We start from the raw sequence: 142,543 nt of genomic DNA, 5'->3' as shown, positions 1-142,543 counted from the left end.
ACCTGGCCGATCTCTACGCACTGCAACAGCTGAAGGCCAAAGTGCACTCCTTCATGCTCAGCAACATTCAGACGTTGTCCCGAACAGATGTGTACCGACAGCTGCCCCAGGATGAAGTGTTCAGTGCGCTGAGCAGCGACGAGCTCCAGGTGAACAGCGAGAATGAGGTGTACGAGGCAGCGCTTCACTATCATTACAGTCCCGAGCAGGTGGAAACTGACCAGGTGTACTTGCAGGTCAGTCCAAAGGTGTGTCTGCATTTATACTCATCTATCTAAATAAAGCACACATCTTAATTACACTCTATTAAAGTGTTGCATTTATGTTTCTGTCTCCCTCACCTGAAGGACAATCTCAAGATGCTCGACGCAGTGCGATTTTGCCTGATTGAGAAGCACATGTTGCAGAGATTGCACAACAGACTGAAGCAGTGTCCGCTGAAGGATTCTGTTTCAGCTGCACTGCGTTACCACGAGCAGGAGCTCCTGCAGCCTGTCCTCCAGACTCCTCTCACCCAGCCGCGGTCCACTTTCCACTGCATACTGGGCTTCGGGGGAATGTTTAGTTCCAGCTCCCTCGCATACACCGATCACCTGTTTCAGATGTTTCACCCAAGCTGGGGGGAGTGGAGGAGTCTCACTGCAGCTCACACTCCCCGGATGTCCAACCAGGGCATCGCCGTGCTCAACAACTTTGTTTATCTTATTGGCGGGGACATGAACACCAGTGGATTTCATGCAGAGACCCGCTGCTGGAGGTGAGAGCCTATCATACGCCCTTTATGGTTCATTTTTGTGGTGGAGTTAAAGCTGCAGCTGATTAATCTCATTAATCAGTTTATTACTGAATTTTTAAATTATAAATACAGGAAGCAATCTTACAGGAGGCTCTGGACTTTCATTTGCATGATTTGATCCTCGAGACGATAAAAGGAAAGGAAGGAAGGAGTTTGAGGATCTTTGCCAGCAGATGGAGTTTGCCTAGTTGTCATGGAAATGTAGATTTTCCATGTTACAGTTATTCAGTATCTTAAAGAACTTTTTCCCCGTGTTTGCTTTTTAAATGATGTGTTCACAGTTTATATTTTGACAACATCCGTTTAGGTACATCCACACCTCCAGCATTCACAATACTGTGGTGATTTGGGAGCTTTGAAAGCAGACACAGCTGCAGAAATATCAGGGAGGGAGTTTTCTTCTGGACAAGCAGAAAATGACTGAAATCACACACCTTTTGTGATTTCATCCTTTTTTGCTCAGCAACCTCCGGTGATGTTTGATGCTCTCGGCCTGTCTCCATTATGTTGCAGAATGACTGCCTCATACTCAGGTGTTATTTTCAGTGACGCTTTCACATGAAAGCCCGAGCAAAGAACTCTCTGGTCTTTCAGAGATGTTCTTTAAGTAAGCGAACCTGCTCTTCCTGTTTACCGGTCTGAATGGTCAATATGATGTGCTTACACTGCTGTTCTGGTGAGGAAGATTATCTTTACTAGTAGTTTGCCACAACAGCGACCAACATTAAAAGGGCTCAAGCATTAATTAGATGCAAATGGGGATACAGGTTTGATTCAAGTAAACTAGACACTGATATATATAGTTTAATTTAGATGCTTTTAATTCAGTGTAAAGATACTAAATACATCGCTCCAGGGGTGTTCTCTGATTCACAGTTACTGTGGTGGAGGATTTCTGAGCAGCTGTCGGTCTCTGGAGGCGTTTCTTTGGCTGACACATTACTGATGTTACTTGCTGGCGTCAGATGTCTTACTGACTTGTGCACCGCATCATAAAGTCATGGAGCTGAATATTCGTAATTTCTGAGCTTTAACACCAGTTGACAGGGCTGGTGGGAGGTGGAGAAATGAAGTGGGGGGAAGAAAGTTGACTTCATGCTGAGACTTTGCACACAAACATCCCCAACTAAAAATCATTTACTAATGTTGCCAGTGCCTTTTTTTTATATGAACATTGGAAATTGAAGAAGTGAACTGAGTACAGGTTAGAGTAAAGGGGATTGGCTCGTTGCTTTAAGATGAAAAAAAAAACAACAACAAAAGAGCTGCTAAATCCTTAAAGATTTTTAAAACGTTATCAATAGAAGCCTAACGGTTCTGTTTTGTTTTAATAGAGTTTCCACTTTGCTTCCAAATGAGCTCATCTTTCATAAGGTTCTTCTTCACTGTTCTGAGACTCGTCTGCTCTTTCCAGATACGACCCCCGTCACAACAAGTGGCACACCATCCAGCCTCTGCAGCAGCAGCATGCCGACCACTGTGTTTGTGTTGTGGGCGGCCATATTTATGCCATTGGAGGACGAGACTACAACCACGAGCTGGAGTCGGTGGAGCGTTATGACCCACACAAAGACACGTGGGAATTTGTGTCTCCTCTAAAGAGAGAGGTATGGAAACCTGAAGGTGTGAAAGATTGAAAATGAGTGCATCTGATTCTTCTACTGTCCACATGATGGCGCTGCTTACTCACATTTGTGCTGAGACCTACATCCACTGTAATACTAGTCTACCCTTTCAGGTGTATGCCCATGCTGGAGCAGTGGTGGATGGAAAAATTTATATAACGTGTGGGCGCCGAGGCGTGGCGTACCTCAGAGAGACTTGCTGTTTTGACCCAGCAGCCAATCGCTGGACAGGGTGCGCAGAGGGCCCGGTGGAGCGGGCGTGGCACGGCATGGCAGCCGTTAACGGCCGCATGTACGTTATTGGAGGAAGTAATGACGAGCGCGGATACAGGAGGGATGTCCTGAAGGTATCGTCCTGAGTGATCGCAGCTGTTTATCGTTGGCTCTTTGCTTCTCATGCAGTTTAAAGTATTGCCTCTTTTTCAGCCTGCTCACCTCTGTTTTTTCCTCCTATAGTATGAATTTAAATTTAAAAATATTCCACGGCCTTTTCTAGACTGACATTATTTTGCATACTAATACAGGCCAGAAGCTTTGACTTCTCAAGCTAATTAAAATCTGTACGAGCCAGAGCAGCACGTTTTAATGCTCTGCCTGCAGCACTTTTATGAAATAAAAAGTCATTTATTGCTTGCTTTATTTTTTTCTTCAATTTCAGGTAGCGTGCTTTAACCCCACAGCCAACTCCTGGTCTTTAATGTCCCCCCTCCCTGCGGGCCACGGAGAACCCGGCATAGCTGTGCTGGACAGTCACATCTACGTTGTGGGAGGGCGTACGCACGACAAAGGCAACAGGATGAAATACGTTCACGTGTACAACGCCGACAAAGACGAGTGGAAAAACGGCACGAAGTTTAAGGCGCACGTCTCCGGCCTGGCAGCCTGTGTAGCGCTCATGACCCCCGCTGTGATTGCCCAGGCCAGAAGCTGGGAGCAACGCACCAAGGCTTCGTGGGAAGAAGTGGACATGGACAGCTCGGATGACTCAAGTGTGGACTGAAGCTGCCATGTTAATTGGATTCCATCATCATCAAGGACCTCCTTGCGATCTCTTTCTTTCTTTCATTTAACTCTGCATGTTGAGTTTCGGATGTATTTAGTTTTTTGGGGGGGTCACATGCATGTTGACAACTCGGAGTGCCTCTGAACCAAAGGTGTCATTCAGGACCTTTTTCTTATTTCTCTGATCTGACCTTAGGTACTCTTGCCCCGTCCGGGAATCTCTTCTCTGAACAAATGTTCACGCTGCTGTTTGTTACTGATCGCTCGTCATAATTTCCTTAAAACCACCGGTGTTTCTGCGACGCTTATCACAGAGAGCAAAGGACGCTTTCGAGATTAGTAGCTATGCAATAACATGGTACTTTGGAGTAAAGACACGAATGTGGGCTTTTCCTTTAAGACTGTGGGGCCCCGAGTTATTACTGTGGGAACAGTATTACTGTGTGGCTAAATAAACATAAAAGCAACATGTTGCTCACTGCTAGCAAGGACAAGTCTGTGGCGAGACTGCTGGAGAAACTCAAAACCCGACGATGAATCTCCACCGAAATCCACAACTACCAAAACAAGAGAGCAAAAACTATGACCAGGCATATCCCAGACCAGAGTGTGCTCTGGTGTGACAACTTGAAGCTGAATGGGTCACAAAGCCACTTGGAGATTGGAGAAGTGACTTCTTCCTTATTTCTATTTTCTGCAATGTCACACACTGAAGTTGTATTCTGTAGTAATAACAGTTCCTGTTTCTAAAACAAAAATACTATAAAAGCAGTTTTGCAAAAAACAAAAAAAAAACCCAAGCACGTGTTTTATCTGTGAAAAGAATGGCGGGGGTCACACAGTTAAGCTCTCATTATTCCTCAGCTGGTTCTCTGCATTGTCAGTGCACAACAATAAGCATACAAGAAGTGGGTTTTGTCTCCATCCCCCAGACAGCTGCTCAGTGGAGCTATCATCTCTCCAAACCTCTGAATGATCGTTATGTTTTGCAAATATCGTGCCTTGTTTTCTTGCTTTCATTCACTCTTAGCCTGAGTTTATATGTGATCTGCGTATGTCTGAACAGAGACGAGCCTTAGCTATCGTGCCTCTGATATCATCATATAAATAATGAATAATTCCAAATAATAATTATTTAATTTATTTATGTCTGTAGCTAGATAGAGGAAGGGGTCTACAGATTGAAGTTGCCATTTATTTGTAAATGAAATGTGAAAATTAACCATTATTTTTGTGCATGTGTGTCCTTTCACTGATCCGCTCATCACTTGAGCTTAATCGGAATCCTCATGATGGTTTATTTCAGAATATTTGTCTTCACCGAATCGCTTAGCACTGTGTGTGTGTGTGTGTGTGTGTGTGTGTGTGTGTGTGTGTGTGTGTGTGTGTGTGTGTGTGTGTGTGTGTGTGTGAGAGAGAGTGTGAGTGTGTGTTGCCATGGTTCATTGCAAACCCTGTTTCACACTGGACTCAACCACTGTTAACGCTTCATTTGAACCCACGTAATTGTAAATGTACCCGCCTTTTCCACATGATTTGCTGGAAACACTGTCAAACATATGCAAACAAGATAACTTTTTAAATTTGATTAAAAAATATATGTCCTGCTTTTGTCACGTCTGAATGTTGTATAGGGAAAAGTGTTACATGGATTTTACAATGGACTGGATTTTGTGCCAGCGTTGAGCTGGAAGCACCATTTATGTCTTGGGAATCAAACATCTACGGAACTGAAACTGACTTCTAAGAAATATTAGTTTTTGTTTTGCTTTTTCCTTAAGAAAAGAAGAAGTAATTGCTGAGAAAGTTACAGGAAATTGTCAGGCGTGTAACTAAGAAGCAGATGTTTTGGCTTCGACAACTCTCTGACTTGAGTTTGTCTTTTTTTGTTTGTTTAATTTAAAGCCCATTTCATAAATCTAACATCAGCTCCCAACAGTTGATTGTGCTCCTTGTTTGAACTGCTGCCTCCTGCCTTTTATTCCTCCCAGTCTCTACCAGTTCCTCTCCATTTGGCTCTAAACTCCATCAGCTTTATGAAGGCTGACTGCTACTTTCCTCTCTGAGGCCGTTTCATCTACATCTGTTACCCCCCATCAGCACTAAGTGTGTGTGCTCCCTCCCACACACCCCTCTCTTTCACACTATTGTGCCAGCCCCCAGCAAGTAGTCTGGCAGGATCTGCTGACATCAGCGCTGGACATCCAGGATCTGTGTTTGTGTTTACGCATCAAATCTCTGTGTGCTAAAACTATACTACCACCTCGGGGCCACTTAAAACGTACAGTCACGCTCTTAACCGCGTCAGCGGCCGTTACAGACATCTGAGTGCAGGTCGATCTGGTGCTCTTTGCTGGACCATTATCAGAGCAATTAAAAGGCCCACATTAGCCTGTGATGTAGAGTTATGCAGATTAAACCCAGTGGAGTTGAGGATGTATGAGCCGAGGGGATTTTGCTAAGTGCCCACTTGTATCCTCTACTTTCTCCTGCTCTGCAGGAGAGGAGGAAGTCAATTCAATAGATAACAAAGAAAGTCACCTGTAGACGAAGATCTGGCCTGCAAAACATTGCCTATCATTGTGTCGCAGACGATTTCACTTCTATATGTCTACACTGGAGTGTAGACATATAGAGTCATAGGGGCCATAGGGGGGCTTTGTCTTTATATCGTGGAGCATAAAACGATGAGTTTATCATTTATGTTTGCACCAGTATCTAATAGGGGTGGGTTTTGATAATCGATTTATCGATTAAAATCAATTCTAGCTCAGATAACGTGATATCGATTCATTAAAATCCTGAATCGATTTTTTAATATAAATTTATTTTGCCTGAAATGCCAGAATCTCAGGTGAAACCTCACAACATTTCAACAACCACCAAACAGCTAAAACAGTGAATGAAAGCAGGAACACAATACTTCAAGAACAGTTTCCCGTCTAAAAATCTGTTTTCTGCATTATTCGCTTGCTTGTTACGCACAAGACTGCCGTTGTTTACAGCGCTGTCGGCTGCTGTTTTTTTTCCCTTTTACTTACTTCTGAAAAGAAAACCTAATTTCTGCTGTTCAATGGGCTACAGAACAAATTGAAACTTTTTTAAATTATGCAAAATGCAAAACGCTTAGCTGTGTCTCTGATAAAACCGCTGTAACTTCAGAGGAAATGTCCATGTTGATTAATGGTTTTCTTTCGTTTTTGATCTACTACAGAATATTTTTATAAAATCCCAGGCCAGGAAAATCACCTTCAGGTTTTTCTGTGTTTTATCTTCAGCTACTTTGACACAAAGGCATCTGCTGTGATGCTCACACCTTTGATAAAGTCTTGCGAGTGTCAGCTTCCTTTTTATAGATACAAAAATATGTAAATGTACTGATCTTAATTATAATATTTCTGACTGTCTGAGGCAAAATTTCCCAGATACAAATCGAATTGAATCTAATCATGGATCGAATTGATTCGGGACCTTGTGAATCAGAATCGAATCGATTCTAGAAATCAGTGACGATACCCAGCCCTAGTATCTTAGTAACCCCTGTTTTTGCTTGAAGTCCTGCAAAAAGTTGTATTATGTATTTTGTATCACAAAGTTTTTTCATGCAGTTGCTGAACATTTGGCCTGCTTTGCACTTTCCTCGTGAACTATTCCCAGGTGTAATTTGTATTTTTTTTCACATGTATATATTAATTTATACTTTAATTACTCAGAAAAGATTTCTATAAAGTAATAAAACTGACCATTTTTTCTCTCTTTTTTTACTTATTTGATTTTGCATGTCTAAGTTACATGTGTAGTCCAGACCTACTTAACTGTATGCAACTTGAGGGTCTCATTAGTATGACACGCATGAAAGATGGGATTTTACTGTTGTTAACATGTTATTAGACAGATTATGAGACCATATTATGAACGGAGACCAGCTGTGACATCACTGTAATGCTGTAAGCAAATTAACGTAATGCACTGACGAGTATTTTAGCACATGTTTTTGGCTTAGAACACAGGTTTCCTGCAGGTGTAGATGGCATGAAGACAAATCACCCTTGTGCATTCATCCATGCAGTATGAGCCTATATTCACCTAGTTCAACCCTTTAAAGTGTGAAAACCTCAAAGCCTGCATGGAAAGCAGCTGCACAGTTTGCAAGTCTCCTGATCTTTATCATCAGGTCAGACAGATTTTAAAAAAGTTACCTTTTGTGACAATGAGTCGTGAATCTGTTTGCAAAACTCTCAGCTGCTACTGTAGATTAATTGAAATGCAACAGAAATGTTAGTTATTGTGGGCAGAGGTAGAAAATGTGGTGATGAAAGCAAAAAACAGATACAGTCCTGTTCCTGTACAACGGATCCCAGGGTGGAAGAGGTTAAGCAAACTGTTTCTCTGAATCTGAGCTCCCTCTGCTCCGACCTGCTCACCGGGCAGTCAGATTCCTGTAAAGATCAGCCTCTTCTCGTCCTCATTAAAATGGGCAAATGAAGTGTGTTCAGCAGGAGAAGCCTGTGGGTGGACAACGCCAGTTCAGGGAAGCGCTCGGATAATGAATTGCACTGGATAAAATCCACACTAGACTTGGGTTTCTCCTGAAGGATAATTCCCCCCCCCCCAAACCACTCTTCCTCTTACCCCCCTTGGATTTTACGAAAGTCATTAGCAGCCCATATCCCCCTGAGGGTGGAGACAGTGGGTTCTGCCTGTGTTTTTCAGTTGTGAAAAGGAGCCAACAGCCTCCCCCTTTTTCATGCTTTTTAAGGCTCATTGACATGGAGAACGAGGGCCGTGGAGATGCTTTATGTGCCGGTGGGTAAACCACAGCAGGTGACCCAGAGTCGCAGTAATACAGCGTCTTTAACGCATGCTGTGCTTGTCGAAACTACAGAGTATAGCCTCATTAGATCAACAAAAAGGAAATACAAACAAACACCACCAAAGGCTGCGGCTCTTATCAGGGGTGGCCAGGTACAAAGCATGCAGATGTGCACCCACTGGGAGAAGGCCAAGGAGTTCAGGCACTTTTACAAACTCTTATCCATTCAGTCAGGAGACTGGCTGCATGCGTGAACATCGACTGGGAGGAAATCAAAGTCAACGGGCAGATGCTGGTGTGAGAAATAATTAAAGGGTCACAAGTAAATAAAAAGGATACGATTCTAGAGACACTCCACAACCTTTGTTGTCACAGTTTTGTTTGAATAGAAGAAAAATGCATAAGAGTGAGATTCAGGATAGAAAAATATTTGTTTCATACCTCATATTGGTCTCTTTTTGTACACTTTCGTATCTCAAGTTAATAAGACATCAGTGTAAAAATGATATGGATTTCACACACAAGACTTCGAGTCCAGAGACTTTTATTTATTTTTTATGTTTTTTTATGTCACACCACAATTTGTCAAACAATAATTGCACACAAATGATTAACTCTTACATTATTATTCTTAGCTTTTTACAAAAATATTTATTTACACTGGGAAATGAGGTGAAATGCAAAATAAATAGTTTTTTTTTTCTTTTTTCAAACAATTAAACCACAAACTTGAGTTGCACTCAGCATTAAATGGCCGGTTTGAATCCTGCCAGTCGGGGCAGCAGACAGAGCCACTCCTTTTTCTTATTCTCGCCTCTCAGTTTTTCTCACTCTGGCTGCAGGGTTGGGGCCCTCAGCCTTGTATAGTCATGCGCTCTCACAGCTGTGAGTGCCGGGATCAGCTTTTTGTTAAGATGGCAGCGGTAAAGTAACTCTCAGTTGACGGTGGAGATTCCTTCACCAGCACGAATAAGAGAACAGCGGGTACTGGCTCCACTCGGTCACGTTGCCATGGTGATAGCTGTGATGCACAGCTTGCGTGGTGTAGTCAGTGGTCAGATGATGAGGAGGGGGATACTGGGAAGGACCTGGGCCGCCCCACTGGCCCAGGGGCTGCTCGGTGCTGTAGGGGTTGTAGATGTGGTGACCGATGACCCCTGGCTTGCTGGCCTGGGCCACAGACATGTTGAGCACCCCTGTGTAGTCCTGGGGGCCCGGGAGGTGCTGGGGGCCACAGCTGGAAGGGCCAACCTCACGGGCCTTTGAGGAGTCGTGATCAGGGACCGTGGCTATGTCGGGAACTCTGGACTCAAAGCTGCTGCGTCCGGATCCACTGTTGCTGCTGCCGATGCTGGAGGAGGGGGACGGGGACTTTCCATACTCATGGAACCTGGGGAGTAAAAAAAGAAGAAGAAAAGAACAAATATTGATTGGCATTCATCAAAACAACATGATTATAATATGATCTGCTGCATCGCTGTTTACCTGTATGACTGGTAGGAAGCTGGAGTAGGAACAAGCTGCTCTGTGCTGTAGAGATCTCTTGTGTCTGCCCCAACAGGAGAGTCAGTCCTCACTCTGTGCTCTCTCTCAGCATCCCAAGGAGAGTAGCGCTCCTCTTTGACACCATCCTCTTCTTTTCTTTTGGGCAGCTCTTCATCCTCTCCGTCGAAACCTTCATACGAAGACTGGCAGAAGTCTGAGGAGCCACAGATCATCAAATGAGAGGAAGAACAAAACAAAAAAAGCATCAACATGAAGAGAGAAGAGTGTGAAAACGGTACCTGGTGGACTGTCTTCTTCAGAGTTCAAAATGTCTGATGCCTTGGTCCTCTTCTCAAGGCATGATGGGTCCTTGTTGGCACGTCTGCAGCAGTAGATCAGTTATATTAAAAACAAATACAAACTACAATACACTGAACAATAAATGAGCTCAGATCCTTTCAAGTCAACGGACCAAACTGGAGCTTTCGCGTTGGCATTTTAACCTCACCTTTTCTTATTAGTGCCTTCATCCCGGAAGCCTTTTGCAAATGGGTTGTGATCGATCTTCAGCTTTGTAATCTGCAGGAGAGGGAGACACAAAGTCAAAGTTAAAACTTTGTGATTTGTCTCTCGGCACACGGCATACTTGCAGTGCTAGAAACAGACCTTAGTGTTCTGGTAGGCAGTGACTGCAGTGAAGGAAGTCTCCGGGAAGGTGAAGGTCTGGAAAACACTCCAGCGCACACTGAACAGGTCGTCTGCCTGGACAATGTGGAAGCGCGGATGGTAGCGATGCATGGAGTGCAAAATGATCTGCAGACAAGGAACATTTTTTTGAACATTTTTCGCTTCCTTGAACGCGGTTTTACTGTGTGCTTTTGACATGTCGACTTAAAGACCACGCTGTCTTTTTTATCCGCTTTTATCCCCGGTGGGAGGAAACTGTAATCGGAAGGTTGTTGAATTAACTATCCTCCAGCCAAATGTTAGAAAAAAAGCACTGCCAAAACGTTCGGTCTAAAGACGTCAAAGTGTTGCAGATGTTGCTTTTACTCACATGGCCGTGCTGGTCGAGCGTGTTGTTGGTCAGCTTGAGCTTGAGGAAGGAGACGGACTGCTTCATCCAGTGACTCCCTGGTGCTGGAGAGTCTGGGTGGAGGTAGGTTCTGCAGGGTGGCTGAGGTTCTGCTTTTCCTGCCACCTCCCACTTCTTTTTATTCCACTGTTGGAAAGAGACACATGAGTCAGTCAATTTGAAAAAGGTGAGTAGCGGAAGAATTTTCAAATCCTTCCTTTTCCACCATAGACTGGAGAGCGGTGGCTGGCCTGTACCACCCACAGAGATGGGGAGGGGAGCGGGGGGTAGTACAGTGGGCTCACAGCAGGGGATAGAAAAACAGGAAGAGATAACATCCTTTGATGTACAATGTTGGGGGTGTGTGTGGGGGGTGGGGGTGGGTGATAAACAGGGGATGTCTTGTCTGGGGCTAGTGGCTACCACTTTGGGTTATCTACAGCCAAACCTATGACTCTAGTGAGGCCTTGGGAAGTGAATTTTCTCTCATGCATGACTCATTAATACACAAAGGAGAAAGCTACTGGTGTCTTACCTTATACCTGAAACCATCCTCTGGGACCATGTCGACCATCAACACGTACTTGGCACATGGAATAAGCCCGGATAGATTCACTTTGCAATGTGGAAACATTCGCCTGGTAAACATGGGAGAAAGAATGAGTTCTGCAAAAGGTGGGGGAGCAAGGTGTGAACATTTAACATTTTATTTTATTTTTCTGTTGCCCTACCTTCCCGGTTTAGTGATGATCATCTCTGTCCCTATTTCATGGAAGGTCGTCCACAGTTCAGTGTCCTCCAGAAACATCCTGATATTGCCCTGGAGATAGGCATCAGGTCCGGGAGCTATGTGGGCCGGAGGAGGCCCACTGAAGTTGGACTTCAAGTCTAGAAGAAAAACATGAATAAGCATTTTTTACTGGAAAAACTGGTAGAAGAAGACACGTGTGCTTACGGAGGCAAAGCTGATATTAAGAAGTAGTCATCAACTCACCTCTGATGGACTGCATCCTTTGGATTAAACTTGATATGTTTTTAACTGAAAAGGCTTTAAAAAAAAAAAAAAAAAAAAAACAACGAAAGAAAGAAAGAAAAGACAGAGAACTCAGTCCAGGTGTGTGATATCCAAAGTGCGTCTTCAGCTCTTCTCTGTCTCCTGGGTCTCTTTCCACACATGCAAAAGAAAAATCCAACAGCCCAGGAAGGAAGTCAGAAGGTCAAATCAGTCCTCGCTGCAGATGTTTCAGAGATGCTGAGTCCTTGCAGGATGGGATGACCATGACTTTTAAGGGTAGCCCAGGAGTGGGTGGGGCCAGGGAGGCCATCCTTTTGAAGTGGCACAATGATGGGTTGGAGTCCAACTGTGATTGGAGAGTGCTGGAAATCAAAGAGACTTAACAGAGGCTTGATACCATCCCCACAGGAAGGTGGGGTGGGGGGGGGGGGGGGGGGTGAAAGAAATGCATCTTTATTAACTGCTAAGAGACTTTAAAAACAAATAGAGATGGACTTCTGTGCTGCAGAACACATAACTCAGTCCAGCAAAACCTGTGTAAATATTTCCCTCACACACTCACACACACACACACACACACACACACACACACACACACACACACACACACACAGAGTCTGCTCATGAAAATGCCATTTATAATTCATTTGGCACAACTGAGAGAAACACAGCTGAAGGTCTGTGTAAACGGGTTAATGCACTGTGGTCTGTGTGTGCATACAGGTAGGGTCTATTTTTTTTTTTTTTACATTTTTCAGAAAATCAGCAGTGTTTTCAATAGCTTAGTTAAAGTACACAGGCTTTTCTCATAAATACATTGCATAAATCTGACATATTGGTCTGGAAATGCACACATACACACACATATATGTATTTTCATATTCTATATATAATACATTTTTTCATCATCTCCTTTACACTTTCCATCAAAGGCACCCACAGCAGTGGGTGGGAAACTCTATGTAAACCCATAATGACGATGACAACATGCACTCTTTCTGCAGGTAACTTTCACCTGAGGGCTTTGTGTGAAGCCTGCCAGGTAGTGAAGACTGCATGGAAAGAAGGGGGGGGGGTATGTGTATTCAGGTGTCTAGACAACCCCTGATAGATAATCTCATTAAACTGGTTCCCCTTGAAATGAGCACGTTTCTGCAGCATGGAGAAAGCCCAGGCAATTAACAGCCAGTTAGCACCAAAGGCCCAAGTCAGCCTTGAATGGGACAGGAGGGGTCAGAGAATAAAGACCTGGCACAACAATCCAGCCATCCTCCAGCCCTCCACACACGGGACAAAATCCACAGCTGCGTCTTTGCTCGCAGGCCCGTCTCCTCCTGCATCATGCCACTCGCTGCAGGCAAAAGAATTTATTAGAAAACTGCAAGTATTTGCATAGAAGGGAAAGAGAGAGAAAACCACAGTTTCCCTTCTTGCCTCCACCAACACACACACTCACAAATTTGAATTAAGTGAGTTTCACATCTCATTGAACCTCTTTTTCTTTTTCCTAGCACAGACACATCACTTCCAGTCAGGTTTCTAATTGTAATCCCATGTATGTGTGCTGCATACAATGCCTTCTGTAGGCCCAAACCCTTTTACTCCCACACACCAAGGAGTCTTTTGTTCACGTGTGACTGTATGGATAACAGCTCCGGGCACAAAACTGCGTGTGATATACGAGCGGCTTTTACAGGTGAGGAGCGAAACACAGAGGTGGGTTTATGAGACAGCAGAATTGGCAGTTGGGTGTGCATAAAGAGGCGCGAGAAATAAAGTCTCCCCTGTGAAAGTATTGAGCAGCCTGTTTAAGACTTTTGTGGAGGGTCGATGTAGAGTAAAGAAAAAAAAGGAGGAGGGGTGACATTCAGCTTTTAATGATACACTTAAGAGATCGTGGTCTGATAATTTACCTATGTTAAATGCCCTGATGCAGGGCTCTCCACTCTCTCTGTGGAATTGGCCCTCCCCCCCCCACCTTATGTGAAACACAAATACACTGATGCTCATTGAAGGAAACTGTTTCCAGGGCCTAATCCGTGGATCGACTTCCTTCGAGGCGTGGACGTCTATCAGCAGAGAATGTACCTTAGTCTGTAACACAGTCAAATATATTCTCAAGTAATATTCAAGCATGCCATTCAGCGTGTTAGTACGAGCTCGGGAGCAGCTTGGGAGAACAAGAAAACAGAGACTGCTTTAGATTGTCTTCCCAAAGTGACTCAACTTTATTCACAAGTACAACAGTTTATATAGAGGGTAAAATTCATGAGACAGCAGATTATCAGTTTAAACCAGTACAGACCAAGATAAGGCAGCGTCTTCCTGCCCTTGGGTGAAGAAGCATCCTTTGTGTAGTTTATTAGTTCAGCTACAATTGTGATTATCTCAGCGACATATTTTGAAGGCACAAAACGAAGAGTTCTTACATTAGTGAAATCTGAAACAAACCATTTGGCCTTCAACAGGCGTCTAAAAGATTAAGAAACTAATGTAGCTGAGGGAGTGATCTCTGTGGTATTTCAACCTTGTACCAGCCTGTGATTCTCACACATCAATTCTTGGGTCAAAGAGAAAAATAACTAAAACAAAGGGGCCTTATTGAATGACAGAGTTTTCCTGCATAATGTCACTATAAAACAATATCCAGTAAATGCTCCCATGGTACTAAAATACCTAACACTCTCCACACTTCTTCTCTGGTCATGTTTCAGGGGACCAGAGAAGGGGTCACGCAACTTTTTTGGCTGTTTGTCAGCAACGCGAAGGGCTGAATTCTCTTTAGATCACTTCAGCTTTAGCAGAGGAGAGCATGTCAGCTTCAGAGCGGAGGTGTACATTTCAGCAGCGGCAGTGTCAATCCCATTACGCAGTGGTTCTGAAGGCGACAGGTGTGACTGCTAAAGGCCTCAGTGCGGGGCCAGGCGACAAAAAGTCAGGGTGTACAGAGCCATGACAGAGAGCTTATGTAAGAGCAAGCCCAGGGGAGATTTAGGCTGGATGACAAATTAGGGAGCCTGTCTGGAGAAGACTGATAGAGGCTGCCAAAGCCCAAATATACTCCATGAATAACGCTTTTTTACTAAAGAATGTTCGAGGGTGACAGAAAGGGTCTTGCGCTGCAAAAAAAGACTTATCAGAGATACGCTGTGTCGCAGTGACTCCTACTCCCAGATCACCTTCAGCAGAGCTCTTCTACCTACCAGGTGTCAGTCTTTGGCCATTTGCTTTAACTGCACAGATCTCCCTGTGCTCAGCATTTAACAGCTGCCAATATACAGCCAGGGCCGAGGGATCAGACGGCTCTCTGGCAGCCCAATAAAACGCCCCCTTGAGTGCAATGACGAGAAATCTCACACCTTTTGCTCACATTAGCCATGCAGCGTAGTCCTTTTGATGCTAAATCAGCCACATTGAGTGGTTTGTAGAGACAGCAGCCGGCAACTAACACGACGAATGAGAGGAACGATCAATTTACTTTAGATCGTTGGAGGTGCTGTGTTATGATTGGTCACTTTAAGAAAAAAGTTGAGGAAAAATGGGAGAGAGGATCCTTCCATGCCCCCTCTGACATCCCTGTCCTAAATGCAGAGTGGCCGTGATCTCATCTACACAAACTTGGGGCTGGGGGACCTCACATTTGGTCCACCACATAAGAAAACAAATCTCACATCTAGCTTGCCTGGCAAAGAGGGCAAATGACAACTTCACAGCACTTCATAAGAAACTCCTGGAAGTTGCTAATGAAGACTAATGGCTTCCCTTGTGTCAGAGATTTCACACCACTGTGCACAAGCCCTTTGACCGCAGTCAGTGTGGTCAGATGGCTGCAGGAGTTCAGAGGCTGTGCAGCTCCACCACCAGCAGGAGGACTCAAAGAGGAGAAATCCATCTTCACCAGAGCTGAGTCTTAGGAGGTGCACAGTGCCCCAGTTGTGAATCTCCTTAAGGCAGATGTGTGACATTGCACAAGATGAAAAGAACACAATTTCAGCTGTCCTGAAATGAGTTTTGGGAGTTTTTGGTTTTAAGTTATTTGATCACAACAGAAAATAAAATGCAGACAACGGGAAATAGTGGGAAATCCAAGTCACCATGTGTGCCCCCCAAAGGTTTGTGCTTTCTTTAAGTGTGGGACATTTATACTGTCCAATGAGAGTTGTTTGTAAGGTGTCTTAACACTTCTATGGTGCTTTCCTCTGACTAAACAGAGAGTTGACTCAACATTAGAGCAACAGCCTCAAACTGCACTCATAGTTGTCAGATTGCTTAAACGTGACTTTGTTACAATACAGTTTGCTAAATGTGTTACTTTGTCTGACATGAATAATAAATGCTTATGTAATCTATTGTAAATGTATTATTAAAAGGACACTCATATGCCATTTCATTAGGTACAGCAGCTTGCTCGCACCAATATCTAATCAGCTACTCACATAGCAGCAAGTGAATGTGGTCAAGATGACCCGCTGAAGCTCAAACTGAGCATCAGAATGAGGACGAAAGGTGATTTAAGTGACTTTGAATGTGGCATAGTTGTTGTTGTTGCCAGAAAATCTGCTGGGATTTTAACACCCAACCATCTGTAGAGTTTACAGAGAATCGTCAGTTTTTAGGGAGAAAGATGCCTTGATGATGTCAGAGGTCTGAGGAGAATGCTTTGAGCAGTGAGGCAACAGCAACTCAAATAACCACTTGTTACATTGAAGGTAGAAGAGCATCTCTGAATGCATGTTAAACCTTGAAGCAGATGTGCTACAGCAGCACAGGAGTGCAACAGGTGCCACTCCTGTCAGCTTAGAACAGAAAACTGAGGCTACAGTTCGCTGGGGCTCACTGAAACCGGGCAACAGTAGGCTGGAAAAACGCTGCCTGCTCTTACGAGTCTTAATATCTGCTGCAGCTTCAGTGCGCAGGGTCAAAATGTGGTGTAAACAACATGAAAGCATGGATCCATCCTGCCTTGTGTCAGTGACTCAGGCTGCTGCTGGTGGCGTGATGATGTGGAGGAAATTTTGTTAGCACAGTTTTGAGCCCTTAGTACCAACTGACATGCCGCTGAAACCCCACATCCTATTGCTGCTGACCATATCCATCCCTTTATGACCACAGTGCACCCATCGTCTAAGAGGATAGCACACCATGTCACAAAGCTCGGATCATCTCGAGCTGGTTTCTTGAACATGACAATGAGTTGTCGTGTACTCCAATGGTCTCCACAGACACTAAATATTAACTCGACAGAAAACATCTGGGATGTTAATATGAACCAAACTCTGAGGAAGGATTCCAGCATCTTGTTGAATCTGTGCCATGAAGGTCCAAACCAGTACTAGCAAGGTGTAGGTAACATAGTGGACAATGAGTGTTTATACTTGGAAATAAAACTAACGTACAGTTTCAAAAAAATGTTGGGGTGCTGTGTAAAATGCAAAAGGCATATGATAAAAAAAGAAATAAAACTGTTTATATTATAAAGAAAACACATCAAGAGTTAACACTGAGAAATCACCTGAAAAAGCATCTCAGAATGAATAAGGTTAATTAGTAACATGATTGGGTATAAAAAGAACATAAGACAGGCCGAGTCTTTCAGAGATAAACGTGGGGAGTTCACTGCTCAGAGTTCATGTGGGTAAAACTTGAACGTAAGCAGCAGGTTTGAGAAGGCACCATTAATATTTACAAGACTAGGAGTGACACATTCTATTATGCAGACTGCTTTCAGGGAAATCATCGTTTATTTCAGCAAGCCAACGCCAAAGCACAGTCTGCACATGTCACAGCAGCATGCTTGAGTGCTAAACTGGGCTGTCTGCAGACTAGACCAGTCAGCCAGTGAAAACATTTGGTGCCTTAAGAAATTAAAGATAGAACAAAGGACGCTCTGAAGCCTGAAACATTATGATGCAAAAGTTGGAAAATATGTCAGCAGTGTTAAAAGAACAAAAGAACAGGTGATGCAACAGAGCGGTCAACATGCTACCGTCTCCCCCAGGGTGCTGGCAAATTACAAAAAAAATTAATTTTAAAAATTAATTCCATTCAGCTTTTATTTACATTTTACACAGCATCCCAACATTTCTGACGTCACAACTTTTGCAGCAATCAAGTGAAGTCAAGCAACAGCATGTAAGTACTTACACTGTATGATGAGAATCTCCATCCGCACCATATCAGTCTGCATCCACGACTCTTGTAAGTTACAGCTGGTTTCCCCAAACAAACCATCTAATTTGATGCACACATTGCACCTGATAACAAACAGCACACACAGTGCAGATCGTGTGTTTCTCAAATATATTTTTGGTTTGACATCTATAATGCATTCAGTCCAGACACAGAGAACAGTTCCACTTCAGCAGCCTGCACCAGAGGGGAGCTGGGCGAAGCTCGAGCTCAAGCCTTTGACCCGCTCGCCCTCTTTAGCCGCGTTACATTCCCAGAAGCTCGGCAGAACAATAGAAAAACTATCTTACACCAAAAAATAATCGTGAAATAAAATACAAAACGTTTCTTCTTTTATCAAGGGTGATAGTTTACAATTATTCACTTGTACGCTTTCTTTGAAAAATTATGTTTTAGACAACTTTCAAGAAACATAATCAGTAAATAACTTTCTTTAACATCTTGTATAGAAAACAAAACAATCTTTAAAAAAACATTCTGTTGTCTTCCTCTGAGTTAAGCTAGATTGTGACAAATTTACCAAAATGGTTTCAATGGAAAGGCATCGGGATTAGAGAGTCCTCCTCGGGACGCGCCAAAGATCGGGAAAGATCACGAAAAGTGCTTCTCGAGCTTAAGAGTTGACCGCTGAAAGCCAAAACATGTCAGAAAGATACTTGGATTTTGATACGTACCAAAAAAAAAAAAAAAGCTAATTTCCAATAACCCCTTCCCATATGAATACAGATCAATGCTGGTGACATGGAGGTCCATCCTGGTAAGAACTGTTCCTCTTAGCTACAAATGCACATGAAAGGAAAGAAAGAAAAAAATAGTACAAGGAATACAGTGAGTACAAAAATAGCGCAAAGTTAAGTGCAAACTGAAAAACATCCCGAATGTTAAGTGTAAACATTTTCAACCTGCTACATGTCATGAGGCCGCGTGGCTCGTTGTCTCCACGGGCGAACATCAAACGCAGCCGATTGTTCTTGTGTCCTTTGAAATATTTCATGTAGCAATGCATTGTGTCCTGGAGATGAACATCTCATGCCCAAGTAAACTATCAGAGTGGAGGACAGCAGGTGCATGCTGCTGAGCGCCCATCCAGACCGAGGCGCCTCAGTTCGATGGGCTCGTGAGACAACTGGAAAGCTGCAGCTTGGCGATATAGTTAGCACACAACATACGAGAAGATGCATAAACACGGGACTGGCTTGCTTTAAAGGCTGATTTTTTTTTTCCTTTTTCCCCAAGTTGTCACAGGAGAGCTCAAAAAGCTAAAGAGTGATATGCATAAATGGCACATTACAGACATGCTGTGAGACGAAAGCCATCATTGTCTGTCATATATATCATCACCAGAGCAACACTGCGACATGACAGCCGATGAGAATACTGCAGTGGGAGTGCGGGGTTTTTTGTTTTTGTTTTGCAATGCACGTGAGGGGACAAGAGCATCAACACAGACAGCTGCAGAGGTATGAACATCCTGTTTTTTTTGTTGTTGCTTTTAAGAATTGGGGGAAGTGGAGTTTGGCAAAGTCAGGCCTGGATGTGTCATGAGTTCAGAGGCCTTCCGAGGCTCAGATGTCCATGTAGTCGTCCTCCTCGTCCGACTCGCTCTCCAGAGACGACTCCTGGCTGGATGTCTCCTGCACCTCCAGTGCCGGCTGGGTCAGAGTGTCCTTTTTGACTGTGGCTGCGGACTGGGACGACAGGATGACGTTCTGTACAGGAGCAGACAGCAGGGGTCACTGTTGAGTGCTGGGACAACAGAGAGCCGTATGCGTGGTAATTGAGAGTGCTTACCTTAAGTCTCTGTTTGGTTTCCTCTGAGATGCTGCCTTTGGGGGAGAGAAGCGTGGGGGTCGGAGGCGTTACTGTGATTTCTGGCGGGAACTTGGTAACGGTGGAAGGGATGAAAAGCTTTGGCATGTTGGGCGGGACTCGGGAGCGGATTCGGCTGGGGTCTGGAAGCTTCGACTGGTCATTGCTGGCATACTGCTGCTGGTCTGAGAGAAAGAGCGTGGAAGAAAAAGAAAGAAGGCGTGCACAGTCACTAACGGTGCTGTTATGTGCATTATCTGTTGAATCCAATCTACGCATGTTTTTGTAAGACACTTTGATTCTTAGGTAATGACCTGGGCAAGGTTGTATTGTGCTACATGTGGCAGTTTCCCCCTGAAACCAGCCTGCTGCTGATTCCTGCCCCTGCTGGGACACAGTGGCGAGTTTCATCTGCTGGCAAAGGTGCGACTCCTGCTGTCGGTACAAAAGTCCCTCTGCAGGCTCCTCCCGCTCCTCTGCGAGCAACAAATAACATGTTAGGGATCGATTCGACCCAACAAAAAACTTTGCAAGTGCGCAAAAACTGTGCTTTCAATTTACAAAACAAAACAAATAAATCAGTGTATAAAAAGAATAAATATTGCAGCAAATTGTAAAATGTCAGCTTTTATAGCAAATCATTTGGACACTGACAAGAAACATTTCTTTTCAGAATGGTTTCCAGTGCTTTTGATTTAAAGTTGCGTTGCGTACCATTTCACTTCCTCTCTGCTTTCCTTCTTTAGCACGACTAGAGGCTGCGCACGCACACACACACACGCGCACACACACACACACACGCACGCACACGCAGAGAAATGTGTTTTTGACTAGGGGTCCCATGAAAGTCATCAGGAACACTCACAAGCGACTGATTGTTTACAGGTCGCCGATGAATGAGGGGATTATTTCGTAATAAATCTCCTTATATTTGGCATTTATTAGCAGACAATTGACAGTAACAAGTTTCCCTTTGATTGGGACCTCACAGCCTCATTCATTAGACAAGCATTTGTAATGAATGCAGGAACACTGCTGCTAACACTAACTGCAAAAATTCCCCCTGCAGCTCAGACACGGACACAAATATGAAAACAAAAATTATCTAATACGTTTTCAGTCTTCACCCATAATGTTGCCTAGGAAACCGTTACATAACACACATCAGTGCAGTGCTGCTTCATACCGACCAGTGTGTGTTTGCACGCACATGCAAACACACTTTTGCATGTGTTTTCAGACTTCAAAGGTCATGCAAGTTTAGGAAATGGACATGAAGCTATACAACTTCATAATATGCAGCTCCTGGTTACGCTCTCGCTAAATGAATGATGAATGCAATTCAATAAGTAATAATAATAATCACCAGTGTGTCACGGCAAGAGATATTTGTACTTCAAGGACAATTTCTAATTCTCTGTGGGGAAGAACAGGAAGAGACCTCCTGTAGAAGCAGGTTCAGGGAGGGGCAGCTGTCTGCTGCAAATGGTTGGACAATGATGGGAAGCAATGTTCATCAAAATGCCAGGCATGACAGAGAGACGAGACACACAAAGAACCCTGATCTGAAATCTGTGATGGTGGTAGAAGTGTAATACCCGGTATTCTGAGACTTAATGCAGCTTTATTAGTCAAACATAAAAAACCCTAAAAAACTACTAAACTGCAAGTTGCCTTTGTCTTTTTATATTTCCGTTATTGCGTTCATGGTTAAGAAAATATAACTCCCACTGTGAGTTGGTTTGGCCACATGTGTTTTCTTCTCTGTACACAGACACACATGAAAGATTCACTGGTTCTAAGCTGCCTGCAGGTGTGAATGTGAGTGTGAATAATGGTCTTTCCTGTGACTGACTGGCAGCCTCCTTCACTACCGCCTGGTTAACAGCTAATGAATGATCAAATGTTTCATTCATGTCTGTCAATGCAACTTAAACATCCCTATGTGTATTCATTTTCTATGTATCCATGTATCCATGTCTGTTATTCTACCTGTGTAGTAACCCTGAGGGAGCTTGCCCCTTGAAAATAAAAGGTTCGTTTAAACTACCTTTCTGTGTCTTAAGAGTAGAAACAGGTAAGAAAGGCAAAAGAAAACAAAAAAAACCCAAAACTTCGTCAACAACATCATGACCGTCGTCAAATGTCGTCAAATGATTATTCTAACTAACTGATGCTAAATCTACTGACCACAAAGAAAAGGTTCACACACTGAATTTGCATACTACAGATTCAAGCTCTCAGCCTTTAGAAATGTCAGTTCTACTCATCCTAAAAACCTAAAGAGGAAAGAATGACATGTTTTGATAGCAAACACGAGATAAGCTGAATATTCATTATGAGATCTGCGGTGATTAAGCCAAAGCCTTCGAGGAGCTCACGTAGGCACACAGAGTCACAATCTGGAGGATGTGAATTTCTCAAACTCTTGTTGGTGGACTGACAAAACCCAAAAGGCAAAACATAACCAGGCCAGAGCTTGCTGTTATGTAACTGAGCTGCTGAAACCCACAGGCGCCCTCTGCTGGTCACATGGACACTGTAGTATCATTAGAAACTGGAGCTCCACTTAAAGCAGCAGAATTTAATGGAAAAACTGCATTGATTTTTGTCTGCAGAATCAGAGGACGTCGCAACATTTGATGTGTGTGGGAGGAGGCCGCTGTACCTGTCTGTGGCAGGAAGGCCATGGCTGCAGAAGAGTGGCTGGCTCCTCTCCTGTGCTGTGGCTGATCGTGGAAGCTTGAGGTCTGAGGTCTGGGCAGCTTGCTCAGGGGCTCGTACACCACCTTGGCTTGGCTGTCCTGGGTGGACAGCGGGTGGCAGGTGGAGTGGCTGACCAGGACGGGCGTCGGTAGGGAGGCGGGGAAGAAGAGGTCTCGTTGCTCCTTTGTGTACTTAGGTGTGGTCGGGGCATCGCTCGAAGCCTGCTGAAGACAGAAAAAAAAAAAAAAAAAGACAAAGCAGCATTCATGAGGAGGTGTGACTGACCTTGGCTAACCACCCCCTGCACCGGCAGACTTCTGAGTACTGTACATCCTCTCCCCTTGAGACAGAACTGCTGCGAGACTCAGAGAAGCAGAGTCGATATTTCTGCACTTTTCAAACACACATCAGCCGTGCTAGTTTTGCCTCTTTCACACAACAAGTAATGAATCCTTTACAGAGTTTCGATGCCGCTCCTCGGGGTTTCACGGGCTGGCAGCACTTGCCCGCTGGACTGTGTGTTGGGTTATGGTGAGCTCAGATCTGAGCCACTTTGGTGGATGTCCTTTTGAGGACCACTTATAAACACAAGAGCTGCACAAACAACCTATGACAACAGCCGCCCTGCTCCCACAGCCGCTGTCATGGCAACACAGAGGAGCACAGTTAAAAGGAATGAATACACCTTCTCCTCTAGTTTTTATATCTAAATGGATAAAAAGTTGGATGAAAAACAGCTTTTCTAAGCACATGACACACAAGATGCTCGGTCTATTGTGCAAACCGAGCCAAAATGTGAGACATTCAGGAATGAATTCATTTCATATTGACTAGAAGGCTACACCGACATGTACAGCATTAATTATGCAGGGATGGAAAAGAGGCAAATATGACTTCATACTTGCAAAAGAATCTGTCAAAGCTAAACTGCATCTGCTACAGCTCTGTTAAGACATCTAGGGTCATAGTATATATTCTGTCATGACAAGTGGCCTTTGACAGATATAGTACGTTAGCTCAAGAAAATTTGGCAATAACAGAGCTCTCGTCCCAGTTCTCCCTGGGTGTCTGCAGGGAGATGAAGTCAAATTGTGCTCGGCTTCACAGCTGCGTGCAGTGAAGCTTCCCATGGGATTCACACAGCAGAGAACAGGCAAAATTAAACAAGCAGAGTAGCCTTCCCAAAGCTTGGAGAGCAAAAGATCCTCCAGCCCAACGCAGAGCAGCACAGTAGCTTAAAGCAAGCAGCAGCTCCGTAGCCGGCTTTGATGATTCATATCTCATGAATTAAACATCCCCAATAGAGACACCAACAAGTCAGCTGGACTGTGCGCTTAGAAAAACATTAGATTGCAGTACGTAGCATGAAGCCAGTATTCAGGGTTGAGCGTTCCCGTGTGGTCGAGGTCCAACAATGAACCGAAAGACTGTTCTCTGTCATCACAGATCGGGCTGTCGATCAGATTAGAGCCGCGGCAGATCTTTCCAACACAGAGGAAACAAACTTTTTCCATTAAACTGCCCTCCAAAAATGAAGCAATACTGGCATTTCACTGTGAAGCAAACAAAACGTATTTACTGAAGTAAACCCATAATGTTCCAGCTCAAATACAGGAGTGTTTTTAATAAAATACCTCCACCAATTCAGTGTTATCCTTATTTAACTTATCCTGGGCTTTTGTATAGCCCCTCAGTTCACATTCACCAGTTGACAGCAAATTGTATGGACTCCTCCAGTGAAAACAAGACAGAGGACAACACAGCTGATTTTCCAGCTCAGCACTCAAAGGACTCCCTCTCCCTCCCCCTCTATTTGTGGGGGCTTGAAGGAAATGTGTGAATCTGCAAGCGACAGGGAAAAAAAAAAAATTCCTCAAGCTACAATCTACATTACCCACCACATACAAATGTAAGCAAATGCAAACCATGACAGGTATTGGTGCCACAATAATTACACATTAACAGCAGTTAGATAAGACTACAGAATGAGCTTTGATGTAGAAAAGCACCCTCCGTTTGTCACATCCTGGGCATGCAAGGACACTCACCAGTGCATACAGGCCACCTATCAGAGTAATCCACTGATTTTCCTGGCTCACAATGGGCCTTTGGGCAGATGACTATGCACATAGTAAAGGCAATACGTCTGTATTAGCTTATATGGGAAAAAATCTGAGAAGGTGGTTAAAAAAATAAATTACAATGCTGGTGATTTTCCTTTGGCTCTGGCAGTCAGGCGGCATGACTGTGTCTTGTTAAGAATCCATGTATGAGCTGTTAAGTATTAGTCATCCAATATAAATGATCATGATGAAATAAAGTGGTCAAATTTAAATTCTTTTTGAGTGTGGATGCATCTGGGTTTAGGCTTCTGCAACCGTAATAATGGCATTATTTAGACATCATTTCAATTTTCTCACATTTAAATTATTCTAAACTGAAATAACATAAGTCAGCATACAGTCCCCGAAGTGAGCTAAAGGCTCTTTACAGCGTTTTTTCTACTCCTGGCTCTGTGTGATGTCAGCGAAATTGAATTTCTGTGGCATGCTGTTTATGAAGTGCAGCAAATCAGAAATAAAAATGTCTTAAAGGGACATTGGTCTTAAAGGGAGAGGATCCCTAGTTAAAGACAGATGGTGAACTGAGGTGGCTGCACAAAGGCCCAGTATAAGTTAAATAAGGAATTCACTTCTTTATGCACATTATAATTAGCCTCTTTAAGGTAAAAAGAAGATAAACAAAATAATGTGAAATTAAATACATGTAGATAAAAACAAAAATATAATTTACTGCTACTAATTAACAACTGTAGTTTTTACACATGGCGTCTTCCAGCTCTCTGCAATCATCTATGAGTCAAGCGTCGCGTGGAAAGTAGACAAACGAATAAAAAGACCAAGATGAACAAAAGGAATCATGCAGAAAATAAGATGGTGCGATCGCTGAACTGGGGAAAAAAAACCCACAGATTTATTTTGCTTACAACTGTGGTACACATGAGCCTGAAGTTCAGGGAACATCACCGTGACAACAGGATGTGGGCAGAGAGACCCTTGATGACTGTGTGGGCAGGAGGAGGGATGAGAGGGGGGGGGAAGAGAGACACTGAACCAGAGTGAGGCAGAGCAAGTAATGATTCGATGAGGAATCCGTGTACTGGAGACAAAACTGAGATAACGTGCTTAGGCACTAGCTGATTGTCTGCGATTACACAAATACTAAGTATTTACTCATTTCTTTCACTTTATCTTAAAAAATGAAAGACATCATATGCATATTGCCTGTGCAAATAAACAACCTGAATATCAGTGTCACGCTGAAAATGATGACAAGTTTGGCAGCGACTGAGTGAGGCTGAAGGGACAACAGGGAGCATTCACACCACGCTTTGGGCTATATTTAGCACTGGCAGGCAGGAGCAGGTTAGACTTGAAGTCTGGGAATTACCAAGTTAGTCATCACTTTAGCACATTTTACTACAGATGCTGCACACTTAACCCCACACATAACACAGAACATATATTATAACAAGTGCTATTATGAGCTAAATCAGCAGACATGTAACACTAGAATTAAACTTCCTGGATTCGCCAGATGGGTGAGCTAGACGATTGTAGTTTATAAGACATTTCTGGTGTCCTGTTAATTTGTTTTGAAAGAAAACCTTAAAATTTGTGTTTTGCTATGCAACGCACATCCCAGGATCTTTCTTTTTTTTTTGCATCATCTTTTATAATGAAGGAATAGACCCATAGTTAAGCATGTGCTACAGGGAGCTACACCACAAGGATGAGGGAAAATGTGAAGGTGTGGGTGTAGCAGAAAGGTGGCAGATGAACATGCTGAGTTACAAAGGTTTACCTGTCTTTGGGCAGAAGTGGCCAACTGTATCTGACAGAACTTCACAGCCTGGTCCAGAGCCACATCCTCATCAACCTGAGACAGGAGAAAAGGCAGAATAAGGATTTTCGAGCAGAGGAACGCAGTGTATCTACAGATAATCAGATTCCACGATGTCAACTTGTTCACATACGTTTCCGTGCAGTATAAATACAGAAGCAATGATTATAGCACCACAAATTCATCAGATTTCTGAAGTGACCTGTCCTGAGAAACATACAGTGTTAATTAATCCTCATACACCAACGCCAAACCGACAACAACTTAATCTGATTCTGAGCCAGCACGATTTTTTCTCTCCTCAGCTTTCGCATCTGATCATTAGCACAAGTAAAGAAAGGCGTAGTTCAGCTGGTGGATGTGTGGGAGTTGGCAAGCTTAGCTAGAGAACAACACCGCACACTCGAAGCTGGAGTAGGCAGCCAGGTTTTGGCATCTTCGGGGACACAAATTGGATAATAACCTTTCAGCATATTGTAACTCAAGTACTCTGAGAAAGATCTAGAATCTACCACTGATTGTTTTCAGGTTTTAGAAAATTAAACCCCGATTGGAGAATTTAGGCAATCACAGGTCTTTGTTGTCCAAATGTTTTCCAGTTTATAGGCATGTGTTAAAGGTCCTCCGTGACTGCGAGACATAGTTGTCTGTATGAGTTAAGCATACAACTTCCACCCAGAGGAGTGGGCGTAAGGCCTGTGAGAGGACAAATATTTAGGGGGACTTTATTTTTCCTCTATCGAATTTTTGTCTGTGGCAGCTTTAACAGCTGCGTGAGCATGTTTACAGCGACGTTCGCTGTCTGCAGCAATTCAGGGACCCCCAAAGGGAGGGAATTTACAGCATCCTCAATCGAGTTTTCAAACTGCTTATTGTAGAAACAGATTGAGTCAAGCTTCAACATGTCACAGAGGACAGCCCTCTGCTTTCATCTGTAGCTCTCTGCAAACTCTTTACTTGTTGAACTTCCTCCCCACAAACACACAAGGATGCATGTGTGTGCATGCTTATTTGCCAGTTAGAACTTCTCAAAAATCCCTTGCAAACTCCCCCCCCCAATAAAAAACCCCACAAAAAAGCCCAAAAAATATCTGACAGGTATGGAGGACCAACGCCACTTTCTAGAGAACTGTAATGGCATCATTAACAGACAGTGTTTGTAAACAATTGAGCATTTGAACAAATTCTGAACCAACGCAATGTTCACATGATGATGCGCATTTGAGGATCTTTTTTGAGGTAGTAATGAGCAACCAGTATTCTCGTCAAGCTGAAATACTTTGATGGCAGGAAATGCTCAATCTACATACACACTTAGTGGGTTTTTGTTTTAACACCTCAGCAGAGAGGTTAGAGACTGAAAAATGTCTTGAGTGTGATATGCAGCACTGCTGACATAAACAAAAATGAAAAAAAAAATCAAAAGGTACAGATTTAAAATATAACCATGTGCAGGTGTGTTTTGGGGGGGAAAAAAGAAAAGAGAAAACAAAGCATTTGTAGTTTGTGTAAGTAGGTACACAACCACAAGATGGCTTTGGAAAATGTCCAGGCTTATTAATTGCGTGATTTGGTGACAGGAAACATGTTGCGCCTGGCTCTGGCTTTTAGGTACGGCTCTGAGAAAATTATTCTCTAAGCTGTTTCTTAAAAAGCACAGGAAAAAGGATCTTGCTGCAAAGCTAAGCGCCCAGAAAAACCAAGCAAACGATGCAGACAGTAAACCACTCCATTCAATTTTTTATCTCATTCTTGCTGTATTTTCAAAGTTTATATTTTTCCAATGGAAACCACATGGCTATTCTATTTTAACTATCTTAACATAATTCATTAAAAGAAGCTTTCTGTTTCTAGAAATATCCTACAAAGTTTCCATTTCTGTGTATGCACTTTGTCACGGCACACTTTGCATCAGTTGTGCTGGCAGTGTAAAAACAATCTTTCATTATCAATTATACTTTGATGGCAAAAACTAGCCGGGGCTGACATGAGAAAACAATTTGCTTTTCAGTGCAGAACCTGATATCAATATATATCAATGTGAAAAGTTAAGAGGCCAATCACAGGAATTCATAAAGTGAAATGTAGTGATAAATTTCACTGTATCTTTAAATCAGCAGTGACTGAGCCAAAGTGGTTTTTGCATGCTTTAGAGGTGGATATATATATCATGAGAGAGAGAGAGAGACAAGCGAAAGAGAGAAAATATGGCTATTCCTATTTAAAAATACCAAACTACATTTAGAGTCAGCAATCTATTTTAGAAATAACAGCAAAAGGACGGGACACACCGAGGTTGAATTTGGGTTACTCAGAGTAAAAACAACCGCACCTTGAGCTGTATTTGCTGCAGAGCTCGAAAACTCAAAGTGGGAAAGTCCCTGATTGTCAATAGGAGTACTGTTACTAATTCAGTTAGAAAAGGGGTTTCCCGAGTCCAAATTATTTTAGGAGGATTCTCATTAAGAATGTATGACTTTGCAAAATATCATTTAAAAAAAATGCAGTGCGGTTATTGCAACAATAATGTTACCTATATGTGCACAGTGAAGACATGTGGTGTGGCACATCTGCAAGAGGTTTACCTGTTTTATGAGCATATAAGTCTCTGACATTATCTTTTCAATGCGCCCCAGGTCGTAGGTCATGACTTTCTGGCCTTGTTGCCACACTCTGTAGGCATCAAGCAGGAGGGTTTTTCCAGACTCTACATCCTCTAGAAGTTTCCTCTTCCTGTTTGGCTTTCGTAGTAACCCCTGATCAGTCCCACTCGCTGCCACGGTGATTTTGGGTGCTGAGGCTTGAAGCTGCTGCTGTCTGGAACTGATACTTAGCTCCTCCAGGGAAAGTTCTGGTGTCCGGCTGATGTCAGTGACTTTCTGCTGAGGCTCAGTGCCACTCACTGAGGTCTCAGCCTGTGTTTGGGTGCCCTGAGAATCTGTGGCATTAGAGGGTTTCCTCCAGTGGCAGATGTCCAGGTCCATGGGTTCTGCAGGCCCTGCTTTATGCCCCTCATTCCCAGGAGTCTCTGCCTTCCCAGGGTAGCCCTCCTGAACCTTACTCCCTTTATCTATTGACGGTAGTGGTGATGGGGTGAGTTGCGCCTGGGAGGCTTCTCTTGGACCTGGATCAGTAGCACAGGCGCCCTCTGTGAGTCCAGGCTTCTTAGGCACGGTGTGTTTGCTGTCATCTGAACTGGGCTTGTTGGATGTGTCTGTTGTGGTCATCTCCCCCATGGAGGGCGCAGGCGCTTTCTGAAGCTGCTCAGACACCTGAAAAAGAACAGAACCTGTCAAAACATGAAGTGGGTGCATGCCAGATGTGTAAAACACTGAGTGGCTCTCGGCCGTGCATGTGCACAGTGGGCTGTAGTAGTCTTACCCCAGTGAGACTGTTCAGATTGTCCTCCAGGACTTTTACAGTTAGGAAAAATGCTCTCTTGGCCAAAACCTGGCGATCAACATCCCGTAAATACTTCCTTCAGAAAGAAGGAATAGAGATGTCATGGAACGAATAAAAGACATATGACAGAATTAACATCATCACACAGAACGTGGTGCTTACTTTCCCTGGTCAGGGGTTCTCTGCAGCATAAAAGAGACTTTCAGCAGAGTATCGTGATCCTTGAGCTGAGACAGCACCTCCAGCAAGAGGACAATGGATCGGTTCATATGAGATGCAAAACTACCCGGGCGATCAATCTCATCTACTGGAATACGCCAGATGCCCTGGACAAGACAAGGAGAAAACAAAGGAAAATGCACAGTTAGGTTTGACTATTTTACTCATCATTGTTGCTAGCAGTTGGAGTAGGAACAGTCAAAAGAGACAGTGCAGTTACCCAAGAGTATTTCAAACTTCCCAGTGAAGCCAAATGATCTCCAGCAGCTCAAACAAAAGTTACCGCTCAATATTCCAAAAGTCCAATTTGTAAAATTCTGAAAGTTTGTGTTTTTATAAATGTTCTCTGCTGCTATTCTAAGTTCTCAGAGGCATGTGGAGGGCATGACACAACGGAAACAATTAACGGGGACATGTGGAAAAGCTGAAAGGAAAGAAGGTAGTGGGGAAAGCAAGAAAAATTAATGTGACTGAAACACATGGCTTTCAAAGAAGAAAGCCCTAATGAGGGGATGGAAAGGCTGCAGGAGAGATCTAGCGGTCTAGCTTGCCATGTAGGAGATATTAAGAGAGAGGGGGGCTTTCTCTCTGGGTGCACATGATGGGCAGTCTCATTAGTGCTCAGTTCTGTCCAAGCAATGAAACAGACCAACAGACTAGCTGCCAACAAACAACGTCCTCTTCCCCCCCCCTTCTTTTTTGTTTTTTTAAATGGAGCACTCCACCTTTTCAGTGAGCACATGTCCACTCAGCAGGTAAACTGAGGAGAGGATCTGCACTCTGAAGCTACTGATGCGAGTGCAGATGGTGGCCTAGGCAGCACACAGGCTTCAGTCGCAAAGCACATGGCACATAGTACAGTTACAGACTCTGTGTGTGTGTGTGTGTGTGTGTGTGTGTGTGTGTGTGTGTGTGTGTGTGTGTGTGTGTGTGTGTGTGTGTGTGTGTGTGTGTGTGTGAGAGAGAGTGAGAGAGACAAATAAAGATGAACATATCAGGATGGAACAAAAACAAATGAGATGGCTCTATCAGCTGCTGGAGGCATGGGGAGCATGGCGCTCCTCCTAACAGACCGCTCCAGATTGTCAGATGACATTTTCAAATCCACCGGAGAGGAACAAAGCAGGAGAGATAAACCTATCAAAACAAAATCCATGCTTGAAGATGCACCTAGAGCCTTTTAACCTAGAAAATTAAATGAAATGCAAATGAATCCCAGAAAACCTGATACATGTTGTTTTTAAGCATTCCTAATTTCTGTTAGTATTTTTGTTGTACATAGGAATCTTTTTGTACTGTTTTTTAAGCAACTTTTGTGATGATAATTAAAAAAAAACCCAAAAAAACAGAGGTCAGGAAAGAAATCCCACGAACATTGCTCAAATGTCTGCACAAAGACAAGAAGATTTATTTATGATGTCATGCGACGCAATCAGGCCAGGCTTGGGAAGGTTTTTAACCTTTCAATAAGCCTCCAACATTTCATGGAGAAGAGTTGTTCTTTACAGTAGCATCCAACCGCAGCAAATCTGTTTAGGGAAGCAGAGCCATGGGTTTACACAGATTATGAAGCAGCACAGCATCTAAAGCAGATTTGTAAGACTTTAACTGCAATAATTTTAAGCATCTTTTTTCCCCCTTTTTGCTGCAGAAAATATGAACACTGCTTGATATCTGGAGCTTAAGCCCAGACGTGGCCAGTAGATCACGTAAGAATCAGGCAAGGGGTAAGACGCACAGCAGACAAACTCATACTTTAGATGTGTTTTTCCAATTAAATAATAAGCTGGTTAAAAGGGAAAAGCAGAAAAAAGGCAAAAAAACAGCTATTGGACTTTACAGTTATACTGAACTGGGGAATTCTTTGTTTGCAAGCCAAATTAAAAAAAACTGGCTGTCTTATCTACTTCATCTTCTCATGTGTAAACATGCCATGGACAAGGAAAGGCATGAAAAAAGAAAGTAAAAAGGCAGGAAAGTTGCACAAATTAAGCGTTGCTGTGTCTTAAAGCAACGCTATCCCATGTTACATCAACTACAGTTTCACTATAACCAACTACAACTTTAGATTGTACGATTTCGAGGGGTGGGGGGGATCCAAGATGGCTGGTCTCCTGCTAAAGCCATGAGCATTTGGCAGGTTGTTGGTGTAATTTTATATCTTCCTAAATTCTTCTCTGCATTAGTCCTGACATGCAGAAATCTGAAGAATCTAAAGAATAAAAGACTCCAGGAGTGTCCTTTACAGTTCTGTGCAATCTAACAGAAACATCACAGATTTAAAAACAGCTCTACTCCAAGGTACAGCTACTATAAACACAAATTTGCGCTCGATTTTGAAAAGAAAAAAAAAAGTCAGAAGGAACGAGAGGAGGCAACTCACCATCACCAAAGAAAGCTACTCCACGACGCCTGTGTTAGTATTCTTTTGGACAGTTTCCTGTTGGTGGTGGCAGCACCAGCAGTGCCTCCACCCTGAAAGAGGCTCACGCTCTCAGAGCCAGGGGTGGGCTGCATTTGGGTGCTAGGGCAGCAAGAGCTGCAGAAGAGGAGAAGAGGGAAGCACAGCTGCACATGGCAGAACAGGAAAAGAGAAAGAATGGCAAGAGGAGAGACTGTGCCGGAGTCTATAAGCTCAGTACGCCACTGACAGTAGAGCTGACTCGTTCTTCTCCTGATTTCAAACCCTGCCATCTCAAAACAAAAACACCCACGCACTCCATCTCCGCTTTCCCCCTGACCCCAGCCTGCTGGAGTTCTCCACCCCCCCCCTCCCCTTCTCTCACTCACTCTCTCTCTCACTCTACACAGCATACATCCAATCCTCGTAGGTCTACGCCAGCCAATTGGAGGCTGGTGGAGAAACTCCCGCCCATTAGTGCACACCCACACAATACACACAAACAGGGGAGTGCCAGAGAGAGAGAGAGAGTAATGAGGAAGCAGAGCAATAGAGTGAGGAGTTGAGTAGAGTGAAAAAGAGCCAGGGGGAGGGGTAGAGCGTGATCAGCCTGAAGACAGAGCAACAGGAAAAGAACAAAAGAACATAAACTGGCTGAAAAATGAATTCAGTGCTACCTCATCTGTGTAGTGTGATGCATCAAGAGGATGACAAACCAATAGTGAGAAAGGAAAGGCAAAACTAGCAGAAAAAAAAAGTCCCTCAAGGTTTGTGTAAGTAAAGCCCTCCCCCCGCAATCAGCCACACAAAACAGTGTGAAGAACGGTGCTGCCTGAACAGACTGTGTTGTGTACACATATTTCCTCAGTCAGCCAGCAGCACAGCAACAGCAGCCCTCACCTTCTTGTTTTCCTCTCCTTTAACTCTGGTCGTCTCTCTCCAGCTGGCCACCAAAAACATACTAAGGAAACACACCTTGTTTTTCCCGCTTCCTGTTGTGAGTGTAAAAAGAAGTGCTGAAAAATATCGAGCTCACTCAATTACAGAGCAGGAGAAGGCAATGAAAAACAGACTTGCAGCCAGAGTTAACCCTCCAACATGCAAATCCAAATATCAACTTGTACAAAATGAATTCATTGGGCCAACACGCCTCCTCTAAGAGAGGCAGAAAAAAAAAAAAACACAACAAGGTTCTCCTAAGTGAGGCTCCACCTACAGCACGCTGCACAGCTGAACACACAAATGTTTGAGTCATACGTCAACTGACTCAACTGTGTTACCCTATAATATAACAAGACAGCGAAGCTCACCCATAAACAAAGTTAGATTCAAGTGGTTGAATTAAACGTGAATGCTCACCCGACACACACGCACAAAAAAGGGTATCATTTCAAAACATGACAGAAGCGGAGTTACGTCTGTCTGAAATATAGCAACAAGCACGCCCATTTTCTCTGGAGCTACGTGAGTGGGTGGAAGAATATTCAAGTAAGATGAGTGCGTGTGTGTGGCGGGGGAAGGAAGGAGGTGGTAAATGTGCCTGAGTGAATACTCAGGGACTCCTCACGACTACTCAACAGTAGTCTTGTAGCTAAAGCCGCCTGCTGTTACAACAGCATTACAAGAAATATCATTACAACTCAGTTTTCTCACTCTGTAAACCACTGTGGAAATAATGGCTACAATAATCCCACTACATGCCTGTAATGACGACACTGAAACCAAACAGGGTGATTTGGAAATTCAGAAAAATCAGTATGTGATGTTGATGTTACATCACATTATCTGTATAGTTTAAAGGGCTGAAATACGATATACTGAATCCTGTTACTAATGAGTCTTTGGTGGCAGCCGAGTCTGAGTTTATAACATGCTCACTGGATTATAAACATGTGACATCACTTGGGTCATAAATAACAAATTGCAGACTAAAGAGGAAACATTTCTGCTTTGTATGAAGTGTGACAATACACACATCAATAATGTAAAGCTAAATTATATATTGGTATCTGCTACCAAGTTTAATCATTATTCAACAAAAACATATAGTATGTTATACTCCTTGTTTGAATGAAGCTTCCGAGCAATGCGTTTGGGCTAATAATATTTTCAAACCCAATAAAACTGACATGGGACTTAGTCAAAACAAAGTGTACGTGTTGCTCCCTTAAAACCAAACTGCATTTTACATCTATTCCCTGCATCTGAAAAGCCAAACATTTTAAAAATTAGTTTAATTTAATTTATACAGCGCCAGCAACACCAGTCGTCCCAAGGCTTTTTATATTGTAAAGTAAAGACTCTACAGTAATACAGAGAAAACCCCAACAATCAAACGACATTCTCTGAGCAAGCACTTGGCGACAGTGGGAAGGAAAAACTTCCTTTTAACAGGAAGAAACCTCCACTCCCTGAGCCTGGTTCTGCTGAGGAGAAGAGTAAAAGAGCCAGAGATGAATAATTAATGATTAAATGCAGAGTGGTGTATAAACACAGAGGTGAGGTGAGTTAGTGCATCATGGGAATCCCCCATCAGTCTAGGTCTATTGCAGAATAACTAAGGGAGGATTCAGGGTCACCTGATCCAGCTCTAACTGTAAGCTTTAACAAATGGAAAGCTTTAAGCCTCATCTTAAAAGTAGGGTGTTCATCTCCCAAATCCAAACTGGGAGCTGAAGAGGGGCCTGAAAGCTCAATGCTCTGCCTCCCATTCTACTTTTCAATATCCTAGGAACCACAAGTAAAGCTGCAGCCTGAGAGAAGTGCTCTGTTAAAAATAAATGAATAAATAAAAGAGAATCTGTCTAGACAGACATTTATGCTTCTTATGTATGCTTCTTTCTGCAGATGGATGTGCTTTATTAATGTGTTTTGCTTCTTCTTTTCTTTCTATCACAATTACTTTAATGTCATAATCACATCCCACCTTATACTGGTTCACTTGTGCTGACAACCACACTGATAAATTATGCAGCATAACTTCATCTGGATCATTTCTTTACAGCAGTATGTAGGTTACTTTGTGCAGTTAATGTAACCCTGCCAATGCGAGAGGGAAAAGTAGGGCATCATGACCTACATTAGGGAACTTAGTATTCACCAACAGGCTCAATGAGGTGTGTACTCAGCTGAGAGTCAAGTCTCTTTGACATCAAGAGGCGCCATGCCACATGTTTGATGTAATCACACTAGCACATCAGACCTGCTGCAGATGAAGACATGAGTTGAACACACAGAGAATATTTAAGAAAAAGTCACACTAAGTGATTAGTTTGTCTCAAATGCAGCTGTTGACTGTCTGCTGAAAATTACTCACCTAAAGGTATAGTTTTCCTGAACGGTTCAAATCCACTTCAAGCCAGCAAATCTGTGCGCGCCTAAACTTAAAGACTAGGGGAAAACAGGCATTTCTCATTCATATTTAGAAAGGTTTAGATTGTCTTATGGCAGATACAGAGTGCTTGGTTCAAAGTGAACAGTAAAGCTCCAACAGTTGGTATGCTAGGGTGGCAGGTTTGCCTACAGAAGGGGCTCTGAAACAACCCAGTGGGAGCCAAAGAGCAGCAAAGCTTTCCTCTAGCTCAGACCTGGCCCTCATCGTTTCCAGTCAGTTAACATTCTGTAGCCGACATTTGACTCTACAGCCCACACAACCAATTATGTCCAAAATAAGGTTCACTGCTAAAACGTGCCTGACAACTGAATGATACAAGGTGCTGACATGATGTAACATTCTGTTTGTATTATCTGGCATGTTAGTGAGAGTCTTTACGCTTTGACAAATCACACAAAGAGCAAATAAAAAAGTAACCTTTTTTCTGCACATGCTGAGAAGGCATAGTATGTGCTTCAAGTGAAAAGAGGTAAACAGACTGACATGCAGAACAGATGACAGATTCTGACAGTAATCTCCTCCTCTGGTACCCAACAGAGGTCTCATAATTCTGAAAGGCAGATAATGCAGTGATGGCCCACTGTGTGACTCAGATTATAGTAGTGCTTGTCTTTAGTGATCCATATATAGGGCTGATTTTTGTAAATCCAATTGATTCGTGTGTGTAAACCTAACTATGGAATGCCAATTATTCACAGCAAGCTGCACAGATCACCGAGTCCCAAATGATCTGAACACTTAATGTCAATAAATGTTCTTACGTTCTTATGCTGAGGCTAAACTTTATACAGATGAGACAACAACCACCTGGGTATGCATGCAAGTAATTTGGGATCTCTTATGTGACATGATTCTTGACTCGTTTTTGGAGCAAGTCTTACGTGGCCACAACAAGAACTGCAGTTTTTTGCACTTCTGTGTTTTCAGTTCCAGAGGCTGCTGCTTGTTTTAATGGCATAATAATAACCCTCTTATAAAACATGCTCACATTCAGCAAAAGACAACAACTAAATGCCAAGTGTTCAAAATGGAGTATTAGTGGTAGATATGGCCATTGTTTGTATATAATCTACAGCTACACACAGGTGCTACAGTCTGAAAAGCATCTTGGAGAAGTCTGTTTCGTATTTCTCTGATGTGTTTATAGCACTCAAGTTTTTCCTTTTCATTTGTAAATATTGTAAAAGATAATGACTGTAAATTTTGTGGGTTGTTCAAAATTTTAGGTTATATTTATTAGAATACGATGTGGAATATTCACTAAATTAATTTCGGCATGCTTGTACAGTCATAACCCGGCCCCATTATTTATGCAATATTGGCCTTGATAGCCATGACTCACGTAAAATATTTTAACTTTAAAATAAAATAAAAAAGTCTTTGGTGCAAATGCTTGATGGTTGGCAATATATCGAGTGATGAAATGGCTGTTCAAAAACACATTAAACATGTAGTGGCTTAATGACATATTAAAGGAGGAAGTGTGTGTGTGTGTGTGTGTGTGTGTGTGTGTGTGTGTGTGTGTGTGTGTGTGTGTGTGTTTAGTGAACTCTGACTTACATTGAACAGGTTTGTCTTGTTTCTTTCACAGAAAAGTCCTTGTGCTGGCATGTGCTTCAGCTGTTGCCATGGGACACTGCTTCCTAGCAACACATCTCTAGCCCACTGTAGGTTCTGTGTCGGGGAAAAAAGCAACAACATACATTCGAATGTACAACATTTATCTGTTTTTTTAAAATATATATATACACACACACACACACACACACACGCACACACACACGCACACACACACATACATATATGAATAACGCATGAAAAACATTTGCAATGTAAACATCTTTTCATATCGAGATGACTCACAAACTAAGCAGTGCCTAACCAGTGCCCTGTTGAAAACAAGATTGGAAACCACCACCACTTCATGCTACCTGTCACAATCCCACTGCCCATAGCATAAAATTAACAGGCTTCCCCTCTTTCCAAGTTTGAAATGTGAGAATAAAAATGACCAGCCAATGTAAATGGAACAGAGGCTTTTAATACTCAGTGTGTCACGTTGTGGAGGTGTCTAAGCAACCTGTGGCAACAGCATCAAGTGACTGTCATCCACTCAGTGCCGGGGTACATTTGCTTTCCTCCATGTTAAACCTCAAGGAAACCTTACCAACGGTTTCCTTGAGCCTAATACTAACTAGGTAAGCCTCAATCAAAAGTTATTGTACACTAAACTGAGTCTAATGGAAATTTCCTTTACTGAACTTGATTTCAGTGCTTGTTTAGACTACCGAGGTCAAATGAGGATATAGAAAACACCTAACACTTTACCACACCCAATTTACCTTTATTCAGTTTGGGGAAAGACTGTATTTATTTAAGAAAACAAAAACTAAAGTGGTAACAGAAGGTTGCCATCTCAAGTAAAGCTCATTGCAGTCTCCTTGTGCCAAACTGGCTGAGAGAGCACTGCGCACCACCCACACACACCTCTGCCCACAAAGCCTCATAGCCAACACAAGCTGTTTCAGCAGCTCATGTATCACTGCAGAGCTCACAGTCCCACAAGAAAACCAAAGAAAACCAAAGAAATGGAAAGCTCTGGAGTAATTACTATAGAAATACAGATAAATACATAAGTAATTGGAGAGGAACCTCATTTTTTCATTTTCATTTCATTTTAGTGTCATCTTTAATTACAGCTGTGTTGTCTGTGACATCTTTTCCTGAGTCCCACGTTTTCCCACAGGCTTACTGGACAAAGCAGCTTCACTTTCAAACCTGGTATGTTTTATTGACATTTCATGGTGTTGGCTTGAAATGCTGAAGTTGCATTCACTGATTTTCACAAGAACATGTTAAAACATGGTGTCTATTCAGGTGAAGGCAGCCATCCAAATGAAAAAAACAAAACAAGCCTATCAGTGACATGAGATGTCTTAGTAGAACCTGGAAGACCGCCAAAGATATAAAGACAACTAAGGCGCAGTTCTCTGTTACAAGACCAAATCAGGCACATTCTTGAAGAGGTAGTAGAATAATACTGAACAGTCAAAAGGACCCTAACCCTTTTATGAATGTAAATAGCACAAGGTTAACCTCAAGTTGTAAATAACTGTTAAAGATCAAGAAATTAACAGCCAAATTAGACTGGAATAATATTATTTTTGACAGATGAGACTAGATTATAGGATCAGAATGAGCAGAAGAAAAGAATATCTCCCTAGAGAAGGAACGGAAGGGCTCACGATTGAAATCACATGACAGTATCTGTCAAAACTGTTGGAACAGGCATGTGGCTTGGCCATCAGTTAACAGGGCTGGACTGACCTGATGGGTCTTGCTGTTTGCATAGAAGAAGGCCAGGCGGTAGAGACTCTTGTAGTGCTGAGGGAAGCGCCCCAGACAGAGAAACAGAGCCCGGACACACATCTCCACCAGCATTCGTTTCTGATCAGGATGATCTGGAGGCAGGGCTTTGGGCACTTCTATCACCTCAGCAGGGGGCTCGGGCTTCTTCTTACCCTCGCTGGCCGGGGTCTGGGGGGTGGCCTGCTGAGAAGATGCTGGCTTTGGAGGTGTGGCTGGCACAGGCATCAGGTTAGGACAGGGGTCCGAAGAGACTTTGGGAGCTGAACCCTCAGACACAACCACCACCACTGCTTCGACTTCTTCCTGGATTACTTTCTCTTCTGTCTGGATGCCAGTGTGCTCACCACGTGAGGCTAAGATACAGCACAAAATCAAAACTTTAGACCCTGAATTCAGCGCAAAAGTCTCAAAGATTTCAGTTGTGGGGCATTTGGTTAGGTCAATGTTGATAGAAACAAATGTGGTTTTAATGCTTGGGTTACACAATTCTTTGGGCAGGAAACTAAACTTTGATTGTTTTAATAAATAAACTGGCCAATTATTAGCATTTTTCTTTATTATGAGTCTCAAAACAACAAGCTTTCAGTGTTCAAAGACATTCACAGTCCTGCCGTTTGTTTGCATTTGTTTACCTCTAAACTGAGATTACGGAAATTAAAAAAATCCAGCAGTTAAGTATCCATGTTGTAGTTTCTGACATGTTTATGAACTTGAAGGGGAAAATATCAAAATTCTTTCTACCCAGAAACACCTACATAACCTAAAACCTTCACAAGCTAGAAAGAATTTCCCCCTCTTGCAATGTCAAAAGCAGATAACCAATAGGCTTTGACCTAAAAAGTCCCACCCCTTCACTTCCTGCTTTATCTGAGGTGAAATGAGTGAAGTGGAAGAGCAGAGCCTTTTGGGAACTCTGCAATGTTCAGGGCATAAGTGTTGCTTCCTTTGGATTCTGGCTGAATTTTATAGCAAATTCAACTCTTTCTCACTGAAAGTCCACAGGCTGTTGGCTCGAAGTGAGAGAAGGAAGATGTCATTTTTAAGTGATGTTATGATCTATTTAAACAACGGCAAGAGAAAACAACTTTCAAATAAAATTTATTTCATATCAAACACTAAGTTTGTGTTCCCTCATTTGGGAACCTTAACTACATTCATTTAATTGAATAAAAATCTTCAAAATGCTACTTTACGGAGGAACGGGCCAACATGTGCCTGAAGCAATAAAAGGCTCATTTAATCTCTGATTACCTGTGTCCTCAGATGCTGGCTGGCCATCCTTTACCGGGGTTGTACTCTCTGATGACGATGAGCTTGCTTTCCCGGAGGCGAGTTTGTGGCTGCTGTCTTGTGAGCTAGCAGGGTCTGTGAAGGCATCCTGAGTGGAGTTGGAGTCAGAAAGCAAGACAACCTCACTGTCCTGACTGCGTTCTGGCAAAACAAACAAAGAGGGGGGAGGAAAGGAAAAAAAGAAAAGAAAACAAGGGTTATGCTGCCAGTTGCATGGCCGCAGACAGATAACTTCAGTATTTGGGATAAAAATGGAGAATTATTCATATTTGTGAGTTTTTGTGTACAAAAAGGTAATTCTGGTGAAGTGATCTTTCATAAAGATCAAGTGAAAATACTGTACAGTGAAAACTTTCATAATAATTCATTATATGTAACAGCATGCTGTGGATGCCTTTTTGGAATTGGTGGTAATGTGACAAACATTTCCTGTTGTAATGTGGGGAGGAGGGGGGGTATATACATATTTAGGAGAAAAAAAACAACAACTCATGAGCCAGAAATTCTTATTAGTGCATCGCACAAAGAGAGATGGTCTGTTTTTGTAAGTAAAACAGTTTTTTGTTTTGGTTTTTAAATGCTACAGTTCCTCCTAATTACGTTCTGCAGTCTCAGGAAAAAATAATCCTGGGCTGAGAACTGTAAATAAGAATCAAGAGGGCAACAAGCTTTAGCTATTTCAGAGAATAATGCACACAAAGGACTTTTCAAAAGATTCAGTCATGAGTCAACAGCCAAGTTACTATGGTACTGTAAAATTTGTGTAAACTGACAGCTGTGCATTCAGTGCTTCCTACAAGAAAGCACTTCACTCTAGATTCAAAATATAGCCTCTTAAAAGGTTTGGTGGGTTTGAAGAGCAGTACCATTCAGGGAAGCCAGCCATATTGAAGACCTGGGCAGGCAGTAATCATGGTCAAACTCTGGTGAGGCTGTTGAAGATACGGGGAGCTGGTTTTAAGATATAATCAAGCAAATATTGCACCTCTTAATTTATAGAAAAGATTATTAAAAAAAGAAAGAGAAAAATCAGTCATTTATGCTTCTAGACAACTGAATGCAAATTTAATGCCACTCCCCTTAAAAGTGTAGAACCTGATTCAGACACACATTTCTTTCTATAAGAAAATCTGCAGGTTACAAACTAAGTCCAGAATCTGCAATATGAATAAAACCAAGAATAAATTTTCTCCCATTTTACTATTAGAATTTTAAAAATCAAATCAAATCATGGGAGTAGTCCAGGAAGAATTCTTCGAAAAGTGTCGAAGAGTCAATAATGAACATAAAGATTTCATAAATGCATGTCTGAATCTGGTCCTGCGGTTTTACCACGCTGATGCACTTTAAGCAGGACTCAAGACAGAGAAATTGGACACCTGCAAGCAGCAATGTGCATAGTGGGGCATTTTCTGGCTTCAGTCTCAGTTTTGAGTGCCAATAACAGGGCAGCCACATTCTTTCTGACTTGACATTTTCACACTAATTGGCCATAATTAGAAATTAGATCCAATTAGTGGTAAATAGCAAACATGACTCACGCAAGGTTTTGAAATCTCTCCCAGAAGTTTGACTTTCTGCAAAATTACCCCCCACACTGAGCCCACATAAAAATGTGACCATATGATACACCAGACAATTTAGTGGATTGTGATAAAAGGACGGACTTTGTCCAGTTGTGAAGGCATTCACCCCATTAGAACTACATGCATATAAATGGCAAAGCAGGTGGTAAAAGCAAGCAGGCAAAGAGGTAGCAGGCAGGTAGGTAGGTAGGTAGGAAGGAATCTGGAAAGGGTGACAAAACTGGCAACATGGGCAATATGGCTGCGTTATTTGCACATTCAAGCTCAACATGATACATGGGGTGGGTGGACAGATGTCACAGTTCTTGTCACATGGAAACAATGTCCAAGACTCTTTGGTCCAAACAGCACTCGGCCTTTACAGTTCAGGAAATTGAAATCAGCTCTGCTGCACAGTCATTGTGTAAGTATGCAACAACCACTGGAATAAAAAAACAAACAAACAAACAAACAAAAAAAAACAGCCCATCTTGCAATACTTAAAGTGTTGTCCCTTAATTTAAAAGAAAGGCAGTTAGGCTTACAGTGCACACCGCAAGAACATAACAGATGGTTAGTTCGCGTGAGTCAGTAAGGTCTCTTATAATGTTAACTGTACACGCGGTAGTATATTTACATTGCTGAAAGCAATATTGTGCTATTAGCACATTACTACATAGAACTATCAAATTTTTTTTTTTTTAAGAATTAAAATTTTCTACTTTCATTTCCAGCTTCATGAGAAAAATCACATTTCACAAAAACAATTCTGTTTATCAGCGCTGACATGTCGAGCACATCGAGCGTTCTGAACATGTTAAACTAGATTTTTATCTGCATAATAAAATCCAAACACCATCAAGTTTTTCTACCTGCAGACCGAACTAATCTGACCTCTGCCGTCTAAAAATGTGTGTGTATAAATACTGAACTTCCATTTATTTATTTAATACTAAATGCACTTAATTACAGATAAAAAACCCTCAAATACATCATCCAACTTAATCAATCTAACCTTTCACTTCTGAGCTGTGCAAGGCATGCATAAATATTTATAGGACTTTAAATTCAAGAATCTACCAGGTTAAAGTAAACTAACTGGTTATGCTTAGCAGCAGACTTTGAACAAGTACCAGTCACAAGTCTTAATAAAAATCCAGATCACTGAGAATTTTCAGCTTTTCTTGGTGTGATAAACAGCAGCTCATGTATGCAACCCCTATATCAGCAACAGAACAAATGCTGGATGTTAAAAGCCTGAGGAAGTTGCAACACAACAACAACTATTACATATTAGGAGGGGCAAAGTGATAGTTAGGAAAGAACATGGTGCCAGCAATAAAGAGCCACAAGAGAAGGATATGCCACCAATACACCTACACACAGATATATGCAAACCCACAGGCCTTAATGCTCTGTCATACCCAACCTTGAAATCTGTCTCTTTCCACACTGCTGCTGCAAATTAGTCAAATAATCAGTAGCCATATTGCCCATTTCACCACATCCCAATCACCCAGTGCACAGGAATCATTGTAACTGAAACCAAAGCAATTAAGCATGGTGATTAGCAATCGGAACACTCCCCAGTGGGCGTCCTGTCCCAGCGCAGAAAGAGCTCCAAAGAGCCCGACCCCTGAGACAGTGTCTAGGACTGGGACTGTACCATCAGCCTGCCGCTCCTCATGCCGCTGCTGCTGCCACTGTTGCCTTCGGAGTGTTTTGCGTTTGGCGTAATCGTGGTCAAACGGCGTGGCCACATAAGGAGGTGATGTCAGACCTGGGGTGACAACTGATGGAATGGATGAGTTAAGGACATTCCCTATACAGACTGAGGGACAGTTAAAGTCTTCATCCATCATAGAGGGCGGTTTCTCCCTGAAATAAATCAAAAACAAGAATAAGTTCTTCTGCATGATTTTTTTAAATTTGACTTTTATATCACACTTCTTGTGTTGTATTTTTTATAACTTACTTCTCATGGGCCCTTGGCATGCTTGGCATACTTTTCTCTTCTCCCCTCGCAAATGGTCCTGTAGCTGCTTCAACCAGTAAGTTAAACAAGAGCTCGTGTTCCAGATCTGGCTCATCAGCCTCTAGTAGTTTCAGGATGGTGGCACTCAAACGGAAATGCAGCTAGAAGAAGTTTAATATATGCAGAGAATGTCTTTAAAATGTGAATGTTTCCAGGCAGTAATCTTACATAACACAGCACTGATGTAACACAACTAGAAACTATTGGGAGCCACATGTCACAGATAGCATACCTCCAGGGCTTCCATGGCCAGGTCAGGAGGATTATGGTAATGGATTTTACGGGGGTATCTGGCAGCTTCTTCGTGCAGATAGTTTGCTGCCTATAAACACAGAAAAGGTGAGAGTCACCAACCTGACAATCATCTGCCAAATGAAATTAACTCCTAAACGCATAAAAAAAATGCCTGCTGAAATCACGGGTCATACAGTTCATGTGCTTCCAACAATCTAATCAGAACAACACAGTTATGACTAACTGTTCTGCCAAAGGGAAGAAAGAGACAAGAAAAAGAAAAGAAGGAAACATCTTGCGGGAGTGGAAGGGCAGTGATCTTTGCTTCTGTAGGTGGATTATGAAACAACACCAGAGAGAAGAAAAAAAAGAATACATCGGCAATCAAAGGTTGATTACAATGACTGGAACAGTCCTCGTGGTTTTTGTGTTATTATTTAACTAATATCTAATGAAACTGAAAGGAATACATTTAACGTTGTGCTATCCTTAGAAAAGTTCCAGGCAAGTCACACCTCAATACCAATGTTTATTATTAAACATCAATTATTTAAAGAGTTCCTGACACACACAGTATGTAGGATCATTTAAACCATAGGTGTCAAACTCTGGCCCGCAGCCTAATTACATTTGGCCTGCGAAGCCATACAAAATTACCATTAGAGCTGGCCTGCCAGTATTATACAGTGCATGTACTGCTAATAATACAATTCCCAGAATGCTCTGTTGGTGTTTTGGCACGTCAGTCATGACAGGACCCATTAGCACCCTCTCCTCTGTTGACCATAGTCATAGCAACCATGCAAATACTGCCATGCTACCTATCCCAAAATGGCAAAAAGAAAGTCAGAAAACAGGAGCTTTCTGGACAGGTGGGAGAATATGATGAAAAGTTGATAAATGATAAAATGATACAATTTAATTCAGAAGGCTGCAAATACAATTTTTATTTAAGAAATTAATTCCACTGATGTATTATTTAATTGGAATTTTGATTTTGCATGTGTGCAATATTAAGTTATATATACATTTATATAAGTTATATATATTGTTTAGTATTAAGCTTTGCTTGTTCCATATTCAGTTTTTCAGCAAAACTTGTTTGAGTCCATAAGAAATTATTCCTTGTTATATTTGGAGGAAGATTTTTTTTTTCAATGAATATTAATGTTAGCCCGCGAGTTTGAGCCACTTTTGAATTTTGGCCCACTGTGTATTTGAGTTTGACACCCCTGATTTAAACAATGTGTCTAGCCCTGTGATACTCAAACTGTGGGGTAAGCAACCCTGGTGGGGCAAAACCAGGGGAAAATATGATGGTAAGTAGGGCTGCTCAATGAATCGAATTTTAATCACGATTACGATCTGGGCTTTCAACGATCATTAAAAATGACTGAGCCGATTATTAGCCCCTCCCTCGTTTATCCGCGACACCTTAAAGGCCGGTCCGTGAAAATATTGTCGGGCATAAACCGGTCGTGGCGCATAAAAGGTTGGAGACCGCTGATTAAGAGGACCCGAGGGAAGCTCGGAAAGCTAAGCAGGAGTTATTTGGAGAGGAGAGTGACTGCCGTTGGTTGAAAAGAGAGGTAAAAAAAAAAACTTCAGTGGTGTTGCACACTATTTTATATTATTTTTTAAAGTCATTGTTAACCCTTTAAAGCCGGTCAGAGCAGCACGCTCCGTTTTGTGTAACTATTTTTAAATCCCTGTAGAACCGGAACCGCGTAAGCTAGCGCAATAATTTGTTTTGCATATGAAACCGGAGGAGTTGTACTTACATCTGATGCCATCAGCTTGTCCTCGGTCACGGTTTCCTTCCACAAAAAGCTTTGCAAAAATTGCATTAAAAGTGCTTGCAGGAACAAAAGCATAATATTCCAGAAACATGCTTCGCCGATCAGCTGTTCTTAACACTTCCGGAAGTGACGTCATTTTCGCGGAAATGTAGTTTTTTACTTGTAGGCCTTAAAAGCCTATACTGGTCACGTTTGACTTTTCTGAATAGTTGCTGGGATGCTTAGAGCTCGAATTGCACTGCTGGAAATAGTTTATTTTGATGCACCTGCTGTTTTCTTTGCAATTTGCATCATAGGATTGCTTTTTGTTTTTCCTGCAGTATATAAAAATTGGTGTATCTCCAAAATAAAACTATGAAGACACTCAAAATAAATTTCCTGTTGTTGTAAACTATTTTTTGCAACTTTTTTGTATTTAAAGTTTTGAGGGATAAACCTCTTAAATTTCTCCAAGTAATATATGTAAAAAAAAACAAACAAAAACGATTTTAAATTTTTTTTTGTAGTTTATTGCACTTTTTTGCAATTAATGTAGTTACTATGGACTTAATGCATACATATTATTAAAATATGGGCTATAACAGTTGTATAGCAACTTGAAATGCTCCCATAAATGGCACTACAACATGTAAAAAAATAATATAAGCTCTGGCGGACTTGGTTCTATAGTAGGTCTTAAAGGGTTAAATAAATATCGTCAAATAATCGAGATCTCAATTTCAGTGAAAATAATCGTGATTATCATTTTTGCCATAATCGAGCAGCCCTAATGGTAAGATTTTCTGATGGAACATTGATAAATCGTATTGAACGTTAGCGATTTATATTTTAAATTTTTTTTTTACAAAATGGGAGAACCACTGGTCTAGCTTCTTGTCACCAAACCACTTCACCTTTTTATAAAGCTGCAGATATCCCGCCGGAGGCTGTCTACGTTTCTCTGCTATCTTTCCCAGCATGTAGTGAATCAGCCACTCTTCTTCGTCACTGTCACCCTCACAACGGGAGGCGCCCTGAAAACACTGAAAGGCCGTCTCCAACATGGAGTCTCTCCTTTCTTCCATCTGAAACACCACAGACACACAAACATGCACATGTTGGAAACATCATGAACGTTGTAGCTCAAGGGGGTAGATTAATTGACTCTATAAAGACTGCCAGTATGGAATGAGCAAGAAGTGGCCCAATGCAATCGGTGAGTTAATGTCTTTAAAAAAAAAAAAAAGGTGAACGGATAGGAAACACAGGTGAGTTATATGTCAGAGCATGCCTCACCTGTTTAACCACCTCAGGGGGAAGCTCACTGCGCCACTGTTTGAGCTGCCGTGAAGCAAACGAATGCAGCGCATATGACATGGTACCATACTCTATCCACAATGACAGATTGGAGCTGTCGATCTCCAGAGCCCTCTTAAAGCAGTTAAGCACTGCTTGGGAGTGCTTCCATATGGGAACGTCGCTTTTCAGCTCATTGGAGTTGAGCTTGTCTTGGATACGGCTGGCCCTCGCTAAAGCCATACCTGCCCAGGAGTCAAACCTAAAGCAAGACGAGGAAAAACACTTCAGTATTCTCACTGCATTTAAAAGTACACTATGTTACTTTATAAAAACAAACAAATACAAACAATTCCTCTGCACATCCAAATTTGTGCTTTTTTCAAACAAAAATTACAGTAAACCTTAACTTTAAAACATTAAGAACAAAAAATTGATTACTGTGTGCAATGAGCTACCTGTTAGGACAAACACATATGTCATGCATATAGAACTTGATGGCTTTGGATTGCTCCTTGTTCTTAAAATGATAGTCCGCCACAAGGTAGTAGATCTCATTGATGATCGGAGGTGCAGGAGCACTGCCCTCGGGAAGGCATGGAGCCTTAAAGAGAGAAACAAAAAAATCTTAATTAGACGAGACTGTTACTGACTTCAAGGCTTTTAAAAAATATATTAAATATATATAAATATTATAGCAAGGAAGACCCTGTTTATAACGTCCAAGTCACTTAGTGCTTCTCACTTCTTCACCATGGCCCCACAAACTGACCTTTTCTGTCATGTCCTCAATGTAGGCTGCCACTTCATCCATTGTGAGGACGGGAGTGTCACTTGGGGGGGCGATGCTTGCAAACCTCCTCAGCAAATTGGCCAATTCTGCAGACACTGTACTCGTCTTATAGCTGTCAAACTCAGGCAGCGACTTTGGTTTGAAATACTGAAACATGAAGAGGGCATCGCTCCACAGAAGCTCAACCTTAAAGCAGAGTAATACCACGGGAAATTAATACCTGTGTAACATACATGGCTACAGCAATTACTGCTAAAAGGTCCCAATAAGACTATTCTTTCATTAGTTACAGTGTACAGTTAGGACTCCAGCCACTGAAAACCAATGACATACAACTGTGGGAATGACCCCCACCTCGTGGCTAAACGCAAGTACTACAAAAATACAAGAGATTGGGTACTTTACACACAAACCTCCTGCTGAGTCACTTTATCTCTTATAATATAACACGAGTTTACCTTTTTCGCTCCCTTTGACTCTTTATCTTCAATCAAATGTAACTATTTACAGAGAACTCTGTCAAGCATCTCCTATAGTGACAAAGCAATAAAGGAAGCATGCTGTTATATACTAAATATTTCATTATCTTGTGAGTTACTCAAAGACAATTTCACTAAATTACGGTAAAAGTCTAAAAGCCCACAAACCACAATTCTGCTGGTAAGTCGTTAATCTAAATGTGGTTGCATTTTTCCTCACACACTGAATCAGTGCCATTAACGCTATTTCACCGGTGCAATTTATTTCAGTGACATCAGAAGTGTATTCCTCACCAGCAAAACAACATTAATGGATATAACAGACTTTTTCTGTGTGTCATGAGGGCCTGTCTGAGTCATCAGCCCTCAGCTAAACAACTCACTATTTATGCAGGTTTGTCAGTACCACTGGGAAATCACACAAAATAGTCCGACCTTAAGTTACCTCTCAGCAATTCTGCCTGTTCTTCAGGTATTGACTTTTGGACTATGTCATTAAATTAATTAACTTCTGCTTGGCAGAGCCGCTTGTAGATCAAACACCAAACTATAACACGTTAAATCAAGCAGAGTGTTTAAGCATCTATAACCTGTGGAGATGAATGATCTTCAAGGTAGCGGGCCTTGCTCTTCTTACTGGGGTAGGCATATAAACAGAAAAAGCACTGTTCCAGGGCCATTTCCAACTCCTCCTTGTAGGGGTGAGAGTCACTGCTAGTAGAGGCTGCAAATTCTTTTTCCAAAACTCGCACCTAAACCAACAAAAACAAATATTTAAAAACATTTTCATATGTTTTTGAAAAAAAGAACAAAAAAACGAAGTAATGTACAGCCTACATGTCAGGCTGTACATTACTTTGTTTTGTTTTTTTTGGTGTTGATGTAGCATTTGCAGAGAGCAAACAAACTTACAAAAAATTTGAGAAGGGCTCCGTCTGAGCTGCAGCACAAGGACCGACGGCCAAGATACTCGTGGGCCGTGTTTAGAAGCATCAGGGAGGAGGGCAGCATGGGGGTGTCTGAGTCCTCTAAAAATTAAGACTTGACAGTGTCACTCAGTGTAACAACTGACATGGCATATACAGTACACTGAAGGAAAACTAAAAAGCATAAAAGCAAGATATCAACAAACCTTCATCATCCCCTACAGACATATGCTGTCGAAGCATACAGTCAAAGGCAGCCTCTTCGTGCTTGATAATGCGATACAGGATAATCCAAGGCAGGACTGAGAAGAAAAATGGCTCCTTGGGATCATCAGAAATGGTCATGCTAAGATCAATCAGCTGAAACGCAAACCGACAGCACAATAAATTAGCAATCTAAAAATTAAGTGTATCGGTACCTTAATGTTGCGTGAATTAAAGCATTACTTAAGGCGAACAGAAACTCTCTTTGAACCTGGATTAGGTTGTTTGCCAGTCGAGCCATACTAGAGAAGTGGGGGACATTGCTCAGAAGCTCTGCCTCTTTATTGAAGCAGACCTCGATGCCATCTAGCAACTTCACAATGGTGCTAACCCACTCCTCCTTGCTAGGTGGAGAGCTGCTTGGAGCAGAGTTGAGCTGCTGGAGGGCTTCATTCAAGGCCAGCTCGCTGCACTCCAAACACTGCTGGTAGTCCTGCAGCTTCAATAGTGAGTTCTAGGACACAGGGTTAGAAATAATTACGCATTTCAAATCGTTTAGCGATTCCACTGATATGACTGTAGTTTGTCTAACCTGTAGTAACGTCAACTGTGCGGGACGCTCAGGTGTTGAGCTCACAAACTCCAGAGGTTTGCTCCTGCTCCCATAATTAAGGGTGGGCTGCAGCAGACGCACCACTGAGTCGAAGTCCGATGACTCAAAGAGGCGCTGGATCTCTTCCAAAGATTGACAGCGCTCCAGACACTTTAGCCTTTTGTCAATCTGTGTGTGGGAACAGAGAAAACCCACCAAAAACACAGTCAAAACATCTACAAAATAAGCACTTCGATATTTTCAAGCTTAAATTGCTATGAAAGAAATGAATGCTTAAAAATTCCCCTCTCTCTTTTACATACGCCATATATACATACATTTATATATTACATAATTAAGTATTTTGATTCTGATAAACCCCATAAGAGAGAAATGGGAAATATATTAATAAAAGAGAAAATATATATACTGGCCAGCACACAAACCTCCTCTACAGAGATTGCTGCATCTACACGAAGGTTAGGCAGGTTGATTGTGTACTGTTTCCCATCTGGGCTCTTTGATTTGCTCTGCAAAAGGCCTACACAGACATCATAGCTCTCCAGAGCCAATTCCATGTCCCCCTGTCAAAACAAGAAATGCACTGTTACTGAGTGAAAAAAATAACTCAATAATAATCAAGTAAAATATAAATAGACATATAAACTTTACCTGCAGGGCCAGGAATCGTGCCTTTAGCCAGTATACTCGCACCATGACATCCAGCCAGTCATCCTCAAACAGATCTCTTTGAGATGCACCAAGAGCGAGAAGTAATAAATCACCCTGGAAGTGCTGCCCAGGAAATTCTGAGTCAGTGGTATTGTTTCCAGAGCCACAGCTGCTTCTTCTAGGAGTAACTGGAGAAGGAATTAAAATATGAATGCAAGCCAAAAATAAACAATGAATTTCCATTGTAAAACAAATACTACATATCATCATGTTCAACTTCAACAGTGACTCCAACACCTTTTAGATCATTAAGCCAAATTTAAAATGCTAGATAAATGGCAACACATTTCTCACATTCAGGCTCTTGAATGCTTTGCTCAGTAGTGTTATTTGTCCAAATTGATCTTTTCAAAATCTACTAGGCTATGAGAAAAATTATGAAGCTCACTCAGACTTACCAGCCTTCCCTTTGCTGTGTAACCATTGCTCCAACTGCAGTTCCATACAGGCCAAGCTCATTGTCAACATCCCCTGCATACGTTAAAAAAACAAAAAAACAAAACTAGATCCTTAGAGAAAAGCCTTAAAGGGCTTAAAGTAAATTAATGTTAAGCCATAAGCATGATGATAAAAGACATTCAAGCAACCATAAAATTAACCAACTTTCATTTACCCGGATATGTTGGTTGCTGCAGTCCCGAAGGAGAGGATTAGGAAGACCGTTACTGTGCTTCCTCCAGGTCTGATAGACCTCCAAGACCACAGCAGTCAAGCCCCGGGGCCACTCCTCCATGAATTTCTGACCCACTGCTTTCAGATAGCGCATCATCAGGTCCAGTATACCACCATTGGCCATATTGTCAAGTAGGAAGTTGTGGACATCTTGTTGTTCTGGAGGAAGGAGTGGACAGTGTGTTAATATGATGGAAACACCAAAATGAGATATGATATTGTGAATACACATTTAGGATGCACCACATACCAGACTTCATGTATTCAACTGAGTCCACAGGTAAGCAACTCCCATGCAGAGGCTGTATGTCATCCTTGCCATCACACTGTGTCTCGAGATTACTGAGGCTCTCATCGTCATTATCAGGATCAAATTTCTTTAGCCTAAGAGAAACCAGAAAAATACTTTTACATCAACAAAACTATAATAGACCTGTAAGATTTACGCATTCTACATAAGGTTCAGTAAAGAGCGGCTACCTAGAAGGTAGGTATTTAAAAAGCAGTTCCTGAAAATCAATCTTCTCCTCCTTCTTGCATTTAGTGTTTCGAACACGTGCAGAGCGCCGCTTTGCCGTTTCCCCGCTATCTTCTACCACGCGTTTCCGTTTCGGCGCTTTCTTCACCTTATCTGTGAGCGACACTTCCATTGCTGTAGCTGTGAAGATTTGAGAACATTTAAATGGCTACAATAACAACAACAATAATACTTTTAATTGATACAAATAATCACATTGAGAGGCAAGACAAACAGCACTGACCAACAGGTGGAACAAAGGTGTTGACCTCTACAGTGGACTGACTGGTGGCAATTTGAGGTTGATTGCCAGATTGAGCCATCACTGCTGGCTCAGTGAAGACCACTGGAGGCAGGGATGAACTGGGGCTGCTGCTTAGCACTGTGGTCTGGCCCATACTGACAGGGCTGCTTGGCTGGGGGATGTTCTGGAGGACATTTGGGTCACGGTACTCTGACAAGTCAATTCTGCGGCCAAGACTTGGGCGTGGTAGCTCACACGTGGTCTGATGTCTGTACATTGCAAGGAGACTTTCACCCAGATGTTTCCATCTGCAATAAATACAGAAGATATAGCAAAAAATTTGGTCCGGTGATAGGTTTGTAGCATAAACCTATTCGCTGGAACGTTAAGGACAATTTACTACACAGCAAAAGCAAGACACAAGTAGGCAAAATTCTTTGTGTTACTCATGCATGAGGGAGAGAACCACAACAAGCGCCGTTCCTTCGCTTGACCCCAGTCGCTCTCGTCCGCTCCCCCATAACATTGTTCTTTTATTGAGCTCACATGAATATACATAGGTTCATTAACATAAGACGTCTACATACACACAAAGAGTACCTTGCCTGTGCGTTGCATAAGTATGTGTGTGTGCGTGTGTGGGGTCAAGATGCGACTCCCCAAAGCTGGTGCCAGGAGTCTAGCGGTCCATCTAAACAAAAGGCTCTTACACTCAAACAGATATACGTGTGTTTGCTATACCATATATCACCAAGAGAAGATATGACCTCTCCTAGGAGGTGTGTGATCTATGCCAGAACACTCTGTAGAGGAGTGAACGCACCCCCCTCTTCATGCTACACAGAGTTGTTACAGACCTCCTAGGATGAGACATTCTTTCAATCTACAAATGATTATATACTTCTAAGCATATATGACTAATTTTTCTAAGCATAAATGACAATAAACAATACAAATCTAACAGATTCTGCATTTTCTGCTGATGTAAACCATAGCATTGTAATAATTAACAATAATCTGTTCTCATTAAAACAAATAATCTATGGTTAAATGCTGACTGTGTGATGAAATGACGCAGACAGCAACAACAGCAGAGCACTCACGAGAAGCTGTGGATGGGCTGAATGAGTACAAGGTCAGGTTTTGGTTCAGAAAGAGAGAGAGCCTGCCTGCGCCTCCTTATCTCTAGTGCCTCTTCCATAATGGATTTGCGTTCCTCTTCTTCTACTTCCACATAGTGAATAGAAATATCACTGAGAAAAGTTAAAAAAAAAAAAAAAAAAAAAGACGGAGACAAGTTTGTCAGTCATGGAAAAGTATGGTGCAACTCGTAAACAGATTAAGAACTTAAAAGAAAGTTGCCTTTACCATTTCATGAACATCTGCATCGTATCCCTCTTCAGACAAGGTTGTTCCTCAAATATTTTTTCCTTCAACACCAGACCTTTGGTGTAACAATGGTCCTTCTCTAGGGCTTTGGAAATGAAGTACAAACAGCCTGGAAATACATAGAGAAATGTTAGCTACTTTCCCCCCCATACATGAGCTCTTAACCTGACCGTGAAAAGCTTATGATGACATGTTACATACAGCTGTAGTCACTGAGTGTATAGAGTATAGTTATGAGGTTGTCCAGGCAGGGCCAGTGGTCAGGGTTACAGTGCAATCCTTCCTGGAATGCATGACGAGCCAGAGGAATGCGCACCAGTCGCACAGCCACCTGACCAATTTTGTACCACATGTTCACATCAGTGGAATCCAACATGACAGCCTGAGAACAGAGCAGAGCAGAATTTATAGTAAGAACACCTGCCAGCGTTATTCATTCGGTCATTGAATTTAATCAAGTTAAAGTGACACATTACCTCTAAGTAAAACTCCATAGCGGTCTCCAGGTCATCCCGTAACGCAGCCATACTAGCCAGATTTTTAAAAGTTGAATATTTCAGCATCAATCCGGGGTGCTTGAGGCCCACTCTCTGATCATCAGAGGGCATGGCCTGAAATATTAAGAGGATACATTAGATTCAACACCAAACCCATGGGGTCTTGATAAGATCAAGCAAGGTAAATAATGTCAACATGGCCAATTTTATTTACGCAGTGAAACTGAATTCTACACAGAAAATGGTTAACATGATATGTTCATAATGACACAAAGTATGAAAATGTATGTCCTGAGAAACACAAATGGAAGAAAATCTGCAACAATGTGTGAAACTTTAAATATCACAGATCACCACTTTAGTCCTCATGATCAAATGAGCCTCCAAGCTGGCTACGTGTGGCGTTTCAGTTTGAATGCTAAATGCACTGCACTGGTCTCATTGCAATTCACAAACATGGGATGCAGGATGAGCTCATCAGGTAGGGTGCTTAGGATGAGTTTCAGAGCTTGAGCCCTTTCATTCAGCTCCTGGAATTTTGGCACTTTCCTGTCAATTATCAACTCCTCCATATCATCTGCAGCCATGCAAATTATAGCCTCTTAATAGTTCATTTTTAAGTTTTTCCTTTTCCAACATTTTGATAACAGCATCCTGGGTAGGTTCGGGGTCTCCTTCGCTGCCTTTATAAAAGCTGTTGTTAAGGTCTGCGCTGCTGATAAATTGATTTTCTCCAGCTCTTTAAAGAGAAACATCACAGCGTAGAGAGCCAACGGAGCAAGTGAGGCAGCGTCTGCTTCATTCTTTATGTCTCCTGTGGTCATCCTTGACCAAGCGATGGACTTCTGTGCGTGCACACATCCACTGATGCCGGTTTCACCACATTCAATCAGTCATGGAGACTGACAGAATGGAAACAGACAAGGATCTTGGGTGAGATGGCTGTCAGTGATGAGAATACCGGCGCACTGTTGACTGGATGGTGGAATTATAGAAAAAAATAAATGACCTCTATAGGTAATGCGCTAATTTTAGAACAGCTTTAATTTAAGGAGCGCCACAGTTGTTAGCACTGTTGCCTCACAGCTACTACGTCCTAATTACGAATCCACCATCTGATTGGGGGAAAGCTGTGTTGCGTTTGCATGTTCTCCCCATGTTTTTGTGGGTTCTCTCCAGTTACTCCGGCTTCCTGCCAGAGACCGTCTCAATGTGTTAGCCCTGCGATAGATTGCTGACCTGTTCAGGGTTTACCCTGACTCTCGCCCTGGGATAGCCCACCCACCCCCACAACCCTGAAAAGTGTAAAAGAATGGATAGATGGGCTGTTCTGTGCAACCATATTATTAGTTTGTGTTGGTGTGTTTACCTCTTTGAGCAGTGGAGTTTTGAGAAGCTCATGGTAGGCCTTGGCGGACTCCTCAAATTTATCATGTTTCTGCAGATCCAAAGCTTTGTGATATAAAGCGAATGCCTCTGCTTCCTATTGACAGAAACAAACGGGGGAATACAACTGACTTAATGGGATGTACAGAGATGAACGACTGCATCAGCAGATAGAACTAATATTGCTTATTCATCAGCATATAGTATGTAGCCTACTTGAGCCTCTTTTGTCTGACTCTTGCTGTTTCTCAGGGGATCTTGAGACTCGTCTGCAGCTGCCGAAGCAGCATTTAGTGCTGCTATGCGAATCTGTGTAAAAGGGCAGAGAGAAAACGCTTTACCATGCAGTAATCTGTCTTAGGCAAGGGAGTGTGCGCAGTTACAGTGAGGATGTAGCTGACGCTGTGATTCAAGGTCTTACCATTTTAATATTTGAAAAGCAGCTCTTCTGCCTTCACGGTTCGCAGATTTCGTTGAATGCAAGAAAAACAAAAAATACACTGCAAAGCCATTTAGTATGTCCTCTGTGTCTTTTCCATTTACTGTTATCTATTCATTTGCGTGTATGTGAGAGCTTTGGGCGTACACAACCTACAACACAGAAAAGCAATGCGAGCCGGCGTTTCTATCACGCCACGTATTTGCTCTTTAAAGAGGAGATTACGACCACTTGGGACCGACTAGCTCACATTACCGACACGCCATTCAAAACCAAATCTGGTTAACTTAGCTCTCTGTAAACGATATTTCGCTCTTAGCAAATATACAGAACTCTGGAGAGTAGATGCTAAACGTAGCTCACAGTTTCTCCAGCTAGCCGAAATTAGCAGAGACGTTTGTGAGCTAACTGTAGCTTGTGGTCCGCCGGACGACCGTCACTTCCAGAGCTCAGCGACTTACCATTCATTCTCAATTAAACTGCACCTGTAAAGTTTCAGGTACTCGAGCAACATAACAAACCCTGAAAACTCCGCGGCTACGAAGCAATTTAGAAACTTAACCTATACATCATCCTTTGTTGTTGTCAAATATGGATGAGACCCTGAGAATGTTTGCGTCACTGGATGACATTTGCCACCCGCCAATCAGTAACGTGGTCACTGATTGGTCAATACCCAGTGGGCGTACTCTTATGACCAACGATACTGTATGATATTGGGTGACACCGTCTGGGTTCGCTTTATTACTACATCGCCGTACGCCTGCCGGAGGGGCAGCGCGACAAGGCATTTGAAGTGTCGGATATCCTGAGTTCCGACAAGGAAAAGAGCACGCCGACTGAAAGAGCATTTATTACATAGCTACACCTTACCCAAGGAATACACTAAGGTGGCCCAATTGTTGGAATTAAAAAGAATATTGTATATTATCCTAATCTGTGCAACAGAAACCCAACCTGCCAAATGCGTACTCTTGCATAGTGTTATTTTAAACTACATCGGTGACCAATCAGGAACCTCTATATATAAAATTGCAAATTAAAGTTTGGGGCAAAATCAGGTCGGTCAGAGGGATGCGCACTTGTTATTGGTTATATCTTTATTTTCCAAATGTGGATGCTCCGCGAAATAACATTATATCTTTATAATAGTGTCGTGCGTATATTTTAGTGGTTAATTAAAATGGGAAGAAATTATCCTGTTGCTGGTAATTATACTATCATTGATCATCAATCATACTAATTGAATAGACCGGTTTTCTCAGCAAGTAGCCCATTAAAAAGCCCCTCTGCGGTCTTAAAGCCTCACTGGGGCAGCAGGCTATTTAAACAGCACGATGTGCATGAGTGGCTCGTTACAATACCTGTGCCAGCTTCCTAAAAACGAATATGAACTTTTAATATGCAGAGATATGCTTATCCCCTCTTGACCAAAGTTAAAATAACTTCATCAGAAGCTAGGCTAACAGTAGTATGTCAAGTCTGCGCAGAGGTCCATTCGTTAGTGTGTACTAGTGTCATGGTCCACAGTTAGATAGGTAAGCAAGTGCACAGATTTGGTAAAGATAACACCGAGGGATTTGGGAACATCCTATTGCAACAAATACTTTGAGCAGAAAACCAGTAGCCTTGTACCTGTTTGTTTGTACATTTACTTGTTCTCATCAAAGTCCAAGCTATTAAATCTTCAAACAACTGTGTACAATCAGACAAAAAAATGTCTAAGCAAAATGTTGTGTTTCTCCTGCACCATTCATAACTTATCAATTATGCATTAATAATGGCAACATTTATTAATTAAATATTTTTTCTTGATTTGCGACACTCCAAAACTGTATGTAAACTGCAAAACTAACAGAAATACACGCAAAGTTTGTAGTAAAATACATAGCCATCTCATATTTTTTTCCAAGTACGTCTTTAGACCGGTTCTGTAGTTCGGCCTGTGCACTATAAAGCTGACTGCCCATGGATGGACGTGCATATGTTCTTGAGAATCCAATTCCCCATATTTACAAGATAAAAATGCAACCGTTTCCTGGAAAGCGTGGATGTTGCAGCATAAGCAGCACGTGTGCATAACATATAAAATGTTGAAACTGAGACATGTTGTTTTATGAAAAATATCGCTTCATTTTGAATGTAACACCAACCACATACAGTCGATGAGTATTATTGAATTAATTTATAATATATATATTTATTCACCAAATATACAGTTCATATTGGCTAAATCAATTCAATTCAATTCAATTCAATTTTATTTATATAGCGCCAAATCACAACAAAAGTCGCCTCAAGGCGCTTCATAGATACAGAGAAAAACCCAACAATCATATGACCCCCTATGAGCAAGCACTTTGGCGACAGTGGGAAGGAAAAACTCCCTTTTAACAGGAAGAAACCTCCGGCAGAACCAGGCTCAGGGAGGGGCGGCCATCTGCTGCGACCGGTTGGGGTGAGAGAAGGAAGACAGGATAAAAGACATGCTGTGGAAGAGAGACAGAGGTTAATAACAAATATGATTCAATGCAGAGAGGTCTATTAACACATAGTGAGTGAGAAAGGTGACTGGAAAGGAAAAACTCAATGCATCATGGGAATCCCCCAGCAGCCTAAATCAGGAGATAACAAGGTGTAAACGTGAACGTTTGTTATACATTAGTGCTTAAATATTTATAACCCTGTTTCCATCATGGGAACTTTCCTCACGTACTAAGAACCATTCGAGTGACTCGGGTTTTTTTTAAAGGCGTGGATCAGGGTCTAAATGAAGTTCTGGAAATTGAACATTGTGATCAACATTGTGACATGCATGGGAAACAATCAACCACTAGAGGGCAAACTTTTATCTATAATCATGAGAAGATCCAGTGTGTGTGTGTGGGGGGGGGTTTCACCCTTTTTTCAGCACCCCAAGATGCTGAGCTGATTACCTTAGCAAACGTTTGCTGTGATAGTTGGATCATAATAGAAATTTCACTGATACCTTTTCAGACACTGCTGACAAATTGTATAAAATTATGCAAAGCAGTGGCTAAAAGATGGTTTCCCCTTTCTTCTGTAGTTTGCACAGATATGTGATAGAGAGATGAGGTCTTTGTCAGGGTTTCTGATGACGAACTGCAAGAAAACTGCAGCTTCTAGGTGTAACAGTATATCATCTTTGTCCTCACTGACCCTGTGTGTTGCAGTCCCTTGTTGCTCTTTCATTGCTTCTCCCCCGCCTTCTCCATCCCTACACTCATCCTCACCCACCCCATCTCTTCCTTGGCTGAGACCGGCTGGCTGGCACTATTATCAATTCTTTCTGTCAGCATGCCTGCAACAAAAAAAAAAAAAAGAAAAAAAAAAAGCTTACGTCACAGTCATTACTGGCCCTATAAAAGTCAGAGTGATGCAGATTCACTGTGCAGTCGGCCCGGCAACATTCACAGACACAGAGCAGCCCGTCTCACTAGTCATGGCTTCCGCAGGCTTTGACCCTTACTTTTCTTCTGCTTACAAGAAGAGGGGAGTTGTGCGCAGCGGAGGATATGGGACTGGTGGAGGGGGAGCAGCTAGGTCTGTCTACTCCACCCACTCTGCCCCAGTAACTTCCTATGCATCTTCACGCAGAAGTTATCCTGCATACGCCCGAGCTACTTCCAGCTACTCCACCATTCTTTCTGCTCCTGTGCTTGCACCTGCTCCTGAGCTACGCCTTGACCAAGCAGCCCAAGTCAGCTCTGAGTTCAAAGCAGTAAGGACCCAGGAGAAGGCTCAGCTGCAAGACCTGAATGACCGCTTTGCAAGCTTTATTGAGAGGGTCCATGAACTTGAGCAGCAGAACAAGTTGCTGGAGACTGAGCTCCTGCTGCTTAGGCAAAGGCAGACGGAGCCATCCAACATTCGGGCCCTGTATGAGCATGAGATCCGCCAGCTCCGCGTAGCTGTGGAAGAGGCCCGCCATGAGAAGCAAGCAGCCCAGGACCACAGGGATCAGATGGAGGATGTGCTGAGGAACCTGCAGAAACAGTATGAGGAGGAAGTGCTTGGCAGAGAGGAGGCCGAGGGCAGGCTCATGGATGCCAGGAAGGGAGCAGATGAAGCCACACTGGGCCAGGCCGAGCTTGAGAAACGAGTCGAGACCCTGCTGGAGGAGCTGACCTTCCTGAAGCGTCTCTGTGAGAGTGAGATTGCGGAGCTGCAGGCCCAAATCCAGTACAGCGCAGAGGTGTCAGTGGAGATGGAGGTTGCCAAACCGGACCTGTCTGCTGCCCTCCGTGACATCCGAGTGCAGTACGAGAAGCTGGCACAGCGCAACCTGCAGTCAGCCGAAGAATGGTTCTGCAACAAGATGAATGTCATGACAGTGGGCGCCACTCGCACCACGGAGACTGCACGCAGTGCCAAAGATGAAGTTGGAGAGTACCGCCGGTTGCTTAAAGCCAAAATGCTGGAGATTGATGCCTGCCGCGAGATGAACCAAGCTCTGGAAAACCAACTACAGGAAGTGGAGGAGAAACAGAGTGGTGAGATTGCTGCACTGCAGGTGAGGCACAGAAACAAAGGAAGTGCAGTGACCTCTGTCTCTTTCCTGTGATAAAAAAAAAAGAAGAAGTGATCCTTTGTTATTTTCTGTTACTCAGAGGAGTCACAGAGCAGATATTTAACTTATGTACATATAACATTTCTCTTTGTACAGGATACAATATGTGAACTGGAAGAAGAGCTGAGGGCAAACAAAAATGACATGGCTCGCTACTTGAAAGATTACCAGGACCTTCTGAATGTGAAGATGGCACTGGATATCGAAATTGCTGCATACAGGTAAGTGTCTTATACATAGTGTCCCACTGTCTTATATACTGGATGGTAATTGTGGAATACACAATAAAATGGGTAATTAGGCATTTCATCTTCTTGTAATGTGTGCTTTATCCTATCAGGAAGCTTCTTGAGGGAGAAGAGAATCGTTTGAATGTGGCAGGACCGATTTCTGTCACTGGGTACTCCCAAGCCATGTTTTCTGCTCCGTCCTATGGAAGAACGCAGATCTCCATGCATTCTCAGCTGAGCTCTGCAGCTCCATACCTGCTGAGCTCCCGCCTGTATACTACATCGCTGCCCACAGAGGAGACAATATCTGCAAGCCAAGCACAGCAGGCAGAGGCTAGCCCTCCCGAAGAGGAGGAAGAAGAGCAGGTGGAAGAGGAAGAGAAAGCTGAAGAAGAAGAAAAGGAGGAAGAAGAGGCAGAGCAGGAGGAAGGGGGGGAAGAAGAGGAGGAGGAGACAGCAGAGAAGGAAGGAGAAGAAGAAGAGGGAGAGAAGGAGGAAGAGGCAGATGCAGAAGGTTAGTGTGGTAAATTTCCATGTATGCCCCTGTGCGTGTCCCTGTGTGTATGTAGTGGGAAACTAATGTGACCTTTTATCTTTCTTCACCTCATTTTCATTGTGAAGAGGCTGAAGCAGAGGATGGAGAAAAAGAAGATGAGGAGGAAGGAGGAGAGGACGGCCAGCCTGAAGATGAGGAAGATGCCGAACAGAAAGAAACAGAGGGCGATGAAGAGGGTGAGAAGGAGGAAGAAACTGTAAAAGAAGAGGAAGCAGAGGCTGAAGAGAAAAATAGGAAAACAACAGATAAAAAAGTCTAACTTTACTCATTTTAAAAACAAAGTGCTAGCCTGTAGCTAAAAGGATGTTCCAAATCCTCTGGTGCTCCTATTTGCTCTGATGTCTCATTCAAACCAAATGAAAATATCTTAAAAAAGTACTGGTGACCTTCACCTCTGTGTGGTCGACACGAGTGAAAGCTTGTACCTGAAAGCATGTATGCACAGGTACACTCTGCAAAAGATTTAAAAAAAATATGTATTTACAAAGACAGGATGTGTCAGGAGTAGGAATTCTGCTTGGTGGAGAAATGTTTGCTGGTGCTTTACCTTAACCAAAATATGCTTATGTAACTGCCTTGTATGTGCAATAGCCTTCAAGTCCATCGTGTGCTGCATTAAACTCCAATAAAGCCTTGAAGCCTTCTTAACCAGAAGCTATCTCCTGGATTTTCATTTTTCCATACAAAAATAATTTGCAATGGTGTGTTAAATCGAGTCACATTTAGCATAAATAAAACGCATAAAAAGAAAATCATATTCAGTGTCCAAGTCCTGTGACTCACTTGCACATGTCAGGATGGAAATTTTTCCTTCCTAATTAGCCCCTGAGCTTCTTTTTCTTTCATTCAGAGTCTTAAAGCAAAATGCTACTATTGCACTAGAATGTTAATGGAGGTTAATGGAAAAGTACAGAAATGGCAGCCAGAGGGCCTTGCTTCTGTTCACCACGATAAATCAGCTCACAACTGACTGAGAGGAGGAGGGCTGCAGCAAACCAGCACGGTCAGCAAGTCTGGATCATCTTAGGTCTTATTCAGCAAAAAAAAAGAAAAGAAACACACACCAGTCCACAATTAAAATGCATGAAAAACAACACACGACACAATAAATTTTCAGTGTATTGGGCAAGCATTAATCTTTTAGCTTTTCAACATGACAAAGCCAATAAAGTCTCCTTAGATTTCCAGTAACTTGTGAAACCAAAGGCTGGTGTTAACGAATTGTGTTAAGCTGGCGTTTTAGGCTTTTTAAGTCAGCAGGTCGTCCGCTGTCCCGTCTGTGTTTGATCAGCGAGCTGACACCGGTGTTTTTTTCCCTGCTGCCTCACCCTCATCCACATCACTGTCCATAAATCAGGGCGCCCTGAAACCTTTATGACTCAGCTAGTCTGCTGCACCAAAGAATCTGGCAAAGTGTCAGCTCATGCAGAACAGCGAGGAGTGGAGGAAAAAGAGAGAGCAATTTCATTATTTCATTAGGGAGAAAGACAGACAGATTGAGTGTGGACTCGGGGGGTGGGGGCATTGGAATAGCTTGCTGCACTAAAACCTTGACAGAGGACAGACTGTCTTTATCCAGCAAATAGGTGGAGGATTTCAGGGCTTCCTTTAGGCATTTGCAGAGATGCAGTTCTTATCACTTAAGTAAACCCCAAACACACACACACACACACACAAATGGGACACACAAATGGTTAGAAGTGCTGCATCATATAATTTTAAGCACATAATGGCCCTTTTAATTCATTCAGCAGATTTCCTACTCAGCAGAGATGGGCAGTAACGCGTTACTTGTAACGCGTTACTGTAATCTGATTACTTTTTTCAAGTAACGAGTAAAGTAAGGGATTACTATTGCAAAATCAGTAATTAGATTACCGTTACTTTCCCGTAGGAACGCTGCGTTACTGCGTTACTAAAACCGTGATTTTTTTTGCGAGAATGTCTCATGACAGTGACGTAAGCAAGTGCGACGTTGGTGACAGCAGCTGTGTGCAGATCAACAATGGATAATATATCGAGTGCGGGAGAGAGTATGAGCGTGCAGCGTTTAAAGTGTGGAAGTACTGACCTTACTTTGAGTTTGATTCCATAAAAAGTGACAAAAACATTAGCGTCCATCGTGCGTGGGAAGAAAACTTCTTTTTACAGCGAAAAAAAACCCCTAAACTTCCGAGCAAGCACCGAGTAGCTACGACGTGATGGGAAACTCACAGAGACACTCGCGCGGATTCTTCAACTGACCGCAGCACACCTGCACCAGGGTAACCCTCCGCCTACCCTGCTCCTGCTTTACAGGTGAAAATAGAGCAAAAGGACCGCTGAGTCTTTGACTTTATTTATTTTCTGCTGTGTTTTACTTGCATCTATTTGAAAGACTGAGTGAAAACACAAAAAATATTTTATTTTATGTGCTGGAATGTGTAGAAAATAGGTTTAAATGTTAAACTAATTTATTCAAGTCAGAGAATGTTGCATATAATTAAATGTTTTGCTTGATGCATAAAGTTAAAAGATTAAAACTGATAAAACAAGTTAAAAAAAGAGACTTTTCCATTTGATTACATTTTGTATGATGGATTATGTAGAAAAAGTAGAATTGGGCTGAAAGATCTATCACTTTATCACCTCTTCAGGTTGTAAATCGTGTTTTTAAAAAGTAACTAAGTAACTAAGTAACTAAGTAATTAATTACTTTTGAAAATAAGTAATCAGTAAAGTAACGGGATTACTTTTTTGGGGGAGTAATCAGTAATTAGTTACTGATTACTTTTTTCAAGTAACTTGACCAACACTGCTACTCAGTGTCGCATGTATAAAGGCAATGCCCTAAACACTGTGCAGTATCTTTTGCCACTCTCTCGCCATCCCCCATGTCCTCAATTTACCTCACTCGTTGCTACACACACCGCCATCCTCCTCGTTATGTTGCTCTTGGTTGCCACAGTAGAGTCGGTCCAGAGGAGCACTCCGTTTAATTATTAGAAATTCCACTTTAGAGTGAATTTGGCTTTGTGTTACACACACCTTTCACCACTCAGACAGAGCAATACAGCAAATGTTTTTTTTACTGGATTAAAAGACCACTAATTACATACCACTGGGTGGATTATAACACACAAACCACGCTGCACATAGAATGCTGAAAAGGGTATAAGGCTCCTCGGAGCAGAAATAGTAAACCACCAGTAGGATGTATTCTCCCACTTGCCTTCCATACAGCTAGGGAGCCTCGCAAGGTTTTGTGCATGTATGTGCCTACAGCTTGTGTGAAGCAGCTCAGGGCACAGTGGGGCACAGATCCCCTGTAAATGCAGCATATCAAAGCAAGGCTGTATTATTTTTTATCACATTTCATCTCTCAGATACTGACTTTCAGCTCGTGTTTCATCTGTCACATTTGGGCTGTGAACGGACTGGTGTATAAATCTTATGGCCCTCTTCCTCTTCTGGGCATAACACTATGTTAGAGGCAGGGAGGCCTATCACCGGGGCCCACCGGAGACCTCCAAGAGTTACATCCCTTTGATGAAAAAAAGAGAGAGAGAGAGAGAGAGAGAGAGAGAGAAAACAAAGAGCTGGAGGTGCAGCAGGAGATATTGACAAAAACCAAGCTAAAAAAAGTGTCAGGATTGTACAGTAAGTGTAAACTCTTGTTTTATGATGTAGATGAAATTAACTGATTCAACTTTGTGTCAGATTTAGAAAGAAATTACTTGTCAATAGATATACATCCACTCCCGTGTAAACACCCTGGATCATTTGACATAGTCAACATTAAAAATTGAATATAGACCTTCTGTTATGATCACTATCATTATAATTTCCAAAGGGTAAAAATCTCAGGAGTAATAGTGGTTTGTAGATTGTTACAAATATCATGAAAGTATCGATAATTTCAATATCAATGCCGATATTGGTATCGGCTCAATACTAGGGTGACTGATATGACCAAAATGTGCAGTCTGGCACAGCACTAATCTACAAAGCAGAATCCCAGCATTACTAATCTTTTGTGGTCTTTTATGGAATATTAATTAAGTTGTTTTGTTAAAACAAAAAGCTGCACTTTGATACACTCTGGTGTACATGCATAAGAAAACATGAGCATGAACTCTTTTTTTTTTAAAAAACACTGCAGGAATGAATGCTTTCCATGTCTTTGGAAAGATGGTGTTTTCACCTTGAAAGCAGCACTTGTCGTCCAGATTATGGGTTTTAAATTGTGGGTGGGCGGGCATGTGCTCCCAGGCTCTGGTCCAGACAGTGATTGTGGTGGCACTGCAGTCTGTCTTTTTCTCTTTTTTTTGGATGGATGTTAAACACGGAAATCTGGATAAGAGTTGCAGCTCCCTCTGCTGATCTGAGAGAATGGTCTAATTAAAAAGCCTGTGTCAAAAGAGCCCTCACGCTGGCCTGGAAGGCAGCAGGCAGAGACCATTTCATTTAAAGAGGTTGCAAACTCCAGTTCTATAAATAGATTCTCATGTGTACATACAGCTTAGCTTCAATTTTCAGATGGCCTCATGCACCCACTTTCAGTGCTACAAAGAATGCTTCAGTGAGTCAGATGGAGACAAATGGGAAAGCCTCAGGGTGCATCCCTTCTCTTGCATCACAACCTGAAAATGAGATGTTAGGCATGTGGATACAAATGTGCTGAAGCTTGCTTGGACTATACCTGTGAAAGTGGAGGGTGTGATCACATATATTGACACTGTATATTTTCTTAAGTCATGTGAGGGCTACATTTATCGTCCTGTGGAAATAACACTGTTTATCTAATTAGGATCTTTGCACAGGAAATGTGGTGACACGTCAGCAGGCTTCAAAAGCATGCAGCAAACATGAGAAACAGAAGCTTTTTTTTTTTTTTCAAAACTACAAATGTCTCAGAAAAAGAAACAACAGAGAAAGTCAACAGGAGCCGGTGCCCCAGGATGTAGAGTTGTCATGCACTGGCAGGGCATTGACCTATCCTCAAAGAGCTGCTGGACTGAGCAATTACCTGTATCTGCAGCCTGACAGCCAGGTGGATGCCCAACCCCAATTTGCCTTTGGCATCTTGTGGTTCTGGCTGTGGACCTATAAATCCATTAAGCCTTTTTTGTCGACTTGTGTTTCAGGAACTGAACCGCCCTCCCTCAGAGGGGGCAGTGCGACTCTGTGCTCAGATCCCTTCCACTTAGAAGTCTCTGAGGCCTCCGTGCTTTCCTCACATTATACTAGAAAATCAGAATTCACTGAGTTTAGTAATTCCCGACGCTGAGGAAAAGTCAACTCAGGTCAAGCTTTATAACACTTCATACATATGGATGCCCATTGTGCTTCATCTTTGTGCATGCCGCAAAAAACAAAACAAAATGCACACACACGGGCATATGCGTTCAAGCTTTTCCCTGCAGAAAAAAACTCATCAAATGCAGCAGAAAATAACAAGGTGGACGCTGGATTGAGAGCTTATTTATTATTATTTCAGCTGTCTGTCATACTAGATGCACATTCATCTGTCCGACGATACACTGAGAAAGCCCGAGGCAATGTAAACGGATAGTGTATCCCGCAATAAAGACAAAAACATTACTGCTAGCTCTGATTTTTTTTTTATCTACCATATCAGCAGCACATCCTCATCACCAGGACAACTTCTTTGCTTTCATGTAGGAAGCTGAGAACAAACAGTGTTTATGTCCCAGCTGTTGTGGCTCTGAGCTGCTTGTGCAACCTGTTTCCATTTACTTTGCACATGTGCACACGGCTGGATTATAAACTGTTTTATTTCCAGAAAAAGGAGGCTTTATTATCAAAATACTGCACCTAGTCAAAGACTAGCGCAGGCGTCTGCCTGACCTGATCTAAATAAGACAATGAGGGCAAAAGGGGTTTCTAGTAAGGAACAGCCTGTCTCCTTCTATTGCTTATGGAGCATTAAACTTCAGGTGAACTCTGGGGTTCAGTCAGCTTGTAACTCGGTCTCTCGCGCTCTCTCTCTTTCAAACACACACACTAACACACCAGTGCACGCAGACACCCATCTAAATTTCATGATTTCTCCTTATGGAGGAAGAGCAGAAGTAGATATTAAAAAAATACCATGGCAGACCATAAATGTGACTCAAGAATGAGGCTTATCTATAGTACTGCAATAGCAGACAGCAGTCAGGTGATGGCACTGTTGCATTCCTTTTTGCAAGCTTGAGTGTTTTCTTTATAACTTCCCAAAAGCAACTCTTTACATTTCATATGAGAGATTTTGCCCAAAGCACAAGAAGAATCAGAGGCAAAAAGGGCACGAGCAGATGCGAACACCCTCCTACAATGAACTCAGCGAGCACCTACGGCTCAGCCAGAAATAGGTCACAATAATCATCTGTAACGGCTCAAGTCATAACCTTGAAAATTCAGTTACAAAATACATCCCTGGTCCCCAGTATTCTGGATGGCCTCAGTCAGTGTACTTAAACCATTTAGCTCTGTAAAACTGGTTAAACTTAGAGCAGAAAGAAAACATGCACAGTCACTCAAAATCCTATCAACTAAGAGCAGAAATGCTTTCCGGCTTTAATTAATTACAGTTTTCTCTATAGGCTTATAAAGTGCTATTTTGTAGTTCCCATATGTTTAATAGTCCCCCACACCACCACCACCCTTTTTTAAATAACAGCTTCTAATCAGACTGCTCTGCATTAGTAATAATTCATTACAAGCTGTGTTCAAAAAAGAGACACATCACAATAGATGGGGGACAGAATAATGGAAATTGTCCTGGTACAACAAAAGCACCACGGCTGAACATTACTGACAGCACCATTTGGTTGACCAGTGGCAGCAGAAAAATAAACACATATGACGGGCAAACAAAAGGCTGAATGGGCTACCAGATCTCAGAGCCAACAGCTGTAAATTACTTCAGTGGGTAGGGGATGGGAAGGCAAAGGGAGGGGAAAGGGTGAAGTCTCATCTCACTGATGGACAAATCAGCAGTTGTGTTTTCTGGCATTGCCTCCATAGGCTTCTCCTAATTTTGTGGCTTGCATGGAATGGGCCACAGTTAAATCAGATATAGTCTTGACTATGACAGCATACCTAGAGAGGGGCCGAACAATCCAAATATCAGTAGTACCAATGCCAACGCTGATATTGGTATTGATACTAGCATGACAGGATCGATATTTTGTTTCTTTCCCAAAGTCAGTATGCAGCCCACAGGATTGTGATAAATAAATATTTGTTTTTTGAAAATGAAAAAATATGCTAAATATACTATTAAAATGTCTATAGCCTATAACACATTTAAACAACAGAACTTGGCCCTAAGTGCTTTAAAGACAGGCTCATTTATATTCCACGTCTCCAAAAAAACATAGTTTCAAAAATAAATGAACATTTGAAAGGTGTGTTTTGTTGTGCTAATTGTTGTGGAAAATAAAAAGCAAAGTGTAATCAATAAAATTGTTCAAATGTGTGAAGAACTTGTAATTGGATGATAAGTCATGACACAGTGATCTCCCTCATGTAAGCTGCCTTTAAGGTATAACTATCATTCTCGGTATTGGTATACCGATACTGGTACCAACATTTGCAGTATCACACAGTGCTGAGCACCACCAGCTGCAGCAGGGACTCTGCAGTTCAATCTCATTTTGAATTAAAAAACAATAACCTGGCTATCATTTATTTATTGCTCATCAGTGATTTATAACTCTGTCTTCAATTAATTATTCCTCTGTAAGATTGTCAACTTGTGAGGCAGTGGCCTCCTGAAACCGACACTATCGGGAGTCACTGGAGCAAAGCGAGAGATAGTTCAGTCTTCTCTAATTTCCCCGAATTCAATTTGAAGCTCATTTGAGGATTTATGAGGAACTGTTAAAGTTATCGATTGACTGATGGCGAGAGCAAAATAGCTGCTGGGACTAAGGTTGCCTGGGACAACTACCTCCCCTTGATGAAATAAGTCCCTGCGGTGTATTGTGGGACTGCCCTGCGTTGTATTGCGCTGGGGGTTGGGGGTTAGCTCGTCAAGTGAATGGTTCACGCCTATCCCGCTCTCTCCTCTCTCGGCCGTGTTGTGCCCTCCTCTCCCCTCCCCGTGAACAAGTTATGATGGCGGAACTGTAGATCTCGGGACGAGCAGGAGTGCACCGCCCGCCCTCGGTTAGCAAGTGTATATACTTATTTATTTATCCACCCAACTTCACGTCTTCCCCCTCAGCTATGACCCGCTGGATTCCTACTAAAAAAGAGAAGTACGGAGTGGGTAAGTGTTTGTATTTAACTACGTGCCCACCACCCCTCTTTATTATTTTCTTTTGCTAGTGAACAACTCTCCGCGTTAACTCCCAGAAACTCCACCAACTTCAAGAGGGACAAGAGTCGGGAAGTTGGGAAACTTAAGTTACTGGCGACTTTGTTGCTGTTGTTGTTTGTGACCTGAAGTGATTGTTACCACACTGTTGCCCAACTGGGTTTCACAAGCTTCCCTGTGGGGGCTTGTTCTCCCGTTTGTCCCTCTGTGCAGTTTGGTTTTAAGTGAGAAATTATTTACAGTTCAGTTACTACAATGTGCGAGGAGAAATGGGGGAAGAGCCGGGAGTTCAGTGAACGTATCAGCCATTCTTGAGTTTATAATCCCGCCGAGCTGAAGCTGTGCTGTAGTTAAGGTGAACTTGAATGAATCGTCATTTTGCTGAAAGGTCCTTTCCTTCAAGGACTCCTGTCGGGCCCCCACATGGGATCCGCTGCTGTGACTGCATGCCTCATGTGAGATAGTGGAGGAATGTTATTTGCATAGGCACGAGAGGAACTTTGTGGACAAGTGGCATTTGGCTACATTTACATAAGACTGTAATGTGTCAATGCAGTGGACCATGACCACGTAGCATATGTTTGTGGTCCTCACGACTGTATTTTACACTTAAGTTTGTTAAACTAAGGTGTGGCCCTTCCACCTGTGTGTGTGTGAGCTTGCAGTTTACTTTGCATGTATGAATGCATACACGTATGCTCGTGCTATCAGGTACCAGTTATCCACGCCCTCAAGGCAAATCAGCACAACTGTTGTCTCTGTTAGGAATCCCTTTGATGTTTACTGTAAAGATTTTATAGCCTACACAGGTTGTCTGGTCATCGGTTTCTTCCCTGAGTCACTGCTGGATCTTTTGCTTTAAGCTACAGACACTTACCAATATCGCTTCCTGGTGTACTACACACATGAGAGTGAATATATCTGGTGTCTTTTTTTTCTTCTTCTCTGGATGAATCACAGCTTAGGACTGAAATACCTTGGCTGTGTTCTCTAACCTGGATCCCCCGCCCATGACTTTATTTTGGCTTTAAATAAAATGTTCTGTGCTCGATTTGCTGTTGTGACTAAAAATATTTCTAAGCCACAATTCTAAGGCCGCATGTGTTTCTCTGCACACAAACTCTGCCTTTTGGTTTGCATGTGACCTTGTTTTAGCAGCTGATATCGAGGAATATATATATATATATTGTGTAGATGGTGCCATTCTCCTGACATTATTTTTCTTGCCCCAGAAACAAGGCAGGAGTCACTAACGTTGTACGTAATCCTTAAAATGCCATCGGAAACCCGTACAAGGGCTTACATTTTTAATCCGATTAGTTAACCAAGGCTGTGCTCAAATACGGGCAACTACACTTTTTTGGATGAAAGAAGAGATTGTAAGGGTTCTGATCATATCAGTTATATCACACTAGTTAATGGGGAAATGTGAATAATAAGGAGCTTAAGAGCTGTAATGGTGAATTTGTGACACTGTCATAATAGGATAGCTTCATATTTTTTATATCCAGAAGAGAAACGCTGCCCTGGAGGCTCAAAGGCATTGAAATCACCAGGTCTTGGGGAGTGATGACACATGTGTGGCTCCAGAGGGAGCTCTGGAAAATCCGGTAAATTACCTCAGGTGATGTCAGTTGAGTCAGCATCAGTCGGGACTTCACGTCTGAGGAAGAAGAAAAAAACCTGGAGGTACGGAATACAGAATGACCAATACATTTAAATTCCCGGCTAATATTGGCCTGCTTCAGATATGCCACTGTTGGTGTGTATGCTGTGTATTATGTGCGCCGACAAGGAAATATAATGCAGGAGAAGATGCTTGGGGTATTTTACGAATGAAATTCACACAGTTTATCCAGTAGAGCAGCGTTGACTTCATTGTTTTTATGCTAATGACACATCGCAGCTGGTGCCTGCCTTTTTATTGTAAACTGTGACCAGTTTTTGAAGTGACCCTGTTGTTACAATGACTCTATTATAATTTTTTTCTTCCTGTTTCAGTATAAATGCTGTGTGTTCAGTACAGCGTAGTACTGTGATAGTTTGCATGGAGATATTTTATCGATGCAGGGACACGAAAGATCTATGTTTTATAAAGTAAATGGAAATACTCATGGAATACTACAAACAAGAGGGCTCATCTAATGCACCACCACACTGAGAGAATGTTAGTGGAGCTGACGTACACTAAATTGACTCAAGTGAAAAATTATCTATCACTGGACACACTTACAGAGCAACCGCCTAATTCAGAGCACGCTAATGGCTCAGTCACACAAATGAAAATAGGACACTAGCCTCCTTACGTCTATGAAGTCTAGCTTATGGCAACATTTATGGCAGGTTTTAGTGACAGTGTTGGCACGTTTGACTCATTTTACAACAATAAAAAGACTGGGGTGAGATAACTTTATCTTATTGGATAAAACCAAGTTTAACCGTGAGGGCTTAATTTGCAGTTGTTAATTTGCATATGTCTTTGCAATATTCTGTTAAAATGTTAAGAAAAAGGTAAAAATTCTCAATAATATTGTATCTTGAGTGAAGTATTGTGAGTGTATCTGTTGTTTCCCCATACCTACTCTATGCATAGTTAAAGAATATAGGCAGCTATGTTGATAATGGAATTTTCCATGAAATCCATCAAAGTCTTATCAGCACTGGCTGGTAAATCCACTAATATAGTGTGCAGCATGAAAGAAGTTTCTTCGACTTCTGAAACTGTAGCTCATCTCTGCTTGGAGGTAGATTGGTTGCCAGTCTACACAAGGCTCCTTTAGATTTAGAATAGCATGCCTTTATTGCCTCTGCAAAATGTTGCACAATTAAATTCTGATGTATCTCCTGTTAGCCGTGCATACATACAGAGGAACCACTACGGGGAGAACAAAACCGCTGCATCAGTGCGCCTCCACCCTTGTCAAAGCAGACCTCTCCCACTAGTCGTCTGGAATAAGAACATGAATTTTCTGGCTGTGCTAAATCGAACCTTATCCCTTTTAAGAACTGTCCATTGCGACGCTCACAGTATTATTTGATAACAACACTTACTCGCTGGCGGTACTCATTAAAAGGGCCCCTTCAGAAATGTTTGAAGAGGCCTAAAAATATCGCCTTGAATAATAATGTGTGTCTGAGAAGGGCTTACACTCTTCAAGAAAATGTAATAGACCATCTAAAAATTCTTAAAAGCACAATGTGAAAGTTAGTTTCATTAGAACCGTGATGTCTCCCGATAAACTGAGTGGTGCGCTATCGTTTTACGTGCCCTGGGTGCATCAGGTGTCCAAATCAGTCTTGTGTAAGCAGTTTGTTGGCCCACAATGACTGTGAAAATAGCTGTGTCACAGTTATGCTTGTTCACATACATACAAATTTAAGCTGATGAACACCCTTTAGTGCAGGGAAGTCGAGACAGTTCCAGTGAAGTAACAATAAACATTTCTGAGTAACAATAAGCGGCTTGTGTGATAATTGAGTCATAATTGTAAAAGCTGTCTTACAGTTTCTTACAAGCAACACTTCTGCCTCCTGTTATTACCTGAAGTTTTCCTCAGAGAGCTGCCATTCTAGCCACCACAACTTCCACTTGATGAAATTAGGCAATAAATAGCATGTAGCATTTTCTTTAAAATGATGAACCGCTTACTTTTGTTCTCTCTGCTTGCCTGGGGCGGGCGGGGTTGGGGGGTGGAGGTTGTTATTAACAAAATCCACTGGCTTTGCAGCGTAAATACATCACAGTCATTACATCCCCCAGTTTGCCAATCTTGCCATGTCAAACCTAACTGCAGCCGGTGATTTGGAGATAAGTGCTGCCTTCGTTCTCAGTTCGGACAGACTGAACCAATACCTGTTTGCTTTTAAAACGTAATAGCAGATGAATCTCCTTCTTCTTTTACAACCTGGTGAAAGAAGTCTGTACTTCTAAGGTTTTTTTAATTTTCTTTTTCTGTTTAATGTTGCAGCAGGGTTTTTTTTCCCTACCCAAATAAAAAGATGAACCCAAGCTGCTCTAATTTTATCCTTTTTTGCACTTTTTGCTTTGAACTTGAGAATTAACTTTCTGATTTATGGATAACATAAAAAGACTTATTAGCTGGAGCACAGTTTTAAGATCATTTCTGGCTGTCTAGACAAGGAGATGGGAGGCTCGAGGCTTTTCTTGTGAGGCCTTTACCTTTTGAGAAATGCTGCCGGGGGAGAATTGGCTCAAAAGCAAACCTTAATAGACTTACTTATCTAATGGCTTTTTGGAGAGATACTAACTGAACCTGTCCCTGCTTTTGGTAGTGTATGACATTTGTATGCCACAAGAGATACTGGATGTGATACATCACTGAGTGGTAGTTTATAGGAGGAAATAATAATATTTTAGTAGTTGCATCTGAAAAGTGATTTGATTTTGTATAAATGAATATGCTGCCTGTGCATCAAACCCCGTGCAGCATGGCACTTAGTATTTCTATCCCATTATGGACTTTATGTTATTTTTTTTTTACTGCACTGAAGGCTTTTCTACATTGAATGCAGAGGATTTGTATAGTAACATTTTCAAGGATTTCTTTCAGAAATTGATTCTTTCATCATTTAAAGCTGTTTTTTTTTTTTCTTTTCTTTTAATGCTGTGTTGTTTTATCTTGGTCATGCAATGGTCCTTTCATGCCCAGTCAGCACTAAGAACAATAGATTCTCATTGTATTGTGTTAACTTTGATGAGCTGCCAGCGGCTGCCCAAACTCTTCGACTGGGGTGTTCTTTAATTGTTGGCTAGTGCACCTCTATGGTAAATCATTTAGGGGGAATCAGGCTGACTCTGATTTAACATTAGCATGCTCATTAACTTGAACTTGTGCCGATAGAGCTTTATTGGACTTTACAACAGTAGCTACAGGCTCAGCATTTGAAGTTTAAGAGGAAGACAGGGTGCCTCAGAGTGGCACAGATTAGCTTTGCTGCCAGAGCCCAGACTGATGCTTTTGCTTTAGACAGTGTGGCTCTTGCCAGGCCCGGACACTGTCAAGTTGGTGAATGGCCCATTGTCACTCTTGGCTTGACTAGAGGCAGATGTCATTTTCTTCAGTGCACATATTCTGGCTGCATATATAATTAATTTCCTGGTGATTCATAGTATGCCTGTAACTTCTTTTTAAATACAAAGACGATTCCAAAAAAGTTCAGACTGTGTAAACTGTAAATGAAAAGTGAATGCAATGATTTGCAAATCTCATAAACACACATTTTATTCGCAATCGAACATAGAAACCACATCAGTTGTTTAAAATGAGAAAATCTACCATTTCAGGAAAAACAAATAAGTTACATTTGAATTTGATGACAGCAACATGTCTCAAAAAAGTTGGGTCAGGGGGGCCATGTTTACTACTGTATAGCGTCCCCTCTTCTATTAACAAAAGTCAAAAATATCTGGGCGCTGAGGAGACCATTTATTGGACTTTTGGGAGAGGAATGTTGTCCCGTTCTTGTCTGACAGGATTATAGCTGCTCAGCAGTCCCCCATTTCTCATTTCATGATGGGCCAAATGTTTTCAGTTGGTGAAAGGTTTCGGCGACAGACAGGCCAGTTCAGCAACCGGATTCTTCTATTATTAAGTCATGCTATTGTAATAGATGCAGTATGTGGTTTTTGCATTGTCTTGCTGAAAAATGGAAGCCCTAGGCTCAAAAGACATAATCAAAGCTCCCAATTCCATAGACACTAATGGATCCCCAGACCGTCAGAGATACAGGCTTTTTTGCTGAGCAACAGATCGTCCCTCTCTTTTTTTTTTTAGTCGGGAGGACTTACAAGAAGAATTTCAAATTTGGATTAGTCTCACCACAGTTTTCCAGTTTGTCCATTTTAAATGAACTTGGCTCAGAGTAAACAGCAGTGTTTCTGGATCATGTTCACATACAGCTTCTTCTTTGCACAATAGAGCTTTACCCTGCATTTGTCTATGCCACTTGTGGAAGTATTCCTGAGCCCATGCAGTGATTTGCATGACAGAATCATGTCTGTTTTTAATGCAGTGCTGCCTGAGGGCCCAAAGAGCATGGGCATGCAATACTAACTTCCATTGTCCTTGCGCACAGAGATTTCTCCCCATTAACCTCTTTAGTTGCAGTTTCAGCAGCTATTTTTTTTCTTCCCCTTACATCTTCATCCTTTTGTTTCTGCATCCCAACTTCTTTTCTTACAGTGATACATTTTCTCACTTTAAACATTTGAGACTTTGTTCTGTTGTAAATAGAATTGTGTTTCTGAGCTCTACAAAACATTGGAATCTGTTATTATTTACATTTTGCACACCATCTTTTTTTTTTTTTTTTTTTTAGATTTGGGATTGGAAAACAACATCTGTCGCTTCTGTTCATGTTCATGTTCAAAAGCAGGAAAAGTTTAACTATTATTAGGTTGCACTAGCTGTCTATTTTGTTGACACAAGGAAGAACCTCACACCTGTCCAGGTGCTCCTAACAAAACAGCCGTCAAAAGCCAACGTGATATTCCAGGAGTTTTTTTTGCGCAGAAATGCAAACAAAGTCTCAAGCAAAAATGTGTTTTATGGAAAGCCGATGAGGAGGAAGTCAAAGAGAAGGAAAAGCAGTCACATTCAGTGATTTGTCAAGTTTTGGTATTCAGACTGAGGTGTGATAAGCTGAGCCAGTTGGAGCGTGCAGTGAAATCTGGCCTCCAGCAACAAGCATTATCACCATGCAAGTCAGGGCAGAGCTCTGCTCATAGTTCCTCCATCTTACTGTGAGAATGAGTGGCTGCGTGTTATTGCAGCTCCCTCAAGTCGTGAATAAGACCTTTGCTACAGTAGTGTTTGCCAAGGTTTCTCTTTTGCAGTTCGCATGTGTGTGTATATGAGTGAGTGTACATATGTTTTTACGCACAAGCATTTTCTTGTATTAACCCCTCCAATGTCTGTCCTGGTAAACGGCTAAAAAGGAAAAGATAGGAGCTGCCTCCAGGAAAGCTGCAAGGTTAAAAATGAGCACAGGGAGGGGCAGCGCTTGCAAGTGAGTCACTTGGCAGAAACACAGGCTGCAAGTGTAACTGCCGACCAAAGGTCACAGCACGCATGTTATCGGATATAGGGAGAGTCTGATGCTATTGCTTTTTTAGCGGTACTCCTCACGTTTGACACTGCAACTACCTGCTCCGGCGCGGTCTATTTACTGGAACGTTAATCACAGCCCGAAGGCATCCAATTCAATTAAAAATAGCACAAACGCTTTAGAGGTTTGAGTCACACAGGCGTGCTGCACAAACACACTGCCTGCTTTTAGAAAACGCAATAAGATGAGGAATAAATCAAAGATCAAGATCCTCTCTGCTGCGCGTGCGTGCTCTGTGACATGGAGGTTGAATTGGTTTCTTTTTTCCAGTGAGAAACTGCAAACCTCTGATCCAGAACTTCTTTTAAAACAGACTTGCTCCTCTGTGCAATAAGTGATTGAAAAGGGATTTGGGGTTTTTGCAGTAATTCACCGGACCTTGAGGAGGAACAAAACTCGTCAATCAATCTGTCTGCCCGAACCTTTTTATTTAATTTTTTTTGGTTAACAGTTTTTGTTGTGTGTGTGTGTGTGTGTGTGGGTGTGTGTGTGTGTGTGTAAGATTCACATTATGAGACAGTCCTGCTTTGTCCTTCAGTGATCTACAATTATGATGCCAGTGGCGAACAGGAGCTGTGTCTACAAGTGGGGGACACGGTGCACATACTTGAGAAATTTGAAGGTGAGCAAGCATAAGCACACAGCAGGCCCCGACACATCCCTCTTTCCCCTAATCTAAAGCAAGCTGACACAGGAACTTAAATGAGATGTTGAACTAACTGGCACTCAGTGTGTTATGCATAGTAATGTAAATGAGTCTATTACATTGTCCTCCTGACATCACTCCTATCTCGCTCTATCCCTCAGTGTAACGTTTTTGTTGGGTAATTTATGTCTTCTTAGGCTGGTATAGGGGCTATGCTCTACGCAGGAAATCACAGAAGGTATGGGCAATAGTGCTATATTATCATCATTGTCTTGGTGTGTATGTGTGTGTGTAATTTACTGATCACTATGAAATTTTTCTTTTTCTTCAGGGCATTTTCCCTGCTTCCTACATCCACTTAAAGGAGGCTACGGTTGAGGGAATAGGGTGAGATCACATATCAGTAAACAGATCATTTTGATGATAATCTGCTCTGCTTTTGGTTTGCTGTCCAGCCTTGTGTTTTGCCAGCAACATAGCAGTGCACTTACAATTATCATAAGTGAGGACTCAGTAATGCTTTTCTTGGCTGTGTAAGGAAACCATCCACCTATTTATCATGTATAGAAAAGCACTTGAATCTATCCAAATTATATGACATGATCTATGAGTGATGAGCCACTTTTCCAATGTCTTTCTATTCTCTTTTTGTGGCTGGTAGCCAGCAGGAAATAATTATTCCGGCCGATTTACCCCTGGTACAAGAGCTCGGAGCTACTCTGAGGGAATGGGCCCAGATATGGCAGAAGCTGTATGTGGTATGTGGAGACTTTTTTCTTTTATCTGCCACTTTGACTTTTGTACACACAGTTCCGTGCACCTCTGTTTTTTCACCCCTTTGACACACTTTTGTTATAAAGTTTCATTGCTCTTCATTCCTCTGAAGAAAGGTATTACTTATAATAAAACCTGTTTAACTGGCAGGAGAACAAGACAATTTTGTTCAGGACTGTGCAGCAGATGGCCTACAGCCTCATCGAATATCGATCTCAGATAGTGTCAGGAACGCTGCCCAAGGATGACCTTGTAGAGCTCAAAAAGAAAGTCACAGCAAAGATTGATTATGGAAACCGGTATGAATCCTTTTTTTTTTTTTTTTTCCTTTAGGAACTATTATTGTTGTAAAATCTCCTCAGGTTGTATGGGTGAGCCTTTTAAAATTGCTTCTGTAAACTTATTTGATGCTGTGTTGATCCTCTGGCTTGCTCAGGATTCTGGGTCTGGACCTGGTGGTGCGGGATGAAGCGGGAAACATGCTGAATCCTGACAGGACTAGTACGGTCAGCCTGTTCCGGGCCCATGAGACCGCCTCCCGCAGCGTTGATGACAGGATACAAGAGGAGAAGGCACAGTTCCGATTTGTTGATACTATCACTGGCTGTCAGTTTCATTTAATGTTGTTGTCCACTCACTGTTTCCGGCCTTGTTTTCATCCAGACACGGCTACAGAACCTGGAAATGAGGCGTCAGACTCTTTTCAGTACAGTGCACACCTACAGCTTGTTCATGAACTTGAAAAACTTTGTGTGTAACATTGGAGAAGATGCCGAGCTGCTAATGTCTCTGTATGACCCGGATCAGTCTGAATTCATCAGGTTAGCTTGTTTTTTTTTGTTTTTTGTTTTTTTCTCTTAACTCGACAACTAAACAAGTTTGCCGTTCGATAGTTTGCGCTCGTCTATGCCTCTAAAAGTCTATAGAAATGTTCACAATGTTTATATAATTGATCAGAAAACTTTTAAAGAAGTATTAATGGCTCGCAATACTACAACTGCTAAAGTGAAAAATTAGGAATTGCAATTATTTATGTAATGCAATGGGGGAAAACAAATGTAATAATGGCTGGAGGTTGTGCATTATCGTCAAATAACTCAGCACAGCTCTGCTTTAAATTAGCACTCAAGGCTGATCGTTGTTAGGCATTCATCTGCTTGCTGGTGTAGAAAACTACCGTCTCTATTTGCTGTTAGACATTATACCCGCATAAATAATGGAAGTGATTAAAGCAACCTTTAAAAAGTAAACATTTTGCTAACTGAATGTTAGACAAATTAGTGGTGCAAAACCTCGAAACAGTCATACTGCCGATGCTCATATCTGACCCACCACGTACAAACGCAACGAGTGGAAATGACACTGTTTTCACTTTACGCTCAGACGTTGAGATCTTGTAGATGGAACATTTTAAGTGCAACAAATAGCTTTAGATCTGGCAGGGCTAAAGCTGAAAGAAGTCAGACTTGGCGAGAAAACCCAGGCTGACCAGCTGACCTCAGTGCCTCACTACATCAGCAGATGGCTGGCAGATATTATTCGTGGTTTGCTGTTTAAGCTGCTGGCCTGCAAGCTCTTATTGCTGTTTCTGCAAGTTGCTTTACAACCCACCTCCATCGTTTCATGCTACTCGTGCTTTGTCTCACTGAAGCTGCCGTCACACACGGAGTGATTTGAATGTTAAGCATTGCATTGAACTTCACAGTTGGTTGCTAGTTGAAATTCCGGTTGCCTAGATAGTCCTAAAATGTAGCCTGTCATGCATCACTCTTCAGTATTCAAGGTTCACCTTCTACCAGATTGCAGAAGTTGGAACAGTTTGTTGCCAGGATGGGGCGGGTCCTTCAGTATCTGCGCTGCTCTAGTCCGGCATCTCCTGGTGTAGGTGTCCTGAAGCGGGGGGAGAGCAATCCTGCAGCAGTGTTCTGCTGTACGGATCACTCTCTGGAGAGCTTTTTGGTCCTTCACACAGCTGTTCCCAAACCACGATGTCATGTTCTGTGTGAGGATGCTCTCCACAGCACCTGTATAGAAAATCCTGAGGATCTTTGGAGAGACCCTGAACTTCCTCAGTTGTCGTAGGTGATACAGGCGCTGCCTAGCCTGGACCTGAATGTGGGCAGCCCATGTCAGGTCTGAGGAGATGTGGACACCAAGACACTTGAAGGACTGCACCCTCTCCACTGGAGCTCTATTGATGATAATGGGCTTGTAGTCTCTGTGCTGACCCCTTCTGAAGTCCACCACCAGCTCCTTGGTCTTGCTGACGTTCAGCTGGAGGTGGTTGTCCTGGCACCATGATGCCAGATTCTTCACTTCATCCATGTAGGCCGCCTCATCGTTGTTGGAGATGGCACCCAACACCACTGTGTCATCAGCAAAGTTCACAATGGTGTTGGAGCCATGGGTGGCCACACAGTCTGAAGTGTAGAGGGAGTAGAGCAGTGGCGAGAGGACACATCCCTGAGGTGCTCCTGTGTTGATGGTGATGCTGTTAGAGACGCATCTACCCACCCTCACCACCTGAGTTCTGCCAGTGAGGAAGTCCAACACCCATGCACACAGACGGCTGTTAAGTCCCAGATCCCTCAGCTTTGTGAACAGTCTGCAGGGCACTATTGTGTTAAACACTGAACTATAATCAACAAACAGCATTCGCACATAGTTACCCTGTTTCTTGTCCACGTGGCTGAGAGTGGTGTGTAGGACGTGGGCGATGGCATCCTCTGTGGATCTGTTGGATCTGTAGGCGAACTGCATCGGATCTGTGGTGTTTGGGATGGAGGAGGAGATGATGTTCTTCAGCAGCCTCTCAAACACCTTCATTACTACCGAGGTCAGTGCAACTGGCCGGTAATCGTTCAGGGATGAGGGTTTGCTGTTCTTGGGCACAGGGATGATGGTGGATCTTTTGAAACATGTGGGGACCACAGACTTCGCCAGGGACTCGTTGAAGATGTAAGTGAACACACCTGCTAGCTGGTCAGCACAGCAGCGTAGCAGACGGCCGGTGATGCCGTCTGGTCCCGCTGCTTTCCTTGTGTTAACTCTCCTCAATGCCGCTCGGATGTCATGTTCCGTGATGCTGGTCTATTCTGTTATTCTGCATTCTTATTAGTATTCACTTCACTGGCTTGCCACGGAGATGACCCACCTGCTTCGTGTTGACAGCATTGCTTAAAGCCACCCTGAATGACATTGGCTTTCTATGGTCACCACGTTGCTGCAAATCACTTCCTGTGTAGATGCAGCTTTGATGTCATGTGCATTGTTATGGGATGCTCTGTTCTGTGGGGGTGTCTCGCTGCTGTCCAACCTGCATTTTTCCATATTTGTGCATGGAAATGCAGGGATGTGTGCTCTCGGGGAGGTCCCAGAACAGGGATGTACCGCCAAATATAATTTACTGCAGATGGAATCAGTCTTGTTTTGACTAAAATGGTCCTGACAGAAATACCAATAATGACCGGCTGGTGATGATTCTTTTAGGATGGCTGCATCCTCCTATGTTTGGTAAGGCCTACAGGGACATCTAGGCTCTTATAATTATAGCATTTAAAATATGCAGACACTTGAAATTTTTTTCTGGAAACTTTTGGATTTTATTGGGTGAGACATAAAATAATGCTGCTTTTACATCACTGGCTTTGGTTTCAGATAACGCCGTCTCTAACTGTGACTTTTATTTAAATTCTTGCAGTGAGAACTTCCTGGTGCGCTGGGACAGTACGGGAATGCCTAAAGAAATTGAAAAACTCAACAACCTGCCAGCGCTATTCACGGTAACCAAATCCCTACCCACCACAGTGCGTTCCCTCTCTTTCAGATTTAAACAATCCAAGCGCCGCCTGAAGTCTGTGACAAAGAAGACAATTAGCGTCTGGATTGCTCCTAATTTACTAAAAGTTTCACTGAATGGCTCACTCACAGCACATCATTGAAAATTTGAATGCATTCGCCTCCATTATGTTGCTTCTGCTTAAGTTAATAAGCGGTGCTCTGTAATCAAGTCACTGTGTTAACCTCCATGTGTGCCATCAGGAGCTAGTGGTTTGGAGTGTGATAAAGCCACATTAATCAAGGTGTACAGTTTAAGATTATAGCAAAGCACACAAGTGGATGGTCCTTTGAAAAGTAAAAACCTTGAGAAAAATAAGCATATAAACATGCTGGGAAGGCGATGTGTTTAAAGCTTTTACTCCACTCCTTTATCATGGAAATATTTTCCATCTGGTCCTCAGCTCCAGCCCTGTGTGTGTACACAATGACTGGCAAGTAGAGTCACTGCCTTTTGTACCTAATGCACCTTATCTCTCGCAGTGCCATAATAAATAATCTTTTGTGTGTCTTCTGTGTCCAGGACCTGAGCAGCACTGACTTGATGAGGCAGCGACTCTTCCTGGTGTGCCAGATCATCAGAGTGGGCAGCATGGAGCTGAAAGAGGGCAAGAAACAAACAGGCGGACTTAGGAGACCGTTTGGTGTGGCCGGTGAGGGACTTTTTTATGTCCTAATATTTGTAAGAGCAGTATAAAAGTTCAATTTAAGAAGGAAAAAAAGAAAAAGCTAGCCCTCTCTCGTGGTACAGATGCATGAATAGTTTTGTTGAGGTGGAGAAATGAAAGATCCATGTGTCGAAACGAAATGGGAACACCTGCTTCCTGACCTAGAAAATGCCTTCACTCTGCCTTGGCAAGGCAGTCGGAGGAAAATTGGTTTAGCAACTGTCTTTTTGTTTTCGGCCAGATGATTAGTGGATTTGATGGGAAATGGTTTTCCTCTGGTGTTCCAGCAAATGGACTGAAACCGGAGTCAGAATGAACATTCAACTCAGAAGTCATATTATTCTTAGCCAGGGAAAAAGCGTTTAAAAAAAAAAAAAAAGCATTCTAGGAAAAGATCCGGGTGAAATGAACAATTCAAAGGCAAGATCAAGACCGCTCAATATATCTTACTAAGCTGGCTTTCTGCTGCGCCAGGCAACAGGTGAGCGAGATCCAACACCTGGCTCGGCTTCTTTTTCAGACGTGGAAAATACACTTTCCAGACTTATAAGTTAATTAACTTTCCGAGCTCTTTAAAAAATAAAACAGAAAAAAGGTGATTCCCATTTTGCTGTCGTTTTGGCATTTACTAGAAAACGCTGTCAAATCTAGTTAATTAGCTCGTCTTTTTCAGTCTGCATCCTTACTGTGAATGTGTCAATGTGTTTGTCATTGCAGTTATGGACATAACAGACATTGCCCACGGCAAAATAGATGACGAGGACAAACAGCATTTCATCCCCTTTCAGCAGTGAGTCCTCTAATGTTGTCATATTTTTGCTGTTTACAGGCTCGGTCTTGTTTTGTAACGCAACTCAATTGAGCACAAATAATTCATAAGAACATGAATAGCTCTCGAGTTATACTTACTGCCAACTGTGTTCCATTACGTTTGCTTTTTTTTCTTTTTCCAAGGCTGCAGTTCGACTTTTCCTACACTGTATTTCAAGGACAAAACACTTTTTGCAGTTCTAAATGAAAGAGAAGCTTCAAGATCATGTTTTTAGGGCACCTACAAACTGGAGGGGGAGGGGGGAGATAAACAATGACAGTCATATGTTCACAGGGATCGTAGATGGAAGAGAGCCAAAAATATCTCGACTCATTTCTGGCTTCTGTACAAATTTTACCAAGTTTTAACCTCAGTTTTTCTTTTCTTTTCACTCTAGAACAGATCACTCTGTCTTTTTGAGAAGGTAGAGACCAAAAAATAATACTGATTTAAATTTTCAATTCGTGGCATCCTTCTTATCTTGAAAGACTTTGGCCCTATGTGCTTTGTATCTGACAGGAAATATGCAAGCCTTCAGATAAATATTAGTTTTTGTTTGGACATATACAAAGGAAAGATTGCACCGCTGAGCGTTTTAAGCTTTCCAGCCTTGACAGGTTAATGATTTTTTTTTTCATTTCATTAACAGAGTAAATGTTTTCGCACTGTACGAACAATTAGGTAAATATAAATAGACCAGGGTAAGTAAATTTTTAATTGAACACAAGATAAAAATAAATAAATAAATAACTACAACGAGACACTGTTACATTTTTCTCCTGAGCATTGAACGTGGTGAAAGGCTGTGAGATGGAACCGATTGAGATCACCAGTTTTGGCAAGCTGTCTGTAGCAAACTCTAGAGTTCACCTTACATCTTGGGACACACATTGCCCAGTTTAATCTGAGCTGGTCTGGTGAAGTAGAATAACTAAATAATAACCTAACATATAAAAAAAAAAACGTTCATAGATACATAAACGTTCATATTTAATAAACTTTCCATTTACAAAACAGCATGAGATGCTGCAAGAAAAATGCAGTTACAACAACACGTCTCAGTTTTTCTACATTCAGTTTGCTGTCAGCACAGTGTGTCGGCTTAACTGTCTTAGTCTAATATCATTATGTAAAAGCCTTGGGTGATGTCTTTGTCGGCAAGAAGGCTGTAAAAGTGATGATGATTCAGACCTCTGTCTCAGATTAAATTAATGGTTTGGACAACAGCTCTCGTGATGCGACTCGTCCTTAACAGCCTGTAACACCATGCTTTGTGGTGCAAAATAAAGTAACCCCTCCAAAAAAACAAAAAAAACCCATTGATTTTCTTTCTCTGCTAATTTTACACCTTAAAAAGCCATCCAGTGGACCAGCTGGGACCTTTTGCTGGGCCTATTTTGGCCCTTGATTAACACCCCGATCTGCTGTGTTAACCTGCAGTCACAGGTAGAGCAGACTAGCCATAGCATGGTGTTGGAGAACTGAAAGCTAATCCAACATTGTAGAAGAGTAAAAACACAACATTTCATTGATTTAATGTGATATATTCTTTTGCAGCACACAGAAACCTGACAGTGAAACCTTAGCTGACACGTTTCTGCTTTCCTTGTTCCTTGTTACGAAACCACTACAATAGAGTTTTGTGATTATTCCCTTCTGTGTAATTACAGCGTCGGCACTGTGTAATTCTGTTTTCTGATACAAAGATGTTTGGCTAACCTCGCTGAGTACTTCCATAGTAGTGTAACTGTAAACTAAAAATGTGGTCAAGGGCTTTAAAGTACTTTAAAGATCAAAACTGATCGATTCTTTTTTTGGAAATCTATAAAGAGATTTCAAATTTATACACATTGGTGTTTGTCTTATTAAAAGTTAGAGTAGTGCTAGTATTTTAAGCAGATTTTCTCTGCTGTAGTCACTCGAGCAGAGCAGCAGGGATCTGGGAGAGATGGTGCGTGTTGTCAAAAACTCCAGAAAGCCTCACAGTGCCTTCGCAGCTCTTCCGTCCATTTGTTTGTCACCTGTCAAAGATGCTGGCAGTTGATTCTTTTTTTTTTTTTTTTACTTTCATTGTATTGTCACCTCTATATTTCCTTCTTAGGATAGCTATGGAAACCTACATCCGTCAGAGGCAGCTCATCATGTCTCCGCGCATCCCTTCTCGAGTCATAGGAGAGAATGAGCCCCTCACAGCTGTCTTCAACAAAGTCATTGCCACGCGGGAGGTCAATCACAAAGGCCAGGGTAAAATGAAGTGCTCACAGACAGTGTGTTCCCCTGTGATTTTAGAGGGTTGCTCTAAATTGACCTTTTTTTTTGCTTTGAGGAAAATAATTGATGTGTGAGGGGTCTGCAAGGTGCAGTCTGCCTCATTGAATTTCTTTACATGTTTGCTGGCAGGGCTGTTTGTGACCATGAAGCTTCTCCCAGGGGACCTTGCCCAAGTCAGAAAGGACTACCCCCACTTTGTGGACCGCAGCACCGCTATCGTCAGGAAAATGGGCTTTCCAGAAATCATCCTCCCTGGTGAATTAAAGCCTTTGTTGATGGGCAGTTCTCACGACGGTCATGCTCATTTTAATTGCTCACGAAGCTGTGAGGGGCTTTTTTAAAATTTCTCAACACAACCTTCTGATCGTCTGTTATCCCTCATCCAGGAAACGTGAGGAATGATATTTATGTAACCTTGCTACAAGGAGAATTTGACCGTGGTAAAAAGAAGACCCCCAAAAATGTAGAGGTCATACTGAGTGTGCACGATGATGAAGGCAATCCCATGGAGGTAAAATAGACCAGTGAATGACATTTAAAAAAAATGTAATTTAATTTGATCTTAATGCAGCTTACTGAATGGCATCTTTATATAAGTCATATAATTGTGACAGTATACATGTGGTTGTGGACAGCCCTAAAGATAGAAAAGTGTTCTATTTCACTTATCAACAATCAGAAGTTCTGTTTTTTTTCTGTTTAGTAAACACTAGTCTATAAAAACTGGAAAGCACAGTTCACTTACTCAAGTTGCCCCATACCTCTCTGTTAGAGATTATTGATGAGATTCACCAATAAATATGCCCTATTGTGGATTTTGTAAAACATAATTTGGAGTTGAAGCTTGCTTTGTTGCTTCCAGCTATTTGCAGAATTCTTCCCATTGGTTTAATAAATACCTGCAGCTTTTTAAGATCCATATGAGTGTCTCCAGAATGAGACTTGTCTTTCCAATCCAATGATATCCATGATAACTTCATAACTAGCAGCAAAGTGTGGGACTGTTGGAATGAGAATCAACACCTTCAAAGTCTGAGGCCACTCAAAATAGGGTGGAGTGCTCACTCCTAGACCAGGATGAATTACTACCCCAAATGGAGGATTTGAGTCACTTGCTGTCTTGTTCAAAAGTGATGGGAGAGTGTAGCATGAGATTGACAAACAGATTGGCGCCACGTCCTCAGTGAAGCAGACATTGTAATAATCTGTTGTTAAAGCAAAGCAGACGACTTATTGGCCAATCTAAGTTGCTACCCTCACCTCTGGTCATGAGCTCTGGGTAGTGACTGAAAAAATTAGGTTGCAGATAAATGAGTTTGCTTCAAAGGGTAGCAGGGTTCTCCCTGAAGTGATAGGGTTAGAGTTCAGTCATTTGAGAGGGACTTGGAGTAGAACTGCTGCTCCTTGACATTGAAAGGAGCCAGTTGAGGTGGATTAGGCATCTGATTAGGATGCCTCTTGGAAACCAACTAGTTTCGGGCAAGTCCTAATAGGAGGAGGCCCCAGGGCAGAGCTAGGACTCAACAGAGAAATTATATCTCTCAGCTGGATTGGAAACAACTCTGTGTCCCTTGAGATGAGCTGGAAGAGGTGGCTTGGGTGAGGGAAGTTGGGGCTTCAACTATGACCCAAACTCAGATAAGCGGCAGTGGATGATGTGAAGGAGGGATCTACCAAATTATTCAAGCTAAATTGTTTCTTAAAATCCTTTGGTGGGAGACCATCCGTATTGCTGCATCATTATCTAACTGATAACTGACATTTTGTAACTCTGTATTGATTACATGTAGCAATTTATGTGCTTTGCTGTACTTTAACCAAAAAAGAAAAAAGTTAGAGACAATTGAAAACAGCAGAAAGAACATTGAAGATGTTCCTGTCATGTAAACTAATCTCTTCCTTTAATGTCTTTAGAAAGCCATATTCCCTGGAGCCGGTTATGATGGCATAACGGAGTACAAGTCTGTCATTTACTACCAGGTGAAGCAGCCTTGTTGGAATGAAACAGCGAAGGTAAGCTCACAGCAAGCACCCACATGAGCAGCTCTGTGCCGTCATGTTATCTAATGAGATTTCTTTTCAAAATGGATTTGCTGTGGCTCAATTTATACAATAATCTGTTGGGACTGCATTGGTTGAATGCGCTATATGTAAATCTCCCAACTGCATTTGTTCCATATGCATAATCCTGTATTAGCACATTTCCTAATTCCAGTACCTTTTTTTTCCTTGTCCTTGCAAGGTGACGATTCCCATTGAAGACGTGTGCCGCTGCCACTTGAGGGTGATGTTTAGACACAGATCCTCCCAGGACTGTGAGTGACTGTGCCTTATTTGTATGACAAACACCCACGTGTAATGCTGCCACCATGTTAAACACAGCTAGTGTGAGTGTTCTTGGATGAGTTCCCATCTTTATGCTCCTATGTGCCCTTCAGCTAGGGACAAGTCAGAGAAGCCCTTTGGCATGGCCTTCGTCCGGCTTATGAGAGGAGACGGAACCACGCTGAGAGATGGCAGACACGATCTTATCGTCTATAAGGTATTGTTGCGGAATGATGTATAGGACAGGATGCTTTTCACATATTTATGCTGTGTTAAAGGTAATTCATTGAGCTTTAAGATAAGCAAGAGAATGTTTATTGCTTTTATCTAATTATGCAAAAAGCCTGTCTTGAATAGCTGACAATGGGTAGATGGATTATTCATGAATCTCTCCAGAGTCAATAAATATGAAATTAGATTTCCATTGATCAGTGAAACCTCATGATTCATTCCCTAGTTTCTGACTTTTCCTAGGTTGACGTGAAAAAAGCAGAGGATGCTAAGGTTTATCTCACCTTGCCAGCAACCTGGGCGGAAGTGGAGGAGAAGGAGAAGCAAACGGGAAAGCCGTTCCACCATTCAGGAGTCATTCCTGTGACTAAGGACAGCTTCCAGCTTGCCACACTCACCTGCTCCACTAAACTCACTCAGAATGGTACCATCTGGCTCATCTCTTATTTTTTCTGCCACCCTTCCAGCCTGTCATAATGAAAAGATGTCCTGTCACAAGTGGTGTTTTAAGAAATGAAACAGCTTTGTTGATGGATAGCTAAGCATACTGTCATTTGACCTCCCTGCTGATGGCTTTGAAATTAATTAAAGTGATCCGTGTTGCCAATATTTTGCTGATGTGTTGATGCTGTCTGATGCATTTCTGATTCAATTAATGCTGAAATTTCTGCCTTTTAATGTGGATTACATTAAGTGATGTGGCAACAGAGGAGACGTTGCTCCTGCTGCTTTTTGTGTGTTCATTTGTTTTCTCCCCTTTCTCCTTTAGTGGATCTACTCGGCCTTTTGAACTGGAGGTCTAACACTGAGGATCTTGACCAGATTTTGCAAAGACTCATGGAGGTGGAAGGAAGCGAGATAGTTAAAGTATGCACAAAAATTATCTAGAGTGTTTTAGAACACTGTATTTAATGGAATTGTTGTAACAGGTTTTTGTTTAATCCACAGTTCCTCCAGGACACTCTCGATGCCCTGTTCAACATCATGATGGAAACCTCAGAAAAGGACACCTTTGACACTCCGGTGTTTAATGCCTTGGTTAGTCACAGGAGCTACAATTGCATATAGCCTAATATTAGGATTCTCATCAGTTTAAAAGCCCAAACACAATTAAAACACTCCATAATTGGGATCAACCCATTGCTTAATTGCAGGGGTGTGGAACAAACCTTTTCATAATCCCATCAGTATAAACAACAAATCAAATGTAAATGATTTAACCTGATTAGTGTCTTGCTGAGCTCTTCCTGTCAATGTCCTCTGGCTACCCAATGACAGGCACTGTTGTTGTTGCAGTGAACAAACTGTACAGTATATATGCCCATTTTCAGTCAGCTGATCAAAACACATCAAAGACAGCTGACAAAAAAAAAAAGTTTACATGCAACAGCAGCCAGTGTCAGTATGTGTTAAATCCTACTGTTGAGTTTCAGTTTGGGTTCTCTCAGGCTGAATCAGTTCACAGGGATGAAAATGAGTCATAATAATAAAACTGAACTGATTTCACAAGTTTAGAATTTTTTTTCCTTCCCAAATTTAAATTCATTCTGAAATTTACAAAAATTGTGCGAAAGTTGCTGCGATCACCAGCCTTGATGATAAATGCAGTTCCTGTGCCTGCTTCTTAAAAGCCACCCAGTGTTTTTGGCTTTTGAACACGTTTAATGCTCCAGCGTAGTCCATCAGAACTGCTTGTGAGATGATTGATCCCTACCCCCGCAAACACACACACACTTTCTTTTTTTTATGCCAAGGTTGGCAAGAACCCACTGTTTATTATTACTATGACTCCTGAAAGCAGCAATCTGACTTTCACACCCAGGCTGTGCGATGGTGACAGAGTAATCGGGGTTAAAACTTTCTTGTCTCTCTGTTTTCTTCCGTTTGTAACATAACTGAATCTGGCACTTCTCGTGCAAACAGCTAAGTGGAACGCTGTGAATGCCTTCTAGGACGCGCTGTATGAAAATGTGTGTTGTCATCTCTATATTTAAATCATATCATGCCTCCCTCTTGTCTGTGATGGCAGACTTTATGAAATATGGCCATTCATAGCAGCTTTGAGCGCATTTGCCTCTTGATGTTTTTCCGATTGTTTGAACTAATACTTTTTTACCAAAACCTGGCACTTCGTGTGAAGTAGTGACTGTGTGATGCTCTGTTTGCATTAGCGCCTACTTGATACAGCCTTTCTATAACGTTAGAGGAGTGAACAACTTTTCATTTACATAAAATGATAACCTTTATGAACTGTTTTAATCTGCACAGACTTTAGTTTTATTTCCTCCTTGTTCCTTTTGCTTTTATCCAGGTATTTATAATTACTCTTATTGGCGACATCAAATTCCAGCACTTTAACCCCGTCTTGGAAACCTACATCAACAAGCACTTCAGCGCCACCTTGGCTTACGTGTGAGTCCCCGTTCTATATTTATACTTTTAATAGCTTGTGCTGTTTATTCTTAATTCTTTCAGCTCTTCTTCTCCTCCCACACCATAATTACCCCCTTAGACCTTAATGTCTAACTGATTCACTTTCTCAGGAAGCTAACCGGGGTGCTTAACTACTATGTGGGCCATGCTGAAGAGCCTGGCCTGACTGAGAGACTCTATGCTGCACTCAAAGCTCTCAAGTACCTGTTCAGGTTTATTGTACAGTCCCGAGTCCTCTATCTCAGGTGTGAGAAGCACTGCAACACAAGAATCCACTCAGCATTTCCATCATTCGGAGGGTGACTTCTTGTGTTTTAATGGTGGTGTTTTTACTGCAGGTTCTATGGGAACAGCGAGGACGGAGACGCTTTCTTCAACTCCATCCGCACCCTCTTCCTCTCTTTCAACTCTCTCATGGACAGACCGCTGGATGAGGGAGTAAAGATAAAGGTACATTGAAGGTGTTTGTGTGTTTAGGAACTAAATGTATCATGTGGAAGCATTTTATAATTGTATTTATTTATTTATTTTTAACCAAAAAGCCATTTGTCTAGCTTTACAATGGAACTAAAATGCAGCTGGTCAGACTTTATGAAGATATTATTTTGGTTTTTGGTCTCTGTTTTTCTGCTGCTGCTGTTCAATAACTGCAGCAATCCAGCTGTGAAAAATGTGTTACACTGTTGTACACAAGTTATGGAGGAAGCTGTACAAATTAACTGCAAAATAATGTGAGCTCTTTGCTGGCGGGCTCGATGAGGTGAGGAACAAGCTCAGTTAAAAAGCTTGTTTGACTAGAGAATAAAAATCGTCTTCAGCCTGATGAGACCTGATTCTTTTCTTTTTTTCAGGGGGCTATATTGAAATACCTCCCCAGCATCATTAATGACATCCAGACTGTGTTTGATCCTGTGGAGCTCAGGTAACTCTCCAGAGAGTTTGCACAGCGGGAAATGATAATTGCCTGTCTACGTGCAAATTGTCATATTTACTTCTGAGCAAAGGAGGCGTTTTTCCTCAATTCTTGCCGCAGTAAAATCAACCCGTCGTGTGTGCGGCTCATTAGTCCTCTGTGACTATAATTACTGGATGTGAAATGTGAATAGCATTAAAATTGTCACAGCTGCTCTTTTGCCTCTTTTTCTTTCAGCGTTCTCCTCGCGAAGTTCATCGAGAGCATTCCCGACTCTCAGCTCGTGCGTCAGAAGCTTGGTTGCATGTGTAAAATGGTGGAGAGTGACCTTTTCAGGCAGCCAGGTAGGAGTCCTTGAGGCTCAAAAAAAAAAGCCTGTGATGACATTTCGTACGAGATGAAAGAGGAAAAACAACTTTTACACTTGCGTACAAGTTTATTAGGTTAGATCCATTAACGGGAAATGTGCCGTGTTCCCTCAGAGTGTCGAGATGTGCTTCTGCCGCTTGTTACCGATCAGCTGAGTGGGCAGCTGGACGACCACTCGACTAAACCAGACTACGAGGCCTGCGTCCAGCTGCTCAGCACAGTGCTGGACAACCTGGACCGCAAAGACGTGGTGAGGCAATTACTGGTTCACGTCCAAATTACCGTAGGAATTATCTCGTCAGAAATGAGGTGGTCGATACGAGCTGCCAAAATTCAATTTATCCACAGAGAGCGTAAAGAGCTTAGGTATCCATGGGGATCACAAAGAAAAACTGCTACTCTTTACCATCACAAGGAGCCAGTTGGATTGAATTGAGCCTATTTTTAGATTTTATCTTAGTACTTTTAACTGGAGAAAAAAGCCTCAGGCAGACCCATAGCATGCTGGAGGGATTATAGATCTCATCTAACCTGGAGGAGTCTGCGATCCTCTGGAGAAGCTGGAGGATGTAGTTAAGGATAGGAATGTCTTGGCTGCTCTGCTTACCCTGCTGCCACTGTTGTGCTTATCCAAGATAAGCTGTTCAAAATGGATGGATGGATGGTTAAGTGGAACATCTAGTTATCCCAGTTTGACTTTTACTTGCCTAGGTTTTGAAATATTGCTCTCTAGTGACTTTTCCTCTCTCCCCCCCCACCCTATTATACCGGAGATGAATGGAATTACCTTCTTTGATGCTCCAGTGAGAAGAAAAATGGCAGTCACATCACTTCCCACATAGGTTGTCTGGATAATCCACAAACCTACATTTACTAGTGTGAAGCCTACCTTCTAACGTTGATAAATATGAAAAATACACATTAAATTATTTCATCCTTTTATTTTATACCTAAAGAAAAACAGCAGACCACAACAGACCAGCGACCTGCCCATATTCACGAATTCCAAAAATAGAGCTATGTCAAAGGATGATTCAGCACAAGCATGACAGAGTAATAAAGTAGAAAGCAATAAATTCAACAAATCCCACTGCAGTATCTTTTTACTGTTTAGATGAGAGAGCAGGCTTCGTGTGTAGCTTGGTGATATGCAAACTGCTGCTGAGTTTACACTCAGCTTTGTGGTCAAAAATGTAGCCAAGCTGACAACGTGGTGTCAGTAAATTTAGAGCTGAATCCATTAAAACGCTAAAAACCTTAGAGCTGGCAGTCTCTTATAGGTTGTACACATTTGTTTGTATTTTTGAATTGTTTCTAAGTTTTCTTTCCATTGCCAGAAAGCATAAATTAATCCTGATTAATTTAGTTTGCAACTGAATGTGGTCAATTTCATGCAATCTGGTAAAAATCACAAATCTGGAGCCTTCTGCATGTACACAAAATGTACAATAACTATTCATATTCATAATCCAGCCAGAACCACGTGGATTTGTAACAGGATTTCAGACATTCCCCCACAAACAGGGACATAATTGCTGCAGGACAGCAATTCAACTGCAAAATGACGTAGCCTCTCTTATATAAAGGATTATAACCAGAATACAACCCGATGGCAACCAGTTGAGTTGAGTTCCAACTCTGAACTCATTGGAACAGAATGACTGTGATTAGCTGGAACGTGCGGCAGCAGTCTGCTATTATTTACAAGCCTTCGCCAGTTTGTCTGAGAGTGATTGCAGTCAGCACGAATCAGGCCGTGATGGTTTAGAGACGGATTCCACCAGGAAACCAGAGGTCACACAGAGGTTGAGGTTGTTGCACTCTCAACCACCTGAGGAGCAGTTAGTTGCCACAACTACTTGTTAGTCAGAAATGGGGGGGGGTGGACGACCACAATTTTTCTCTTGAATTTTTACTCTAATATGACTAAAATCCAGACATGACAGTTTCTGATACAGAAATGCTTGACAACTGGAATTAGTGAATCAATCCACTAATTGATTGAGTTATTATATTTTATGTGTGTATGTGTGCGTGTGTGTCTATTTTAAAATTAAATACTGTGGGCACCGCAAAGGGAATTTCATTCATCTCCACGGGGACAAATACTGTCAAAGCTGAGTATTTCAAAAATAATGAAAGCGCCCCTGTTAACAGTTTAACAAAAAGGGATTCTGTCAGTCTGTGACAGCACGTCTACGTCGCTGGTAACGGTGCCTGAAGCTGTTCTGTCTGCGCAGGGTCCAACCAGGGGGCACGTTCAGCTGATAATGGAGAGGCTTCTTCGCAGGGTTAATCGCACTGTCATCAGCATGGACCGATCATCTCCTCTCATTGTAAGACACACTCATATTACAGCTGAAATGTGTCCTTGACAACCACATTGTCAGCATTGGTTTTAATATTAATGGCACTGACATGAACAATGGCTATATATATATAGCTGAATATGTAAAATATGTGCTGAAAGTGTCTTTTTTTTTTTTACTTTAAAGATATTTGACTGTCTCTCTCTTGTGGCAGGGTCACTATCTCGCCTGCATGACGGCGATCCTCAAACAAATGGACGACATGCATTACTCCCACTACATCAGCACCTTCAAGACGAGACAGGATATCATTGTAAGTGTCTTGGTTCCTCCCCTCTTGGCTACAGCTTGTCCTGAAGCATCTCATCAATAATGGGCTTTAAACCACCCAGGCCACTTACTGCTCCTTAAGAGAATATTGATTCTAGACATTTCATGCAGTGGATTAAGCACGCATGATGAGGATGTCCGTGGGCCTTAATTAAGCCGTGGGACCATTATGCCTGACTGACGTGTAGTTGCAGTGCTGTGAATTTTTGGCAGGTTTTATTATATTTCTTTAAAGGGCTGGAGAGTAAACCCATGCAGTAATGATTTTATTGTACTTTTGACCCAAGGACTTCCTCATGGAGACATTCATCATGTTTAAAGACCTCATGGGAAATGTCTTCCCCGCTGACTGGATGGTCATGAACCTGGTGCAGATGGGAGTCTTCCTCAGGGCCATTAACCTGTACTCAGACGTCCTTAACAAGTTTTTCCTGGACAAGGCGCATTTTGAACTCCAGGTTAGTCTCGTCCTCCTCCTGCTTCAGTAGAGGTTACATTCTTTATTAAACACAAACTCGAAATCGGTTAATTATGGTATTAATATTTGAAAACCCTGCTTCCCCTCGCAGCTGTGGAATAACTACTTTCATTTGACCGTGGCGTTTCTCACTCACAAGACGCTGCAGCTGGAGTCCTTCTCTCAAGAAAAACGAAACAAGATACTGAACAAGTGAGACCATTTACTATTCATCAGACAGGTTATTAAAGATAACAAACAGATTGTGCGTTGTGTAGAATGTAAACAAAAATAGAGTGCGTTTTATAATTGGCTAAATATGGAAGAAAAGCATATTAAATGCTGAAGAATAAATGTGTTTTCATTTTTATTTTTAATACACAATACAAGAAAAAAAAGACTGGCATCACTTTTGTTTTGAAAAGTCCTTATTTTTGAAAGCACATTTGTTTTCTTCTAATGTAACCTGAAATTGATTGGAAATCTTGTAAATGGCAAATAATGATTAATGGAATAATTCATCATAAATCATTTATGAATTTTTTAATGGAGTATCTACAAAGGCATACATTGGGCCTCGTTAGCAACCATTACTTCTGTTCTCCTGTGGCACATTGTGCTACCGAACTCAAGTTCATCACATTAAAAGACTGATTAATCATTTGAAAACCCCATTCCTATTATGTCCGCTGTTGCATTGATTAAAGAAGTGGTAAATTTGGTTAGTGGAGCGGGTGGAGAATCAGGCTCTGCGGGTCAAATTATAGTGTTAAAATGGACCAAAAAAATTGAAATCTAATGTTCTTCTCAAGTTCTAAGAAATAAAGGGTATCCTGGTAATTCAACAGTATGTACCACTCCATTTAAACAAACTGGTTTTAGTGGGAAGCCAGAGTACCTACAGGAGTTTGACAGATACCTCACAGGTCCTTATCTGCCAGCTTCTCAAACTAAAAGAACAAGAGAGTTTTTGATTCAATTTTATTGATATAGCGCAAATAATAGCAACAGTGGCCTAAAGGTGCTTTACATTGTACAGACCATACAGTAATACAGACCCAGCAATCAGATGGCCCTTTATGATCTACCGAATCCAAACTGGAAGCTGAAGAGGTGGCTGAAAGCTGAAGGCTCTGCCTCCCATTTTACTTTTAAATACTCTAGCAAGCAAGTGAGCTGCTCTATATGGGTGATATGGTACTACGAGGTAGGATGTGGTCTGATAATTATTTGTTCTATTTTTTGTTTTCCTTTCTGCAGTTAAATATAAGATTTAAATCATATGCAAATGACTGCATTTTGTCATCATTTCCCATTTGCACACCTCTTATGCCACTTTTGTTGTGGTTGTAGAGCATATTTTAACAACGCTTTGATTGAATTTTGCTGCAGATACGGAGACATGAGGAAGACTATTGGATTTAAGATCAGAGATATGTGGTATAATCTCGGTGAGTGTGCTGGACCATCTGGTAATGCTTCTGTTATCACAGAGTTTGTGGAACTGTGTATTCATTCCCTGCAAGTAATGCAAGGGGAATAACAAGACAATATTTTTTTATTGTCCGGCTTCATATTTTGTTGTTGTTTTGTTTGCCACATTATTAGATTTGTCCTCTCTTTGTTGAGAATGAAGATGTGGTTTATTGCCTCCTCAAATAACACTATGATGTTTCTGTGTGATAATGTTCGTTGTCCCTCAGGCCCCCACAAAATGAAGTTCATCCCAGCTATGGTCGGACCCATTCTGGAGGTCACATTAGTGCCTGAGCCCGAACTGAGGAAAGCCACCATCCCAATCTTCTTTGATATGATGCAGTGCGAGCACAACTTCAGCCCTGGACACACGTTTGAAACGGTGAAAATCTGCCTCAGAAGTTCGCCACTTTGGTGGTTTTTGTTTGAATTCTGCGAAAGCTGCTCTTGGCTAAATATGACATTTGTGATGCTTGTGTGATGGTGGCCTTGGTTACTTTATTTATTTTTTAAATTTTCTTTTCATCTTTGCAGTTTGAAAATGAATTGATAACAAAATTGGATCAAGAGGTAGAGGGAGGACGAGGGGATGAGCAGTACAAAGTCCTGCTGGAGAAAACGTAAGCCAGAGGAGCAGATCAAACAGCAAAGATTTCTTTTACCCGAATCTGTTTAAGGAGTACACCGCACTGATGAAAAGCACTGATTCTTTCTCAAAAAGGGATTCGCATAGGATTGCTTCAAAAAATAATACAAAGGCCTTTCTGATTGTATTTTGATTCGGCTCTCAAGGAGCCAGAAGAGCGAGGTAGTCTGTTAGAATTGTAAGCAGTGTCTAATAAAGCGATGTCTCTCAGGGACAGAATGTACCATTCTGGAATAATAAAGCAAATTTTATTGTGTTTGTCAGAAAGAAAGTCGGGCTTTAGCAAAGTGATGAACTAGAAATTTACCTTTACAATTGAAGAGTGGTCTATAAATGACTTTTGTTTTGTTGGGTATGTGTAGATTATTGGAGCACTGCAGACGCCACAGATACCTGTCCCAGTCAGGAGAAGAGCTGGCTCTGCTGCTGAGCAGCCTGCTGGAGAATCTACTGGCGTACCGCACCATCACACATGATGAGAGCCCCGAGCACCGCATGAGCTGCACCGTCAATGTGCTGGTATGCCCTCTGCCTATATTAACCAAAGGTGTAATGCTATTTGCAATATAAAGCAATCACCTATGCAAATAGCTTGAAAGAAAATGTTTAAAGAAAAAGCATCAAATTTTCCCTCTTTTTTTTTTTTTTTTTTTTTCCTTCCTGCAGAATTTCTACAAAGAGAAGAAGAGGGAGGACATTTACATTAGGTGTGTCAGATTGAGACGTAAAGCCTATTGGTTTGCAGGCTAATGGGCGAGCTGTGTCTAACCGCTGTGCTCTTGTAACAGGTACTTGTACAAGCTGCGAGATTTGCACCTGGACTGTGAGAACTACACAGAGGCAGCCTATACTCTGCTGCTGCATGCCGAATTACTGGAGGTCTCTGACACATCAAAGCCTTTTTTTTTTTTTTTTTTTTTTTTGACAGAGAGATCTTTTTTTTAAAGTCTGAGCTGTTTAATCTTTTTCAAGTGTGCTTCTAAATGGTGAACTGAATGCTTATTTATGGTTATTTGCTTTAACGCAGTGGTCCGACAAACCTTGCGCAGCTCATCTGATACCTCGGGGAGACGGGGAGCATGTGTGGACCCAGCAGGAGCTGAAAGAGAGGCTCTTCCAGGATATTATATGTTACTTGGACAAGGGCAAGGTGATTATTAGCTGCTCTACATGTGAGCTGTTGTCTTAGCATGAGGCTTAAACCACTCCAGAGAATGTCTGTTCTGTAAGTCAACATTGGCAAACTTCTCAGGAAGTTGCAAAAGCAACAAAAACACAGACCCAGCCACAAGACTCTTGAGTTGTGACAGCGTTTAGGCTTCTCAGTAGTTAGCGCATGAAGCATCAACTGTTATCCCCCGAAGCTGTGAGGTAGGGGTTTTTACCGAGAACAGCAGGGGGAACCAGATGGCGAAGTATACCTTGTGTTATGTTTACAGTAGTCCCTCTTATGACCGAGTGGTGCATGTGTCTTCTCAGATGTGGGAAAAGGCCATTGAGCTGGGCAAACAGCTGGCCAAGATGCACGAGAGCCACATGTTTGACTTCATGGAGCTGAGCCAGCTACTGGTAAGAAGAGATGCTTTAGAATTGAGTACTGCAAATAAAGCACTGTGATTACTGAAACCTCAGAGAAAGTCACCTTCATAAACAGATAGGGAAAACAACTGATATAAAGTGCAGACTCTCATTGTTTATGGCCTCATTAATACTAATTTAAATGAGCGTGATGACAAGAATTATGTGCCAGCTCGTTCGAGGCTGCAGCCGGTTCTCTGGGAAGGAGAGAAGAGAGTGTGTGCGGTAACCTTTTGCTGAGCTCATTTTCACTCCGACAGCGTCTGCTGATAGTGTGGAGTTTAATTTGATTATGTGCAGTCTAGTTATAAAGTCTCTCAGCGTTAGTCATTTTGTATATTTGTGCTTCAGAAGTCTTTTCTTGAAATTAGGTAAAAGATAATGAAAGTTTTGTTGCAGTGATTTCTTTTTTTGAATACTGTTATAAATGGTTTTATTTTTGTAACTGCTGTTAGTTTAATTTCAAAATACTGTCTTTGAACTGTATTTACAATCTTGTTTGGCTTGTGTTACAGAAAAAGCAAGCTGAGTTCTATGAGAAAATAATGCATGCGATGCGGCCGCAGCCCGAGTATTTTGCTGTTGGATATTATGGCCTTGGATTCCCGTCCTTCCTCAGGGTAAGAAAATGAACACCTATCTCAATAAATAGAGACTTAGGAAAAACCCTTATGTACCCGTTGCTTATGCAGTGAGCTGGCTTTTTGAAAAATGTCTCGGGGCAATGTGCAATAATGCCGATAAAGGTTATTAGCTTTCTGATGACACGAGCGAATGTCAGCACAAATACAGCATCACACATGCACACCTCTCGTATATCATGGAAAATGAGGTTGATCATAATTCTTGCTGCTTATTGACTTTCATTTGATGTGTTACACAATTACACTTTCTGCTGCAGAATAAAATGTTCATCTACAGAGGCAAAGAGTATGAGTGGCTCGAGGACTTCAGCTTAAAGCTGCTCTCTCGGTTTCCAAATGCCGTGCGGATGACCAGCACAGCACCCCCCGAAGAAAACATTAGCAACTCCCCAGGACAGTGTATCCTTTAATGATAAGAAAATGCTTTTAAATCATATGTCAGCATTTTTGGACATGGAGTATTGTGACCCACCCCTTATTTCTTCATATTTTGCTTCCAAGAAGCCAGACTTGCTTGTGATTTTCTTTTTCTCTTTTCTTTTCCTTTCTTTTATGTGGTCTTCAGCCATAGTTCTGCAGGCCTTATAGATGTCTTTCAAAGTTTTTTCTTTGGAAATTGGCTGCTTTTTCACCCATTACAGTCCAGTTCTTGTATCTGACCCTTTTCAGAGGAATGCTAGTTAAGCTACTTAACCTATGAATTATTTAGGCATAAAAAAAATGCCACCTAACTCATGAACCATTATTGCGGGGCTTGATTTCAGCCCTTGGTTGTGAGGATCTAGTTAACATTGATGAAATTATGAATGCAGAAAAGTTTCATCAGAACAGGAACGGCATCATTTTTTAGCATGGAAATGATCTAAAATAAACTATCAATTAAGTAAGTGCAAAAATCTTCATAGATTGGCCTCCTCAGAGTCCCAGCCTCAATATCCCAATATTAGTGAAGCAGTGTGGGATCGTTTTGACAGAGAACAAAAGGCAGTAAAATCCAAAGAAAAGGAGAACTATTTTACTATTTTACGAAAGCTTGTCTAAGAGAGTGAATGTGCAAACAATTTTTTGCCTCACTGTATCTATTCTGTATTTCTGTAACAAAAAACCCCAACCCCCCAAAAGATCAAAGCAGGTCTAGCTGAAGATTCACAGACCAATGCAGATGTAAGAACCATTGTGTATGTCTGATACCTTCATTAAAGCTTTAGCTTTAGCTTTGGTCCATGGCTAGTTAGCACATATTAGCATGCTAAGAGAGTATGTTAGCACCAGCACTGTGAGAGTTCTTTTCTTACCTCAGGAGTACAATTTTAAAAAATAAGAAGGCACTTGCTTTTATTTGCCAATTAAGGAAACTCTTAAAACCATACTGAGTTTGACTTGTGTTTGTTGTCTCTGCTTTTTCATATTGTCCCTCGTCTTATCCTTAGCTGAACTTCAGACATCCAGTGCTTTACTGTCAAGCCTGTTCTCACTTTGCCGAAGCAGTTTAAAGACAAGGGGGTTCCAGAGCAGATATTAAAGTGCGTAACAGAACACTTAAAGGCTGATTTATTTTCCCGTGGCTATCCTGGGATTTATGGTTCCCTGGGCAAAGCGCTAACTCAATGGTGTCCTTCCCTGTTCTTTTCCAGCTATTACAGAACCAATGAAGTGGACCAATTCCAGTATTCCAGGCCCTTCAGGAAAGGTGAAAAGGACCCAGACAATGAATTTGCGGTTAGGACTTTTTAAATTTACTTTAAAGCAATGACTCATATGTAAGCATACACTCATAAATTAAAAGAAGGCAGAAAAAAACCCTGTGTAGGCACATGCCGCACCTCAAAGATTGATGAAGACATGAAAACGTCAGCCTTTATATTTTATTGTTATTTATTCTGCCCTATAGACCATGTGGATCGAGAGAACAACATACATTACAGCCTATCACTTCCCAGGGATTCTCAAATGGTTTGAAGTCAAATCTGTCTCAATGGTAAGAACACTGGACTAAGCCTTGATGCTCACACTCTGTGTTTTCTTACGTCGCATCGTTTGGTTCACTAAAATCTGTCCTAAAATACACTTTATTTTTAATGTGTGTCTTTTTAATGTGCAGGAGGAAATCAGTCCTTTGAAAAACGCCGTAGAAACCATGGAAAAAACCAACGAAAAGCTGAGTAACCTTGTGCAACAGCAAGCATGTGATCGCTCACTGTCCGTCAACCCACTGTCCATGATGCTCAATGGCATAGTTGACCCCGCAGTCATGGGTGGCTTCTCCAACTATGAAAAGGTCATTTAAAAAAAAAAACTAATATGACATTTTCTCTTCAGATTGCTTTTTTTTTTTTTTTTTTTAACAGACAAATAATTTAAAAGGGATTTTTTTTGTAATTGGGTCATCTTATTAGGCTGGAAGCTTTGTGGAAGTTCTCAAAGCAAACAAAAATGGTTTCTGGACAACAAGCAGATAAAAAAAAAATCTCACGCTTCACAGTGAAATGCTGATTCCCGACAAAGACGTCCTCAACACACATTCACTCATTTTTGTTTCAATTATACCAGTGTGTATAGGGATAGTAACTTTTGGCATGGATTTCAAAGAACAGCTCGTGCACAGAGATGGGCAGTAACGCATTACTTGTAACGCGTTACTGTAATCTGATTACTTTTTTCAAGTAACGAGTAAAGTAAGGGATTACTATTGCAAAAACGGTAATTAGATTACCGTTACTTTCCCGTAGGAACGCTGCGTTACTGCGTTACTAAAACTGTGATTTTTTGCGAGAATGTCTCACGACAGTGACGTAAGCGAGTGCGCCGTTAGTGACAACAGCTGTGTGCAGATCAACAATGGATCACATATCGATTGTGGGAGAGAGTATGAGCGTGCAGCGTTTAAAGCGTGGAAGTACTGACCTTACTTTGAGTTTGATTCCATAAAAAGTGACAAAAACATTAGCGTCCATCGTGCGTGGGAAGAAAACTTCTTTTTACAGCGAAAAAAAACCCTAAACTTCCAAGCAAGCATCGAGTGCGCAACGACGTAATGGGAAGCTCACAGAGAAACTCGCGGATTCTTCAACTGACCTCCGCCTACCACACTCCCGCTTTACAGGTGAAAATAGAGCAAAAGGACCGCTAGTCTTTGACTTTATTTATTTTCTGCTGTGTTTTACTTGCATCTATTTGAAAGAGTGAGTGTAAACACACAAAAATTATTTTATGTGCTGGAATGTGCAGAAAATAGGTTTAAATATTAAACAAATTTCTTCCAGTCAGAGAATGTTGCATGTAATTAAATTTTTGTTTGATGCATAAAGTTAAAAGATTAAAACTGATAAAACAAGTTAAAAAAGAGAGACTTTTCCATTTGATTACATTTTGTATGATGGATTATGTAGAAAAAGTAGAATTGGGCTGAAAGATCTATCGCTTTATCACCTCTTCAGGTTGTAAATTGTGATTTTAAAAAGTAACTAAGTAACTAAGTAATTAATTACGTTTGAAAATAAGTAATCAGTAAAGTAACGGGATTACTTTTTTGGGGAAGTAATCAGTAATTAGTTACTGATTACTTTTTTCAAGTAACTTGACCAACACTGCTCGTGCAGTACTGTGAATGCAGTTATACGGTCATTAACTAAAGTAACGGACAGATTCAAACTCTAATCTGATGATTGAATTAAAGGAACAGCAGTGCTCATGGAGCACACAGAGATCACAGAGAACATACTGTCCTCTGAGAAAACATGGATTTTGATGCATTTCACCTTGTTACAATACTTCTCATTGTTAGGCTCATCTCTGCACGAAAGGGTAATTATTTCTGTGTGTTTTTGAGCATTCCTGATATCACATCATCAAATGAGAAGTCAGTAGATGGAAATAAGCTTTGTCATTGTGGCTTTAGTCGCATAAGAACTCTTGAAGATTTTCACCATGGGAACAAACAAAGAACAACAAAGTCATCCGTGACCCAGATGACAGCGAACAGAACTTCATACCAAAAATGATCTTTTGAATTCACCTGCGTTTTTTGTATTTCTGGTGTAGGTGGTGGTGTAGAAATACTGCATATGGACATGTGGACATGCCAAGTGTTTGGCAGGCTGTATGAATTGATCATTTACTGCGACAACAGCAATGTAAATTGTACAAATGGGAAAAAAGGCTCCTTTTTTTCTTTTTCAAATTGAATATGTACAGTGCACACTAGAAGCCACCCTTTACATCTATTAAACTATAGTAGAACAGTGTCTCACTGCTTCTCCTTGCAGACTGCATTGTTTGCTGAATTGGTTTCATGTCGCTTGCACAGCTCTTAACTTTTTTTTTGAGCCAGAATATAAAGCATTCAATCGACCAACTACTGCCAAAGCCCTCTAATAAAACATAATTAATTCAACTCCAAACAATAATGGTGAATTATAATTTCTAAATCCTTTTTTTTTCTCCCCCACTCAAAACTTCTGGCTGGCCTGTTGCTTGTTATGAGCTACTTGATTGTATTCATAAGTATACCACTGTGGCCTCTTTGCCACTCTTTGGAGCTCTATTCAATGTAGCCAGTAGCTGTATTTTAAGTGACAAGGCTTTAACAACACAAAAAGACCCCAAGTTGTCCAATTTTCATTCTGGTTCCATTCTCTGCAGGCTTTCTTCACAAACGCCTACATCCAAGCACACCCAGAGGACCGTCAACGCATTGAGGAACTTAAACGCCTCATCGCCCTGCAGGTAAATCCTTCGCTTGTCATTGCCACGGTATCCATGATAGCAGCCTTCTAAAACACTTAGGTACTCCTCTCCCCCCTCCAGATCCCCCTCCTGGCAGACGGAATTCGCGTCCACGAGGAGAGGACAACGGAGCAGCTGAAACCCTTGCACAACCGCCTGGTCACTTGCTTCCAAGACCTTCGGGAGAAAGTGGAGAAGCAATATGGCGTCATAACTTTGGTGTGTTGCCAGCTCAAAAACTCAATTTAATGTAAGAGGGTGCCAACTTAAGCTATTGGCCCTCTTGCCTTCCTATCAAATGGTTCTCATTCAAAGCAGAGTGTACATTATATTAGTGCAGGACCATAAATCTTCCTTTAACCAATCTATTGCGACCTGTGTTTTGCCTGTCATTGTGCTCCTCCCCTGCCAAGATCTCCTCTCCTCCCCCCAGTGACGCTTAATCCCATTTGTGTGTCCCAGCCCTGCTCTCTCACTGAGCAGAAGAAGAGTCGCGTGGGCTCGGTGGTGATGCCCTACATCCTGCCCTCCACCCTGCGTCGCATGTCCACTATCTCAACCATCTCCAACGCCTCCTCGGGCCTCTCCAGCGGCTCTGCTTCCTCAGACGGGCCCTCCTGCCTTTCCTCCCAAGAGTTAGTCCCAGCATCCTTGTGCTGCTTATTTTATCTACCTTTCCATCCTGTCTAGACATTGCTTACTTTAAAAAAAAGACTTTTGTTTTCCTTGTTTGGGAAAAAAAAAATGCACCGTCTATGCATCTGATTCTATATCTGCTTCATTCACAAACAGTTCCTTGTTGTCCCGTCCCAGAGATCGCAGGGCGTCTGTTCTGTCCCGCTCCGATGAAGACAATAGGATTGCTAGAAAGAACAGAAAGGAGTGGAGTGTGAGCAAATCCCAGAACCTCCTTGAGAGGCAGTCAGATGGAGATGAGGTAAGGCCTTATGCCCAAGAACTGTTTACACACTTCATATTTCTTCTGTTATTCTTATTCCCCTGTAACATGCACTAAACAAAGGTACTTAAAAAGGCCGTGTTGTTATTGTGTCAAGTGTTTTAACTGTGAATTGGGAGCAGTCCCGTTGTGCTTAAATGGTTTTGCATTGTTGTGTTTTCCACTTTCATTCTAGACTCCTCCAGAGAAGCAGCAGAGGCCCAAGAGTTTACAGCTGGGAGATCGCCGGCTTACCCTCTCCCTGTTTCAGGGGGTTTCATCTCAGCTCAGCTTGTCTAACCCGCTCAGCCCTCTACCTGCCTCTCCACACACACCGCAAACACCACGCAGCTCCAGTATGTTACCCCCCCCACCTCCAAAAAAAGTCAAACACTGCATGTCATCGTTTTATTTTCTCTTAAAGTTATGCCTTACACACGCAGAAACAGGAGGGCTCCGTTGTGTAAGCACATTCTGGTCTGAAGCCCTAATCAGGTCACACACACACCTCGTATTCACTGATGCATGTGGCCTGAAAAGCTTTTATTTCCTCTCTCCTGTCATAGGTTATTCATCACTTCTCACTGACAATGATGTCAGAACCATTGACACTCCAGGGACTCCTCCACCTATGCCACCAAAGAAACACCCGCATGAGATTGACAACTCCGGGTTTTCTACAGAGGTATGTCTGCTCAGAGAAAATCTCACACACCCCCTTACAAATACATATTTAATGTCATGTAAACGCTAAAATATTCTGTTTTTATTTTTATTTGAAGTCCTAACACGAGCACTCTTCTCTTTTTCCCCGAAGTTTTCGCCTCCACTCCCGATGAAAATTGAGAGCAAGCCTCCTCCACCGCCTCCAAAGGCACGGAAGTCAATGTTCCCGTCCTATGAGCACCCCCCCCAGTAAGATTATTACCCCCCTAATTCTATGATTTGGCTGTGATTTATAAACATAGCTTCATTTGTGGCAGAGTGGAAACCCCACAGCAAGGTACAGATTGCAGGACCATCAGATTTTCAATGGGAAGCATATTTCTGATGCAAGTTGATTATAGTTCCAAGCAGTCCTTTTAATTTTGTTGTTAAGCTGCGAGGAAGTTTAGGTTTGGGATTTCTGTCAATAGACTGTCAATAAGGGTACTAACGTGCAAAAAATGGATATATGATTTTCAGGTACAGATTTTAATTCTCTTTTTAGAAAAGATACTTTTTTTTTCTTAACACAAAGCGAATGTGGTGAACAAGGAATGATCAATGTTGTAATGTTATATTTTATTTGTAGACTAATCAGCCACAACATTTAAACCACACACAGGAGAAACGAACACTGATCATCTCATTATAATCCAGCATCGTCCTGGGAAGTTTGGTCTTTCGTGTGGATGTTAATTTAACCACAAACACCTGCTAAAGCTGCTGCAGACCAAGCACAGCTACCCATGGGAAAAGCAGCTGGTAGCAACAGGCTCTTTTCCTACACCACAAAAAACTGCTCAAGACCTACTTGAAAGCATCCAAAACAGCCCAAAGCATTGACCTGGCCTCCAAACTTCCCAGATTTCAGTCCTATGATGCTTCCACAAAATGCACCAAACCCTCAGGGGACAAAGGATCTGCTCCCGATGTCCCAGTCCCAGACAGCACAAGACATTCTGTGTGGTCCCCTATCAGTGGCCTGTGTCCGAGTGTCATGAGGGGAACCTACTCAGAGCTGGTGGTTTTAATGTTGTGGCTGAACAGTGTGTGTGCTTATAGAGTGACACTGGATGACTCATTTCCCCTCTAGCTGTTTACCAGCATTCCATTTTTGAACAGTAAAAAGCTGCATTAGATTCATTTCGAACTTGATTGAGAGCAGGGAAAACAATGTACAGAATGTAGTTATTGTTTGTTGACGGTGTCTAAACCACAATGTTTCAGAGACACTGGATGGCATTATTGAATGTGCTGCAGATTATGCGTTTGTTTTGATGTTGATGATGAACTGAATACTGTAACCCGTGCATCCAAACTAAACTACATCATGTTGATGGTGAGGTTCAGTGAAAGGACGTTTTGGAAAATCTGCATATTTGCATTGGTTAGGAGACAAGATCATAGATGCCACTCTTGTACCTTTTTAGTGGGCATGTAGCATGGAGCACAGACTGTGTATAAAAGACGAATGACATCACTGATTGGTTTGTGATTTCTGTATTTTTGAAGCCTCCAATTTAGCTAAAATCATGACAGCTTGCATTTCTGGAACAGGAAGTGACCATATTTAGGCCACTGAGTGTAGTGCTAAGTTTTCAGCTAAGCTGCATCCATGGGTAAGATGAAACTATTCCAGGAAATTCCAGTAAAAAAAAACAAAAAAAACAGCAACAGCAGGTCCATGTTTGCATTGGTGCCCAGCAGATATAGACTAATGGCAACATTTGGTGATCTTATATTCTAATAGATCAGCTGACATAAACAGATTTGTTTGTTTCAGTTTTGGCCAACTCTTCTTGGATCAGATGGTTTCATTTTTGTAACAGTTCAAATGACCTTAACTTTGAACCATGACTGAAGCTAATTATACATACAATCCCAAAACAAGTATTGTACCTGGCTATAAACATTCACTTCATCTCTGGGTATTTTTACACAAGAGTCTATGGGGACTGACTCACTTTTGGAGCCAGCTTCAGGTGATCTGTGTTTTTTGCACTTCCAGGTTGTTGCTTGAATTTAAGCCAAAAGGTTAGCTTAGCTTAGCATTAGACATAGAAGACACAAAAATACACCTGCCATCTGCAAAGCTCACTTAATAAATCAAATCACGAAACTATAAGAAACCTTTAGTTTAAAGATGACATTGTGTGGCAATCAGAAATAAGATCAGAAAGTTACTGCTCTTGGCCAAGAGATACTCATTCTGCCACATGTAAAACACAACGTTTCCCTCTTTTGTGAACAAATTAGGATATTTTATTAATCCCAGAGGAAATCATGAGATCTGAATTGTTTCCAGTCGGCAGCTGTTTTCAGTCCTAATGCTAAGCTAACTGTAGGTTATGGAGTCATCATTTAGACAATGATGTAAGTGGTATAGTCTCTTTCTCTTGTCGAGAGAGTAAATTTTCCAAACTTTCTAACTGGTCCTTTAAAGAACCCTAAACGCTATGTGCTACAAGCATAAATACCTCTGGAGTTCACTTTAGTTTGATATTTCAGGTGTGGGTAGATTTTCTTTTTTATCAATTAATTTTCAAGTAAATTATTGCTATTCGTTGAATTGAGTATTTCCTTAGTTTTGCACACCCAGTGTGTACAGAGATTGTTTATTTTGAGTGCAGTGTAAATTTTTAGTATGATTTCAATATACACTTTTTCCTGTGCGCTGTCAAAATGTTCTAAAAGAAACAGTATGTGCAAAATCTCTGCATGTAAAAGTGCTTTAAGAATGATAGAGTTGAATCTTTTGTTAATTTGCCAGTGTTTTATTAAATTTACATTGTTTTTACAAGGGATTAACTTCTTTTGTACAGTGGAAATTCCTTAACGTGCATCAAAGACATTTTATACAAACAATGCCTCAAGAGATATATGATGATCTTTTTTATGAACAAGCTGTTGTTGACTTAACAGAAATAAAGCAGTTTCTGAAATGCCTGCAGACTCCCTATTTTTTTCCCTTTTTTTGATGACTATGATTATTTGAAAAAAAAAAAAAAAAGCCTTTTAGCTGCAATCTTGCCTCCATACAGAATACAGATTACCCTCTGTACCCTCGGTGGAAACGCAGCACTCACACAGACAGTTATCGGGATGCTGTTGATGGCGTGAAAAAAAATTACCCACTCAAGCTCAAAACATCAACAAACTAGACACAGAAGTGGTGACCTATGCATTTCAAACACAATTAGAGTTGGTGTAGGTAAACGATACTTTGCTTTAGCTCACTGGTGCATAGGCTGGAGAGGCTTTTCGTGTGAAAGCAGGGAGGACTTTACGCAATTCTTCTAGGAATTGTGGGATGGTGCTGGTGTTGCTAATCTGTATTGTTAATGGCCTCTTCCTTCCTGTTGGATAGTGAGGTGCGGGGGTATCTTTCTCCCTTCAAGTCTCATGGGTAGTGGACATTTAAAGGGATGTTCACTCATGCAAAGGAAGCAACGTAATAACTGCCAACTTTAGCTGGATACTCGGGAACATCTCCATGGAAACAACCTCATAGTGTAAGAGGTTTGCGGCTTAATGCTGTAACAATTCCAAGGGCAGAAATCACAACAGCATTGTTCCTTTCTGTTGCAGACGTCTTTCCAGTCTCCTCTCAGCTGACTTACAAGCCAGTGGCACATCGGAGTGTCTGAGTCATTCCACAGTCTGAGGTCACTCACACAATTTCCATTTCCTTGAGACAGCACTCAGTCGAAGTTTGAAACATTTTTTCCACAACACAGTTGCAAACTCTTACACTTCATTTATCAGACATAACAAAGTACTTAAGTACAATTCTGAGATACTTCTCTTAGATATTTCTGCTACTTTAATTCTTTTATTCCAGTCCACTGTATTTTAATTTAGATCTTACTGCGGAAGCTTGGGCGGCTGCTTTTCAGAATATTTACAAGTCATTATAAATTAATTTCCGGTATAAAATTCGATATAAAATTCAATAATTTATTTTATTTTTCAACCTGCAGGATTTTTTTGGTCACTTGGGGTCAGCAGAAACAAGCTGTGAATACAAAATAAGACATACTGTCCTCCTTAGTTCGTAGACAACATATAAGTTCCAGGTGGAATATTTATTTTTCATCCATCCATCTGATTTGGGGTTGCTGGAGCCTATCCACAGGGCAGGACACAGGGTACACCCTGGAACAGGTCATCGATCTGTTGCACACATTCACACTTGTGGCCAATTTAGGAATCACCAGTTAACTCAACCCCATGCATATGTTTGGACTGCAGATTGAGTACCTGCAGAGAGGGATCATGTAAACTCCATATGGAAAGGTCCCAGCCTGGATTCAAACCCAGCACCTTCTGTGCTAGCCACTGCACCACTATGCCACCCCTGTTTGTTATAATTTCACTCATTTAAAATGATAATTATCGCATTTATTGCCTTTTGTCTTTTAAGTCTTAATTTGCATCTTTTTTTTATCTTCCACTAAATGCAGTGTAGTTTTAAAAAACACAAGTATTTATTTATTTATTTATTTATTTATTTATTGCTTTAACTGTCAAAGGAAAAAGTCCAAAAGTGATCAATAAAACAGCTTTAGTCTACCGTATGTGCATATGGTAGTTAAGACTGGGTCCAGTTTGAGCAGCTACAACTGTAGCCATTTCTTTCAGTTAATCACTGAAGAAATGGCCATTTGTAGCCATATTAGCGCTTTTATTTTTTGGTTCCTTTTATTGTATTGAGCTGTTCTTGGCCTCATCTTTAACCTAACTTGCCCCTGTTATGTTGAATCCAACTCCCTCCAACAGGGAGAGGGGAAGACGACAGGAATGGAAGCGGAGGCCTTGGTACGACTTAACTCCCCTGCATCAAAGGATAATACGCCCTTTCTTACTTTGTCCGTTTAACAGCTGGAGGGATCCCGAGTCTCTGTGTGTAGTGGGATTAGCTGCACTATTGTATCTCTGCTTTGAACCTCACTAGGTGGTGCCAGAGGGTGTGAACTAATGTAGCATTGCAAGGAGGTCTGCTGCATTTTTTTTTTTCATTTTTTCCTTTTTATAAAAAAGTCCCTCTATTTACTCAGAGTAGGTTTGCTGGGCATGAGTGCACTTTTCAGGAACACCAGCTTCATATCCACACTCTCAGCAACAGCTACATAAAGTCACACCTGGGAGCTGTCGAGTGCAGGTATACACGATTCTGTCGAGGGCCAGCGAACACATATACTAAAAAGGAGGATGTTGGGGGGGGGGGCTTCTCTTCATCGGGTTTGTGTTTTTTCCCCCTCATATGGTGCAGGGATTTGGCCTGGCATCCTTCCAGCTAACGTGCAGGTTACTCCAGTCCCTGTGTGCAGCTTAAACTATCTGCAACCTGAGTGAGGGGGGAAAAACTCTTAAAGCCAGGTTCTGCATACGTTCCTGTTTTATTAATATGCTCTGTACTCTTACCTCAGTCACATGTATTTTTTAACGTTTTCAGATGGGCCCCGAGTTACATCATGTCTAAGCACGCATGCTTTGGGATCTGTTTTACAGGCCTAACTTATTATTTGTACTACTGAAATATTAATATTCATAGGTACTGGCCTGGTCAGCTGGTTATATGGCCCCGGTGTGCGTTCACTTGCAGAGCTCTAAGTGGCCAGCACAGCTAAAATCCCATTCTGATGCAAGAAACTGTAATTAATGGTGATGCAGCAGGACAGTAGTCATTACTGAAATTGCTAGCACAAAAGATAAAAGAATACTTCAAAGTTTTTTAATAAGTTCAGACAATGACCAATTGATTTCAGCACAAAGACCTCCAGCAGAAAGCAAATTGGCTTTTTTTTGTCCCCCAGTTTTTAACTTTTGAAGGAAGGCTGGCTTGAGTCTTTTGTTCGGGCACCTTCAGACAAGACAAATACAGTTATTCACTAAGCCAGAAGTTAAAATCATGTATCAGCGTTTTCCAAAGAGTCCTCTTGCCGTAGATGAGCACCACGGCAGCAACGGTCGTGTAGAGCGATGTGAAAAAGATTGTGAGATAGAGGGTGCTCTCTTGGTGCGCCACAATTTTGTAGTTGACATACAGGTCTACCACGAGCAGGACAAGGAAGTTGGCCACTAGACCAAGAGCCATTTCGATGACCCTTATCTGAGTGCCCAGCTTTGGAGGGTGGGTTCCATTGGTGCTAGCTTTCATGTGCTGGAGATGGATGGCCAGGTGAACAGAGATGGAGATGCAGCATTTCACCATGACCACCCCTGGAAATACATCAGAGAGGAGCAAGTACATGACTTGATAAACCTTCACAGAAGTGGTGTCAGAGAATACAAGTCCACAGTCTCCATTTGCTTTGTAGGTGATGTTGCCAACCGCGTTTCCAGCAGCTGCTGGGTTGCCAGCGTTAAACAACACAAGCATTGGCAAACAGGTGCCAAAACCAAACAGAGGGATGAGAATCACAGCTATGGTCACGTGCTTGACGATGACATCTTGGGCATGTGTGTAGCAGTGGTTGGGTTCGTGAACCAGTTTGGTGCTGTAGTAGAAAGTGAGAAAGCTGCTGTTCCACATGATGATGAACTTGAAGCTGAAGGTAAGCACCAGCAGGATAGCGTAGCCTATCTGGGCAATCTGGCAGTTACTGTCCATCTCATCCATGGTCATCCAGAAGTAGCAAGTCATCTGGTGAGCAATACTGGCCACCGACAGAGCCATGGTGATAGTTTCACAAGGCGTCCACTGCTTTTTCTCCTTGTAGTTCAACACACTCATCAAAGAGATATAGGAATTAAAAAAGACAGTGGTGATGCCCAGCACACCCGTCATTACCCAGAGGGGATATTTAATTAACACAAACATAACCCCAAACTCTTCTGTGCCGTAAACTTTAACAAGGATACCGTAGTCTTTAAGTCTCCGTGCAACACTCAGCAGTCTGTGTGGGCTTCTGAAGTGCTTTGGTTTTGCTGCGTTCAAAGAGATGACAAGAAGGGGGGGAAGAGGAATAATAAATTATATACACACACTCAAAAATCAGATGATTCTTCATTTCTGTCACAGAATTGAATCAGTCATAGCTTGTCAGAAGGGCCCGAGGAAAAGATTCACACATTTAGCATTTGAAATTCATTAAACAGATACAAATAGGCCCCATTAAAATCTTTGGTCAATGTTCGAATTTTATGCCAATTCTGAAATTTAAGGTGGTCACATGCAAAGCGAACAAGTGAGGTAAGAAGGTTAGAGTAATTAGTGTAGGAAATTCCTACACTAGCGAAGCTCACCTGGGTCAGATATTGTGTTTTTTATTGCCGTGAATCCAACTGAAGGTTTCTGCTTACGTTCTCTTTGCCTGTTAGTCGTGACAATACCCGGTCTGGCTCAATAACTTTGGTAGCAGCTGAGGAATCCTTTGTTTTGTTTTGTTTATTCAAGCATTAATCCTTGCCTGGAGTTGTCTGCAGGATGCACACGCAAGGTGAAAGTCTTGGATCTAAGTTTTCTTTTCATGGGGATTTATATTTTCACATTGGGTACGATTTGCATCATCCCTGACCACAGGTAGTGGCGACAGCTGGTTTGCATTGACATGAGGTGGACAGGATATGTGCTCATTATACACAGATCAAAAAAATAAATAAATAAATAAAGGGACAATTTGAAAACATCAGATCTCAATGGGAATCGATGAGCTTCTGGACAGTCTGAGCTGCAACCTGGCAGCATTGTATGGACCAAAACACAATGTCCCAGAGATTTGCATCCATTCAGGGGTATCAATTCTTTCATTGTCATAGAACTGCCTGCATACTGTCATCACATCACCCGAAGGAACTTTAATCCAGATACCTAAAGGCAGTTAGGGCACTGTTGTCAAGCTTGTAGAGGTCTGTGTGTCCCTGATTGAAATGCCTTCCCAAACCATCACTGAACCATCACTAAACCTATGATGCTGAATGATGTTACAGGCAGCATAACATTCTCCACAGCTTATCAAGACTTTTTCACGTCTGTCACAAGTACTCAGGGTGAACCTACTTTCATTCGTGAAAAGCACAGGGTGCCAGCGGTGGACCTGCCAATTCTGGGATTCTATGGGAAATTCCAATCGAGCTGCACAGTACTGGGCATCATGAAGCCTATTTCTGGTTGTTTGGTAAGAGACATTCACACCAGCAGCCTGCTGGAGGCCATTTTTTTTAGCTCTGGCAGTGCCCATGCTATTCCTCCAGATACCAGTCCTACTGATACGGGAAGAACCTTTTATGACCCTGTCCAGCTCTCCTTAAGTAACTGGCTGTCTCAAAGAGTCTCCTCCATTCTCTTGAGACTGTGCTGGGAGACACAGCAAACCTTGGCACCTCATGCTGCCAATAATAACACTGACTTCAAATTCAAAACTAGTGAAAAAACAGTCAGAAAAGACGAGGAAGGAAAAATGTCAGTGGCCTCCACCTGTAAAACTGGTTCTGGGAAAAATTCCTGTTTTGGGTATTGTCTCATTGTTGCCCCTCTCGTTTCATTTCATGACCAACAAAGCAGCTGAAACTGATTAACAACCCCCTCTGCGACTTAACTGACCAGATCAATATCCCACAAGTTTAATTGACTTGAGGCTGCACTCTGATTAAAAAGTCCTTCCATTTTTTTTTGAGCAGTGCATATTGATATCCAATGACTTTACTGTACGTCTGTCAGTGCAGCACAGCAGCTCAGCCAATCCACAAACCACAATCCAACACGCGCCGCATGCAAATACTTATTCCTGCTGTCCGCCACATATTTACAAACACCAAACCGCCCACACGCCCATTTACCTGATAAGAACAGCAAATCACCTTTAAGTCACCTTCACAAGCCGTGCTCATGCAGCACCTTATCACTTTAGCTTGTGCTGTGGAGCACCCCAACTTTCTTTTTAATGAGGTGCTGACTTAAAATTATAGTTCAACTCTATTTAGATTTCTTGTTTACTCCATTTATCCAGTCAAAACAAGCAAGATGCTGATTTCATAAGCACACAGTATGGCTTTCCCAACAGTCTGCAGTCACACTTTTCTTTATAAAAAAAAAAAAAAAAATCACCTTAAGCCAAATTTCAGGGACAGATTCTGCCTTTTTGTTGCACAAGAGCATTAAAAAGCAGTTTTCCATACAAAAGCTCTTTGAAAGCAGACTGCGGTGGTAGCCTTTTCTTTTTTCTAAAAATAATAATAATACAATTTCTTTTACTATGCCAACCCTGTTAAAACTTCTGCCCTCCAAAGCAAGACTGCGATTTTCCAACGAGGCTTCCAGAACAGTATTTGTAATTAATTATTGTATCCGTTTTCCTGCTTCTTGCATGGATCAAAGGACAGGCTAACGTGTGAGCACATGAGAAAGCTTGACGGATGTGCATTTACTGGGAAAGAAAGGGGGAAAAAATACTGGTTAGAGCAAACAGAAAGTCACAGACATTAACACGGACCCACAGAGGATGTGTTTGTCTTCTTGGGAAGCAAACAAACGACAAAGTCAAGCACAGCAGAGGCACATTAAACACTGTGTTATGCCAGTCTGTTGGTGTAGCTGTGTGGTGGGTTGGGATGGGGTGCCCCTTGCCCTGAAGGGGACTGGAAACAGAATTACTGACCAAGCCACACCACTACCAGCAGCTCGTATTCATTCAATATACGCACCTTTTGAAGATGGGATCTTTTGAAGAGAGGTGGGGCTGCAGGCACAGTGCTGACTCTGCTTACTGAAGGTGTCAGCTGCAGGTCAGTACCGCTAGTTTAAGAGCTAGTTTACCTTCTTCCTACCCCCTCCCCAAAAAGATCAGACATGCATCCCTGCACAGGACATGAACGAGGCAATTCTGCTTCGTTTTGCTCTACAAATTATTATATATATTTTTTTTACCAGAAAGCAAACTGCCATAAAGAGGGTCAGAGGTAAAGCTAACTATTCTAAAGTGTCCCCAATTATCGAGCCACTTACACCCCTGAAAATAGCAGCAACTGTGAAAGCTGTGAGAACACATCGAGCATATTAAATGACCAAGATTTTGAGTTTTTTTTTTAAACAAGAACTTTGCACTAGATATTTATTTTAATGGATTCTTCATTCGTTAATCTCTCTAATTAAGTTACATTTGTACACATGTGACCCATGTGGACCGACAACACAAACACCCGAATGCCATTTACATTTGTTGTTCGCCTTGACTTGCCAATTAAAACATTAAACTGTACAAAATAAAAAAATAACAAGAAGGAAAAAAAGCACCATAATAAAAAATAATTGCTTTGCTATATACATTTTACATACAGTTTTAAAAAAAACAAAGCAAATCTTATTTGTGATTATGAAAACCTGTTCTTCTGTTTGCTTTACACTAGCAGTGATGTGCTAAAGTGCTTCATGAAAGTCAGCTGATACATATAATATGTCACATGAGGGTAGGATTTTATGAGTCAGTAGCTATGCAAACACTCCCATTGTTCCCTGGTTTAAAAAACATGTATATATTATTGCAACTCTTGGCCCTTATATACTTCAGACACAGAATATTATTTAAAAGGTGTTGAGTCTTTTTTTTTTTTATCATAAAGTGTAGTTGAGCACTAAAAATAAAATTAAGAGCCTGTTAGGCTTGAGGTTTGTGGTCACACGGCGTATCCATATTTAGGGTCATATGTGAGGTGAGCGGGTATCTCCCCGCCTGTGGTCGACCCATTGCTTCCATTTGTGAAGATTGGGCCCGATTCATTGACCGTAGGCAGATTGCCCCTTACGGAACTGTAGATGACGCCGTGGTGAGTGCGGTATCCCATCACTGAGCGGAGGCTGGAGTGCCGGCTGGAGTGCATACTGGAGTTCCTGCTCGGGGGCCTGCTCTCCGGGGCCTGCGCATCCTCCCTGGGAAAGTAGAGCCATGCAGGTTCTCAGTTAAGCTGCTGCACCAATCTGAGATCGTTTGACAGATGCCTCAAACGGCCATAAAATACCTTATTTCATTCGTGACCTCCTTCTGGTAGCGACGCTTGTGGCAGCAGCAGATGAGAAGCCAGATGAGAAGCAGGAGGAGCAGCAGAAGCAGCAGAGCGCCTATCACAGCGCCAGCTATCACACCTGCTTTATTGGTAGCTGGAAGAGGCAATGTATTGCTTAGAAATCAAACGTGTGCAGCTCACCTTCTTGAATTCCAAATCCAACAAGAGGATTATATGTGATTTTGCATAAAAGCAAGTCAAAAAAGGTACCTTCAGGATATGAGTGTTCAGAGCTGTTAAACTGAAAATAAGATGATGATATTGTAGACTTACGGTTGTATGCACGCAGTACGTATTTACACTGCCCTTTGCCCACAGCGTTTGCTGCCTCGCAGACATAAGTTCCAGTGTTGCTGTCTGTATGGTTCTTTATCAGAAGCTCCCCACTCTGTTGGTCTTAATGAAAGAAGACAGCACTGAGTACAAGCACATTACCTACACAAACACAGCCACATTAGTGTTTAGAGAAGAGCATTCTTAGAAAAAGGCATCCTGGTGCTAAGTTGCTTACTTTGAGTAGCAGTGGATGGAATTGCAGCTCCGTTTTCTCTCGTCCACACATAGCTGATGGGAGAGGATCCTTGACGGGATACGCAGCGGAGGGAGACTGTGCTTCCTTTCTCCTCACCACCTTCAACCCAACACTTTGGCGTTGATGGGGGAACTAATGAAAAAAAAGAAAGAAACAACCCATATGGCACAAAAACTATTTTAGTGCAATGCTCTGATTCAACACTGAAGCATCTGGGTATGGCTGCAGTGAGGTAATCTACTGAGACAGAAAGAATGGAGGAGCCTTTGCATTCCATGTGAATGAGCACATTTAAAAGCAGACGGCTGAGAAATGAAACAAGTTAGACCGGTTAAAAAAAAAGAAAGAAGCAAAACAAAAAAAGCAATTTGTCCTCACCCAACACAACCAGTGTGATTTTTCTCATGTCAATGCCTGGGAGCTTCTTGACTTTACACTGGTATGTGGCGGTGTCTGAGACTGTCACACCAGTGATAGAGATCGAAGCATCTCCCTGGTCGGGGTTCCCTGTGAAACTGAACCTTTTGGAGACGCTGTTGTCCGTGTAGTGGGTCTGGCCACCTGAATATGATAAGATCTGAGAGGCAAGATTTGCACTGAGTAATGTCTTATTTTTTGATTCAGGTTTTCCAGCTAACTGAGCCTAAATGCAATATTTTCTCTGTCTTTCTATAATTCCTCTCTGTCATCACACATGCAACATACCACTGTGTCCTTCTGTGTCATGTCCGGACTGACGTTGGACCACTCAATATCCAGCGGTCCTGTGTCTGCTGCGGCTGGAGTATAGGTGCATCCCAGTTTAACAGTCGTTCCCGTTGCATACTGAATGGTCTGCGGCCCCGTGGATGTTATCTGCATCGCCTCTGTTAACATGGGATGAAACCAAAAATTCTATTAAGCTCCGTCTAACTTAGAACAATGCTTTCTTTCTCCATTGGATTCTTACAGTCGTGTACCCAAGTTAAGAGACAGAAAGAAGACAGAATAAAATGAATTTCGCTCTCAAACGTATTAATATTTCTCCCACTTAATGGCATTCAAGCTCTGGGCCTGCGCTCCTGTGCCGTCTCAGGGAGGAGAAGAAGTGCTGATGTGAGACTAATAGGCCTTTTAAGTCAAACTGAAGATTTTGAGGGCTTGGACATGAATTAAAGTAAAAGTTTATTTAGATTTTTGGGTTGGGGTTGCATATTCAATTTAACTTATTAAACTCTGGAGGCTTATTAATTGTCTGAAATATATCGGCAAATAATGATGAAAGCTGAACACATGAGCTAGTTACGAGCCGTCTCTGAGTTGACACACACTCCCCGCTAACTCACTCTTTTTGGCCTTAGATTTTTATTCAACTGTTGCCAGAGTCAACACTGATAGCGTGGTGACACATTTCAACAGATCAGAGTTATTTATCTCGATAATGTTCGACTCTATCTTCTCGCCATCCCTCCCCCTTTGTTCGGGTGTCCAACCTTCAGAAAATATCTAAATGGAGCTCAAATCAAATCAGCCTCTGTTTTGACATCGCTCATCATTAAATCCACTATAACCCTCTGAAAGCACTCAGAATGCACTTTAGTGGCACCACAACAAAGCAGAGGATGTCAGGGGTATTTATGAAAGCGTACACAATGGCAGATGTGATGAAGTGAGTGTGGAAAAAAACAAATTAGTCAGTCAAATGTTTACACCGTGAAAGCCGCCCTCCCCAACTCCCAGCACCCCCCAAGGGCAAAACACTGGGATCTAAAGAAGATGCGATTTCCACGTGAAGAGGCCACTGAGCTAACTTGCCAGTAGGTTCAGCCACTGAGCTCAGTACAAACATGCACATCCCTGTGCCCTCCCCTCATTGGCAAATACAAAGGTGCCTCACAGTTTTTGTTTTTTTTTGTGTGTGTTTCCTCCTGCTCACCCCTACTTCTTCTCTGGAATAATTTTTTGACTCGTCATAACAGCAGAAGCAGACGTAGAAGTGTTTACATCAATGATGCAGAGGAATTTAAAGGAATTGCCACGTACAATGCTAAACCCTGGATGTCTCTCATCGTAAATAAAATGATGGTTGGAATACTGCCATCATTAATGTTGTTTATTTCTCCTGTGAATGGAAATGCACACGCCCAGGTGCTTTCCTCAAATAGTCACGATAGAGCCGAAAGAATCAGTCGTGGCTCTTTATATAAGGCGGTGAACTTTTGGTCTAATTAGGAAGCATTATCTGAATAATGAAGGGGACGTTGAGGTTTGAGGGTTTTTTCTGGGCGTATTTGATGTAATTTTTTTTTTTGCATTTTTATGCTGCTCTTATATTTAATACAGACAGCTTGGATGGGGGCCCGAGGCTAATTACTCCCCTGGTCACAATAAAATCCATCAGGGTCGCGCTTTGCAAATGCACATAGCTGTTTGACCCTCAGCCACAATAATTTAAGGTATGAATGATATGCAGGGTACTTCTCAGCCATCCCCACTACAAACGCACCCTTCAGTGAGTACGTGAAATGGTCAGATCATCAGCTGAGTTACAGTGAACTGTATCTGCTGTGTGGATCACAAATCAGATTCAGGTTCAGAATTCCTAAGAAAAACAACTCTTCTGCTGGTGATCGTTGTGTTCCCTGATTCAACATGCTCAGAAACCTGAAACAAACTCCTTAGATGTAATCAAAAAGAAAGAAAAACCCCACACTCACCTGTTCTCAGCTGAATTGTCACCAGAAACAGCACAGCCACCTTTAGCCTGACGCTCGTGAATGCTGGCTCCATTTTCAACCTGAGAGCAAACACACTATCAGGAAAATAAGAGTTTTAATCTAAAGGCTTGTATTTGGCATCAAAAAGCAAAGATGTCTGGCGTCATTTACCTCTCCCCCAGAGCCTTTATCACTTTTGCTTAGTTGTTTATCTATAAACTTACATCACCTGAGAACTCAGTCGTGACGGTTTATTTTGTGTGTGTGTGTGTGTTTGTCTGTACAAACTACCAAGAAAATCAAATGTTGATCGATAAACGCTATAAAGGGAAGAATAAAAATAACAGCTCCGACATACCTTAAAGTGAAGACACAATCCACAACAAAAGTGTGTCCTTGAAGGCTAACCGGTGTGACAGTACAGGTGTAGCAGGCTTATTTTGTCCTCGGGTGAAACTCAGGTGCAGTAACTATGGCCACACCCTCTCTGTCCATAGTGCACCTGTTGGCCACTCCTAGAATTGGAAACACGCCAAGCCCCCTTCATACTTGTTTTTATTTTTTCTTGTTTGAATAAAAGATAATCAAAAAATGTGAAAAGAGACTTTTGCTAGTTTAGGTTTCCAGTCTCTGTGTGTGTCTTGGCTGAAAACAGTTTAATAAACACCTACATCTTGCTTTTTTCACAGTTTTATCTATCATCTATTTATCACATCTATCATCTGTTATTTCATAACAATGCAAATTCTCTCTCTTCCTAAAACTACGGTATGATAAGTCTGCTGCATGCTGTAGAGTTCTTTGTGGTATGCTTATTTTTAAGGTAAGAGGAAAGTTATGATACTTGTTTAAGACCGAATGGGCCAGAAAAAAATGTTGCCAGCCCTTGTGTAACCCGTCTTCCTGACACTCCCATGAACATACACTGACTGGTTTTTGTTGCTCTGCCACACAGGGCACATAGTGAGATCCATGCTGATTTGGGACTAAAAGACAACTTAACGTGACAGAGCGGCAAAGCGCAGTGCGGCAGCTGCCACTGCCGTTCATGCTGTTAGTGAGGTTGAAATGGCTTATCAGCTATGAATGATTTACCAAAACACAAAGTTTTGATTTAGGCCAGAAATCAATTCCTTTTATTTTTCTGTCTCAACTGTGGCATCTTTTATGATTTTCAGTTCATAAATGTGTTATTTTTCTTATCCTGGTGCTCCTCAGTTCATCCACCATCTGAAAAATGCTATTTTAGCTTTTTCCCCATTTCTTTGAGCCATCTTACTTCTGATTGCATGCTCTTAGTAAACAGAAAGTTTGAGCAGCAGGTACACAGTCCTGTGCTCACAGCCTGCAATGACCATATTAGGAATTTCCACCCTCAGTGACTTCTAAGACCGAAAAAATCCTTCTGAAACCAAATGTTCTAGACTAAAGCTTGAGCTGTTGGCTCACACTAAGTTCCTTATACACAAGCTGATCTCATTATTTGAAAGTTTGCACGTGTTTAATACACTATATTACCAAAAGTATTCACTCACCTATTCAAATAATTGAATTCAGGTGTTCAAATCACTTCCCTGCCCACAAGTGTAGGAAATCAACCGGGGCATGCAGACTACTTCTACAAGAATTTGTGAAAGAATGGGTCACTGACTGCACACCAGTGCACAAAGGAAGGTCCATAAAGACATGGATGAGCGAGGTCAATGTGGAATAACTAGACTGGCATGCATAGAGTCCTGATTTCAACCTGACAGAACAGCTTTGGGATGAATTAGAGTGGAGACTGTGAGCTAGACCTTTTCATCCAACGTCAGTGTCTGACCTGGAAGAATGGTCAAAAATTCTCATAAACACTCCTAAACCTTGAGGACAGCCTCCACAGGAGAGTTGAAGCTATTATAGCTGCAAAGGGTGGTCCGACGACACATTAAACCCTATGGATTAAGATGAGCATTCCTGTGAAGGCAGATGAGCGAACACTTCTGGCAATATAGTGTATGAGCATGGACGAGTAACAGAGCAAATATATCACAGAAAATAAGGAAAAAGCATAATGGAGGCTCATTATGGTTTATTTACTTTGTTTTAACATGCAATATATCTGTCTGGCTAATGATGTAAAAATAAAAAAAAAGATCTTTTCAATGAAGTGAGATGTGCCGTTGGAATCATTCAGTACTGACTGAATGACATCGTACAGTATGATGTGAGCGCGGAGCGTGACCTTAACCATTAGGAAACTTAAGTGCTGGGTTAATGTGATCCTGCCAATAATGTTCATTAAAGAGATGAACAAATTAGTAACGCTCAGTATGAAACATGATCAGAAAGCAAATCTGAAATCAGCACAACCCTGTTCTCATTTGGTGCTCACTGTATGTTTGCAAGCTTTCTGCTAGAGCTTCACGCAGTGCGCCTGAGTGACACCACACCCATAAGTCTGGGTTTGAATGTGTCCATGAGTGATCCACCAAATATCGGGGTATGTGTGAGGCTGTGCGGTATGGCTCCTTTATCAGCAGGTGGTTAATTGCCCCACTTCCTCCCCCTGGTGTAAGAGGAGGTTCTGGCACTGGCTCTGAGTTGAGCAAGCTGTGTGACAGGGCGAGGCGGGACTGAACAGACAGTACTAGGACACTGACAAGACCACCATTAACACTGCAGGAGAGCGTGTAGACAAGCATGATGAATACATTTGTGATCACTGACCTGAATGTTCTCGACTTGTTGCATCTCTTTCACAGCATCTTGATCGCCCAGTGCTTTTGTAATTATCCCGCTAAACTTGGTAGATGTGGAGCAGCCATGCTGTGGCTCTGTCTTTAGAGCCAAGGCTCGCTTCAACCCACATCTCTCTTACCAGATTTGGCACAGGTAGCCTAATCACACCACAGGGTTGCAAACAAACCACCTTGACAGATGTCCAAATTACAAGAAAACAGCATAGCAGGGGAGGCAAACAAATGACCAAAGCAGGGAGGGGAGAGGCTACAGAAAGGCTTGGCTTGCCAGCAGCCATACTGAAATAGCACAGCAGCGTGACTCACGGTGTGTCAATGTCAGGGAGCCAGTTGGGCACACATATTCCTCTTTTTAAGGTGGAACGCCACTGGGACAAGGATGGCGCTTCTGGCAGAGGGGAGCAGTCACTCAACCCCTCAAAGAGCAACGTGAGTGGAATACAGCCAGCACAATCTGGGCCACACACTTTATTCATGACCTCCTGAAACTCAGCAATTAAATGTCCACTCTGACAGTGAAATTGATTTTTTTTTTTGGTCTTTTTCTTTTATACCAATCAGTCTGTATTTGCAGATGTCCTGCAGATCATAAATACACTCTACAGCCCGGCTGGTGTTCGTTAGGCTGTGCAGTAATGGGACCAGAGCTAGCATTGCTTTTAAGGTTTCCAGTCGTCATCCAATTCTAACTGTTGTCTTGTTATGCTGTGAAACTGGCATGATTAGTCCCGCTCTCCAAGCAGTTTTTTTCCCCCTGTTGCTCCAGCACCGCATGCTTTCCTTGTGCCATGCTGCCGAATAAATAATAAAAAGGGAAATGCAAGGATTCCTCCCAGCATCTGTGATTCATCCTCTCAATAAGTAACTCACTAAGGAAAGGGCATATCTACCATCAGAGCGTACTTGAATGGCATTATACACAGCAGGATGAAATCCCATCAGTTATCTGCTATGCTTTCATTCTCATATATTTATGATTTTGAAACTGGTGCAGACAGTATTACCATTATTTTTATGTCTCTTGCATTTGTTATGGCCCTCTGCAACCTGTACTGGCTGTGCAGTGGTACTGCATATCTTTCTGTGGTGCATGGGTTTCATTGCCTAAGGCCTCAGTCATACAGGCCTAGAAACCAGCTGGCAATTCTCTGGAAACCTCCAGTCACTAGAAAAAAAAAATTATAATCTCCAAGAGGTCGGTGAGTGATTGCTGGAGTTTGGTGGCTGGGTGAAATCTATCAGGGGATATACCAAAAACCTCTTTGTGATTGCTTTGGTTGCTGAAGTTGACAGTACTTTGCATGGAAATATGCCAGTTTGTCTGCAAACACTTGTCATTGGCTATCCAAGCAAATAGTGAACATTGAAAAAGTGACTCAAACCACTTACAGAGAACATTCACCTGCAAGGTATTTGGAAACCTTGTACTCCCCACAAACACTCACTTTCTTTGTGATCAATTTCATACTAACAACTGCTAGCAACAAATCAGTGAATCCACATCTTTCTTGGTACCATACGTGCAGTAAATATACATAAATTTCACATAAGCAACTACTAGCAACTTCCTGAAACCACCTCCCACTGCCAACTATTTGAGGAAATGGGATAGATGGTATCAAAATGTAGGGAAAATCTAGATACATTTTGATACTATGATCATGGCCTTGCCACGCTGTCTCTGTTGCTGCTTACACTGATCATCCTCTGGTTGTGTTTTTCTTATGTCTTCCCTGCATTTGAACTTTTATGGAGCTGTGAGCGAGGTCATGACACACTGAAAGAGGATATAAAGCAGAAAGTGGTTTAGAGCAAAAGAGAAAAAAAATAAGATTAGGATTAACTTCAGCCTTAATGATACAAAATCCCTACCTAGGCTGTAATCTGTTAAAGCAGAGCAGGGTTACTACACTGAATAAGCACCATAACTCTCTTCATAACTAGATAGACATGGTCAGTTCCTTAGCAACATTGTTTTACTCTGATGTGCCCGTGCCTTATTCACACTGTGGGAACTGTATTTAAGAATGAGCACAGCGCTGCTAATACGTTAAGACGATATTAGTGCAGTTTCAAAACATACAATAACTCACTGTGTTATCATAGAATGTAATGCACATTACAGCAATTAACCATAAAGATGATTTACTGGAGATTTACTGGGAATCTTGTGGTATATAACTAATTTTTATAGCAGTCTAAAAGGATGCAGTTCCATCTATGCATCAACTAGTGATACAGTGCACAGCATGAAAACAAAAAAGATGAATCAACCATGAAACAAAAGGCATTCTACAAGTAGAACAAAAGTATTTTATAGATCTATTTATTAGATAAAATTATGGACTCATTTATCAAGCAGGCATCATAAACACAGAACATTTATGCAATGCGATGCTACAGCAATTACAGGCACCACAGACACAGAGAGTGTACCAGTAAATCACTTCCACTGCAAATCTGCATGTGCACAATTATGCAGCATTCTATCAGCAGCCCCAGAGTCTATCTAACTGAGGACGAGTGCCAAAAACCTTATCCTGTCCAGGCAGACACAAAACTTCTCGAGGAATGAAATTAGACAGGTGCGGTTAAATCCACGTGAAACAAGAAAAGCCTTAACAGTCCCGTTTCATTTACAGTACGGCCCCCCTCTGGATTGTTTACCGGCTAACCTGTGAACATGAAAAGGCAGGGCTCCATAAAGAAATCCCACCTATAAAATGGGAAAGTAAACGGGAGTTTGTCGTGTATTTACTGTTCCATCTCTATCTTCACAAGCTGCCCACCCACATACAGCAATGGCGTGCGCGCGCACACACACACACACACACACACACACACACACACACACACACACACACACACACACACACACACACACACACACAGCCTCTAGCAATATGAGCATAAACGCTGGACACCATAATCCAATAAGTTGTGCTTCTTGTGCTAAACCCAGTGAAGTCTGGCACACAGAGAAAGTCCACAGAGACCAGAGTCCCCTAAGCCTCGCTTGCAGGAGTAGGATGGAAACTGTATTCTCTGATAAAGAACTTCAGATCTGTCTCTGCCCTCTTTGCTTCTGTGATAGCTCATTTTCCCCGCACACACTGGGGAATTATGATATAATGATGTACTTTAATCCTGAAATTTCCTTTTCTCTAAAATGACCAATTAAGGGAAATGTTCCTCGAATAACAGCCTCATATAACAACTGTGTTGGAAGGAAGGCTGTTGAGAATGATGTTATGCTGTTGTATCTTCAGTCAGTGGTGTACTAGCCTCCAGGCATACTTGGAAAATCCCAGTGGACCGTTGCATTGGTGGACTGTCAAAAAATCCATAAAGTTTTCACCAGCCCTGTCCGTCTCTTACCGGCCCCCTCTGTGTGTGTGTGCTCCTGCATTCATATGAAATCATCCCTTACTGACCTGACCTGGGCTCATCCCAGCAGATACGACCAGGCCTCAATTTCTTTCATGTGCACCCTTTCCCTGGGTCAAATAAAGAAAAGAAATGTATTCATTTGGGAAAAAAATGCTTTCTGCTGAAATGAATATCATTTGAATGGATTTATATACACATTCTGCAAATGTTTAAAATGAGAAAACAACTGCAATGGCAATTTTCTGTTAAACAGCTAACAGTTTGAGGAGTAAAATTTGCATCCGTTTGATGCTGTTTGCCCTCGTTCCCTGTCACAGCTACAAACGAGTGAACCCGGCTTTGTTCGGTTGCTTGGTAGTAATACAAGCGTGCTTTAGAAAACACAAGACTCATGCAACGATTACACAAGTGCTCATGCATATATTTCACAATTTGGTAGGACACTCTATCCACTGTTATCATCTACAAACTGCTTCTGTGCAACTTAACCTTCCGTATTACAAATTCAATCTTAGTCTTGATCTAAAACAAGTTTGGCCTTAGACATTATAACAGCTTAACACACACACACACACACACACACACACACACACACACACACACACACACACACACACACACACGGACATGCCATCAGTGGCAACGAACCATGCAAGACCTGACCATCAGGAGCAATTTGGGGTTCGGTCTCTCGCCCAAGGACACTTTGACATGTGGAAAGGAGGAGCTGCAGATTAAACCCCCAACTCTGTGATTAATGAACAACCTGCTCTAACTCCTAACCAGACAGCCACCCTCTATTAACTTACATGCCTTCAGAGTCTAAAACAAAAGTAATCCCTCATAAATCCACAAATTCTTCTCCTACGCTTTGATTTCAGATCTAATAAGATATTAAGTGTTTATTGGTGATTTTTTTTTGGAGGTGTCAGTCTTTGTGCATAGCTGAGCTAACTGACTGCTGGCTTTGGTTTGATATTTATGAGACAGGAAATTACTTACCTACCTACTTTACCACAGACATGAAATAGGTATTACCATAATCCTGTCATCTAATGCTCACCAGCAAAATGCAAATTCCTCACTATCGCTATCACCGTCCTCTGTCACACCAGCCCTCTGTGTGTCCTCTTTCATTCCATCCATGAATCTTCTCTGTAGTCTTCCTCTTTTTTCCCTGCTTGGCAGCTTCATATCCAGCATTGTATGTTTAGTTCATCCACTATCACTCCTCTGCACACGTTCAAACCATCTCAGTTTTGCCTCTCCAACTCTGTCTCCTCTGATGTACTCCTTTCTACCAGTGTTCATTCTGGTCACTGCCAGTTAAAATTGAAACATCTTCAGCTTTGCCACCTGTCTTCTTGTTAGTGCTACCATCTTGTAAACCTTCCCTTTCAGTCTGTCACAAATCACCCAGACTCTCGTTTCCGCCCACTCTCTTTTCTTTACCTTGTCTGGCCACAGATATTTAAACTCATCTATTTTCACTACTTTTACTCCTTCACCTTTCCACTTCTCTCTCTCTCTCTTTCACTGACTGTCATTCCTCTTCCCAGCAATGTATACCTCCAACTCTCGAGGCTCTCTTCTACTTGCTCCCTACTTTCACTACAGATGTCGTCTGCAAACGTCACAGTCCACGGACAATTCTGCCTGACCTCATCTGCCTGTGGTATCTGTCCACCACCACTGCAAACAAGAAAGGGCTCAGAGCAGATTCCAATGACCCGTTCTCAACCTACTCCTACATCCTACTCAACGAACTCTCTTCACTCTTTAGTACATTTCCATCTCTACCCTTAATCACCATAATCTGCTGCACATCCTTTCCAGCTCGATCTCTCTGTGCAGCCAATTAATACAGGTCCATTTCTCCTTCTTTAGTGTCCAGTCTAACATACAACTCACTATATGCCCTTTCATTAGCGTTTGCCACATCTCTCTTTGCTGTATGCCTAGCCTCCCAGCACGTCCTTCTACTTTCTTCATCTACCCGATTATCCCACTTTTCTTTGCTGACCTCTTCCTTTGAAAACTTTCCCGTACTTTGTAATTCCACCAAGTCTCCTTGTCTGCTTGCCTCTGTCTAGAGGATACACCTCAGCTCATCTCCATTTGCATTTGGCCAACAGTAGCACTGTTTCCACTGGTACTCTGTTGGCCAACAGCACCAGAAGTGGTCAGTGTTCATTATGGATAGCAAGCAATTTCCACAATTTCATTGTAAATGTACAATGACAATAAAGGGGATATGCTTCCTGACACAGCCCTCCTCATTTAACCAAGCTTGGGACCAGCACCAGGAGCACACTGGCTTGTGGGACCCACTATGACTGGGTTATCACAAGACATCAGCGCATTAAGCTCTGCATGTGTTCTCCGACTTCATTAAATCCACCAGTGGTACAGTTGTTAGCACTGTCACCTCACAGCAAGAAGGTTCCTGGCTCGAACCCTCTCTGTGCCAGCATGGTTGTGCTCCTGCTTCTTCCTGTATGTGAGGAGGTACACAATGCACTGTCTGAATGTGCAGTTAAAATGTGACTATGTAAATGTTGATCCATTACCAGTCAGAGGTTGGGTTTGGCTTCCTGAATTGAATTGTTTTCAACTAAAACCGATTTAAATGATATCATGAATGATCTACTGTTTCCTGTCTTCTGGTGCTGTATTACATTGCAGTTTGCACATTGTGTAGTTGTCTGAATACAGTTTTTTTTTTAGTGTATAACTTGTGAATCCTACTAGCGCTAGTGTAAGTGCTGCTCAGTTGTATGCATTTTAAAAGCTCATCTAGGGATGGGCTTTGCAAATGAGTCTAACCTATAAAAGCTGTGGCGTGTGGTGTGGTTCATGTTATCTTATCCCTATACAAATAAATGCTATTAATATCAAAAATCTAGCCTGCAACCACACAACTGATTTAAATGTCTGAAGAATCCTGGATTGATGCAGGTACAGGTTTTTGGAGCTGTTTTCAGAGTAGCTGTGGCTGTTTTGATAATTATGGTGGGAATGACCCAAAACGGTGAAGTTGCACTTTGTAAAATGAAAGCAGTGACCTTAAAGATGCTAACAATGGAAGCCTGGAGAGAAGCCAAGTCCGGTGATAATTCTGTGTTTGTTTAGTTTGTTACACAGAAAGTAACCTTTGCCATTACACATAATGATTTCATCCGTTGCTATTATAAAATATTGATCAGAAGCCTATCCATTTGTCCGCCATGGCCCTTAATCTGAACCAAGCCTAACCCTGGCTCTAACTGATGATCTATAAACGAGCTTGTTAGGAAGAAATGACATATATAGAATGGCCTCACATTACGCTTGTGTGAAGATCAGGACTCTCTCACATACGTGTACACTCCCCCACAGGGCTTTCCAGATGAAAGTGTGATGAGTGAGATTGCCCACTCGGAACTGAGCAGCTCATTTCCGCAGAAAAGAGAGAAAAGAGGGAAAAAAAGTGTTTTGACACCAGCTATTGCTTTTTAAGACACACAGATGCCGAATTGCACACAATTCGATAAAGATTAAGTGAGCTGCACCATCTGGTCTGAGCAGTTTCTCTGTGCTGTTCTGATAAATTAGAAACAACAATGCGGGCTAACAATAAGAGACACAAAAAAATATGGCAAGAAGTTTCTCAAGATGTTAGCTTGTTCTCCAAAGTTACAAAATCAACAACAATGCCTGAAGATAAATATGCAGACACATACACACACAAAAAAATCCCCCCTTCCTAATAGCTGTGCTCTTTGTCATTAATATCAGACTATAGACTATCATCTGCACCACAATTAATAGTCTGGCTGTGTCTTGCTTCAAATAAAGCAGGTTCCGGTAAGAATACGAGCTCTTATTTATTATCTGGCTCTATAAACATTGTTGCAATGAAGTTCAATATCCACTGTGGTGGTGTGATAAAGTACTGTACACTCGCATTTGCATGGGTCGGTCCTCATCAAGAGTTTTAATGAGCGTTTTAATGATTCACGGCACAAAATGAGCTGAGAGGATGTGATAAGGTTATCGACTTATAGAGACGTCCTGTTGAATGTCACAGTGTTTATCCCACTGAAAAACTTTGATCCTTCAACTTTTGCTAATATAGACTCGATAAACGATGCTCAAATTTTAATCTGAGCAAGAAGTTACATACTTTAGGACCCCAGGTACCTTTCAGCTTATAAGTATATGGAGTATTTTTTTTTTTACATTTTTAATTTCGGCTCCATACTACCACAGTGGAATTTAAATCAAACAATCAGGATGCGATTGAAGTGCTGACTTTCAGCTTTAATTCAAGGAGTTTAGCATTCATTTTGCAACAACTGTTTAGGAATTAAAGACGTTTTTATACATCGTCCCCCAGTTTCAGAGGCTCGAAAGTAATCAGAAAAACTAACATTATTTTAAATGTAAGAATTGCTTTTAATACTCCGATGTAAATCCTTTGCAGTCAGTGACTACCTGAAGAATAGCCTACATGGACATCACCAAATGCTGTGTTTCCTCCCTTGAGATCCTCTTCTAGGCCTTTACTCCAGCCATCATTTGCTGCTTGTCTGTGGATCTTTCTGCCTCCAGTTTTGTATTTACTAAATGAAAAGCACGCTCTACTGGGCTGAGTTCAGGTAACTGACTTGGCCATTGAAGAATATCCTATTTTTTTTGTCTTAAGTAACTCTTGGGCTCTTTTGGCTCATTATCCATTTGGATGGTGAAGCACTGTCTGATTTTTCAGCGTGTAGCTGAATCTGAGCAGAGAGTACGGCCACGTACACTTCACAGTTCATCCTCTTACATCAGTCCTCTGTCACATTAGCAGTCAATTGTCCAATTACTTTTGAGGCTCTGAAAATGGGAAATTACGTACAAAAATACCTGTATAATTCCTGTATAATGGTTCATTTTTGTGAAACCCCACTTAACTTATTTAAACATGGGTGCTGTGGTTTATTTTGAGTCAGTCATACATACACAATCTTCTTGGCACAGAGCTCTGAATCTGCAGCAAAAAATAGTTTCCAATAAGAAGTAACATTTAATAGAAAATTGACAGTGCCAAGCAGATTAAGGTAATTATTTGGCCTTTTTAGCTATGCTACAGGCATGGGTGTCTCTTGGTCAATTTGTCAGACAGCAAGTGAATAAATTACAGGAAATAGGGGATCAATGTTAACGAGTTTTGTGATTTTTCTTCTTGTGCCTGGTTATTTCTGCTTTTGGGTAAAATGTCTTAACATGATTTGCCATAAAACTGAGTACAGATCTTTTTATCTGGTCCGTCATCAGATGCAGATTGAATTTTGTCAGATATTTTGTTTAACTTCATGAAAAAAAAGAGTCAACTCTGCTAACCTCAGCTTTGCACACAACAAAAATGTAAATATCACCAGCCAAAAAACATCTATTAAACATCTTCTAATTATTAATAAGACACTTCTGTAAACATGCAGATTAGTTTGCTTGCAGTGGATTACTACATGAGCGTGTTTTAGGTGGTAGCATGTTGGTTTTGAAATTCAAATGCACACTGCACATGTCATATAGATGTTTCCACAATTCCACAAAACTCACAGACACCATAGTCTTCTTTTGGTGCCACTGACATGTGAAACACACATTTCCAGCTACAATCTCTAAGTGAGCTCAGTCTAATTCTCTTCCGGCATGCATGCATGCATTTTTCCAAGCACGGTTTAAAATAAATAAATAAATAAAGTCTGTTTAAAATGTTAAACATTTCCTCCTGGTCAACCAGGCAAAGCTATTTGCTATGACAACACCCGTTGTACATGGCTACATAAATTATCATAACATCACAGAGCTGACTGCACTGAGAATAGGGTGCATGAATATTACAGTCATGTATTTTATTAAAGATATTTACATATTTCATAAGATATTAAAATGGAAATCATGATAATTGCACCCTACCAAAAAAATAATAATTCTTTAACACTGAAGAAATATATTATTTCAAGAACAATCATGGCTCTGAGGCCAACAAAAATATATTCTCATCAGCTAGCCGCTAATGAATTGAAGCTGCAGTAATCACTACACGTGGCGATCTGCAGAGGTTTGCTTCTGTGACACAGGAATGTCACTCACAAGCTGTAGACTAGACTGCAGAAACGCAGAAGCATTACTTCCGATCATTATTGCTACCAGACTGGATGCAAATAAACTACTGAAGTGAAAAGAAGTCATTGTACTCTACGGATGACATACGGTGACATCTCTTTTTGTGCGTGTGACATTTTGAAACAGACCAGAACAAAATCTGTGTTGTCAACTGATGACTGGAGCTCTTTACATGTACCCGAACCAAAAAAGATCAATATTTGAAGCATGTTCTGCCCTTACCAAGAGAATCTAAAAACAGCAGCAGGTAATTTAAATCAGCTCCAAGAGGGTGGGTCTTTGACAACAATGCCTGTGATGCATGATGACTGGGAGTGTTTGATTGGACTGTCACGCCAACGGTTTCAATCGAGACTGCATTCGGAGGATGTATTAACATAGACTTGTGGGTAATGTGCTATGTAGATTCAGGTTGTGGACAAATGGTGAAAAAACAAACCAAAACAAAAAAAACCCATCATCTCATGTCTTCTGTGAAATGCTTTTCTCTGACCTTAATAGAAAACATCAGATCCCTGAGATAAGAGAAAAGATGCTAGGGAGAATTCAATGACCCGTGCTCTTTTACCATGTGGCTGGAATGTAAAATAAAATGGCTGCATTCATATTCATTCTTATTTTCTGCTCCTGCTGAGTTTAACTCTTGCTTTGATTACTGCTTGGCCTGAAGTAAAGTTAATTAGTGATGATCCTAAAGGGTTATAATATGTGAGAACATAACCAGTACAATCTGACTTAAGCTACAGTCCTGCTGACTTTGATCGTTTCAGGGTCACTTGTAGCTTTATAACTTGCACATTATGCAGCAGGATTTCCCAGTGTGATTGATTCATTGTTGAAAGTCCAAAATGTATCAGCATATTAGCAAGTTATAGCGTAAGATGAGAAATGCAATCATTCATATCACATCCATGGCATCAATTTCAAAATCCCGTGTCACCTCGTTCTCACGTTATCGCATTCACAAGATTATCAGAGAACTTGACCTCTTGACATCAAGACCACCGGGATTTGAACTCATCTGAGATCTTTTGTAGATCCACCTTTGGTGTGAATTTGCCTCGTTCTCAACTTATTGCATTCACAAACCTTGGTGTCCCCGCCAACCGCGCACCTGCCCGGTGGGTTGACGACAATACCCCATCAGCCTTTTACAGCTGAGGAGTAAAAAAGTAAGAAATGACATACTCAGGCACCTTTCCTTAGTGTTTAGAGGGGCCAGCCTGTTCTTATCATGGCTGCCACTTTGATGCGGGTCATTTCACATTCTCAGCTGTAGTGGCGTGGGGGTGTCATGCAGGAACAGCAGCACTAATGTGAACCGGGCTAAAGTAAAGACGACATTTTGAAATTCAGGAAAAACTAATTGTAAAATCAATGAGAAAGAGTTCACATCTCATCCTATAACGACAAATATGAAGGGGCCTATGTGGGAATATGTTGGCAAGTTCAGGTGTTTCTTAGCGGGCAGCATGGATTTAATTAGCCTCATTCTAAGTTAATGGTTAAGTTACAAGTTTCAGGCTATAAAAGATAAAAAAAATGGCAATCCATTTGTTTCTGGCATTTTGAAGCTTCAACTTTGGTGTTTTGGAAACTGCCATGCTGCTTTTCTTGGAGCCAGGAGTTACCATATTTGGGTCAGAGTGTTATCTAACAATGCTAGCAAGCTTGGTTAGCAGGATCCATCCACAGAATAAATCGGTGCAATTACCTGACACACATAGTTTGTCAGTAGATAGACTGTCAGTTCTAAGTAAGTTTAAAAAAAAGAACTAGAATTTTACTCCACGCTACAGCTGCCCAATCGCAACATACTCCTAACTTTAAGCCATAACCCCAAAAAGTTGATTCTGTTCATCTGGACGAAGTGTTTTCAGTGGGAGAAATGTTTCATGACTCATCCAAGTGACTTCTTCAGTCTCAGCCGATTGAAGGTTTCCCCAACCTTATAGTACATTTGCACAATAACTGAAACCAGCTCACTGAATGAACAATGGGCTGTGAGGTCAGTTCCTTGATCATTAATATGCAAATTCTCATGACCATTGATCAACAACCACTGATCAAAGCCCACTGATCAATGGCCATGAAGACCATTCACATAGAGTTGGGGAATGGCTGCGGTCACAGCATCGTAAGATGGCAAAAGATGTACCCTCCTTGATTCAGAGATGGTCTTTCCCTTTTCACATAAATGACCCCCTTGACTCAAACCAGCATTCCTCCCTGTCCAGGATGTGTACATCCTCATCATTGAAAGAGTGTCCATTGACCTGTAAGTGTAAATAGACTGCAGAGTCCTGACGAGTTAGCTCTTCTGTGTTGTGCCATCCACTTTGCCAGAGGTTGTTTGGTTTCCCCGATGTAAAAATCATGGCAATCCTCCTGGCACTTAACAGCTTGCCTCCACCAGTGTGTGAATGTGAGAGTGAATGAATAGTGGAATTGTAATGTGCTTTGAGGGCCTTGAAAAGCGCTATATAAATGCAATCCATTATTATTATTATTACACTATATTACTCTGTTTGTGTCAGCGGACCTGATGCTTGGGGTGGACCAATTTTTGGCACAGCGTGTTTTGGGGTTTAAAAGCCACAGAGACGTGGTATTTAGAAAAAAAACGAGTCTCAACTGTTCCGATACTCCTGACACATACGGGATCACTACGGGTTTTCGCTTAGGGAGCAGTTGTCCTTCTCTCCTGGATCGGCTGGAGCTTTCTTTAGGTGCCTTCCCAGCTTTGACAAATGTCCAGCTGGGATAACCATATTTATTCGTGTCTTTACTTGTTTGTTGTGAAACTGGAAATTAGCTTTAGAAATGAAAACTGCATTTTTTTGCTACCAGGTAGTTTGATCATTAATTGTGGATAATACGACATGGGAGTCTTTAGGGATTTTCTAATTTTGGCGCCGGCCTTAAGGGACAATTAAAGAAACTGCCGTTTTTTGCCCCAGAGGTTGGCTCCTAATTTAATCTTAAATTAAAATAAAAGCTTGATTTAAACAGACATACTCGTGTGCTACCTGGCTTATTATGTAAAACAAATCTCTATATTAGCCAAAACATATGCTGTCTACAAGTAAAGAGTACAAAAATTCTTATTGTTGTGTTCAGTGACAGTCGATTTTCATTCTGTGGAAGGCTGAGATGTATTTTTGGCCAAAATCAGCAATACCTTAACAGATGGATAATTGGAAGACGCTGTTTACAACCCAGAGGTTTGATTCATAAGCCAAAAAAATGTCACATTAAATACAGGATTATGATGGTACTTCTTTCTATTGTACATATTGTAATACACATCCACTTCTGCTGATGGATCTTTGCTCTAATTAGTCAACAAGCTCTGCTGCAAATGTGGCTTTATTTTTTATGCCACAATGTGAGCTGTGCCAGGCCAATGCTGATGTTGTCACAGCTCTGTGGCTGCCAAGAGAGGTCGATAGTTGCCACAGATTACTTAATGACACTTTATAAACAAGTGAAGAAGAATCTGCTGCAGTGAAAACAAGGAGGGACCTCTGAGTAAAGAACTCCAGTTGATTTAAAGCTGAGGTAGGCAACATATTTTTGTCTCATTGGACAAAAATCTATAATTGTAGCATCCTCAGCTAGAAAGATGGCCAACTTTTAAACTGATGCTCCATAAAGAAGTGCTCTATTCATAAATGCACCATAAGAGCTGAGAAATCAATGAAAGGCTGTCATGATACTGCCCATTTCCACTTTGACACACACACAAAAATTAACTTTATTTGTAGACAATAAACACAGGTAGATTTATACGATAAGCATGAAACTATCTAACAGTATATACTACGAAGTTAATATTGTGAACATTTTATATCTACTAGATACCTTAAACAGGAAGATATGTTATTTAAGTTAGCATTTAATAACTGTTTATTTAATATATAGCTACAAAAGCAAGCAGGCAGCCTGAGACAAGTAGCCAAAGAATGCTATAACATGCCAGCTAACCTTAGCATTATTCTAGCTTCAGTAAGAAAGACCTGGGCTAGGCTAATAACACAGTTTTATATTCAAACAAAACTGCATACTGAAACAAAACTATACTTTTTATACCCACCAAAAACAATCCTTTATTTGCAGCAAGCAAACATTTTGTTCACTTTCCAGCGCTCACGAGGATTTTCACCACAAAACACTTGAATTGTTTGCCCTTGTTTGCCTAGCAAATTAGCTCACTTTGAGGTCTTCAAATAGAATACACAATAAATAAATAAAAATCACCTAAGAAAAAAAAGACCAACATAGACAGCAAATAGGAAATGTTCAAACCACATAGAAGATAATACGGAAGACACCATCCAGAGTCTTAAGAGCTGCTGTGCACATATTTCAAGGTATATAGCTTGTCAGCTTTGATCAATGACACAGATATCAAATATGAAATGGTTAAACTAGAGCAAAAGTAAACGCTGTAATTTGAAAGTCATCTTGGATGATTGTAGCTTATGTATGTATTTATGTATCTCCTTCATAAGAAGTGGACCAATCCATGAACATCCTGACACATACAGCAATTATTAACATCTCTATATTTAAAAACAACAACAACAAAAAAAACCCCCATTTATTATACATCCCAGTTCTTTTGATTTTAGTATATTATATTACCGGTCTATAATTGCGAAGGAATTTTGTTCAACTCACCACTAAATATAGAATGAAGAATCAGAACTACAGTCCTTAAATATCAGAGACATTGTAGCTTAACAATTAATTCTGGTGAAGCTGAAAGCTTAAGACGCTTTTTATCGACTGTTAGGACGCCCAAAACTTTTATATACTTTAAACTTTAGAAAACTTTTTCCAAATTAAATTAGTTTTTGAGTGTTGTTCGTCATTTCTATATTATATACAGTGTATACAGATATATAGATCGAGCGATTAATTGAATTTATAGATATATTACTATTAAAGCTGTAATTTGAGGTTAAATGATCAGCCTGTAGGTAAATTTAGGCAACGAAGATGAGAATCTACTAGGATACAATCTGCATTACAATTAAGATCTTAAATTAATGACCTTAGAAATCAGCGCATGTACTATGTCCCATTAATGTCGCTCTTAAAATAACAAGTTAAAGACACATATAAGTGTATATATTTAAGAATTTATAAACAATGATGTTTTTTTTTTCTGGCTACACACAGTGGCAAAAAAAATCTTAAGAATAACAAGATAAATTAACCTTATATGTCTGTGCTACACATGAGTGAAGTGCAAAAGTGCTGCTGTTTTATAATAATAACCTTTCATAACATTTTATTAAGAGTGACCTGACCAGAAGAACTAGTTATCTCTGGGTTTGGTTTTCAGGCTTTAGCTCCTTTAAAACCTAATTAGTTGAGTGTATAAAGTAGTAAGGAAAGCACAAAACTCCACATAGGTTAGTGGCGGTTCAGTGGTTTAATAAGGGGACTGTATAGAAGCCTCAGCAGGTCTGGTGGGAGGGGCCTAGTACAAAAGGGGGAGGTGGGGGGAGTTATTTCTGCCTACTGCAGCTTTAAAGTTCAAGTTGTTAAAGGCAGTCAAACTTCATAAGGACAATCCGCTGCCCATTCGTTTCTATGTAACTTGTTTCTTTCCTCCCTTTAACAGCCTTCACTGTGAAGCCTCTGTAGAGATAAAGATGGGCTCGGTAGCTACTTTTTTATCTTTATTAGGATGTTTTAAAGTGTCATGGCACTGTAGTATGCCTCTGCTGCACTAATGCTGCCATCATTCATGCAGTAGCAGAGAAGCCCACAGCACTGAGCTTGAGGGTAAGAGCTAAATACGAACCTTTCCATCAAACACACAGACTAATTTAGTCGACAGGTGTATAGGTGTAGGCCGAAGGTCAGGCCTCACTTTTCCGTATCCCTGCATCTGTATTAAGCATTCTGTGCTCTAGATTATCCTCATGAGACAATGTTCCCCACACTAAATTGTACTGTACTACAGCGCTGGGGTACAGCTTACACCGTACATATGCAGGAGGCCATAAAGCTCAGCCTAGTTCTGTCTGTAACATGCACAAACATGACTCTGATTATGTTTTTCCCCTAAAAGAGAAGACTGACGATACTGAGGTTGTGCCAACGATAAAGCAGAACTGTACGACTCTATACTTGTGAGGACTTTATCATCCATCCATCCATCTATTGTCTTGTACTTATCCAATTCAGGGTCTTACAGGGCCTGGAGCCTATCTCAGCTGCCATAGGGTGGAGAGGAGCAGGATACCCCCTGGACAGGACTTTATCATTTAAAAAAAATATAATAAATAACGAGTTAGGCGCTGGCCTTTTTACATAGACCTGTCAGCTTAACTAGTCACTGCATTTGCTGAAAATGTGCATTTGGTATTTGGAATTCTTCAGGGACTTTGGCTAAAATTACTTCCTGCACAGAAAATATTTTTTATTAGAAGCAAAATTTTACAGCTGCCAGGCATTGTTTGCAGCTCTGCTGTCATACTCAGTATGCTGGATTCAGTGAACTTGGAAATTTGAATATGACCTGTTTTCACACAGTTTAATACCTAACCTGCTTCCACATAACCAGTCAGACTGCATTTACTTTCAGCTCCTCTCCTTTCCAGTAACAGTAGCAATGACAGTGAAGGGAAGATGGACAGGCAGGATGTGTACGTATATCACATATTTTATTTATGATTGTCATTTTTTGTTTTTGTTTGAGTTTTGTTAAGTCAGCTTGTCTGTCAGTCACATAAGCAGCTGCCGTATCACCACGGTCTTGAAAAGGAGGGTTTGAATCATGCGTACGGTGTGTGTGTGTGTGTGTGTGTGTGTGTGTGTGTGTGTGTGCTCTCATGCAAGGCTACCTGAAAGTGAAAATTTCTTTCACAATTCTAAGTGACATTTTTTTAGCCCCAAAATGAATCCTCTGTGGCCACTGCTTCTTTATTAGAGTTTCCATGGTGATGTTGGATTTCTCAGGGAACAATAATATGACTAGGCCCGGCGCTTATAAATCTTATACATTTAATTGTTGTTGGCTTTTGGTTGATTTCCCCCGGTGTGGGAGGAAGAACTGGTGGAGAATCAGGGGAAATAAATCAGTGAAACAATGAGGTGACACCTCAAAAGAATGCGCTATATTACTGTTACATCATACAGTCTGTATGTACAGCATGTTAGATACAAAATAATTGAATCTGAGTTCTAAGTATGTGGCAACAAGATGTATAAATACTGCTTCAGACTCTAAATGAAGCAGACGTGTTGTCAAAGGGAAGTGGAAATGCAGCTATAAAGGTCAGGCTGTTAATTGGGTTTCTGCCTGAAATGATTTCCTAATGTTATGTAAACTAAAGCTGCTCTGGGATCACTTTCCATGGATAAGAAAGTAACTCGTAAAACGTAATATACTATACTCCGTGCCTGGAACAACATTTTCACTTCAAGCGTCTCTAATATCAAAACTCACTGCTGGAAAGATTTTACTGTACTGACTAACTGTTTAGTATACATGGGAATGATTAGGAGCACAGATCAGTGCTCATATACAAGTACACTTACCAGTCACTTTATTAGGTACCCTTTGCTAGTACTGGGTTAATTCTTTATACTCCGGTCGGATGTAATGTTTAAACAATGCCCAGTTGGGTCAAAGAGGCTTCCAGGAAAAAATCCCCCAGCAGCCCGAGCTGTTGATACGAGGCAGGATGGAACTATTTTTTCAGGTCGTTTACGCCAAATTGTTAGCTCACAATCTGAATGTAACGTCAGAAATCAAGACCTCACCATCGCATCAGGGAACATTTTTCCAGTCTTCTTTCATCTGATTTTGTTGAGCTGCTTGCAGCGTGGTCTTCTGCTACTGCTTCTTTAGACCTGGTTGTAACAAATAGCGGTCTGACTTACTGTCGCCTTCCTATCAGCTTAAAGCAGTCTGCCCATTCTTCTCTGAACTCTAACATCAACAAGGTATTTTCCTCCAGAGAACTGCCCCTGACTGGATATTTGCTCTTTTTTTAGACCACGCTAGAGATAGTTGTGTGAGGAAATCCTGTTAGATCAGCAGTTTGTGAATTACTCAGACCAGCCCATCTACCAACAAGAACCATCCCACATTTAATGTCACTTAAATCACCTTCCTTCTCCATTCAGATGCTCGGTTTGAACTTCAGCAGGTTGTACTGACCATGTCTACATGCCTAAATGAGTTGAGTTGCTTCCATGTGACTGACTGATGAGATATTTATAATCTGTACTTAATAAAGAGGCCGTTAGTCTACACTGTTCAGAGAAGATCACACAATGAATATATCTGTGTCTATATCTGCGAAGAAAGTTTCTACGTCCTACTGCTTCAGGACAAACGGCAGAGAAAATCAAAATTTTGTGATTTTTTTCATTAAATTTCCAGTATATGTTTAAGTTTACACTGAGTGATGAAGCGGAAAGATGAAAGTGAGGGAATAGATTATGGCAAAAAGTCATTTTCTCTGAAGTTATCTTAAAATTCTTTGCAGCAATTCGCTCAGTAATGTCGTCTTGTTTGAACGAAAAACAGCGTGCCTTTACTGAACGCTGAAAGGTCTCTCTGACTATCACCACTTTCACATGATCACATAAAAAATAAAAAGCAGCAGCGAGAGAATTTTTTTTTTTGGGGGGGGGGGGGGGGGCTCAAAGCACCTACTGGGACATGTGACAAAAGCTGTTAGGCATTAGTATTGAAATGAATTTTACAGGTGACATACAGTGCACAAAAGGTGAAGTAACAAAGGAATCTAGTTGTGGCACACTAGAGACAGGGCAATTCTGTCTCCCCAGAGTGTGACAACTGCCTTTGAAGCCTTTCATACTTCAGTGACTCTATTTTGGACTGATTGTAATCATTTGAATATATTAGCGTAAAAGTCTCGACATGCTAGCTTAAAGGTCCTGAGCCTTGGTCCTAAATTGCATGTAGGAGTGGATGTGATGCTCGCTGTTTTAAAGGAGAAAGAAATAAAGGAAATTCCCTGTCTGCTGAGCACATTTGTCCAATAAAAGACTTGGATGACTCAATCATCCTTGAAGAAATCCTTTCCACTGGATGGAAGCCTGGCACAAATGCAATAGAAAACACAATATTGAATGAAAGACCCTTTTGCAATGGGACCCTACAGCTGTGGCACCCATTGACATGTTAATATTCTAAACTGTGCGCACTCAGCAGTCATTACTGCATTATCATATGAGTAGCCAATAGTTTCACCGCACTCATCCTCTGGACTTGACCTTAATTTTGAAGTCAAATACACACATTTGAAGCCTCACAGCTGCATTCAGCTGACAAAATATGTCTGCAGAAATCCTAAATGCATTTGCGGTTGTTCCCATTAGACAGTCACCACGACACACACAAATACACAAGGTGAAAGCAGAAACAGCCATGCTATTAAAGATGGTAAATATGCTTAAGGAAAAGAGAAAGAATTTATCAGTCATTTGCATATATAAATAACTTGTAGTTGTTTTTTCATGTCTTTGATTTAATTGAGAAATTCACTTGCTTGCCGAGAGGTGGATTAAAAGATGTCACTTTTTTTCTGCCTGTACCCTCAATATCAAGATCATGCCTGTTTTTAAATACTGGAATTTCCCACCTGGGCCCAACGTAAAAACCTCCCACTGCTTTGTCAAAAGGAAAACAAAGTCGACAAACCAGCACATATTACTATCAGTACTTTCAGACACTCCTTTACTTCCTATAAGAGGTTGCCACAACAGATTTTCAATTTCAGTTCATTTCAGTTTATATAGCACAACATAATCATGACCACAGCCATCATATGGTGCTTTGTATTGTAAGGTAAAGACCCTGCA

The 142,543-nt window shown here is 41.7% G+C and overlaps 7 protein-coding genes across 18 annotated transcripts in view; 3 read left to right on the top strand and 4 right to left on the bottom strand.

The window, feature by feature from the left end:
• The window catches only part of klhl22 (kelch-like family member 22), a 10,255-nt gene extending 3,076 nt beyond the window's left edge, over nt 1-7,179 (top strand). For 2 of the 3 annotated variants that reach the window (XM_085474777.1, XM_085474778.1), the window contains 5 exons: nt 1-248; nt 348-757; nt 2,211-2,403; nt 2,535-2,768; nt 3,080-7,179. The exon at nt 1-248 is cut by the window's left edge and continues 76 nt beyond it. In XM_085474777.1, the coding sequence (XP_085330903.1) occupies nt 1-248; nt 348-757; nt 2,211-2,403; nt 2,535-2,768; nt 3,080-3,421 (1,427 nt within the window). In that variant the 3' untranslated portion in view covers nt 3,422-7,179. The remainder of the gene's footprint in view (nt 249-347; nt 758-2,210; nt 2,404-2,534; nt 2,769-3,079) is intronic. The other variant, XM_085474779.1, reaches the window with a different exon arrangement.
• A 1,605-nt stretch (nt 7,180-8,784) lies between these two features.
• tbx16 (T-box transcription factor 16) lies at nt 8,785-11,840 on the bottom strand. 2 transcript variants are annotated; one of them, XM_085474139.1, is made up of 9 exons: nt 11,791-11,840; nt 11,528-11,684; nt 11,332-11,434; nt 10,779-10,943; nt 10,388-10,534; nt 10,230-10,300; nt 10,021-10,103; nt 9,722-9,935; nt 8,785-9,626 (listed from the first exon to the last, which is right to left on the bottom strand). In XM_085474139.1, exons 1-9 carry the CDS (start codon nt 11,804-11,806, stop codon nt 9,194-9,196), a joined length of 1,389 nt encoding a protein of 462 aa, XP_085330265.1. In that variant the 5' UTR covers nt 11,807-11,840; the 3' UTR covers nt 8,785-9,193. The 2 variants fall into 2 exon arrangements, with proteins under 2 accessions (XP_085330265.1, XP_085330263.1); XM_085474137.1 differs by having other exon boundaries at nt 11,528-11,805.
• A 6,254-nt stretch (nt 11,841-18,094) lies between these two features.
• On the bottom strand, nt 18,095-56,893 carry cabin1 (calcineurin binding protein 1). 5 transcript variants are annotated; one of them, XM_085474771.1, is made up of 38 exons: nt 56,254-56,893; nt 56,049-56,141; nt 55,816-55,929; nt 54,426-54,560; nt 54,151-54,331; nt 53,929-54,058; nt 53,664-53,813; nt 52,561-52,868; nt 52,280-52,457; nt 52,050-52,183; nt 51,741-51,958; nt 51,526-51,598; nt 51,068-51,255; nt 50,842-50,979; nt 50,396-50,584; nt 50,075-50,317; nt 49,806-49,959; nt 49,586-49,701; nt 49,264-49,425; nt 48,174-48,380; nt 47,860-48,005; nt 47,402-47,663; nt 47,020-47,190; nt 44,326-44,415; nt 44,034-44,194; nt 43,725-43,936; nt 41,360-41,425; nt 40,455-40,634; nt 39,162-39,556; nt 37,395-37,508; nt 29,983-30,146; nt 29,800-29,896; nt 29,004-29,690; nt 26,380-26,454; nt 22,478-22,739; nt 20,124-20,285; nt 19,792-19,994; nt 18,095-19,709 (listed from the first exon to the last, which is right to left on the bottom strand). In XM_085474771.1, exons 1-38 carry the CDS (start codon nt 56,254-56,256, stop codon nt 19,566-19,568), a joined length of 6,705 nt encoding a protein of 2,234 aa, XP_085330897.1. In that variant the 5' UTR covers nt 56,257-56,893; the 3' UTR covers nt 18,095-19,565. The 5 variants fall into 5 exon arrangements, with proteins under 5 accessions (XP_085330897.1, XP_085330898.1, XP_085330901.1 ...); XM_085474772.1 differs by having other exon boundaries at nt 22,478-22,736; XM_085474775.1 differs by having other exon boundaries at nt 43,839-43,936.
• A 2,802-nt stretch (nt 56,894-59,695) lies between these two features.
• neflb (neurofilament light chain b) lies at nt 59,696-62,302 on the top strand. Its single transcript, XM_085474770.1, has 4 exons — nt 59,696-60,805; nt 60,959-61,083; nt 61,203-61,606; nt 61,714-62,302. The coding sequence occupies exons 1-4, from the start codon at nt 59,735-59,737 to the stop codon at nt 61,905-61,907; spliced, it is 1,794 nt and encodes a 597-aa protein (XP_085330896.1). The 5' UTR covers nt 59,696-59,734; the 3' UTR covers nt 61,908-62,302.
• Nucleotides 62,303-69,748: 7,446 nt separating this feature from the next.
• On the top strand, nt 69,749-109,115 carry dock5 (dedicator of cytokinesis 5). Of its 3 annotated transcripts, none has more exons than XM_085474767.1 (51): nt 69,749-69,908; nt 77,623-77,706; nt 77,928-77,968; nt 78,062-78,117; nt 78,392-78,488; nt 78,655-78,803; nt 78,941-79,076; nt 79,168-79,325; nt 82,205-82,286; nt 82,865-82,994; nt 83,727-83,799; nt 85,922-86,064; nt 86,221-86,346; nt 86,478-86,602; nt 88,006-88,104; nt 88,334-88,406; nt 88,530-88,633; nt 88,891-89,071; nt 89,417-89,514; nt 89,596-89,685; nt 90,959-91,059; nt 91,191-91,325; nt 91,419-91,530; nt 91,932-92,002; nt 92,231-92,337; nt 92,476-92,612; nt 94,603-94,698; nt 94,886-94,984; nt 95,289-95,459; nt 95,571-95,671; nt 96,851-96,909; nt 97,162-97,316; nt 97,469-97,554; nt 97,943-98,099; nt 98,247-98,287; nt 98,369-98,459; nt 98,608-98,730; nt 99,060-99,149; nt 99,674-99,778; nt 100,060-100,201; nt 101,244-101,325; nt 101,437-101,521; nt 101,694-101,780; nt 101,904-102,080; nt 104,444-104,527; nt 104,609-104,746; nt 104,990-105,162; nt 105,341-105,464; nt 105,661-105,820; nt 106,031-106,149; nt 106,282-109,115. In XM_085474767.1, exons 1-51 carry the CDS (start codon nt 69,866-69,868, stop codon nt 106,381-106,383), a joined length of 5,598 nt encoding a protein of 1,865 aa, XP_085330893.1. In that variant the 5' UTR covers nt 69,749-69,865; the 3' UTR covers nt 106,384-109,115. The 3 variants fall into 3 exon arrangements, with proteins under 3 accessions (XP_085330893.1, XP_085330892.1, XP_085330891.1); XM_085474766.1 differs by having other exon boundaries at nt 105,320-105,464; XM_085474765.1 differs by having other exon boundaries at nt 101,244-101,521; nt 105,320-105,464.
• Nucleotides 109,116-111,160: 2,045 nt separating this feature from the next.
• tas2r202 (taste receptor, type 2, member 202) lies at nt 111,161-114,350 on the bottom strand. The gene has a single exon (XM_085474768.1). The coding sequence runs from the start codon at nt 112,990-112,992 to the stop codon at nt 112,054-112,056; it is 939 nt and encodes a 312-aa protein (XP_085330894.1). The 5' UTR covers nt 112,993-114,350; the 3' UTR covers nt 111,161-112,053.
• A 1,830-nt stretch (nt 114,351-116,180) lies between these two features.
• On the bottom strand, nt 116,181-126,644 carry vsig8b (V-set and immunoglobulin domain containing 8b). Of its 3 annotated transcripts, XM_085474763.1 has the most exons (9): nt 126,574-126,644; nt 120,757-120,913; nt 120,399-120,493; nt 118,408-118,568; nt 118,081-118,279; nt 117,682-117,834; nt 117,444-117,566; nt 117,126-117,264; nt 116,181-117,036 (listed from the first exon to the last, which is right to left on the bottom strand). In XM_085474763.1, exons 3-9 carry the CDS (start codon nt 120,469-120,471, stop codon nt 116,784-116,786), a joined length of 1,101 nt encoding a protein of 366 aa, XP_085330889.1. In that variant the 5' UTR covers nt 120,472-120,493; nt 120,757-120,913; nt 126,574-126,644; the 3' UTR covers nt 116,181-116,783. The 3 variants fall into 3 exon arrangements, with proteins under 3 accessions (XP_085330889.1, XP_085330888.1, XP_085330890.1); XM_085474762.1 differs by lacking the exon at nt 126,574-126,644 and having other exon boundaries at nt 120,757-121,431; XM_085474764.1 differs by lacking the exon at nt 126,574-126,644 and having other exon boundaries at nt 120,399-120,478; nt 120,757-121,430.
• Nucleotides 126,645-142,543: the final 15,899 nt, after the last annotated feature.

The sequence above is a fragment of the Copadichromis virginalis genome, linkage group LG12 (genome assembly GCF_057382275.1).
Source record: "Copadichromis virginalis isolate Kocher_CV1m ecotype Utaka linkage group LG12, C_Virginalis_male_GT1.1, whole genome shotgun sequence".
NCBI classification, from domain to species: domain Eukaryota; kingdom Metazoa; phylum Chordata; class Actinopteri; order Cichliformes; family Cichlidae; genus Copadichromis; species Copadichromis virginalis.
This window is presented reverse-complemented; position numbering and strand designations above follow the sequence as displayed.

Coding starts and splice junctions, on each gene's coding strand:
- vsig8b (XM_085474763.1), bottom strand. CDS start 120,471: ATGGAGCCAGCATTCACGAGCGTCAGGCTAAAGGTGGCTGTGCTGTTT. Junction 117,567..117,681: donor TCCATCCACTGCTACTCAAA/GTAAGCAACTTA, acceptor TCTTTCATTAAG/ACCAACAGAGTGGGGAGCTT. Junction 117,265..117,443: donor CGTACTGCGTGCATACAACC/GTAAGTCTACAA, acceptor TGCCTCTTCCAG/CTACCAATAAAGCAGGTGTG.
- cabin1 (XM_085474771.1), bottom strand. Junction 51,256..51,525: donor ACACAGCAAAGGGAAGGCTG/GTAAGTCTGAGT, acceptor TTCCTTCTCCAG/TTACTCCTAGAAGAAGCAGC. Junction 48,006..48,173: donor TTGAGGACATGACAGAAAAG/GTCAGTTTGTGG, acceptor TCTCTCTTTAAG/GCTCCATGCCTTCCCGAGGG.
- neflb (XM_085474770.1), top strand. CDS start 59,735: ATGGCTTCCGCAGGCTTTGACCCTTACTTTTCTTCTGCTTACAAGAAG. Junction 60,806..60,958: donor GTGAGATTGCTGCACTGCAG/GTGAGGCACAGA, acceptor CTCTTTGTACAG/GATACAATATGTGAACTGGA. Junction 61,607..61,713: donor GGAAGAGGCAGATGCAGAAG/GTTAGTGTGGTA, acceptor TTCATTGTGAAG/AGGCTGAAGCAGAGGATGGA.
- tbx16 (XM_085474137.1), bottom strand. CDS start 11,709: ATGCTTATTCATGTTTTTCTTCTAGACTTGAAGTCCAACTTCAGTGGG. Junction 10,944..11,331: donor AGGATGGTTTCAGGTATAAG/GTAAGACACCAG, acceptor TCTTTCCAACAG/TGGAATAAAAAGAAGTGGGA. Junction 9,627..9,721: donor GCTTCCTACCAGTCATACAG/GTAAACAGCGAT, acceptor TTTACTCCCCAG/GTTCCATGAGTATGGAAAGT.
- dock5 (XM_085474765.1), top strand. CDS start 69,866: ATGACCCGCTGGATTCCTACTAAAAAAGAGAAGTACGGAGTGG. Junction 91,531..91,931: donor ATGAGGGAGTAAAGATAAAG/GTACATTGAAGG, acceptor TCTTTTTTTCAG/GGGGCTATATTGAAATACCT. Junction 94,699..94,885: donor ACCGATCATCTCCTCTCATT/GTAAGACACACT, acceptor CTCTTGTGGCAG/GGTCACTATCTCGCCTGCAT.
- tas2r202 (XM_085474768.1), bottom strand. CDS start 112,992: ATGTTTGTGTTAATTAAATATCCCCTCTGGGTAATGACGGGTGTGCTG.